Raw genomic sequence first — 144179 nt, forward strand, 5'->3', positions numbered from 1 at the left:
ATATTCACTGAGAAAATTACGAAAATGTCGAAAAACGCCCTATCTTGCAATGTTAAAGAATGTGAAAAAAAAAAAAAAAAAACTGGATCTGCCCATTTATATGGATCCACACCAAAATTTAATGGAGTCTATTCTGGGCGAAGGCCCATTCTTCTACCAAGTTTCGTGGAAATCCGTCCAGTAGTTTTTGTGTGATCTTGCTCACAAACCAACCAACAATGATGCAAACAAAAGGACAGGGGTGAAAACATAACCTCCTTGGCGGAGGTAATAATAATAATAATAACAATAACAATAATAATAATAATTATAATAATATTAATAATAAACTAGAAAGGCACTCAACAGAGCGCATACCTCCGCCAAGGCCCAACATGCAGTTCCTTTTAATTCAATCAAGTCTAATCCAATATCAGACTCATAACCATATAAGATCCATGCAATATTCACTGAAAATTTTACGAAAATGTCGAAAAACGCCCTATCTCACAATGTTAAAGTGAAAAAAATTAATTTATCCGCACCTTTATCCGGATCTGAACCAAAATACAATGGAATCTATTCTGGGCTAAGGCCCATTATTCTACCAAGTTTCGTGGAAATCCGTCCAGTAGTTTTTGTGTAATCTTGCTCACAAACCAACCAATAAACAAACAAACGGACAGGGATGAGAACATAACCTCCTTGGGGGAGGTAATGATACTACTACTACAACTACTACTACTACCACTACAACTACTACTACTATTATTACTACTACCACTACTAACAATAATAATAATAATAATAATAATAATAATAATAATAATAATAATAATAATAAAAACAATAATTATAAGAAGAAGAAGAAAAAGTAAAAAAAGAAAATGAAGCAGAGAAGAAGAAGAAAAGAAGTAAATAAAAACGAAAAAGAAGAAGAAGAAGAAGAAGAAGAATAGTGGTTCATAAATAGAAGAAGACAAGAAGGAGGAAGAGGAACTGGAGGAGGAGAAGGGTAAACAAACAGAATCGACAGGGGATTTAATTCTCAGATGATGTGGAAAAATACAGATTCTGAGGACAATCTTCCTTCAGACATACCGTATCTGTTACAGACCCTTGGATAAAAAAGAGCTGAGATAATCAGGTACAAGTGTAGGGAGCAGTAAGAATAGAGCCCTTTTCTAAACTTATAAAGGATATGAATAGAAGAAGGAGGGCAGATATGGCTTTGATATCTTAGTTCATGATGTAGAATGAGCTGCCACTAGCTAACCACTGCTGCTACTACTTACTGATTGTATCTGGCGAAATCACTCCTACAAACATGCCTCCACTTTGATTACACCGATCTACAATTTTTGGAAGCTGACTGCTTCAGAGATGAAATGTGCTGTTTCTGGTAGATTTTGACATGCTGAAGTCAAATATTACCATTAAATCCCTTGACTGGCTCCTGGTTTCCGGTATTTTCATATTTAGTAGATACATAGTAAGTCAGTGTATGTATATTTCATATAACATTAAGACTGAATAATACAAACAAAATATACGAAAACACTAATTCAACATGATTCTATCAAAGTACTTTAGTAACTGTGCAAGTCACACAGTCATTCAAGTTCATTCATCGTCTTGCCTCTTGAAGCTTTCGAGTGAAGCAACCCTCGTCACTGTCCAGCAACAGTCAGCTAACATTGATGGACTCTCCTTGGGCTGATTTCGTTTCTCCATTGCTGCAATATCCTGGAACCGCTCACCATGCTCGTCACTTATTGCTCCGCAGTTCAATGGGAAAAATCCAGATGAGAAAGTAGAAAGTGTATTTCCATAGACATGTTGCAGCCTAGGCTTCTGGACGTCTCAAGCAGGTTTTCCACCAATTCCTAGCAGTCGTCCGCCCTCTTGTTCCACAAGAAAGTTCGCTGCAACTCTTTCGAAAGCCTTCCATGCCAGCTTCTCCTTGCCTCGTAGAACGTGGTGGAACTCGTCATTTCCGACAAGTTCACGAATCTGCTGGCCAACAAACACTTCTTCTTTTATATTCGCTTCACTTAGCCTCGGGAACTTTTCGAGGGGGTACTTGAAGGCTGGCTTAGCCCTGTCCATTGCCTTAACAAAATTCATCAGGCCCAGCTTGATCTGTAAGGACGACAAGAGAATCTTCCCCAAGTCAACGAGTGGGGCATACTGAACATTTTTTTACCCTGGTTCAAACGACTGTTGAAGAGGCCACTCTCGCTTGATGTAGTGTGAATTGCTTGCCCGTCTGTCCCATTCAAAGAGAAAACAGCAGTACCTGGTGTATCCGGCCTGTATAACTTGCAAGAGAGCAACAACCTTCAAATCGCCACAGAGCTGCCACTGATGTGAGCCGTAGTTCATGCATATCAGGAGTTGGTCCATATTGTCGTAGGTTTCCTTCATATATGCTGCAAGACCAAACGGAATTGAAGGCAGTGTGTTGCAGTTATGTACCAAAATGGCTCTGAGGCTTATCTTTGATGAATCGATGAACATCCTCCACTCAGAAGACTCATAAGCTATGTTAAGAGCTGTCATCAATCCATTAATGCCCTTGCAGGCCACAAGTTCTTCCATAAAGAAGAATCGAACAAGGTCTCCTTGGCGGTCATGAAACTTGGAAATCCGAACATCGCTCGCCAGTAGATTCCACTGCTGTAGTTTCGACACAAGTGACTCTGCCTTATTCTTAGGCAATTCCAAATCTCTGACGAGATCGTTGAGTCTGACCTGCATTATGAGCTGTGGCTCGAAAAGAACTTATGACGGAAAATCTTTCAACATCTTCCTCTTCCTCTTTTGACCCCAGTGTGAACACTTATGAAGCCACAGGAAATGGCAGTGCGTCTCCATGGGGTACCAGTCGTATGACAGATGGAATGTTGGGATACTGCACAGTCCACTTCTTTTTCCTTGAGACACCTGCAAGTGGAGGCATCATGCAAAAGTAACAGTTGCTGATGAGATCTGTCGGTTCCCTCCAGATCATCGGCACTGCAAACGGCATGGATTTCTTCTTCCCATTCAGCCACTGACAGAGATATGTTGCACAAGTGTTGCAGCATATGTGCGAGGCCCAGATCTTATCCTGATCGCCAATTTTGCAACCTAAATAGAGGTGGTAGGCCTTCTTGATCATAAATGTTATTCTGTGCTTTGGTGAAACAGAAGTACCCTCACCACAAGTTATCGACATTGTTCACACAGTTACGAGGCATTTCCACCAAACCTGCACATACAGATCACACTTGTTTTCGGTGATTCTGACATGTTTATAGGTGATTAATGTGATTCTGTTTTGGCGTCTCAAGTGATTTTATAGGTGATTCAGTATCACAGATTGTCTTTTCATCATATCAATCATTCATATCACACATTCTTGTTTGAAATCGAGCTCGTTCTCTCGTAGTCCTTATAGCTCGACTGAATATTCGAGCTATTTAATATATTCAGTGATATCTTGAAAACTGGAGCCAATTAATAATTATAAGTAGTAGCTTTGTTTTCAGCGACCCCAAATTAGTCAAGTACCCTTGGGGGTAGGGGGGTTTCAAGAATACTCCCCCAGTATCCCTGCTTGTCGTATGAGGCGACTAAAAGGGTTGGTGGTGGGTTAGTGCCCCACTCAGTAAAAAGAACTAACTAAACAAGCAACAAAGCGCCTCGGACCAGGACGGACCATATGTTGACGACTAAGGAACGGACAAAGGACATTCTGAGGGTGGGGACATGGAATGTGAGAGGAGTGAATGATGAAATGAAAGAGAGAGAGATTGTTCAGGTGCTTGACGATGCAAGAGTGGATATATGTGGATTGACTGAAACTAAATGATAAGGTGAAAGGGTGAGAGAGTGGGAATATAGTTTAGGTATATGTGTGGAAGTTAATGAGAATGAGAGGGCAAGAGAGGGAGTATGTCTGATGATATGCAAGAAGTGGAAGGAGATTATAAGAGAGTATGGAACAGTGGGTGGAATGTTTGTATGGGTGAGGATGAAAGTAGGTATACAAGCTTGGCAGATTGCATGTGCGTATGCGCCGACAAAGGACCGAGTGGCAAGAGTGAAAGATGAGTTTTGGGCGAGTGTAGAAGCATGTATGGACAAATTTGAGAGAAGTGAGAGAGTGCTTTTGACTGGAGACATGAATGGCAAAGTTGGGAATGTACGAGTGGATGGAGTGGTTGGTCAGTGGGGTGTGCCAGCTGAAGTAGATGGGAATGGTAGTGCTTTGGTGGACATCTTGCTGGTAAGGGGATGGTAATAGCTAACACCTACTTTCGGCATAAGATGATCCACAGGTATACATGGAGAGTAGTGAGGAGGAGGAATGGTGAACTTGTTGAACGAAAGGCAATGATAGACTATGTGTGTGTGGATGAGCGAATGAGAAGACAAGTGTTGGATGCAAGAGGGTGGAGAGGGTGGGGGAATGGAGTCTCGGACCATCACTTAGTGATGGCCAAGGTAGAGCTGCAAAGAAAATGGTTGAAGAGACGAAGAGGAAGGCAGGAGGAAACAGCTCCTGTGAGAAGAATGGAGAAGCTGCAAGATAGTGAGAAAATGGCAGAGTATAAGAGCATAGTGGAAGAAAGACTGGGACGGTATGAATTAGAGCAGATGGAAGGGGTGGAAGACGTATGTACGATATTCACGGAAGAGATAGGCGCAGCGTGTGAGGAGGTTTGTGGAGTGAGGAGGAGATGCAAGGGTGTGCAAGGGACAGCATGGTGGAATGATGAGGTGACACGAGCTGTGGAACAAAAGAAGAAGGCAAATAGTGAATGACTGGCGCGTAGAGGTGGGGGAGAAGATGAGAGAGAGAAGAGAGAGGTATATGCGAGCGGGAGAAGGGAGGTGAAGAGACTGGTGAAGGAGGGTAAGAAGAATGTGGATGAAGAATTTGGGAGGAATCTGAGTGTGAAATGGAGGGAGAGTAAGAAATTATTTTGGAAGGAGGTAAAGAAACTAAGGCAGTGTGGAAGGGGAAATAGTAGGGGAGTGAAAGATAGGAATAATAGATTGTTGGTGGAGATGAGAGAGAAATTGAGGAGATGGAAGGAGCACTTTGAGGATTTGTTGAAAGTAGAGAGTGAGAGTACTGCGAGTATAAGTGGTTGGGAAATGGCTGAAAGAAGAAGAGATGAGTGGAGGGAGGAAGAGATCAGTAGAGCGGAAATAGTGGAAGCAATGAAGAAGATCAAGATGGGAAAGGCCCCAGGAATTGATGGAGTGTGTGGTGAAATGCTGAGGTATGGGGGTGAGATTGTTGTGGAGTGGATATGGAAGTTGTGTTGATTGGCTTGGGAAGAGGGAAGCGTTCCAGAGGACTGGAAATCAGGTATAATTGTTCATTTATACGAAGGAAAAGGGGAGAGAGAAGTATGTGGTAACCATAGGGGTATTTGCCTTCTTGGTGTGACTGGAATAATATATGGTAGAATACTCATTGTTAGGGTTAGGCATATGGCAGAGGAGCTAGCTGGAGAAGAACAAGGGAGATTTAGGAAGGGAAAAGGGTGTGTAGATCAGATATTTGTTCTAAGATGTTTAGTGGAGAAGTATCTAGAAAAGGGAAGGAAAGTGTATGCTGCCTTCATGGACTTGGAGAAAGCTTATGACAGAATAGATAGGCAAGGTATGTGGAAGGTATTAAGAATATATGAAGTGGAGGGGTAATTGCTGAGTGCTGTGAAGAGTATGTACGAAGGAGCTAGGGCTACGGTGCGAGTGGATGGTGAGCTGAGTGAGTTCTTTGATCTCAATGTGGGACTGAAACAGGGTTGTGTGATGTCTCCATGGCTGTTTAATATACAGTATACATGGATGGGGTTGTAAAGGAGGTGCAAGGTAGGGCAGTGGATGTGGGAGTGGCTCTAATGAATGAGGGTGAGATTTGGAAGATTCCGGTGTTGCTGTTTGCTGGTGATACAGTATTGTTGAGTGAAGATGAATGGGAGTTGCAAGGTTTGGTGAATGAATTTGGGACAGTGTGTAGGAAGAGGAATCTGAAAGTTAATGTACAGTAAACAAGAGTAAAGTTATGGTGTTTGAGAGGAATGAAGTCACAGAATGTACAGTAAGGTTGGATGGTGAGGATATGGAAAATGTGAGTGCATTCAAGTGCTTGGGTAGTGTGATGAGTAAGGATGGAACGTTGTGGGATGAAGTACGTGAAAGGGTACAGCAGGGAAGGAAGGTTGTTGGTTCACTGAAAGCAGTGATGAGAAATAGGGAGATGAGTATGGAAGTTAAGAAGTCACTGCATGATAGTATTGTGATCCCTACCTTGACGTATGGAAGCGAGGCGTGGCCCTTGTATGAGGGGAACAAGTCAAGAGTGAGAACAGTGGAAATAAGTTACCTGAAAGGAGCATGTGGAGGTACATGGAGGGACAGGTTGACGAATGAAGAAGTGAAGGAACGCTTTTGGGATGGATGTGGATGTGGTTGAGAAGATAAAGAGACATACACTGAGGTGGTTTGGACGTATGGAGAGAATGAAAAATGAAAGACTGACTAAGAGGGTGTATGTAGGTGAGGTGGAGAGAGGGAGAGGGAGGAGTAGACCGAGGATGAGGTGGAGGGATGGAGTTGAGAGGTATATGAGGGAGGGGTGAGTGAGCTGGGGTGATGGTAGTCAAATGATGGGTGACAGAGAGACACGGAGGCGTTTTGTCTGCAGCCACCTTTTGCGGGATTAGGGCGTCGGGCTATAGATAGATAGATAGACGACTGATTTAATTTCAGAAACATTAATTATGACTGTAGACCTGTGTTATGTGCCTTTTACATAGAGTAACTAGTAGATTTTATGACACAGTAATATAATTTAGCAATTCTCTGAAATCGACATGCATATCACAGGACTGGGTATCCAACTTCCATGTATTTTTCAACGCACAGGAAGAATTGCACATGTGCTCTGTAAATATGGAAGGGACTAAGCAGCTCTGTTACATACAGTGTAGCCATCCTCATATTATTTTGAAATCTCTTTCTAGATTGTATTCACTCAGATGAATAATAACTACTTCCTCACGTAACACACACACACACACACACACACACACACACACACACACACACACACACACACACACACACACACACGTCGTCAAAAAGTAGAAAATTATTCAGTTTCTGATATTTTAAATGTACCGTTTCACCACGCACTGGATAACTTAAGCTAAAATGTGTTTTCATATCACCACCTCCTTTTGCTGATATTATCCTTACTGATCTCCTCTCTCTCTCTCTCTCTCTCTCTCTCTCTCTCTCTCTCTCTCTCTCTCTCTCTCTCTCTCTCTCTCTCTCTCTCTCTCTCTCTCTCTCTCTCTCTTGTTAATCCAGGTTTCTTCTCATCCCTTTTTTCTTTCTCTCCTTCCTCCACATCTCGTCATCGCAATTATATTTCAGTTATGCCCTTCTTCATTTTTTTTTTTTTCATTTCGTCATATTTCCCCTCTTCTGATTTATATTCAGTCTTCTTGTTTATTATAGTTCATCCTTATTCCCATCCTTCACCTTCTTCAAATCGTTCCATCTCCTGTTAATTCATTCATTTATTCAATCATTCATTCTCTCTCTCTCTCTCTCTCTCTCTCTCTCTCTCTCTCTCTCTCTCTCTCTCTCTCTCATTTTTATGTTCTAATTTCACCAGGCTTTTTTTTTTTTTAGTAATCTCTATTCCTTTGATCCTTCCCTTGTTTTTGTCCCGTCTTTGATCCCTATCTCATGGCTTCATCCTTTAGTCTTTTTATATATATATATATATATATATATATATATATATATATATATATATATATATATATATATATATATATACACTGTACGTCTAGGAGTATTCCTTTCCTCACAATAGTTATATTATTTGCCCTTTCGCGGTTTTCTTTCTTCCTGTAGCATCCCTCTCATACTTTTCTTTAGTACATTTTTTACCGCTTCCTCGCTTCTCTTTTTTACTCTACTCCTTATTCATAACTCTCTCCATTTTATCTCCTTCATCCATTTCTTAATTCTTTATTTTCTGTTTTAAATTTTGTCCGTTTCCCTTTCTCCCCATCATTTTTCTTCTCATTTCTCTCGTTTATCATATTTCTTTCTTCATTCCTGCTTTATTTTAAGCTAACTTTTCTTTTCGCAGTTCATATGCTTATTCCTTCTTTCATTTGTATTTTGCTACCCAATTTTCCTTTTTCCCAGACTGTTTTCCTTCTTCCATTTGAGTTGTTGCCCTTGATTTCATTCTCATCCATGCATGCTGTGACGTATACTAAAGTGTGTACTTGATACTTCTGGAGTATATTACTGAACTTCGGATGGAATGTTAAAATTTTACCTTTTTAATCGAATGGCGTATTGTAATATCAATCCTTGCTACCACCATACGACTTCATTCAACAGCAAGAAGTGATGGAGTTAACGATCGATGTATCTAATTCCTCCAGTTAAGAAAGTCTCTCCTAAGCTAATTAATTCGGCCGTGGGTGCCCATGACTAATAAAAAATTTAAGTACGTTAACGGAGTGGAGGAGTTAGGGGTTAAAGAGGCAATATCTAGCTCCTTCCTACCAAAACGTTTTTCCAGAACTGAATAATATCGTCTGCAGTCAGTAAAAATGCAGTAACAATGAACTTGACATATCCTAATTCATCTTTTTCTTTTTCCTTTCATGTGCTTCTTTTTTGTATTTTTAAAATATTATTCCCCCCGTTAATATTATTCCCGTTTCGTTAATTCACTTGATAATGTCTTCCAATTCCATTATCTCCCTCTTTTCGCAATAATTGCTTCATTTCTTATACAGTAGTTATTGCATTTTACATTTTTTCACTTCTTTCTCTTCAATGAGTGAAAAAGTTCTGGATCTTATTTTTTTCCTTGACGCTGATTCCGCCACGATCACTCACCGCTCTAACTCTCCCCGTTTCATTTTTTTACCTTTCTTTCTTTCCCCTTCTTCCCTCTCTCATATCCTCCTGTATTACTTTCACTCTCCTTCTCTTCTCGCTTCTCCCTCTCCTTGGCATTCTATTTCTGGATATCCGCACTCCTCTCTCTCTCTCTCTCTCTCTCAGTCGATCATTCAATGAATCCCTCTATTTACCTATTTCTCTATATATATCTTTCTATCTATTGATCTGTCTGTCTGTCTGTCTGGTCTCTCTATCTGTCAAACACACAAAAAACCATTACCACTTACATCATGTTATTTTATAACATTTTGGAAACCCTCTTTTCAGTGGCCCCCACCAATTCACCCTCTCCCACACTCCTTTTTGCTCCTCCCTTTTGTTAATTTTCCTTTTTTTTTTTTTTTTTTTCCGCATCCAGACTCTAAGCTGCCATATGTACGAGTAAACTCTTCTATTGTTTCTTGTATTTACCATCACTACTACCAGACTATTTGCGTCAGCTTTAGAGACTTTGAAATGAGAATTTAGGAGTAGATGTCACTGACCCTTTTGGTATAAGAGATGTACCCAGAGGTAAACAAATTAGGCAGACGGCAGTAGGAATGAAATAATTTACACCTGTATGTTGATGCTGGAGAAAGAAGCCTTCATATGGTGACACCGATAAAACTTGATGGAGGAGCTACTCAGTTATGCATGCGTCCCTCAGTACCTCCCTTTCCTCCTGGACTGCGAAGGAGGGGCGGTTTCAGTCTGCAGTCCACCGGATCCACGTCCAGATGAACCTGGGTTGCCGGAATAAATTCATTAAGATTCATTCTGGTTGTTGTATAATTGTTGACTGTAGACGATAACTGTCCCTCATTCATGGATTTTAACCCTTTCAGCCCTACTGTTTATTATCCGTTTTGTTTTTCCTTTCTGTCTTCTCTTTCATTCAGGTTTGGGGACACCATTCATTATTGGGAAGTAGGAAGGAATTTTCTTCAACACCCTCACTGCCAGACGTTTCCCCCCCTTTTTTTAGAACTGTTTTGAGGTAGGAAGAGCAAAACAGGAAACATGTAGTAGTGCAGAGGAGGTTAATAGTGGTGTTCAAGAGAGAGAGAGAGAGAGAGAGAGAAGAAAAAGATGAAGAATTAGAAGATGCATAAATCGAGTGAAAGCAAAGGGAAAGATGACTCTTGAAAATGTAAATAGGTAAACTAGGAAAGAGGAGATGAAAAAAAAAAAGTGAAGGAAGACAGAAGAGAAAGTACAATACAAGAAAGTGTAGATAGGTAAACGAGAAATGGGGAAGAGGGAAGAATCTGATAGGTGAAATCAGGAAGAGGAAATGAAAACGAAGATGGAGAAGGGAAGAATGAAGACAAAAAAAAAAAAAAAAGGGAAAGGGAAGGGAGGGAAGCTAAGCGCCAGAGGAAGCAAACTTTATAGGAGAAGGAAGAGGGAACGGAAGACCAACTGAGAGCCGGAAGAAGTGGAAATGGAAGAAGAGAGTGATACATTAGGAAAACGACACAAGAAAGAAGACAGAGATCAAGGATCCCCATGAAGTGTCGGCCAACTTTCTGTTTTGTTGTCCGCTCTGGAAATTTCATAATACTCGTCCCTCAGGGATTTTCTTTAAATATTTTGACGTCCACCTGTATGGAAATAAATTATAGCCAAATCTCTTCAACTGTACATAAATTCTCGTCGTTTTGCAGCTTGTTTCCAGTAGTTTAATGGCAGAATGCGCCTTTGCTTCTTTTCAACATCCCTTTCGTTAGCACTTCTTAGTGAGTAGCATCGGTCTGCTACACTGCAAGATAGGGAGGATGCAATGTTACGTCTAGATACAATTAACAGAGTATAGTGTAGTTTGTTATAATGAGCATTATTGTGCTGATAAAATCTTGCAACACGGACGTTTGTTTGTTTAGCAATGTTTTGTGATAATGTAATAATGATTCTTATGGTTATAATCGTGGAAATGATAAACATGATGGAGAGATATGTGTTAAAGGGAAGTATTAGTTCAAGAAAAACTTGGTGGCGGAGGACAATGAATTGATGCGTTTGTGGCCACCTCTTCTGGAATTGAGATGTATAGATAAACTGATCGGACTGGTATATTGACTGATTGATTGATTAATAGACTAAGTAGAAGTATTCTCGATAGTACTGAGGTTCCTATAATTATCAAAATGGTTGCAGTACTCAGTATGAAAAAAATTGTGGTACTGCGTGGTAATTATGGTAGTTTCGGAGGTCTGCCGAAAAAATAATTCTGCAAACATGTTGATGTTTGATGAGCTGTGTTACGTATCTGTGTTAGTTTCAGTTGCAGACATGAGCAGATATGATGACTTTGTTAGCCTGGAGTTAAGACGGTAGTTGTGATAGGTATATATATGCAAGACGGTAAAGATGTTGACTGAGTTACATGCTGATTGCATTATTAGATGACAGAGGGTAGTTGCTGAGGGAATTAAAAAACGGGATATAGATTGTAGGTGTATTAAAATGGATAACATGTTCGTGGTAAATATGACTGCTGTGGTAGCCATAGTTATGAAACAGAGCAAGTGATGTTTGTATTAATTTATACATCTATAGGAGGAAAAAGCTGGTAATTGTGTTAGGAATGACTGGGGAATTTTGTGGAAAAGAATGGATTTATCAGTATTGTCGGATAGACTATTTGTCTGGAGGAAATTGAACACTGTAGCTGTTATGGCCAAGGATCTGGGTAAAATGATAGTTGTGTCAATATGTAAAACTTATTTATGTTAAGGTGATAATGAAGGTATTTATGATTTTATAGTCTCAAAAAAAAAAAAAGGAAGTTTTGGTAGTTGTATTATAAAAATGAAATGATATGGAAAATGACAGTAGTGCTTTCCTACTGTGGTCGTGAAAAGTGTTATTTGAAATACTGATACTTGTGGTTATTGAAAGAATGAATGAAATTATGCTGGAAAATTATTTCTAGTTGTGGTGGGTTTGTGAAAATGCCAAAGTAAAGTGCTCGTAGTCGCGGTTATTTAGTGAATGGAAATGTTAATATAATATTACTGGTAATTATGGTTGCTTAGTGAATGGAAATGCAAATACAGAAATACTGGTAACGGTGGGTGCTTAATGAATGGAAATGCAAATACAGATATAATGGTAGCTGTGGTATCTCAGTGAATGGAAATATACAAAAGCATCATTGTTGTGTGAATGAAAATACGAGTATTACAAAAATATTTGGTATGGTAGTTGTGGTTGTTCTATGGATGAAAATTGTTGTGAAATTATGGTATTTACGGTTGCTATATGTATTTGAATGTTACTGAAATATTGCAGATAATTGTGATTGTTGTGTGAATGGACACTGTTGTGCTAATGAAAATACTGCAAAAATATTGTTAGCTGTGGTTGCTGTGTGAATATTAATGTTGCCCTGAAGGTACTGGCATATTTAATTGCTGTATTAATAGAAGTGTTATTGAAATAATATTGGTAACTATGGTTGCCATGTGAACGGAAATTTGAAACACTAAAATATGGCTTCAGTCACGAAGAAATTCCATGAACAGAATGTAGAGCCGGAACACTGTCTTCTGCCATTGAATTACGGCAAATATGCGCCAGAGGACAAAGATCTCTGCCAAGTTAAACATAAATTGACTACATGGACATGTAACATTTCTATCCCGACATCATATAAATTATAACAACCGCACCTATTAAAAATAATCACCGAAACATCACCACAAATATTCATACACAACCAGACATTTTTGTATCATGACATATATTATTACATTATCACAAACATTCCTACACAACCAGACATCATTGCATTATCACAAACTTTCCTACACAACCAAACATCCTACATCATCACAAACTTTCCTACACAGCCAGACGTCTTTACATTATCACAAACATCCCTACACAACCAGACATCTTTACATCATCACAAACATTCCTATACAGCCATATATCTTTACATCATCATAAACATCACAACACAATCAGACTTTTTTGCATCATGACAAACATCCCTACCCAGGAAATCACGTTTTATCATTACAGATAATATTAAAGCATCACAAACTTCTTTGGATCATCACAAAAATCACCTCACAACCAGATATATTTGCCTTATAAACGTCACCACAAGAGCCACAAAAACCGTTAATGGTACGCTTGCAACTGACCCTTCTTCGTCTTACACACACACACACACACACACACACACACACACACACAGTTTTAATTAACGTGACCCACTGTAGTTGCCGGCAAAGAGGAAGCGACAGAAGTATTTATTGAGGTATATTCAGTATCACCTACGACCGCCACTTGGCTCACAAGCAGTTTTTCGGTAAGTACGACTACAACAACGGTCTTTCTTAATATATTAACCCCATTAACTCGAGGACGCCAGCTTTCAGCACCAATATTAACAATATCAGGCTCAGTAACCGCTGGTGAAGGGGATCATAAGTAGTCGATGGTGAATCCGATTGCCGCAACGATTTCTAGAATTCACCCCTTCACCTCCTGGACGTCTGTTTCTCCAACCTATGTTAACATTTACTGGCTCCTATGACTCACTCAAATCTGAATGTAATATTCTTGCGTTAATTGGAATATAATACTAATTTTCCTCATCATGAGAGGATCTTGAGTCTCCTGAGACTCACTTTCTGATAACTTTTGGACTTACCGTGAATAGAATAATATATTAGTTTCGACCATGATAGGTTTATTGAGTTTGCTCAGTACGACCTCGACTGGCCACTTGGGTATTAAGTAGTTTCTGGTGAATAAGACAACAACGATCTAAAGGATTTCACCGCAAAATCAAGATTTTTTTTTTTTTTTTTTGGGGGGGGGTCTTCATCCCATATTTCATTATGATTATAGTTAGCTAAGAGAGATCGTAAGTAGGTTTTAATGAATATAACTACAACAATGGCGACCAAGAGAATTTAACCCATTTCATTCCGTTATGTCTTAATTTGCGGCAGTTAATTCCTGCCACTAACAATTGACTTCAGTTAGCTGTCGGAATTGGTAAGTACAGTTCGTTCACCTTACCTAGGAGGAGATTTTGCCTTTTTGCACTGTATTTCTCATAGCTCAATTACAGCTAAAAGCAGTATAACGCTACGGCCCTACATCCTTCACAATCACTCTTTTTTTTTCTTTTTTTTTTTTATGTGTGACTATCACCATATTGCAGTGTTAAGTTCATGCAATAGCTTAGTATTTGAGATGAAGAGATGACAGACATTTATCTATGAAAGGTGAACAGAGTATGTTATTGTTTTGTTGAAGACTATCACAATAACATCAACCACTCCACTTCCACACCCACACCCCTTCATCTCTTCCCCTGTTGCTTCCATTCCCTCGTCCCTAATAATCACTCCCCCCCAACACCCCTCACATATATATATATATATATATATATTTTATACAAAAATCATTAAAGACCAAGGCGTAGCCATTGTTCACTATTTTTCTGTTGATCTTTTCGAGTTTTCTTACACATTGTTTTACACTATGAATCATAGTGTAAAACAATGTGTAAGAAAACTCGAAAAGATCAACAGAAAAATAGTGAACAATGGCTACGCCTTGGTCTTTAATGATTTTTGTATAAAAGAAAACATTCTGCCTAAATATACTAATATATATATATATATATATATATATATATATATATATATATATATATATATATATATATATATATATATATATATATATATATATATATATATATATATATATATATATATATATATATATATATATATATATATATATATATATATATATATATATATATATATATATATATGCTATAAATTAATTTTGTGAGAGCTGAATTGATTTCATGACTCACATTCAGTGGCTGAAGTTTGCATTCGCTCGTTAAACACGGAAATGTGTGTGTGGGTATATACATTCTCATTAAATACATACACGCTGCCATACACCTCAGCACTTCCTCATCCCTCCTGACATACACACACACACACACACACACACACACACACACACACACGCGCGCGCATGCATGTTTGTACTTCATTATGTGCCCTTGCATGCAATGTGGTAAGTGTATAATTGTCGCCTGCACCTAATTTAGTGTCTAGCACTCCTGCCGTTGTGTGTCTTACTCACCCTACTCGTATTTTCTCAATTTATGTTGTTACTAACACCTCTGTTTAATTATGTATAGTTACATACTTCCTTAATACAGCCTCACTTCCCATCTGTTTACTTATTTATAACTTTTGTTACTTACACTGCAAATTACTCTTGCACTGCTGATTACTTACCAGGTCTTGATGAGCCTGAACCTTCTGCCTTGATGAGCCAACAGCTGTTCATCGCTCTTGATCCTCTGATTGGTCTTTATCCCACACTGCCCTTTGGTTGTACACTAAACTTAAACTTTTATTAGCCATGAGGCAATTGACTTCTGCTGAATATTTTAAGTGGCAGCTTAAATCCTTTCACTTTTGAAGAAGGAATGATCTGGCAAGAGGTACTACGACAGACAAAGTTTTTTTGAAGCCACATAAACTGGTGAAGTTTGTACTGTATAAGAATGATGTCACAATTCTGCTAAGACTGAATATGTTTGAATTCCTTAACCCTAAACACCAGTGGAGGTTAAGTTCAACACAAAATTGGTGGATTGAGGGAGCCGGGTAATGGATATAACCGCAAGTGCTTTCGCGCCATAGTTTGAAGTGGCTGCCACTTGATCTCCTCACCAAAGGGGGGGGGGGGAATAGCCTCCCATTACCCGAGGCAAGGCATACCTGAGTCATCTCTGTGACTCTGCCAGGTGTATGACAATGTTTTCTGATGTCTCTCATCTGATTCTGTTCGTGGATCTTGCATCATCCGCCCCTGCCAAGCCTCTTTCCAAGAACACTAGAAAAGGGCTCAGTGATAGTGCCATAAGGCATGCCTTGGACGCAACAGTGTTTAGTTTAGTTGCAGAGTACCGTAAGTAATCATGAGACAAAAGCCATAGTCGGTGTCGTGGGCAGAAGCACAAACACATCCTGCTCTCACTCCGCTCTTGTGGAGAAAATGAGGTCTCGTCCTCATGTACAGTAATTACTCATCAATACAAAGGCCTAGAGACCTTTGGATACTTTCATTCACAAGAGACAGAGTTGTTGAGTGTAATGGTCATTAATTCGTTTCCCTAAGAGCTATACTTTCAGAGAAATTAAGGTTTAAAATCAAGCAATTTTAAGGGGTTTCCAAAAATTGCCCGTATTGAGGTGACGTCTTTGTTGAATATTGCCCGGCATGTGAGGGTTAAAGGAAGAACTGACGCCTCTAAGAAACAAAAGACTGGATTATTGTTATTATTAAGAACTCCACATTCTGTGGAGCACTTATTGATAGTGTAGATATTATTACCTTTAATTCGGGGTGGGGGGAAGGGGGGAGATCTAGAAGGTTGGCATTCCAAGACCGTTCAAGATAGAGGCTTGAAATTTTCAAGGGTGATGTATCTTGGATGCGGGCTGTTTGGACACAATTTTTTTTCCGTAGCACTAGCACCGCACTAACGCCCTCTCTAATTATTTTTTTCAACTTTTGCTCTCCTGCACAGCAAAGACTACTGAACTGTTTTCTTTGCTAATATTCCAATATGTAGTCGTCATCATATACTACTGCACCTGGGAATTGATATTGAGATCCAACAAATACTTTATGAGATCCTGTAGGTGCTAAATCGAAAAGTATTTGACCAATTTTGACACAACTCGGTGGAAAGTTAATGGGTCATCATTGAACAAGATGTGCACTGTATGAACGACCTTGACCTTCATCTCAAGGTCACAGGTCAAAATCAGTTAAAAAGTTTTGCGTCATGTCAAATTTCCTTAATACTCGTATTAGGTCTACAATGAAAACAAAAGTAATTCCATCTGAAATGTGGACTTCTTTGAATATTGTTTCAGGAATTTCAGAATTCTAATTCTAATTCTAATTCTAATTCTAATTATTATTATTATTATTATTATCAATACTACTACTACTACTACTACAAATAATAATAATAATAATAATAATAATAATAATAATAATAATAATAATAATAATAATCTATCTATCTATCAATTGCCAGATGCCATAATCCCATAAGGGGTGGCCATTTGACTTTGAGTTATTTGTTTTACGAGGAGGGGCACTTACCCTCCACCAACCCACTTGCTGACACGTAAGGAGCATGTATAGTTTGGTTATATGGTTACCACTCAGCTTTGTAAATTATTTTTTGGCTTACAGGAAACCATTTGGCTTGTCACTCAATGTAAAGACACCTGTAAGGGAAAGAAAAGCAATAAGAAGTGACAGGAAAGATGGGAGGAATAGGAAGAGAGGAGGGTGGGCACAGAAAAAGAATGATAAAGGCTAAGGAGGAAGCAGGCAGCACTACATCAAGTGAGTGAATGATGGTCGCCACCACCTACCACTATAATAATAATAATAATAATAATAATAATAAAATAAAACATTTACAGTCCAGTTATATATTTCTATAGTGACTTACACGTGCTTTCTTTTATTCAGAGTTACTGAGTTACAATCCTGTCTACTTACTTTCACATCAGTTTAATTGCCTACCCTCTGCTTGCTCTCTGGAACCGGTACTTATGTACTTACTTATACATCATCAACTCAACACCTCTGTTTACTTACATACATGCCAGTACCTCTATTTAGTCACACCTTCTTTTACTTATTTAATCATTCGTTCCATTATCGTTCTTAAAGGCTCCACCATGCTTGCATGTGTCGGCCTTGGTCACCTACGGCGGCTTTCCATGCTCCTCGATCCCTGGGAGCTTCCCTATTCACTCCTTTATCCCTGAGGTCACACTCAGTGACCTCATCCAAGGTCTTTTTCGGGCTACTTCTCGTAATATATATATATATATATATATATATATATATATATATATATATATATATATATATATATATATATATATATATATATATATATATATATATATATATATATATGTGTGTGTGTCTGTGTGTGTCTGTGTGTGTGTGTGCTTCGCCAGCATAGATTAATTGATTACTTAATTAATTAGCTACTCAAAATTACTCCATACTAACTTAACTTTCAGTACACGTCTGCATTCTTTAGAGACTACATTTGTGACTCTAGTACTAAATAACTTCTCAACAAAAGGGTATTCCTAATCTCTCCCTCTCTCTCTCTCTCTCTCTCTCTCTCTCTCTCTCTCTCTCTCATATTTCCGAGAGAGAGAGAGAGAGAGAGAGAGTGTGTGTGTGTGTGTGTGTGTGTGTGTGTGTGTGTGTGTGTGTGTGTGTGTGTTCGTGCTTAACTTTTTCTTGTTCATGTTGTATGTTTCTTCCTTGTGTCTTCCATCCCATTTATTTGTCTTTCTCATTGTACGTTTTCTGTCATCTTGGTTTCTGTTTAATATTTCCCACTTTCTTTCTTTTCCTTTATAATATCTTCTCACTTATTAAAAAAAATATTTTTGTATGATAGCTATTTTCTCCATGCCCTTGTGTGTGTGTGTGTGTGTGTGTGTGTGTGTGTGTGTGTGTGTGTGTGTGTGTGTTCGTTAGTGTAAAAAGCAATTTTGTTTGCCTCCCTTGGTGGTGCTGGAGAGGGGCGCCCACGTTTTTTTTTTTTTTTTTTTTTTTTTTGCCTATCGACCATTGAGGCCGGAGCCCCTGGTTATTAAGGCAAATATATATATATATATATATATATATATATATATATTGACACATATATACATATATATACGAACATATATATATACATACATACATACACACATCCATGCATATGAACATACACACTTTCATGCACACGTACATACATACATATATATATATATATATATATATATATATATATATATATATATATATATATATATATATAATTTTTATTTTTTTGTATTTTTATTTTCATTATTATTATTTTTTTAACTTTATATTACTTATAATCAAAAATACCTAATCTAAATACCCTGAAACTAACCACCTAACAGACAAATCGCTAACCTATACTAAATCCTAAGAGACAAATAACTAAACCTACACTAATGGTAAAAAAGCCTCGATCAAGAGAATACCATCGACTGCAGATATGTAATGCCTTTCTACATTACATACCTGCACTCATCACCTGGTGACTGTCAGTCGAGGCACAACCTAATATAGGTGACATCAATATATGAAAGGGAACCAGACGAGTCAGGAACATTTCCATATACGTCAGCTGTCGTCCCTAATTAGAATAACTTAAGCAAGATGGTATAATGTTTTTACATAATTTGTACAATAAGTGAAGAACCTCGTCCAGCAGACCACCTTCGAGTGCAAGTGCCCTATACCTTCCTATATTGCACACTTGCACTCATCATCTGGTGACTGTCAGGCGAGGAACTTGGCTTAATGTATGGGACATCTATATTAGAAATAGATCAGTGGGGGGAGAAACTATTTCAAATATGTCAACTGTCAACCCTAATTAATATTACAATATATACATATTTACCGTTGATAAAAACCATAACCACACAGTAAAAAAGTCACATCACTCTGATCAGTCCGGTATCTCTCAAGAAAGCCATCAATTTATCAGTCATAACAATGTCCTCATCACCCAGGATGGTGGAAAGGGTGAAGTTGACGTCTACTGCGCTGCAGTAATTTATAAGTGAAGCACATTCACGAATAAATCGCCGACAGCGCAGGATGATATGACAGATATCATCGCATTATCACAGTGCGGTGGGAAGAGTCTTTCCATATATGGTTTCATGTGAGTTAAAGTGGTGGCATTGAGCCATAACCATGCCAATACTTTTTCTTCAAGGCGACTGGGGCGGTTGGCGGTGTCCCAGTCGCCCAGGTGCGGTTTACAAGTTGGAATATTTAGTCTGGTCCACTGACCTTGCCACAGAAGATTTATTGATTTCATTCTGAGAGAAAGACTCGACCGTAGATCACGAGGAACGTCCCAAGTCTCCTCGAGCTCTACAGCCGACTTTGCAAGTAAGTCAGCCTGCTCATTGCCGTAAATACGACAATGACCAGGCACCCAGATCAACGTGAATGACTTGTTGCATGAATGCAATTTATTAATGATGCGGCCCTGGATCTCGTGAGAGTCCGTAGTACAAGATGCAATTGCCTGAAGGGCTGATTTTGAATCAGAAAATATGACAAATGAGTCATGCCTAGAATTGAGAGCATAGTCTATGGCTTTGTCAATAGCAAAAAGTTCGGAGGTAAACACAGATGTATGAGTCAGCAACCGATACCTGAGGGCACATTCAGTCGACCACACACTTGCACCCACACATTCACTCGACTTGGAGCCATCGATGTACAATTGATGGGACCCCAAGTGACGAACGATGATGTTACGAAACAAGTGGTGGACCTCTGCCTCCGGCGCCTTGGCCTTTGGTGCTGGGAGCCATGATATATACACTGTAAAACCGGGTGGCTCCCAAGGCACTATATTTTTAAACACCAACTTGTCACCGTCACTGGGGTCCACACCAAGCTCCTGAGTCAGTAAGTGGAGTCGAATGGCAAGTGGCCGACGCACCCCAGCAGAAGGTGGTGGTATTGACGCAGGGGGGTACAGGCCACATTGCCGATATTACTTTTCCTAAATGTCCTTATGCCGGAGGACAAGGCCAGATGTTCGCGGCGAATACGGAGGGGAGGCACATTCGCCTCCACTTCCATACGAGCTACACGGGTACACCGGAGGCCTCCAAGACACATTCGCAAACATTTATTCTGCAACACATCCAATCCTTTCAGCATGGCATCGGATGCCGAGCCATACACCTGTGCGCCATAGTCTAGCTTTGATCGAATGAGGGACTTATACACCATTAATAAAGATTTTCTGTTGGCACCCCATGTAGTACCTAATAGGTACTTGAGGACATTTACTGGTTTATTGCAACGAGCAAGCAAAGTATTAACATGAATTTTAAAGGTCAAACGATGATCAAAATGAATTCCCAAAAACTTTATAGAATTTTCAAAAGGTACTGCCTGATTATCCAAAGTTAAGCACAAATTAGGTACGTTACAAGTCACAAAAACTACAGCGGCACACTTACGGACGGAAAACTTAAATTCCCACTGCACGGCTTCCATTGGTGGATGGAGTCAAGGGCTGCTTGAATCTGCGCAGCCGAAAATTGTGCATTACGGGAGGAGTGCCATATTGCACAATCGTCAGCATAGAGTGAGTATTTAAGATTCCTGGGGATGGGAGCTGATGACAGAATATCATTGATCGTAATACTAAATAAAGTAGGACTAAGCACACATCCCTGCGGCACCCCGTTTTCCTGGATAAATATATCCGATGTTACGTTACGGGGCAATTTGACAGAGAAAGTCCTGTCTCTTAAGAAATTTGGAATAAAAATAGGCAAATTTCCTCTTAAACCATAAGCATAGAGCTTCATTAGTATACCGTGTCGCCATGTCATGTCATAGGCTTTATGGATGTCCAAGAACACCCCTATCATGAATTCTTTATTGGCAAATGCCTCTGCAATACAATGTCCAAATTCATTAAATGATCTAGTGAACTTCTGTATTTACGGAAGCCACATTGTTGATCATTTAACAAATTCTTCGACTCTAAAACAAAAAGAAGCCTATTGTTTACCATTCGTTCCATAACCTTACATAGACAAGAAGTCAACACAATAGGATGAAATGAAGTGGGATTCATAAGACGACCAGCCTCTTTGGGTATCGGTATGACGTGCGCAAAGTGCCATGAGTTTGGGAACGTTCGAGATGCCCAAATCTCATTGTACAATGCTAACATCTTAATCAGGTTGTCCTGATTAAGATGCTGGATCATACCGTACGTGATGGTGTCTGGTCCAGGGCTGGTGTCTTTACAGGATTTAAGGTCAAGAATCAGTTCATCTAGCATAAACTCTTGGTTGTACGGGAAGTCTACGTCTTCTGTGGCAAAGTCTATTAACTGTAGCTCAGCCGTGGGTTTATGATGTTGGAAACGGTGGTCATAATTGGCTGAGCTACTTACATGGGAAAAACTCCTGGAGAGAATGTTAGCAACGTTCACGGGCTCGTCATAGATGGTGTTGTTCACCTGCAGGGTGGTTACAGGGATATATGGGCCTTTATTATTTAATATTCTTATAGTGGACCAGACTTTACGTAATGGTGTTGTACGAGTCACTGTGGACACAAAGGACCGCCAGGAGTCACGTTTGGCCCTTCTTATTATTCTCCTTGCCTCAGCCCGTGCCTGTTTGTATGCAATAAAATTTTTCTCAGTGGGCTGACTATAAAAAATCCTGTATCTCCTCTGCGTTTTCTTAATGCTTGTCAGCAATCCGGCATCCACCAATGTGCTCTTGCTTCGCATGAACTGTAGAAGTCTTGGGAATAGCAGCCTGAGCTGCATGTTATATGGATTGGGTTATATTTTCGACCTTAACAACTATGGTCTCCCCAGATATATCTAAATTGGCGATCCTTGAGAAGGATCTCCAATCTGCTTTCTTATAGTTAAATTTTGGAGTTGGAGGGTCCAAAATGATGTCGCGTGTATAAGAAAGACAGATGGGTAAAGGATCACTTCCCAAGGAGTCATCGTAAGGGTCCCATGAGAAATCTTGATGTATACCAGGGGAGGCCAAAGATAAGTCAATGGCCGAAAAGTTACCAGTACGATCATCTACACGAGTCACTCTACCATCATTCAGAAGACAAAGGTTGGACTGTAGTATTAGGTTGGCTACTTGATCCCCACGACCATCAATCCTCAAGCTACCCCATTGATAGTGATGGATGTTAAAATCGCCCAACATTAACTTATTCCCAGGCAGATGTTCAAATAGTGAATATAAAGCATCACTATCAACGAGGCCATGTGGAGGACAGTACAGAGAGCAAATAGACAGATACGTGTTAGTAAATTATACTCTGCACGCAACCGCTTCCAGAGTAGATTTTAGAATCACTTCCGTTTGCGGGTGTGATTTGTGTGTGTAAATGGCTGCTCCGTGACCTTCATATTTTCTATACGAGTGGTAGTGTTTTAACTGTGGAGGATCAGGATGATCCTCCAGGCACGTCTCCTGTAAACAAACAACGTCTGGCCTGTGTATTGAGAGCAAGATTGCTATATCTTGTAACTTATTCCCAATACCTCTACAATTCCACTGTAATACAGTGAAAGCGACGGTTTAAGATTTACGTTGGGGGCCAATGTGCTTTGTCTTTTTTTGTCGCCCGCCGGCAGGTGAGCGACTACCAGGGGACCTATCCCGGTGCTTGTTTATGGAAACCTCCATTTTTTTCATCAATTACTAGGTTCCCTGACTCCCCCGAGGAAGAGCTAACCTTCCTCTCCCTCGCTGGAGTGGGAACTGGAAGAACATGAGGACGAGACTGTTTTGTGAGGGTGGTCATGTTACATTTACTAGACTTGTCAGGCTTCACTTTAGGCCATACTGATGGAGAGGCAGCAGCAGCCTGAGAATAGGTTGAAACCTTAGGGATGTCAGTGAGAGAGTTTGAGCGGACGGGAGGCCGAGATGGAGAGGTACTGTGAGTGGCAGGAGAGAGAAGGACAAGATCAGTCTGCGTCTCTACAGAGCACATCACAGGACGGGACATTACCACCGAAGCATAGGACCTATTCGGCGTGGGAGTTGCATGCAACTCCTTCACCTTTTTCCTAGCTTCATAATAGGAAATGCCCTCAGTTGCTTTCACTGTGCAGACCTCCTTCTCCTCCTTCCACTTGGGACAATCCCTAGAGGAAGTGGAGTGAGTACCCTTGCAGTGAAAGCAACATACCGTGCAATGTTCCGCATCATGACCTTGGCTTGCATACTTGCCACACACTGGCTGGGAAGCCCTACAAGTCTTGGCACCATGCCCATATAAGTGGCATTTCAAACAACGGAAAGGGTTGGGGATGTATGGCCGCACATGAACAATTTCGTAACCAATTTTTACATTGCTAGGCAGTGACACTTTACCGAAAGTCAAAACAATGGTCGCTGTCTTTGTCCTGGCACCTTCCGAGAATCTGGTGATAAATTTAGCATCAATGACATTTTGCTGAGCGAGTTCATCTATGATCTCTTCCTCACTCATCGCCATGAGATCCCTGCAAGTGATACCCCCTTGCAGGAATTCATGGATGTTGGGATCTTGGTTTCGACATCATAGCAATGAAACTTGCGCAGCTTCAACAAGTCCTTAATTTGAGATGAGTTACAAGTTTTTATAAGGAGGTCTCCGTTACCAAGTTTTTTTATTTGTTCCACCTCCCCAGCACAGCCGTCAGTAACCTTCTTGATCATGAAGGGATTGAGACTGCTCAAGGGAGTGGAACCTAGAGCAGTGATTATTACATATTTCGCCTTATGTACCGGTACATCACAAGGCAAACGAGTCTGGGGCCGTACTGTCTGGGGGCAGTCCGTCCATTGGTCAGTCGGGGGTCAGTCAGGACTACCTCCCCCCCTGAAGGGGGAGGAGGCAGTAGGGGCATCCTCCATAGTAACCCCCCCCCCTAACGGGGGACTTTGGAAGAAGGAGAAAAGACGATCAAGGGACAAACAACCGGGGACCACACACTTAAGTCTGAGGTTGCCCTCTCAAACCACTCCAGGGAGGCCCGACCATGTTTATTCACGCCCCAGAGCGATCAGTGGGGGGGACCCTCCGTGGGCGATAAGCAAAGGTAAACTCAGTGTAATGGCACAGACACCTACTGTACCTAGCTACAGGGAGGGGAGGAATATGAGAAACTAGCTATCCTAACAACCACCAGAAGGGTGAAAAAAAGGAACTAATGCCAGCGAGGCAACCCTATGGTTCCTTCTTCCTAGCATAAAAAAATAAAATAAATAATAAAATAAAGCTAGAGAAGAGAGCACACGAGCATACATCCACTCTCTTCGCGACCAAGCATAAAAGTCCGCCTACGATTTTTTTTTTTTTTTTTTTTCCGGCCTATCAACCATTGGGGCCGAAGCCCCTGGTTATTAAGGCCGTGTATATATATATACATATATATATATATATATATATATATATATATATATATATATATATATATATATACACATTTAAACATATATACACATATATACAAACATACATACATACATACATATACACACACACACACACACACACACACACACACAAACACTTCCATGGATACATACAGACACACTTTCATGCAAACGTACATATATATATATATAATAATTTTAATCTTATTTATTTATTTTTTTTTGTATTTTTATTTTCTTAATTTTTTCTTTTTTTTTTATTTTTTATACCCTATATTATAAAGGAACACTAATCTAAAGACCCTAAAACTAATCACCTAACAGACAAATCGCTAACCTATACTAAATCCTACAGAGACAAATAGCTAGACCTACACTAATGGTAAAAATACCTCGACTAACAGAACATCATCGACTGCAGATATGTAATGCCTTTCTACATTACATACCTGCACTCATCACCTGGTGACTGTCAGTCGAGGCACAACCTAATATAGGGGACATCAATATATGAAAGGGAACCAGACGAGTCAGGAACATTTCCATATACGTCAGCTATCGTCCCTAATTAGAATAACTTAAGCAAGGTGGTATAATGTTTTTAAATAATTTGTACAAAAAGTGAAGAACCTCGCCCAGCAGACCACCATCGACTGCAAGTGCCCAATACCTTCCTATATTGCACACTTGCACTCATCATCTGGTGACTGTCAGGCGAGGAACTTGGCTTAATATAGGGGACATCTATATTAGAAATAGATCGGTGGGAGGAGGAACTATTTAAAATATGTCAACTGTCAACCCTAATTAATATTACAATATATACATATTTACTGTTCATAAAAACCATAACTACACAGTAAAAAAGTCACATCACTCTGATCAGTCCGGTCTCTCTCAAGAAAGCCATCAATTTATCAGTCATAACAATGTCCCCATCACCCAGGATAGTGGAAAGGGTGAAGGGGACGTCTGCTGCGCTGCAGTAATTTATAAGTGAAGCACGTTCACGAATAAATCGCCGACAGTGCAGGATGATATGACTGATAGATAACACCGCATTACAGATGTTACAGTGCGGTGGGAAGCGTCTTTCCATATATGGTTTTATGTGGGTTACAATGGTGGCATTAAGCAGTAACCGTGCCAACACTTTTTCTTCTAGGCGACTGGGACGGTTGGCAGTGTCCCAGTCGCCCAGGTACGGCTTACAAGTTGGAATATTTAGTCTGGTCCACTGACCTTGCCACAGAAGATTTATTGATTTCTTTCCGAGAGATAGACTCGACCGTAGATCACGAGGAACGTCCCAAGTCTCCTCGAGCTCTACAGCCGACTTTGCAAGTAAGTCAGCCTGCTCATTGCCGTAGATACGACAATGACCAGGCACCCAGATCAGCGTGAATGACTTGTTGCATGAATGCAAGTTATTAACGATGCGGCCCTGGATCTCATGAGAGTCCGTAGTGCAAGATGCAATTGCCTGAAGGGCTGATTTTGAATCTGAAAATATGACAAATGAGTCATGTCTAGAATTGAGAGCATAGTCTATGGCTCTGTCAATAGCAAAAAGTTCTGAAGTAAACACAGATGTATGAGTCGGCAACCGATACCTGAGGGCACATTTAGTCGACCACACACTTGCACCCACACATTCACTCGACTTGGAGCCGTCGGTGTACAATTGATGGGACCCCAAGTGACGAACAATGATGTTACGAAACAAGTGGTGGACCTCCGCCTCCGGCGCCTTGGCCTTTGGTGCTGGGAGCCATGTAACATCGACTGTAAAGCCGGGTGGCTCCCAAGGCGCTATATTTTTAAGCACCAACTTGTCACAGTCACTGGGGTCCACATCAAGCTCCTGAGTCAGTAAGTGGAGGCGAGCGGCAAGTGGCCGATGCACCCCCCGCAGAAGGTGGTGGTATTGACGCAGGGGGGTACAGGCCACATTGCCGATATTACTTTTCCTTAATGTCCTTATGGCGTAGGACAAGGCCAGGTGGTCACGGCGAATACGGAGGGGAGGCACATTCGCCTCCACTTCCATACGAGCCACACGGGTACACCGGACAGCTCCAAGACACATTCGCAAGCATTTATTCTGTAACACATCCAATCCTTTCAGCGTGGCATCAGATGCCGAGCCATACACCTGTGCGCCATAGTCTAGCTTTGATCGAATAAGGGACTTATACACCATTAATAAAGATTTTCTGTCGGCACCCCAGGTAGTACCCGCTAGGTACTTGAGGACATTTAACGGTTTATCACAACGAGCAAGCAAAGTATTAACGTGAAGTTTAAAATTCATTCTACGATCAAAATGTATTCTTAAAAATTTTACCAAATTTTGAAAAGGTACCGCCTGATTATCCAAAGTTAAGCACAAATTAGGTACGTTACGATTAGTGAAAACTATAGCGGCACACTTACGTACGGAAAAATTAAATCCCCACTGCAAGGCCCATTGGTGGACGGAGTCAAGGGCTGCTTGAATCCGCCCAGCCGAAAATTGTGCATTACGAGAAGAGTGCCATATTGCACAATCGTCAGCCTAGAGTGAGTATTTAAGAATCCTCGGGATGGGAGCTGATGACAGAATATCATTGATCATAATACTAAATAAAGTAGGACTAAGCACACTTCCCTGTGGCACCCCGTTTTCCTGGATAAATATATCCGATGTTACGTTACGGGGAAATTTGACAGAGAAAGTTCTGTCCCTTAAGAAATTTGAAATAAAAACAGGCAAATTTCCTCTTAAACCATAAGCATAGAGCTTCATTAATATACCGGGTCGCCAGGTCATGTCATAGGCTTTATGGATGTCCAGGAACACCCCTATCATGAATTCTTTATTGGCAAATGCCTCTGCAATACAATGCTCCAAATTCATTAAATGATCTAGTGAACTTCTGTATTTACGGAAGCCACATTGTTGATCATTTAACAAATTCTTCGACTCTAAAACAAAAAGAAGCCTATTTTTAACCATACGTTCCATGACCTTACATAGACAAGAAGTCAACACAATAGGACGAAATGAAGTGGGATTCATAAGACGACCAGCCTCTTTGGGTATCGGTATGACGTGCGCAAAGTGCCATGAGTTTGGGAACGTTTGAGATGCCCAAATCTCATTGTACAATGCTAACATCTTAATCAGGTTGTCCTGATTAAGATGCTGGATCATACCGTACGTGATGGTGTCTGGTCCAGGGCTGGTGTCTTTACAGGATTTAAGGGCAAGGAGCAGTTCATCTAGCGTAAACTCTTGGTTGTACGGGGAGTCTACGTCTTCTGTGGCAAAGTCTAATATCTGTAGCTCAGCCGTGCGTTTATGATGTTGGAAACGCGGGTCATAATTGGCTGAGGTACTTACATGAGAAAAACTCCTGGCGAGGATGTTAGCAACGTCCACGGGCTCGTCATAGGTGGTGTTATTCACCTGCAAGGTGGTGACAGGGAAGTATGGGCGTTTATTATTTAATAATCTTATAGTGGACCAGACTTTATGTAATGGTGTTGTACGAGTCACCGTGGACACAAAGGACCGCCAGGAGTCACGTTTAGCCCTTCTCATTATTCTCCTTGCCTCAGCCCGTCCCTGTTTGTATGCAATAAAATTTTCCTCAATGGGCTGACTATCAAAAATCCTGTATCTCCTATTGTGTTTTCTTAATGCTTGTCGGCAATCCGGCGTCCACCAATGTGCTCTTGCTTCGCATGAACTGTAGAAGTCTTGGGAATAGCAGCCTCAGCTGCATGTAATATGGATTGGGTTATATTTTCGACCTTAACATCTATGGTCTCCCCAGATATATCTAAATTGGCGATCCTTGAGAAGGATCTCCAATCTGCTTTCTTATAGTTAAATTTTGGAGTTGGAGGTCCAAAATGATGTCGCGTGTATAAGAAAGACAGATGGGTAAAGGATCACTTCCCAAGGAGTCGTCGTAAGGGTCCCATGAGAAATCTTGATGTATACCAGGGAAGGCCAAAGATAAGTCAATGGCCGAAAAGTTACCAGTACGATCATCTACACGAGTCACTCTACCATAGTTCAGAAGACAAAGGTTGGACTGTAGTATTAGGTTGGCTACTTGATCCCCACGACCATCAATCCTCAAGCTACCCCATTGATAGTGATGGATGTTAAAATCGCCCAACACTAACTTATTCCCAGGCAGATGTTCAAATAGTGAATATAAAGCATCACTATCAACGAGGCCATGTGGAGGACAGTACAGAGAGCAAATAGACAGATACGTGTTAGTAAATTATACTCTGCACGCAACCGCTTCCAGAGTAGATTTTAGAATCACTTCCGTTTGCGGGTGTGATTTGTGTGTGTAAATGGCTGCTCCGTGACCTTCATATTTTCTATACGAGTGGTAGTGTTTTAACTGTGGAGGATCAGGATGATCCTCCAGGTGCGTCTCCTGTAAACAAACAACGTCTGGCCTGTGTATTGAGAGCAAGATTGCTATATCTTGTAACTTATTCCCAATACCTCTACAATTCCACTGTAATATAGTGAAAGCGACGGTTTAAGATTTACGTTGGGGGCCAATGTGCTTTGTCTTTTTTTGTCGCCCGCCGGCAGGCGAGCGACTACCGGGGGACCTATCCCGGTGCTTGTTTATGGAAACCTCCATTTTTTCATCAATTACTAGGTTCCCTGACTCCCCCGAGGAAGAGCTAACCTTCCTCTCCCTCGCTGGAGTGGGAACTGGAAGAACATGAGGACGAGACTGTTTTGTGAGGGTGGTCATGTTACATTTACTAGACTTGTCAGGCTTCACTTTAGGCCATACTGATGGAGAGGCAGCAGCAGCCTGAGAATAGGTTGAAACCTTAGGGATGTCAGTGAGAGAGTTTGAGCGGACGGGAGGCCGAGATGGAGAGGTACTGTGAGTGGCAGGAGAGAGAAGGACAAGATCAGTCTGCGTCTCTACAGAGCACATCACAGGACGGGACATTACCACCGAAGCATAGGACCTATTCGGCGTGGGAGTTGCATGCAACTCCTTCACCTTTTTCCTAGCTTCATAATAGGAAATGCCCTCAGTTGCTTTCACTGTGCAGACCTCCTTCTCCTCCTTCCACTTGGGACAATCCCTAGAGGAAGTGGGGTGAGTACCCTTGCAGTGAAAGCAACATACCGTGCAATGTTCCGCATCATGACCTTGGCTTGCACACTTGCCACACACTGGCTGGGAAGCCCGATAAGTCTTGGCACCATGCCCATATAAGTGGCATTTCAAACAACGGAAAGGGTTGGGGATGTATGGCCGCACATGAACAATTTCGTAACCAATTTTTACATTGCTAGGCAGTGACACTTTACCGAAAGTCAAAACAATGGTCGCTGTCTTTGTCCTGGCACCTTCCGAGAATCTGGTGATAAATTTAGCATCAATGACATTTTGCTGAGCGAGTTCATCTATGATCTCTTCCTCACTCATCGCCATGAGATCCCTGCAAGTGATACCCCCTTGCAGGAATTCATGGATGTTGGGATCTTGGTTTCGACATCATAGCAATGAAACTTGCGCAGCTTCAACAAGTCCTTAATTTGAGATGAGTTACAAGTTTTTATAAGGAGGTCTCCGTTACCAAGTTTTTTTATTTGTTCCACCTCCCCAGCACAGCCGTCAATAACCTTCTTGATCATGAAGGGATTGAGACTGCTCATGGGAGTGGAACCTAGAGCAGTGATTATTACATATTTCGCCTTATGTACCAGTACATCACGAGGCAAATGAGTCTGGGGCCGTACTGTCTGGGGGCAGTCCGTCCATTGGTCAGTCGGGGGTCAGTCAGGACTACCTCCCCCCCTGGAGGGGGAGGAGGCAGTAGGGGCATCCTCCATAGTAACCCCCCCCCTAACGGGGGACTTTGGAAGAAGGAGAAAAGACGATCAAGGGACAAACAACCGGGGACCACACACTTAAGTCTGAGGTTGCCCTCTCAAACCACTCCAGGGAGGCCCGACCATGTTTATTCACGCCCCAGAGCGATCAGTGGGGGGGACCCTCCGTGGGCGATAAGCAAAGGTAAACTCAGTGTAATGGCACAGACACCTACTGTACCTAGCTACAGGGAGGGGAGGAATATGAGAAACTAGCTATCCTAACAACCACCAGAAGGGTGAAAAAAAGGAACTAATGCCAGCGAGGCAACCCTATGGTTCCTTCTTCCTCGCATAAAAAAAAAATAAATAAATAAATAAAATAAAGCTAGAGAAAAGAGCACACGAGCATACATCCACTCTCTTCGCGACTAAGTATAAAAGTCCGCCTACGAGCTGTGTCACGGATAATATATATATAGGGGGAAAGGTGGGAATATGAAACAGGGTGGTAATATGAAACAGGCCTTTTCTCAGGTGAAAAGTGCTGCCATCCATTGGTAACTGAACTAAACATAATTATTACTTCCCCCACAGGCCACCAGAATGTTCTGGAATCACTCACTCAAGGTGGGTCGCTCTGAGAGGATATTGTTTACTTTTCACTCAGTGAAACTTTTTTTTTTTTAGGTAAGATCAAAAACTTGTTATCCTGTATAAATTGATATTAATGGACTATGATATATAGTGTGTTGATTAGTCATAAGATCACCTGTTAAAATGGCATAGTTAGTTTTCTGGAAAAAATTCTAGCCTAGAATTTCTGCTAATTCATTTTAAAAATGGTGTTGGGTGCCATTATGGAACAGTGTGTTCCATATTACCACCATTCCTTTTACCTTGTTCCGTATTACCACCATTCTTTTTTTTTCCCTGAAAGTACAGTATGTCAAACAGGCCTACACAGAAAGAAAGAAGGAGGTGGAGGAAAGAGTGTGGAAAGTAAAAGAGAAACATTATTTCAAAAAGACAGAGATGAGGATGAAAGTTCTATTGAAGAAGAAGAGAGAATTAGTCTGTCTTCTGGAAGTTCAAACTTACTAGAAGAAATTATGGGAGAAGCAAATCCTGGAAGAGATGATGCACACTGTCTTTTTTGTTCAGAAAAATTCACGAAGTCCAAATCAGGAGAACTATGGGTTCAATGTTTAGTGTGCCAGGGATGGGCCCATGTCTTGTGTACTGGTTGTGAAAATGATATTTTAATTTGTGACTTCTGTTCTTAAACATACATTTTCACTGTAAAATTATTATTGAAGTATTCACGAAAAGAAATATTTTTTATTTTCAAAATTGTTTCATATTACCAACCCACTAGTTTCATATTACCGCCCCATTTTCCAAGACCCACTCTTTGGATGTTCTTGAATAAAAAGTTGTGGAATTTGAATGGTTTAATTTTTCTCATTATAACTCTGAATGCGTTTTAACCCCTAAACCGCGAGGTTGTTTATGCCTGACTTGCGTGTCTCGTGGGCATATTCGCACTCCGACAGACTCTCTAAAAATATTTGCCAAAAATCAGTTATTAGTCCTAGAATATTATAATTAAAAATGTATATGGCACATACCTTCAGAAAAATGTATATGGCACATACCTTCAGCTTTCTCCTGGGATATTTGTTGAGTCTTTGTCTAGTACCGTAGGACTTGTGGAGACCTCTGAAGTTGGGTAACGAAGTCTCCACTTTACACTTCCCGACAACCCGTAATATGATTACCACAGCCTGATATTATCACTAGAAACACTATTCTATGATTCTAAAATAGTTTGGAATCCATACTCCAAAAAAAAACACTGTGAAAGCAATGAAAATTATGACCGCGTATGACCTTCCCACTTGCGATCGTTCGCCACTGGTGTTCTGTCATTTATTATTCATAAAAACGCTCACAGTTTATATTTCTATTATTACATAACACTTATATATATCTACAGTCTTTATCCATAAATTTCCTTCAGTAATAGTAGTTTATTGTCACTGTAGGCATTCAATTTCTCTTTCAGTAAAATACGTAGCATTCACTTTCTCCTCCTGTATACTAGCGTTGAGAGTGAATCTGTCACTTTCATTTTCACTTTCATAATTCATAGTATTCATACATGCTAGAGTGAAACTTTCACTTTCATTACTCCTAGTATATATACTCGTATTCTTATATTACTACTCATTTACATTTCTATTTACATTCTTTATTATACTTACATTATTTACATTTCTATTTTATTTACACTGTGTTATGCTAACTTATAAAACTATTTTCCACTATTCACTTATATTTACATTCATTGCTTTCACTTGCTGTTTACACATTATTTACACATCATTTACATTTCCACTTGCACTGTTTTACTCACCAGATAGATCGTAGTCACTGTCTATCATTTTCTTTGACAAATTAGCCAGTTCATGTTCACCAGTCACTTAGCACTTTACCTCTTTCCACACAAGGTTTAGTAGGGGGTTGAGGTCACATGGTCCTTTGCATGGGGCTAAAAAGCGGCGAAATTGGGCAGGCACGAATCCGACGTGCTCTCACCTTGAAAGACGACAGTAAACTGAATAGAGTGTGGTGGCCTGCCTAGGGGAGCTGCCAATGTCAGCGGGGTGACAGCTGCTGATACATACGCTATGAAATGATTGGCAGGAAATCTAGACAATACATAATAAATTAGGTAGTTCCAGGTGAATGTAAATATCACTTAGGCTTCTCTCTTCCTTTCTTATATATATTTTTACTACGAGAATAGATTATATGGGATATTTCAAGGGGAAATAAACAGCGAAAATTAGCGAACGAGTGCAAGTGAGGTGTTGTCAGTGATAATTAGCCAGTTCCAGGTGTATGGCACAATCACTTACCTTATTTCCTTCTTGTATATATTATTTGGTATAAGAATAGAGCATAGGGCTTATTTCAATGGATGAAATCAGTGGAAAATTCCAGGGAAGATTTACTTAGCATAGCACGGCCGGGCAGATGAGAGGAGAGGGTCATGGAGGGGAGGTAGGGAGGGGAGTCAAGAACGGGGAGAAATGGCTAAATTGTCAACAATGGATAGGAGTACAGATGAGATTAGGAGTGCTGACTAGTGTTGGACATTGGCAGTACTGATAGATGATACAAGCCACCACCTGAAAGCCCAGGCGAATTCAAAATAACACAGAATCACAAAAGTGACGCCCTGTGGTATGATCCGTTGCTCCCAAGCGTCACAAAAGTGACGCCCCGGAGTTAAGGGGTTAAGGATAAAATTTGTTAATACTTCTGAGGTTATTGATCCAGTTTTTGCCTTTAATATAGGTCCTAGCTCAGACTCTGTCGGGTGAGGAGGTCTGGCCGATTTCTCTCGAGCTCTGAACTCTGGTTCATTTACTCGTGAAGCATTTCGCCTGTTTTTCCTCGTTTTTGGGCCAGTTTTGACTTAGTCTCTGGCACTGAGGAAGCTTTTCTTTTGCTTTCCAGGTTTTTTCTGAGACTTTGTCTCAGATTGCCTGGGTGTGAGTGGGAGTGTGTGTGTGTGTTTGTGACTGAGTGTGTGGGGGTTTTTTTTTTTTTTTTTTTTTTTTTTTTTTTTTTGGCCTGCCGTTAGTGTACCTCACCGTAGTACGACGCCGAACCCTGAAGGGGTGCCGTTAGGGCACTTCCATGAAGGGGGGCCTTTAGGGCCTGGTTATAGGAGGCGGTGAGGGCGGCTCTGTTAGAGTAGGGAAGACCCGAAAGGGGCAGTGGCGGGGCCTCCCATCGCCCTTTAGAGGGCGGGGAGCATAGGTTGCCCGTCACTGTAGGGACCTGGCCTCTTTTTCTGTATTTTGTTTGCTTGTGATTTTTGAGTGGTTGTGTGTGTGAGGTGTATGTGCGTGGGTGTGTGTGTTTTGACTGAGTTTTTTGGCCTGCTCCGGTGAGCACCATGAAGGGATCCAGCATCCCTAGGCCCCACGGGCATTCCCGCCTCCCGCTTCCTCATTCGAGGCCCTCCATCCCGTGCCCTGCCACAGGCACGAAGAGGGAGCGTCACTGCTCGGACTCGAGCTCTCACTCATCAGCTCACGAGGCCGCTTGTGCAAACCCCTCCACACCTAAATCTACGGGAGTGGTACCTCGCTCGCGAGGTGACTCTACCCGCTCGGCTAAGGCAGCCCGCCGACATGAGGCTATGGAGGAGGTTGCACCTGCTCCACCATCTCTCTCTTCCACCAAGGGCACTTCGGAGGCTCCTGCTGCGACTCAGCTCTCCCCCTCTGCAGATCCCGCTCTGCATCTAGATGAGGGTTTCACCCCCGTGGTACGGAAGGGATCGAGGCGTGCTCGCCAGGGAAACGGCCCTTCTCCGGCAGTACGCACTGGGCCTCCCCTCAGGGATCCCTCTGCTGCCCGTCCCTCCGTGTCCGTAGCTGTGCGTCCGCCTCCCCGCTCTGCATTTCCAGCTTTCCGTGTGCCGGTACAGGACGGGCATGCGACGAGCTACGACGCCGTGGCTGCACTAGAGCGTCACCTGCCAGGGCTACGCTGCTCCAATCTCATGGGTCGGGATGGAAGCTCAGTGTTGGTGCCGAAGGACGAGGGAGCCTATGACCTCTTAAGAACAGCCCTGCAGGACGAGGCCTGCCCTGTAAAGCTAGTAGAGCTGACGCCTGGTCAACAGTCTACGAAGGCCGTGGTCATGGGCTATCCCTTGAGAATGCCCATGGAGATACTCCTTCACCACCCTCAAGTCGAGGAGGCAACCCGATGCCAAAAAACGCGGACCCGAGAGGAGACTCGACAGGTCATTGTCACCCTGCGGGGTCCTCTGATCCCTGCCATAGACCTGGGGAACTGGGGAACATATCACCTTCGCCCCTTCACCCCAGAGCCTCTCCGTTGCTACCGCTGCCAGCGCTACGGGCACCACCGTGCCAACTGCAACCGCCCCGTCATCTGCGGCATGTGCAGTGGCGGCCACGACACAGCCGAGTGTCTCCAGCGGTACAAGGCGAAGCAACCAGTTGCGGCCAAGTGCCCCAACTGCTCCGGACGACACCACGCCTGGCACCCCAGCTGCCCCGCACGGGTTCACCGAGTGAACCAGGGTCGAGAGAGGCAGGTTGCTTTTGTAAAGGAAAGCCAGGCCACCAGCGCCACTCCAGCTCCCCCCGGCACTTTCATCTGGGGCCAACAGCGCCGCCCTCTCATCCAGCGCCCACCACCTCTCAGCGACCAGGAGTTCCCTCCATTGCCCTCAGCCCTGACTGTGGTCCAGACCACAGCCGAGGTCCACCGCCAGCAGCCGCCTGTCTCGCCAGCACTTCCACCTGTAGAGACCAGCCAGCCACTGCCTGTTCCACCACCAGTGCCTGGCTCCACACCCAGTCCACCAACCGCTCCTGCTCCTCCGGTGATCTCATTCACAACGGAGGAGCTCAGGACCTTTGCCACGGAGCTGGCGCTGACCCTCGCCAAAACAGTCGCCTTAACCCTCGACATCCCTCTCCCAACAGAGCCCCTTGCCGAAGCTGCCAATCGCCTAGTAGACCAGGCGATCGAAAGGAAGATGGCGAGCCTAGGTGCTCCTCTGTCCCCTCGCCGCCCAGCTCGTTCGGCAGGGCGACCCCGTCCCACCCTGCACAGGACAGCTCGCCCGTCCAAGAGGGTAAAGCCACGACCTCTCAATGCGCTGTCTTCCACCGCACAGCTGCCTCGTCAGCGTCAGCGTTTGGGGCAAACCCTACCACCATCAGGGTCCAAAGTGATGGACAGGGCCTCACCACTGCTGCAGGAGAACGACCGTCCGCAACTGTCGCCGGACGGCCAGTAGACCGCTTTCTCAGGCTCCTCCAGTGGAATTGCTTGGGAGCACGGAGCAAGCTCCCCCTCTTGCAGGAGGCGGCCGCACGGGACCGCCCTCATGTCATTCTCCTGCAGGAGACCCTGCTCCCAGGCAATTCCACTTTCCATCTCTCGGGATACACCACCCATCTCCTCCCGTATATTCGTGGCGTTACACGGGGATGTGCCGTTCTGGTCCAGGACCACATCGCGTGCACGGATTGTGAGTCCCCTCCTTTCTGTGGACCTGATGTGGAGGTTCAGGGCGTGGTTCTCCATCTGGCGACGTCGCCCCTAACGGTATACAATGTATACCGAAGCCAGAGGAGCACCCTGGAGTTGGGGGAACTTTTCTCCCAAGCTGCCAGGGGGGCAGTGTACATTGGGGGCGACTTCAATGCCCACCACGCCCTTCTGTCATCGCCTCTTCAGTCCAATGAAGCAGGACGGCACATTTCCTTACTTCTGGAGGAGATGGGTGGTGTCTCCCTCCTAAACAACACGACAGAGCCCACTCATATTGGAGGAGGACGCCTCGACCTCTCCTTTGTCTCAACCCCTCTGTCAGGCCTGGCGTCATGGTCACTCCACCCACACCTTGCGAGTGACCACTTCGCTACTCTTGTTGACTTGCCTCTCGCCCCCCTCCCCCCTCCCCCGCCTCCCACACCACGATGGGATCTACGCAAGGCGGATTGGGCGGCCTTTGACCGTGCTCTCACGGCGGCCTTTGCGACATCCTCTCCCGCTTCAGACCTCGAGAGCCGGGCAAATCAAGCAGCAAATATCTTTTCGCACGCTGCCTCTCTTGCCATTCCTTTGCAGCGGCGCTCGGCGAGATGCTACCGGGACGGCTGGTTTTACTGCGACAGGGTCAGGGAATTGAACCATAGGCTGAATGCAGCACGCAGGCAGTACCGGCGGCGCCGAACATCTCCGCACCGCCGGTACCTGGTTGCTGTGACTCGGCATGTGGTTACTGAAAAGCGTCGCCTTAAAGAGGAGGCGTGGATCGGATGGTGTCGCACCCTGGATTCTCACTCCACGCTCCGTGAGATGTGGGGGAGAATCAGGTTCATCTCCGATCCACGTCCTCCTCGTCCGCCCTCTCACCCTGACCCTGCCGCTGAGGCCAGCCGTCTTGCCCAGCATTTCGCTGACCGCTCAGCCTCTTCCAATCTCCCGCAGTCTGTCCGAGCCTCACAAGTGCAGCTGTCCGCCTCTCGCATTGCGGCCATTCAGACGGCGTGCAATACACCTGACCCCGCTGACTGTCCCATCACCAGCGGAGAGCTTCAAAAAGCGCTGAGGCGCCGGGAGGACACTGCACCGGGGCTCGATGGGGTCACGTACTCCATTTTAAGTCATGCTGGAGATTGCGGTAGAGAGCGTCTGCTTGATTTGCTCAACCTCTCGTGGTCTGAGGGGCGTCTACCGAGGTCGTGGAAGATGGCGGTCATCCACCCGATTCCGAAACCTCGTGATCCCACTGCCATGCGCCCCATCTCCCTGCTCAGTTGCTTTGCAAAGACAGCTGAGAGGGTTGTGCGGGCTCGTCTTGCTTGGCGGCTGGGACCGCTGCACCCAAGGATTTATGCATATCACCCAGGCAGGAGTGCCACCCACTGCCTTGCATCATTCCTTGGGGAGCTGAGGGGCGGACGGGGATGGCCATCTTCCTCGACCTCGAGAAGGCATTCGAACTGGCGAACCCCACCGTTATCTTGGCAGCTCTTGCGGCCAGGGGAGTAGGGGGCAGGCTCATATCCTGGGTCCGGGATTTTTTAGTGGCCGCACTGCGGGGTCCGCTTTCAGGGGCACCTCTCCCTTTTCACCCGCATACCAATGGCACCCCCCAGGGAAGCGTTTTGAGCCCTATCCTGTTCAATGTCCTGATGGAGGAGCTCCTTTTTGTTGAATATGGGCCTGGCATAACTCTACTCTGTTACGCTGACGATCTGGCCCTCATGTTTACACGGAGAGACTGTTTTCAACAGGCAGACTTGGCCCTTTCTCGGTTACACGCAAAGTGCAACGAGCTAGGGCTTAAAATCAACTTTGCTAAGACGAAGTGTCTGCCTTTTGGCCTCCGCCCCCCCGACTTTCCACTGCTGCTTGGAGGTCATCAGCTCTCAATGGTCACCGTCCACCAGTATCTGGGGGTTTGGCTAGATGGGGGCCTCACCTTTGCTTGCCATGTACGGTATCTGAGGGAACGTGCTTCCACCCGAATGGCTGCTCTCAGATACCTCTCCAGGCGGAGTTTGGGGGCATCATTTTCTGTCCTCCGGACCTTTTATATTCATGCAATCCGATCTCTGGTGGACTACAGTGCCATCTGTCTAACTGGTCTCACTCCACCAGTGTCTCGATCTCTGGAGGTCATCCAGAACGATGCACTCCGCATCATGCTGGGTGCTCCACGTTGGACCCGGATTGAAAATCTGCGTATGGAGGGCGGGGTGCCGTCTCTGGCCCATCGCATTATGTTACGAGCAGCAATCGTCACACTGAAGATGATCCAGTGCCTGCCTCACCTGCCCGTCACTGCCCTCCTAAAACGCCTTCTCGGCCGCCCACCCGAGCCGGCCCCTCAGCGTGACTGGGCTCGCAACACGGCCGCTGTCATCCATGGACTGGGAGCTGCGGCGAGCCTCTGTCAAGACCCCGACTCCCCCTTTTCCGGATATGTTGATCCACCGCCATGGGATCCTCCTCTTTTTAATATTTTTTGTCCATCGGAGGCTAAACCCCGCTCCTCGATTCCAGCACTCCTTCGCCAGGAGGGTCTTAGTAGGGTGGCAGCTCTGGCCTTACCAGACTCAGCCATCTATTACACTGATGGCTCTGTTTCCCCCAATGGCGCAGCTGGAGCAGCCTTTGTCACTGGGCAAATAGTGGAAGCTTGGCGACTCTCCTCAGGTGTATCCGCTTTCCAGGCGGAACTTGCGGCCATCCTGGGTGCTTTGCGCCATGCTCACCACCATCGCCGCAACCGAGTCATAATCCACACAGACTCTCTTTCCTCGATTCAGAGATTACGATCTTTCTCGCTGCATGACAACGTCTTCCTCCTAACAGCGATCCATACATTCGCATCACTTCTTGTCCATAGGGGCGCAACGATTAACCTGCACTGGCTCCCGGGACATGTGGGAATCAGTGGCAACGAGCGTGCTGATCATGCTGCGCGCTCAGCTTGTGATCTTCCAGACATCACATTTCCACTACGACCTAGTCCCTTGCACCTCATCCGCACTCTCACTGCCACCATAGGAAGACTATCCCTAGAGGACCATCAGCTCTGGGTCACGGAGGGCTCTTGCTCTGCAAAATGGTATGCTACTGCCACGTCCTATTCCCTCCTGCTGCCCCCCCCAGGTCTACCTAATTTTATTGTAGTCCGACTTCGAAGATTGCGTCTTGGGTTTCTCTGCTACAAGCAAATTAGGGGTATGGAGCCAGACCCGTGTGAACATTGCTTGGCCAGCTGTGAGGAGCCCCTTTTGCATTATCTTCTGGACTGCCCAGCCACCACCAGGCTCAGGTCTGAGCTCGACTCGGCCCTTGCCCGAACTGGTGACATCTTTAGGGACGCTGCTGGCATTGTTGCCCATGCTCCTTTAAATACATTACTTACTACGGTAAGGGATTACCCTCCACCTCGATAAAAGCAAGCTCGCGCAAGTAGTGCGCACCTCTGACGGGCTCTCTGTTTGCCCGTGTCCCAGGAAACTGGGACGAATATCACACAAACAAACAAACTTAATATAGGTGTTTTTGCCTGAAACAAAAAAGTGGTCCATATTACCACCTTCTCCCCTATATATATATATATATATATATATACTCGTATATGCTAGGAAGAAGGAACTAAAGGCCAAGAGCCAGCAACACTGTTCCTTCCAAGAGAAAAACAAAGTACAAGAGAGAGCCAAATTCAAGATCCAATCATTTCAAAATACCTGGACACACTGCATTTGAAAGACTGGATATCATAACTAGCAGGAAATACAGACAGAGGGATACAATTCCAGAGTTGACCTGTTGCATAAATGAAGGACTGGGAGTAACGGTTAACTCTTGCATTTGTAAGTTGGAGAGAAAAGGGATGAGAGTTTGCTGCTAGATGGGTGCTACGCACCCGTTGCAGAGGTGGAGGGATGCAAGCAGACAGTTCAGAGAAGCAGCGACCATTGAATCAGTGATAGAAAAGAGATAAGGATGCAACAGTGGGATGAAGAGACAGAGGTTGAAGGGAGCCAGTAAGAGGAGGAGAGTAAATTAGATGAAATGTGTTTGACTCCACCCTATTGAGAAGAGCTGTATGTGGGGAACCTCCCCACAAACAGGAGTTGTATTCTACACAGGGGCGGGCAAAACCCGTGTATAAAGTCAACAACTGTGCAGGAGTAAAGAAGGAATGGAGTCAGCCTAGCACAGCTAATCTCTTGGAAGCTGATTTTACAAGAGATGTAATACGATCTTTCCAAGACAAGTCCCGAGTGAATGAAACCCCAAGAATGTTCAAGGATGATGCTGGATTAAGCCGAATATTATAAAACATTAGTGGGTGCTCCTGTGGAAGATTTTGTCCGGTTGATAGGTGTAAGAACTGAGGCTTTGATGCATTAAAAACAATAAGATTATTTTTACCCCAGTCAGAGTTACGAGCCAAGTCAGATTTTAGGTGTGCCATAGCCTCACCCCTTGTTTGTTGAAGTAACTGCTGAGATGGACTATGAGGGAACCGAATGGAAAGGCGAAGAGTGGAATCATCAGTGTACGAGTGGAGAGGGTTAGATGTAGGCCTACAGTTTAGAAGGTCATTGATGATAAGAAGAAGAGAGTTGGTGATAGGACAGAGCCCTGAGGAACACCACTGTTGATAAATCTTGGAGAAGAACAATGGCCGTATACAAGAGCGGCTATAGAACGACCAGAAAGGAAGCTAAAGATGAAGGCACAGATAGAATGTTAGAAACTACAAGAGGGCAGTTTGGAAATTAAAGATTTATGCCAGACTCGATCGAAAGCCTTTGAGATGTCAAATGCAATGGCAAAGCTTTCGCCAAAGTCCCGAAAAAAGGGTAACCAGGAGTCTGAAAGGTAGGTGAGAAGATCGCCAGTGGAGCGTCCCTGACGGAACCCATACTGACGATCAGAAACAAGGTTGTGATAAGAAAGATGCTTTAAAATTTTCCTGCTATTAATTGACTTGAAAACTTTTGAGATACAGGATGTTAAAGCAATTGGACAATAGTTAGAGGGTTAGGAATGGTCACCTTTCTTTGGGATTGCCTGAATGAGAGCAAACTTCCAGCAAGAAGGAAAGGCACGAGTTGAAAGGCAAACTTCCAGCAAGAAGGAATGGTACAAGTTGAAAGGTAAAGGCGAAAGAGTTTATCTAAGTAGGGTGTAGGCACAGAAGCACAGTTCTTGAGGACAACAGGAAGGACTCCATCAGGCCCATATGCCTTGATAGTATTGAGACCTGTGATGGCAGAAAATACATCAGCTGAAAAAATTTTAATGTCAGCCATGAGGAAATCTGAGGGAGTGATGAAGGAATAGCACCGGAATCGTCTAAGATGGAATTGGAGGAGAAAGTCTAAGCAAAGAGATCTGCTTTATCAGTAGAAGAAATAGGTACAGAACCATCAGAGTAGAAAAGAGGAGGGAAGGATGATGAGTTAAAGTTATTAGAAAGGTTCTTGGCAAGGTGCCAGAAGGAGCGGGAAGAATTCGAGTTGGAGAGTTGAGAGCATTTAGTACGGTGAAATTATTTTTAGCAGAACGAAGAACGGACTTAGCACGATTCCAGGCAGAAACATAAAAAAGATGAGATTCAGGGGTGGGTTGGCTCTGGTACCTTTTATACGCCCTCTCCTTGTTGCGGACAGCATTAGAACAAGTGCGATTAAAGTAAGGCTTTCTTGCATTAGTCAAAGGATATGAGAAGGGAATGTATGCTTCCATGCCCGAGAGAATCTCCTTCATAATGTGCAAGGCACACTCAGATGGCACACGGCCATGGAAGCAATAATCATTCCATGGGAAATCAAAGAAGTACTGCCTGAGGGCCTCCCAATCTGCAGCTCCAAACTGCCACCGTTGACGTTTCTTTGGAGGGTCCACGGGCCATACTGGAGTGGTAGGACAGGTCAAAGTAATAAGGTTGTCATAGGAGGAGCCTAATGGAGAGGAAAGATTAACAGTGTAAACAGAATGATTAGTTGTAAGGAAGAGGTCATGTATGTTGAAGCTGTCTGTCTAAGGCAGTCAGGGATATGGGTAGAGTGGTGTACAAGCTGCTCTAGGTCATTAAGATAGAAAAGATTTAGGCTTGTTCACCCGGTGGATCAGTGAAAGGAGAGGAGAGCCAAAGGTGGTCGTCAACACTGAAATCTCCTGGCGTAGAGATTTCAGAGAAAGGAGAAATGGATATAATGCGTTCCATCATAGAAGTAAGATAGTCAAAGAATTTTTGATAGTAGAATTAGGGGATAAGTAAACAGCACAGATATATTTAGTCAGCGAATGACAGGAAAGCCGAAGCCAGAGTGTAGAGAATTCAGAATAATCGAGTTCAGGAACACGAGAGCAAGATAAGTCGTTGCACATATATATATATATATATATATATATATATATATATATATATATATATATACACACACACACACACACACATACAACAACCACCTTTGTCTTTTTAAATGAGTATAGAGAAAGTAGGAGGATACGGAAAAGGGTTTGCTGTCAGTTGCCTCCGACAGCTAAGTCTCGGTTAGGAAAGGAAGGTGAGGTTTACAGGAGGAGAAGTGGTGCTCAACAGAGTGAAAGTTAGAGGATAGGCCACGAAAGTTGCAGAAATTAAGAAGTGAGTCAGACAGTGGTTCCAGGCAACTCGAGTGGTCACGGGGAGAGGGGCGGAAAAGCAACCCATTTACAGAAAATTATCTCATCTCCTTTCCTATCCCCTAAAAGGAGGAAGAGGGCAGCATCAGCCTGCATCCTACCAGGTTCATGTTCGGATGAGATTGAAGCTGTAACAACGACTACTATTGCCACCTCTTTGGGTATGTAGAGACTGAGATGAGGCTACCGCTACCCTGAGGATTTAACTCAGGTACTCCCAGGACATTAGTTTTATTACTCCCATGCATGAAGTACGGCGGTGTAATGTAGTGTGTGTGTGTGTGTGTGTGTGTGTGTGTGTGTGTGTGTGTGTGTGTGTGTGTGTGTGTGTGAGAGAGAGAGAGAGAGAGAGAGAATAATTCAGATATGATTTATTTTAAACCAAGCTAGGTGGAGGGTTACGGACCAGTCTGAGGAGTAAAATATGCAGTAGACAAAAGGTTAAGGTCACAGAACAAGATCAGTGAAAGCAGTTTTTTATTCAGTGAAGGAGCTGAGGGTAAGGCGAGACTGAATCAATTAGATTTTGAGAACAAGCAGTCCATGGTCAACGACACAGGCTAAGGTAAAGGATAAAATTCGATCCTATTACTCAGACCGTTTTGAGTCGGTATGAGCCAACTTCATGTAGGTGCTGAGGGTCAGGGTAGGATGAAGTGATCCATGTATCTAAGTACAGTATATCTCTAGGTTAGCAAAATATCTAACTTGTGAGTATATTGGATCAAGACTGACACAACAACTGGATGTGGAGATGGAGAGATGTGATTTGATTTTGGAGCAGACAGACCGAAGTTCAAGGTCATGGATCAATCTCGCTCTGGTATTTGCGCACTTTTGAGTTCTTTTATTTTCTCGAAATAATGGGGTTGCATGCAGTCTTCAACAATCACTTGAACACGAGTTGTCATTCGTAACTTAGAGACAACCGAGCGGTAGCCTACATCCCTCAAAAAACAGTTAAATCCATTAATAAATAAGTGAAGATAAAATTAAGTTTGCGCCACTTCAGGCGCCTAGCATTTATAAAGTTGCTGTATATTTGCTACCTTGTGATTGTAGTGGAAATTATTCTTGTGCTAGGTGGGGGCGCCCATCATCCACCCACTTAATGTAGTGGAACTTTTTTTTTTTTTAAGGGTCTCTCTATATTGAGTGGCAAGCCACATGATTTCCTGAAAACCAGGAAACCATTTACAACGCTGGGTGGAAACCTTATAACCAACCAACACGTGTTTCCCACGTGACAGAAAGTGGGTTGGCCCTGGCCGATGGTTAGTGTCCCTCCCCCGGAAAACAACTAACTAAAAACACAAACAAGAAGCCTCGGACCAGGACTGACCAAAAGTCGACGACTAAAGACCGAACAAAGGACATGATACGGATGGCCACGTGGAATGTAAGGGTTGCAAATGATTAGGTGAAAGAGAGAGAGATTGTCCAGGTGCTTGAGGGTGTGAAAGTTGATGTATGCGGAATAACTGAAACGAAATGGAGAGGTGAGAGTGTGAGAGAATGGGACTATGGATGGGGTATATGTGCAGGAGTAGGTGAGAATGAGAGGGCAAAAGAAGGAGTATGTATTGTTGTGAGTAACAGATGCAAGGAGAATATAAGAGAGTATGGATCAGTTGGCTCAAGGATTGTATAGGTAGGATTGAAAGCTGGACAACAAATGTGGATGATTGTGTGCGTGTATGCGCCAATGCAAGATCGTGCTAGCAGAGTGGGAGAAAAGTTCTGGGCAAATGTGGAAGTGTACATGGAAAAGTCTGAAAGGAATGAGTGTTTTTGATTGGTGATATGAATGGTAAAGTAGCGAATGTGAAGGTGGATGGAGTAGTTGGTGAGTGGGGTGTGCCTGCTGAGATAGATGAGAATGGCAGTGCTTTAGTGCACATTTGTGCCGGGAGGGTGTTGGTGACACTCAATACCTTCTTCAGACAGAAAATGATCCACAGGTATATATGGCAAGTGATGACAGGGGTGGATGATGAACTGAATGAAATGAAGGCAATGATTGCTTATGTGTGTGTGGATGAAAGAATGCAAAGGTGTGTAATGGATGCAAGAGTATATAGAGGATGGGAGACTGGACTTTCTAACCACCACTTGATGGTGGTCAGAATACAATTCCAAATTAAATGGAGAAATAGAAGAAGGGAAGGACAGGAGAAAGGAGTAGAAGGAGAGTGGAAAGGTTACAAGAGGATGAGAAAAAGGCAGAATGTAAGAGAGAAGTCGAGGAGCGATTGGGTAAATATGGATTGGAGCAGACAGAGGACATTCAAGGCGTGTGCAAGATATTTACAGAAGAAATATGTGCAGCATGTGAGGTGGTGTGTGGGGTGAAGAGAAGACGAAAGGGGGCGCAAGGAACAGCATGGTGGAATGAAGAGGTGAGACAGGCTGTGGCACAAAAGAAGAAAGCATATAGTGAGTGGATGAGAAATAGGGGTGTGGAAGAAGTTGAGAGATGGAAGACAGAGTTATATGTAGAGAGGAAGAGAGAGGTGAAAAGATTAGTAAGAGAGAGTAATAAGAGAGTGGATGAGGAATTTGGAAGGGATTTGAGTGTAAAGTGGAGGGAATGTAAGAAAATGTTCTGGAAAGAGGTAAAGAGAGTTAGACAGGGTGGCAATGAAGTTAGAGAGTGAAAGATAAAAACGGTAGATTACTAGTGGAGAAACGAGAAAAAGTGACCAGATGGAGAGAACACTATAATGAGTTGTTGAACACAGAGAATGAAAGTAATGCTAGAATAAGTGGCTGGAGAATGGCTGAAAGAAGGAGGGATGTGAGAAGAGAGGAGGAAATCAGTAGGATGGAAGTTGTAGATGCAATGAAGAAAGTCAGAATTGGGAAAGCCCCAGGAATTGATGGAGTGTGTGATGAAATGCTGAAGCATGGGGGGGAGATAGTAGTAGAATGGATGTGGAAGATGTGCAGGTTGGCCTGAGAGGATGGTAGAGTCCTGGAGGATTGGAAGTCAGATATAATTATACCCTTCTGCAAAGGAAAAGGGGAAAAGAAGTGTGTGGTAATCATTGGTGCATTTTTCTTCTTAGTGTAACAGGAAAACTATATGGTAGGATACTTACTGACAGGGAAATAACAGAGGAATTAGTTGGAGAACAGGGAGGTTTTAGGAAGGGAAGTGGTTGTGTAGATCAGATATTCTTGCTTAGATCCTTAGTGGAAAAGTTTCTATAGAAGGGAAAGAAGTTGTATACGGCCTTCATTTATTTGGAGAAAGCATATGACAGGGTGGATAGACAATGATTGTGGAAAGTATTCTGAATATATGGAGTAGATGGGAAGTTGCTGAATACTGTGAAGAGTATGTATGAGGGGGCTAAGGCTGCAGTGCATGTGTCAGGACTCCATATTATAAATAGAAATCATAAAAGATAGATAGACAGACAGATAGATAGATAGATAGATAGAAGCACCAAGCCAGGGTGAGATAGGTAGTGTATCAGTGAGAAACAAGCAAAAGGAAATTAGCTTGCAACTCTTAAAGTGAAGAAATGCTGGTCCTGCACTGGAAGCTGTACATACACACAGACATACAGAGTTCTAGATGATTCCACGACAGTATAGCACACGTGATACGACCCCTGCTAAACGAGAATGTAGCAATCAGAGCTCAGAAAGAGCCTGACCATAGAACCGGCAGGTAATGGAGAGATCAAATAATAAGAGAGGTCCAACTAGACTTAGTTAGTATATTAAGTCCCTTGTAATACATACGCTGCTCAACTTTGAAGATAATAAATCAAGATCAACTCCCTGTATTCGTCTTTAACTCCTCCTGCTCTTCAATTACCAAAATAACTTTAACTAAAACTCAAGGCTCACCTATTACAAAACTAAAAAGTTACATATATATAAATGGAGGCTACGAAGTTTCAACAATAAATGATGCTAGCAGCACAGTAATGATAAACTCTACGCCTACGAACCATCATCTCTACAAAAGCAGGCGAAACTGTAACCAAATCAGCTCCAGTTCTACAGCTGATTCTACATTACTACTATTCTACGATCAAGTAACCACAAGCGAGTATACAATAAGAAGAACGAGTCTACGAGTTTATGAGTCCACGAGCCTACGAGTCTATGAGCATCCAGTAGCAATGACGAGTTATGAGTGAGGATCAACAATCTCCACGATTAACTACAAATAACAAGTCTACAAGACAACTCTATAAACTTCTTCATGCAACTTCAAGCAGCATCAAGAAGAATAAAAAACAAAACAAGTAAACGAAAAGCAAGAAAAAAGCAACAAGCACTAGATTCCCAACACTCTCTCTCCTACCGCCTCCCTACCTCCACTGCTGACGCAGGTCAAGACGACGCAGCAAAACACCAGAGCCACATTTATAACGCAAATCACTCACCTTTCCTCACCCAGGTTACTCATCGCTACTCAGTTATTCACCACAGCTACCACTGTGGGAAGCCGACGTCACCATGTGTATCTGCTGAGACGACGCCACGCCAATCAACTTGTGACTGACACCAGGCACTTCTCACCCATTTCTCGTTACTCATTATTCACATAGCTCCTACTCATACTCATTGATATTCACAGTATTGAGTGGGAATTCGACGTTCTATGGTGAGGTTCGCCTGTGAGTACAGCTGTTAACCACTACATTCATCAGGCCAAGGAATTTCCTGAGTAATATCGTCCATCAACACAGCCCTAGAATTATCGAGAGGAGATCTTCATTCAACTCTGCATTTATCTTCCGAGATCGATAGTTGCTTCGAGACGCCTCTCCGAGTGACCACCTTTATCAAGTGGGTGTAATTATACTTACTAATTTCTTCTCAGTGCTTTAAATTTTATATATACACTTATGCACTCACTATCTATCATTCATTACAACTCATTTACTCATCTATTTAGTTAAGACATAAACAAAAGACGTATTTCATAACACCATACCTTAGCAACATGAATTCGTTTTAGCTGAGTGATACGACAGAAATATTTTCACCTCCACCCGTATTAGTACCAGATGATACACAGTTAGTGCCTACTGTGGATACACAATTAGGAGAGCACGAGGGCAACACACCCACCCTACAAAATTCACCACAAACTAAAGAAAAAGAAACTAATACCTCAGTTCTAGATGATAATGATGATGATTGGCAAACCCCCTTTGATGTAGCGAGTGAGGACAGTCTCTGCCTTGCATACCTATGAAAATATACTTGACATAGTTCATCGTTCAGGGAACACCTATTCCACTCTTCCCTCACACAACGATAAACAAGTCCAAGTTAAATTAACAGAGCAACCAGTGAAAATGAATACCACGGATCAAACATCCCCAACTAATGTCTATGTCTACCATGAAGATAGAACTTCCCCGAAATTCTCTGGCACAGAAAAAGACCATATTGATGTCATTTCATTGGTTAATCGATGCGAACAGATCTTCGTTAAATGGCACATTACAGATGAAAAAGAGAAAATTGCTATTTTTTCCTCTTGGATTAGTCGGGAAAGATGTCCGGCAGGAAACTTGCTTAGGTCAGACAAGCTTCTCTGAGCTAAGACATATGATGAATTTAAAACTGAATTTTTGAAGAAATTTTCTGGAGGTATGAACTTTTTGCCAGGTATAATCCCAAAATTACATATGATTGTAGATCTTGTAAGGGAGCACACTACAAATCATATGCTCAGTGAAATAACTGCCGATGTCTCCACGATCAAAAGAACATTATTAGCTACCTTAGAAAACTCAAACTGGATAATAGGAGATGGAAAGATGTCCCCAGACCTCGTCGTGGACATCATTGGTTATGTAGCTGCCTTGTGTATATTATCTGATAGGACCCTCAAGATCGCTAAGGCGATAGCGTACACCCCAGGTATGTGCTTACTAGACTTAATGAACGAGGTAGAGATGTAGTGTAGCAAAGTAGGGGTGATCGAAACACAATCATATTCTAGTAGAATGAGAGTGCCTGAGACAGTGTCAGCTGTGAAAACAGCTACAACTACCCCAAACAGAGAACAAAATCAATCACGACCCGAAAGCAGGCAGAGCACACAACCAAATGCGTCCAGACTATGATCACAAACACCAGGCTACAGGCAGTTTCGTAAGTTTTTGCGCAGTCCAAGTAGATCTCGCGCCACAGATACCACTAAATATAGAAAGTTATCTCGTGGATCACAGTCAGGAGATAGATCCATTCTATATCATTATTGTGCAAAACCTGGACACACAAAGAATGAATGCTTTATCAAAACAAAAGAGGATAGACAAAAGACACAAGGATTTGGTCCCTACTGTAGGCATCATCGGTGCCAAGGGCACTGGACCAGTAACTGCAAAACAGTAGAAAAATTAGTGTCTATTTTCAAATCAGGGGAAGACCAAGTCACGACATAAAACGAACAGACGTAAAGAAAAGCAAGTCTAAATTCACATAGGATGCATGTTGGGAAATGAGTGTATCTTGATACCAGCTGCATGCGAGGATCAAAACGTTTCCTTATTTTTAAACACAGGATCTCCGGCGAACTTAATAACACAAGAAGAAATAAAGAGAATTTTTAGTAATAAGAAGAAAGTAACTTTTCTGGAAGAATCTGATTTAGACTTATATGCAGTTGATGGCAAACAAATCACAGTAAAAGGTATGATACGGTTAAACATCAGTTTCACAGAGACTACAAGACCAATCTCTGCATTTTTTTATATCGTTGAAAACTTAGCAATTAAAGCTCATATGTTACTGGGCTTAAGATGCATGAGAACAGAGAAAATAACTTCACTCCCACAAATGAATGGAACAGACTTTGATATGAATTCATTGAGGAAATACCATCAGAGTCCTCACCGATTAGTAAAACAGAACCAAAAAGAATTGATAATATTAAAAGCTTAAACAAACATACACAAACAGATGAGTGTACAGATCCACTTACACCCCCCCCCCCAGCCTCCAGGACTAGAAACCCAGGTAACGGTACTGATTTATCAGTGTTTCCCGCCCACCTCACCAATGATTTAGTTTTACCACCTAACTCCTATATGAAAGTTACCATAAAGAGCAAGTTACGGAATAGTACTATTCTTGTCTTAGAAGAATTATGTAAAGTAAAAGGAATGTCAGTAGAAAACGCATTATGTCAGATGAACGACGATGAGCAAACTCAGATATTTCTAATTAATCACATGAAAGGGGAAGTACAGTTGAAAAAGGGGACTTGTATAGTTAATATTGAAAAATGTCCCACCCCTGTAATGGAAATAGTTTTAGTTATCACAAGTGAGATAAAATCTACGGATAGAGAAAGCATAAAAGAGAATTTAAATCACTCAGGTGAATTTGATGAAGAAAATGATTTGTTAACCCTGTTGGAAAAACACAGGGACACCATAGCATTACCCGGAGAACAATTAAGGTGTACTAACATGATCAATCACAAGATTAACGTGCACCCAGATACACCACCAATTTTCGTACCGGTCTACCGAATCCCACAATCTCAGCTTACACTCGCAAATGAGTATGTCGATGAAATGTTAAAACTTGGAATTATCGAGCCATCAGTCTCCCCGTGGAATGCCCCATTATTCTTCGTGCCCAAACGAAATGAAGAAATGTGTGCGGTAGTAGATTACTGTAAACTGAACAATTACACAATCCCAGACTGATTTCCCATGCCATTGCTAAGCGAAATCCTACAGAATATTGGACCAGAAAATAATGTATTTTCCACGATCGATTTGCTAAGTGGTTATTATCAAATTCCTGTAGATCAGGAGTCACGTGAACGCACTGCCTTTTCCACAAATAGAAGACACTATCCGTATAGAAGGATGTCCACGAGACTGAGGACAGCCCCGGGCACATTCCAGCGTCTTATGAATTACTTATTGTCCGGAATTTTAGGACAAGGAATATTTGTTTATCTTGACGATATTATCATCGCAACTAAAGATATCACAGAACATCTCCAGAAATTAAACCTACTCTTACAAAAGGTTGGTGATGCTGGTTTAAAAATTAAGCTCTCTAAATGCAAATTTTGCTTTAAGGAAATAAAATTCTTAGGCCTCAGACTAAGTGCTAATGGTATTCACACCACTGATGACAAAATACAGGCAGTGAGAGACTTTCCTGAACCCACTACGAATGACGAAGTTAGACAATTTTAAGGTCTAGCTGGGTACTATAGGTCATTCGTACAACAGTTCTCTCATACAGCCTTTCCCCTGTTCCAACTATTAAAAAAAAAGATGCTATATTCCAATGGGAAGAAAAACAAAAACAATCTATCTATCTATTGCCAGACGCCTCAATCCCGTTTGGGGTGGCCACAAACAAATCGCCTCCAAGTCGCCCTGTCCCCCGCCATTTCACTCCCCTGCTCCCAACTCACACACCCCTCTCTCATATACCTCTCCACCCCATCTCTCCATCTCATCCTCGGCCTCCCCCTCCCTCTTTCCCCCTCCACCTCACTCACATACACTCTCTTCGTCAGTCTTTCACCCTCCATCCTCTCCACATGGCCAAACCACCTCAGTGTGTTCCTCATAACGCTTCCTATCACATCCACATCAACACCACAACGCTCCTTTATATCCTCATTCGTCAGCCTGTCTCTCCATGTGACTCCACAGGCTCCTCTTAAATAACTCATTTCTACTGCTCTCACTCTTGACTTGTGTCCTTCCAACAACGTCCAAGCTTCACTTCCGTACGTTAGAGTTGGTATCACAATACTGTCATGTAGTAACTTTTTCACTTCCATGCTCACTTCCCTGTTTCTTATCACTGCCTTCAAAGAACCAGCAACCTTTCTTCCCTGCTGTACTCTTTCAAGCACTTCACCCTCCAAACCTCCATCCGTACTCATCACACTACCCAAGTACTTAAACGTACTCACATTTTCCAATTCCTCACCATCCAACCTCGCTGTACATTCACTGACTTCACCTCTCTCAAAGACCATCACTTTACTCTTCCCTACATTCACCTTTAGATTCCGTTTCTTACACACTCTCTCAAACTCATCCACCAAGCCTTGCAGCTCCCCTTCGTCTTCACTCAACAACACAGTATCATCTGCAAACAACAGTACAGGGAGTTTCCAAACACTATCCTCTCTCACCAGGGCCACTCCAACATCCACTACCCTACCTTGTACCTCTTTTATTACCCCATCCATGTACAGATTGAACAACCATGGAGACATGACACATCCCTGCTTCAACCCAACTTTCAAAGAGAAAAATTCACTTAGTTCACCATCCACACGCACTGCAGCCTTCGCACCATCGTACATACTCTTCACAGCATTCAACAACTTCCCATCTACTCCATATATTCTTAACACTTTCCACAATCCTAGTCTATCCACCCTGTCATATGCTTTCCCCAAATCCATGAAAGCCACATACAACTTCTTTCCCTTCTCTAGAAACTTTTCCACTAAAGATCTGAGAATGAATATCTGATCTACACAACCTCTTCCCTTCCTAAAGCCTCCCTGTTCTTCTCCAACTAATTTCTCTGTTCTTTCTCTAACTCTGTCAATAAGTATCCTACCATACACTTTTCCCATTATACTAAGAAGACAAATGCCCCTATGATTACCACACACTTCTTTTTCCCCTTTTCCTTTGTACAAGGGAATAATTATACCTGACTTCCAATCCTCCGGGACTCTACCTTCCTCCCAGGCCAATCTGCACATCTTCCACATCCATTCTACTACTATCTCTCCCCCATGCTTCAGCATTTCACCACACACTCCATCAATTCCTGGGGCTTTCCCCGATTTAACTTTCTTCATTGCTTCAACAACTTCTATCCTACTGATTTCTTCCTGTCTTCTCACCTCCCTCCTTCTCCCAGCCACTTATCTCGCATTACTTCCATCCTCCACGTTCAACAATTCCTTAAAGTGTTCTCTCCATCTGCTCACTTTTTCTCCCTTCTCCACTAGTAATCTACCATTTTTATCTTTCACTCCCCTGCTAACTTCCCTTCCACCCTATCTTACTCTTTTCACCTCTTTCCAGAACATTTTCTTACAGTCCCTCCACTTTACACTCAAATTCCTTCCAAATTCCTCATCCACTCTCTTCTTACTCTCTCTTACTAATCTTTTCACCTCTCTCTTTCTTTCTACATATAACTCTCTCTTCCGCCTCTCAACTTCTTCCACGCCCCTATTTCTCATCCATTCATTGTATGCTTTCTTCTTTTGTGCCACAGCCTGTCTCACCTCTTCAGTCCACCACGCTGTTCCTTGCACCCCCCTCCGAATTCTCTTCCTTCCACACACCACATCACATGCTGCACATATTTCTTCTGTAAATAATCTGCACACACCTTCCACGTCCCCCATCTGCTCCAATTCATATTTGCCCAATCGTTCCTCCACTTCTCTCTTATACTCTGCCTTTTTCTCATCCTCTTGTAACCTTTCCACTCTTCTTGCAATTACTCCTTCCTCTCGTCTTTCCCTTCTTCTATTCCTCCATCTTACTTGAACTTTAATTCTGGCCACCACCAAGTAGTGTCAGAAAGTCCACTCCCCCAACCTCTATAAACTCTTGCATCCAATATACATCTTCGCATCCTTTCATCCACACACACATAATCAATCATTGCCTTCCTTTCACTCAGTTCACCACCCACCCTTCTCATCACTCGCCATGTATACCTGTGGATCATTTTATGCCTGAAGAGGGTATTGGCTATCACCAACCCCCTCCCAGCACAAATGTCCACTAACGCACTCCCATTCTCATCTACCTCAGCAGACACACCCCACTCACCAACTATTCCATCCACCTTCACATTCCCAACTTTACCATTCATATCACCAATCAAAAACACTCTCTCATTCCTTCCAAACTTTTCCATGCACACTTCTACATTTGTCCAGAACTCTTCTCTCACTCTTCTAGCACGATCTTGCGTTGGTGCATACACACACACAATCGCCCACATTTGTATTCCAACTTTCAACTTTATCCACACAATCCTTGATCCAACTGATCCATACTGTCTTATGCTCCTCTTCCATCTTTTACTCACAACTATACATACTCCTTCCTTTGCCCTCTCATTCTCACCTACTCCTGCACATATACCCCATCCATACTCCCATTCTCTCACACTTTCTCCTCTCCATTTTGTTTCAGTTATTCCACATACATCCACTTTCGCATCCTCAAGCACCTGGACAATCTCTCTCTCTTTCACCTCATCATTTGCTCCCCTTACATTCCAAGTTCCAATTGCAATGTCCTTTGTCCGGTCCTTGGTCGTCAACGTTTGGTCAGTCCTTGTCCGAGGCTTCTTGTTTGTTTTTTTAGTTAGTTGTTTTCCGGGGAGGGGCACTAACCCTCCGCCAACCCTTTTAGTCGCCTTTTACGACAAGCAGGGATACTGGGGGAGTATTCTTGAAAAAAAAACCCTACCCCCAGGGTTTAACAAATTAAAAATTAAAATAATAAATGCACTATGTCTGGCATATCCGGAAATCACAAAACCATTTATTATTTGTACAGATGCATCAGTTGAAGGGGCTGTATTGATGCAAGATGATAAAAGAGGACAGAATCAACCAATTGCATTTGCCAGCAGACAAATAAAAGGTGTAGAGAAAAAATATTGCACTACAGTCTTAGAGGCACTTGCAGTGGTTTTTGCATTACAAAAGTTTCGAGATTTGGTATATGGTTACGAAATACACTTATTCACCGACCATAAACCGCTAGTGGGTATGTTTAAAGAAAAACTCCTCTCTGGGAGGAGAGCAAATGGAAATGTACAATCGAGAACTACAATGTACATATTCATTATATACAAGGCAAAATGAATCTAGTAGCCGACGCATTATCTAGGAAACCGATCAATATTCAGGTCGCGACATTAGATCTCAAAGGAGACATCCCAAACCACGATGATATCGCAAAAACACAAAGACTTGATCCAACATAGTCTAAAGTTATATACAAGTTAGAAAGTGGAGATGACATACAATTACCCAAACTACATGTACCACCAGAACAATTCACAATAATCAATAATGCATTATACAAGATCAACCCAGAACAACCTAAACGCCGAAGAAATAATAACCAATTGGCAGTATCTAATGACATAATACCTCAAGTATTACGAACGATACACGATAGCCCACATGCAGGACATCCTGGAAAGGATAGGACATTCAAACAAGCCTAGTTGTTATATTACTGGCCATCATTACGAAAAGATATAAACAATCATATAGACAGATGCGAATCATGTGCAAAACACAAAGGATACCCAATTTCACCTGCACCTATCAACCATGTACCATATCAACCATGGGGCGTTGTTGCGGTTCATTTACTCAAGATGCCATTATCATACACTAATAACCAATACCTATTCGTAGCAACGGATCATTTTTCCCGTTATGTAATTTTGGCCCCAATTAAAGATAAATCAGCAGAGACAGTAGCAAAGGCAATAATAGATAATGTGATATGTCGCTTTACTACCCCAAAGGTACATAATAAATGATAATGGAGGAGAATTTAATTCTGAAATCTTACAAGAAATATGTAAACAATACAACATCAAAAAGGTTAACGTTTTAGCCTATCACCCAGCATCCAGTGGGTTAGTTGAGAGACAGAACAAATAATTATTAGATGTACTACGACACATTCTCAATGAAAATTATGCAAGCTGGGATGATTGGATTCCCAGAGTAGAAGCCTCAATTAATGGATCTATAAATAAATCCATAGGAGACACACCACATTTCATTATATATGGGACAGATAAAAAACTACCATATGAGCTCCTAGAAGGTGACAGTCTGCCCATATACAATTACGATGATTACTCTAAACTCCGTTTACGTGAATTCTAGGACATACATAAATAAGTCAAAAAGCAATTGACGATGTCCAAGGAAGAAATGGCGGAGGCATTTAATAAAAAAGCAAGAGATTCACCTATCAGCTTAGGAGACATTGTTTATGGTATCATTCATACGAGAGACAATAAATTATCCCCAAAATTTTGAGGGCCCATACAGAGTAATTAACATAAAAGCAAACAAAGTTTCAATTAGGTCACTGTCAAGTGGCGAAGAGAAACAAATTCTTATTGACCATTTAAAACGAGTTTCATGGGAACTATCCAATAATTATACAGCCTCGGATACCACCGAACAACCGAACATAACTCATGAAACCAATCAAGAAAATAACAATAATTACAAAAATAAATTAAGGTCATATACCAAACAATCAAACATAGGTGCAACTGTTCCAATAAAATCTACAGCACATCATTTACATGATTTAAATATCGATTTAAACTCCTTCTATAAATGAAATAACAAGCAAGTTATTGTTCCACGTTAGGCAACAGTAACGCACATCATCACTATCATCGACCACAACATGACCATATTAGAAAATTAATAGATTTTTTTGTCGGTAGGTAACGATGTAGGGACTTATGCTATGGATTCTCCTCTACATAGCAAGAGGATAGGCTCACTTAGACTCCCAACACATAGTACGGCAAGGATGCCTCATAGCTCCAGTGGCCACGACATCAATCGTAAAATATGTCATGAGTACTGAAATCAGCTTGGATTACTTATACGAATTACCTTCTTATCTAGAGAACATCGCGAGACCCATGAGGACCCTGGACTTCAAGATAGAAGGCTATGTTTCACAGGCACATAACACACAGGAAGTGGATGAAATGGTGAAGTTGGCGAAATATAAGATAGAACAGGCGAAGTCAACTATGCTCATCATGATCCAAGATCTCCCCTCTCATGGAACGGAGGTATTGAGTGCCACGAACAACTTTACACGTACTCGTCAAATGCGCTGTTTGTTCAACCTGGGTGGCGCAGTTCTTGGAAACATCTTTGGATTGGCTACAGAAGAAAACCTTCAAGAAATAAACAACAAATTCAATAAAATAGCTCAGGTACTAACATACCAAGATAAATTCATCGCCAGACCTAACTCAGCAATGAAGACAATCGTGAAAAATCTGAAAAAAGGTGGAAAACAAAGCTTTCGAAAGTGTAGATAAAATAAATGACATGGAAGGAAACATAACACTTTTCCAACACTTCTCCATCATCACGGAACACATTGACACAATTCTACTCCAATTAGACAACACTAGAGTTCGTTACAGGGCACTTATGCAAGGAATTTCGAATGTCGGTGATGGCAAGATCACAACTGACTTACTTCCAGTTCATGAGCTACGGCAGCTAATTAGTCAAGGCATACATAACCATAAATTGAAGCCTTTGTTCCGAAGTAGGAATTTCATGCAATATTATCCATATTTAGAAGCAACACTAACACCAACAACAGTAGTAGTTCATATACCATTCATAACTGACAACCTGTTCACAGTATACCAAATACATCCCTTCCCTTCTAAGAATAATAACACTTTGGTCATCATCAACATCAACACAGACACCGAACTCATCATGGTCTCCAAAAGACGGAACACTGTCACTTTCGCAAGTTAATCAACGATTGAACGAAAGTGCCGCACATCCTTACATGCCGTTCACCTTTGTCCGGCGTACATTTTCACGTTTCAGCCTACTGAAACAGTCCCTTGTGAAATGGCTAAAATAAATCACAATATTCATAATCATTGCACCTTCACTTTTGCTCAAAATAAGCTTGTACACTATCAATGCATCGGACACTCACAGTTATTTATTTCACTCATAACACATCAATTTACATAGTCTGTTCAGATAAACCACCATCACATACTTCAGCCTCAGGATTATACATAGCACCAGACTACTGTGCGGTATTTACACCATCCATGTCCACTTTATCCACCATCAATCACTACGCCATTCTCAATCATACACACAAACATTTCCACCCACTGCCTGATATGGACTTATACATAAGCACAAGTATTAAGTTGAATTCACCTAAGTTTGAAACTATGCAGCTGATCAATGAAACAATGAAGCCCTGGGAAGATGTGAGTTTGAGTATGTTCAACCCCTATTATGTGTATGGCCCAGCGCCTACTGTCTTTATAATCTTCTGTATTGTATTTGCAGTAGTGCTGTTCGCAATGCACAGAATGCATGCAAGAATTGCAAGTTTGGAGACAGTATTTAGTGGGGGTAGAGAAAGCATTCGAGTTAACCCCCCTGAATGAAGTGTACATTTTTTGTATATAGTAGTATCTCTCTCTCTCTCTCTCTCTCTCTCTCTCTCTCTCTCTCTCTCTCTATATATATATATATATATATATATATATATATATATATATACAAAGAAGAAGAAGAATGACACATAATATAGAAGTATACCAGCATTATTATCTCTATATGAAATATTAGTAGCTCTTACCATAATCTTAACTTTGAACTATTTTTTATTTATTTATTTTTTTTTTTGCATATGTGCATTTTACTGTTATATATACACATCTTACAAAATGTCATACAATAACCAATTTAGCCATAGTGCATTTGTTCAATTACGTATAAAACTTGTTTAAAAAGTAATATTACTGAATCATTGCAATATTAACATGAATATTACACCTATGCAATATTATAATCAATGTTATGTATTAACAGATTAGCATATGTCAATGACGATTGCTGTCAGAGGACCGCCAGCTCGCGTGACCGAGCGATGTCGGGACTCCATATTATAAATACAAATCATAATAGATAGATAGACAGATAGATAGATAGATAGATAAAAGCACCAAGCCAGGGTGTGAGATAGGTAGTGTATCAGCGAGAATCAAGCAAAAGGAAATTAGCTTGCAACTCTTAAAGTGAAGGAATGCTGGTCCTGCACCGGAAGCAGTACATACACACAGACATACAGTGTTCTAGAAGTTTCCACGACAGTATAGTACCCGTGACACAACCCCTGCTAAACGAGAATGTAGCAATCAGAGCTCAGAAAGAGGCTGGCCATAGAACCGGCAGGTAGTGAAGAGATCTAATAAGAAGATGGGTCCAACTAGACTTAGTTAGTATAGTAAGTCCCTTGTAATACATACTCTACTCAACTTTGACTTTCTGTGAAGATAATAAATCAAGATCAACTCCCTGTATTCATCTTTAACTCCTCCTGCTCTTCAATAACCAAAATAACTTTAACTAAAACTCAAGACTCACCCATTACAAGACTAAAGAGTTACATATATATATAAATGGATGCTACGAAGTTCCAACACATTTGGATAGCGAACTGAGTGAATTTTTCTATTTGAAGGTTGGGTTGAAACAGGGATGTGCCATGTCTCCATGGTTGTTCAGTCTGTATATGGATGGGGTTAAAAAAGAGATACAGTATTAGGTAGGGCAGTGGATGTTACAGTGGCCCTAATGAGAGAGGGCAGCGTTTGGAAACTCCCTGTACTGTGGTTTGCAGATGATACTGTGTTGTTAAGTGAAGACGAAGGGGAGTTGCAAGGCTTCGTGGATGAGTTTGTGAGGGTGTGTAAGAAGTGGAATCTAAAGGTGAATGTAGGGAAGAGTTAAGTAATGGTCTACGAGGGAAGTGAATTCAGTGAATGTACAGTGAGGTTGGATGGGGAGGAAATGGAAAATGTGAGTACGTTTAAGTACTTGGGTGGTGTGATGAGTAAGGATGGACGTTTGGAGGGTGAAGTGCTTGAAAGAATACAACAAGGACGAAAGGTTGTTGGTTCCTTGAAAGCAGTGATAAGAAACAGGGAATTGAGCATGGAAGTGAAAAAGTTACTATATGACAGTATTGTGATCAACTCTAACGTATGGAAACGAAGCTTGGACCTTGTTGGAGGGACACAAGTCAAGAGTGAGAGCAGTGGAAATGAGTTATTTGGGAGGAACATGTGGATCACATGGAGGGACAGACTGACAAATGAGGATGTGAAGGAGCTTTGTGGTGTGGATGTGGATGTGATAGAAAGCGTTGGGAGAAACACACTGAGTTGGTGTGGCCATGTGGAGAGGATGGAGTGAGAGACTGACGAGGAGAGTGTACGTAAGGGAGGTTGAGGGGAAGAAGGGAAGGGGGAGGCCAGGGATGAGATGGAGGGATGGAGTGGAGAGGTATAAGAGGAAGGAGTGTGAGCTGGGAGCAGGGCAGTGAAATGGCTGGGGGCAGGGCGACGTGGAGGCGATTTGTTTGTGGCCACCCCGTATGGGCTTATGGCGTCTGCCAATAGATAGATTTGTTGCTACTCCAAATATACAAAATAAAAATGATCCAATTAAGGCTACTGTATAGCCCGGCAAACCATCGTAGTTGATCAATGAATGTCAAAGGAATTTGTCATTTCTACAACCAATGATCCTCAGTGGCGGGGTACATTTTGAGGGATGTACTATCGCTCTCACTCATTTTTTTACCTCCCTGGTGAGAGGAAAGTGAGGAACAAGACTTGAGAAAAGACAGGGGCGCATAGACGGTACTGACGTCTCATCTGACAACACACTCACACATACATACACACTGATTAATTGCCATTATTCATTGCCTGCTCTTACACCAACATTGTCTCCCACCTCCTTCTCACCATGGAGGTAAAGAAACTAGTGATTTTGATAATACCAGCAGGAATAAATGACTATAATACGTCTCCGTTGTGAGGGATTAACCAACATCTTCAGCGTGGATTCCAGCTCCTATCATCATTCACGCCAATATTTGCTGCTTATGCATTTCAGAAATTCAGCGTTCTAGCGAAAGAAACTTCACTGTACATCCAGTCTGTTTTGCAAAACTTATCATCTGCTTAAGTGATGCAAGGCTTTAGTCATTAGGAATTTGATCTCAGTTGAGATTCACCAGCAAAATTAGCGCATCGAGATCCCAGCATTTATTCACTAATGAACTAATCTCTAACTGTCTTGTTCAACTGAGCGGAAGTCAAAGAAGCCTGAGAGTTTTAAACAATAAGTATTTTAAACAACGGGTTCCGTTCTAAATTGTTCGAAGCCCCAATTACTGTTGACCTTGTAGCCACATCAAATGTTTTCCCTCATAATTCATTCGTAAACACCATCGGCAAAAGATGCTCCATAACGTCTGAGAACTGGACCCATGTTAATACAACATTACTCAGAATTATCTCAAGAACAATATCCTGACGTTTAGAACATTTTTCATGACACATCTTGTATTATATATCAGAATGTGTATTGTACCTATTTTCTCCTCATCCTCCTTCTCCCTCCCACCCACCACATCTTTGTCTAATATTTGTCTGTTACGTCTTCAGTACTCGTCTAAGCGCTGTCTCATACCCGACTCCTTCCTGTCTTGCGTGACGGCTTTACAAGTCACTTCTCCAACGGATGGCTTCTTGGGTCTTAGGAGAGGGTTGGAAAAAAGAAAATGGAGGAGGAGGAGAGTAAGTGAACATATGGAGGGGAGAGAAAAAATGAGGAAGGAATGAGTCAGGGGATGGTGGGGGAGAAAAGGGAGAGCACATGTTTGGGTTTAGAAATTCTGCTTAATTAGGATCCGGAAAAAAGTATGCATAATGATGACGAGGATAATTATGATAATGATGATGATAATGAGTATAATAATGATGGTATTAACTGAATTCAAAAGACATGCTATATTTTTAGGGTTGCTGAATGAATGCGGAAAATGATGATGATGATGTTGATAATGACAGTGATGCTATTAAATGAGAATTGAACAAACTACTATATTTGGATTGGTGAAAGAATGCGGAAAATGATGAAGATGATGATGATGATGCCTCCAATACTCCTGCATATTTTTGTTCCAGTTCTCTCCGCGTTCCTTTCTCCATTTTTTTTTTTTTTTTCACTGTCTCACTTCTTCTCTCTAGCTCTCTTTCCCTCCAGCCATCCTGTTTCATCTCCTGACGTTTGTCTCAGATTCTAAACAAGTTGTCTATATTATTTCTTCTCCATCTTCATCCGCGTCCTTTTGGGGGGGTCGTTTCGTCGTAAATCATTCCCGTTTATTTTTTGTGTGTGATTTTGCTTTAATTTCTTCATTGTAATATTGCGCTGGTAAATAATAGCTTTAGCCGGCCACTGAAATTATTCCATTTTATTCAGTGGCGTATTTTTCACATGATTTGGGTTACTTCCAGACGATTTTAGTCGTAAACAGGGAAGATTTCTAGCAAAGAATGGGTTAATTAAGGCTATATCTGCTTCCCCACTTCGGAACGTCTGTCCACCACTGAATAACGTCGTATGGAAATAATTACCAAGAAATTAAAAAAAAAATGCGTCGTCAGACTGAATGGGTTACTCTGATACCTCGATGTTCTCCGCTTTTCATTATGGGAGTCGTTTGATTTCGATATTCATAATTATCGCAAAGCACTTGTTTTTTTTGTATGTCTCCCCTTCTATTCCCCACCCAGCCGATTAAAAATGGGGGAGAGGGAGAGAATTGTGACGTTTCTCTAACCATCCTTCCTCCACCTCCAACCATCTTTCTTATACGACCAACAACATTTTTCCCTTTTATGAACCATTCCCACTGACAAACCATCACCATCCCACTCCAACTTTCCATCATTCATCCCCAACCATCCTTTTTTAATTCCCAGCATTCTTCTTCAATATCCAACTTTTCTTCCTCCATCTCCAACCATATTTCCTCCATCTCCTGCCATTTCTCCTTCGTCCCCAGCCATCTTTTCTGTTTATCTCCAACCATGAACTTTCAAGATCTAACCATCCATAACCAACCGCCTTTTCTTTTTCGTTTGTTTTTTAAATCTCCAACCAACATTATCTCGGGCTTCACACATCCCTCTTCCATTTCCAGCTAGCCATCCTCCGTGTCCAACCAACCCTTTATCTTCAGCTATCCATCCTTCATCTCTAACCGACCTTTTATCCATATTCATTCTTCCTCCATTTCCAAGCATACATCCTCTGTCTCCAGCAATCCATCCTGTACCTCCAACCGCCCATCCTCTATCTCCAACCTATATCTCAAACCATCCATTCTCTGTCTCCAGCTATTCATCCTTTGTCTCCAACAGTTCAGCCTCTATTTCCAACCACTCATCTCATTTTTCTTCCTTATCCCCATCCTCTCATCCTCCATCTCAAACCTTTTTTACTCATCTCCACCCATCCTTCCTCTGTATACACCTACCCATCCTGAATCACCAATCATTTACTGTTCTCATTTTCAGCAATCCTTCCTTCTTTCTCCAGCCGTTTTTCTTCTATCTCCTGTCTCCTTTTCTTAATATTTTCAACCAACCATCCATAAAATACCTATAACCATCCTTTTTCCATTTCCAAGCATCCTCCCTCCAATTAAAGGAGTAGACTGTACCACCAGTCGAGCAGGGCAGTACTCCCAAGGTGCATGGAAAGCTGATGACAGGGAGAGCTGGAGCTCCCTTTTCATCAGCCCTCGGGACTAGGTCCCGACCGTACCCCTTTGCTGAACTTTTTCAGTGTCTCAGTAACACAGAAAGTAGGCCAGCATGCTCTCCAGTACAGGCTTCTCTAACTATCAACACCAAACTTCATGCACAGTACACACCACACTTCCTTTTCAAAAAAATAAAAAATAATGGCGTCGAATAACGTAGCCTCGTAGTCCCGGGGGGGGGGGGACCATAAATGCCCCCACCATCTGCCCCTCTCCCGGCGACGACTCAAGATGCCTGGAACCACTGTCTGACTCTCTTCTTCTTCATTTCTGCAACATTCGTGGCCTTTCCTCTAACTTTTGCTCTGTTGAGCACCACCTCTTCTTCTCTAAAGCTCACCTTCTTTTTCTGAGACTCAGCTGTCTGAGCCAACTGACACCAGACCCTTTTCTGTATCCTCCTACTTTTTCTATACTCATTTCAAAGCCAAAGGTGACTGTTGCGTATACATACGCAACAACTTATCTTGCTCTCTTGTTCCTGAACTCGATTCTTCTGAATTCTCTACACTCTGGCTTTGGCTTTCCTGTCATTCTCTGACTAAATATATCTGCGCTGTTTACTTATCCCCTAATTCTACTGACTATCAAAAATTCTTTGACTATCTTACTTCTACGATGGAACACATTCTATCCATTTCTCCCTTCTCTGAAATCTCCATTCAAGGAGATTTCAATGTTCACCACCACCTTTGGCTCTCCTCTTCTTTCACTGATCCACCTGGTGAACAAGCTTACACCTTTTCTATCCTTAATGACCTAGAGCAGCTTGTACAGCACCCTACCCGTATCCCTGACCGCCTTGGAGAGAGTTTCAACATACTTGACCTCTTCCTTACAACTAATCTTTCTGCTTACACTGTTAATCTTTTCTCTCTGTTGGGCTCCTCCGATCACAACCTTATCACCTTAACCTGTCCTATCGCTCTGGTACAGCCTGCGGACCCTCGAAAGAAACGTCGTCTGTGGCACTTTGGAGCTGCAGATTGGGAGGCCCTCAGGCAGTACTTCTTTGATTTTCCCTGGAATGATTATTGCTTCCATGGCCGGGAGCCATCTGGATGTGCCATGCTCATTACGGAGGTTATTCTCTCGGGCATGGAAGCATACATTCCTTTCTCATATCCTTTGACTAATGCACGAAAGCCTTGGTTTAATCACCCTTGTTCTAATGCTGTCCACAACAAGGAGAAGACCTATAAAAGGTATTGGAGCCAACCCACCCCTGAATCACAACTTTTATACGTTTCTGCCCAGAATCGTGCTAAGTCTGTTCTTCACTCTGCTAAAAATAGTTTCATCTGTACTAAAAGCTCTCAACTCTCTAACTTGAATTCTTCCCACTCCTTCTTGCACTTTCCCAAAAACCTTTCTAACAATTTTACCTCATCATCATTCCCTCCTCTTTTCTACTCTAGTGGCTCTGTGGCTATTTCTTCTACTGATAAATCAGATCTCTTTGCTCAGACTTTCTCCTCCAGTTCCACCTTAGACGATTCTGGTGCTGTTCCTCCAGCACTTCCCCCCTCTGACTTTCTCATGTCTGACATTAAAATTTCTTCATCTGATCTATTTTCTGTCATCACAAGCCTCAATACTAATAAGGCATATGGGCCTGATGGAGTCCCTCCTGTTGTTCTCAAGAACTGTGCTTCTGTGCTTACACCCTGCCTAGGCAAACTCTTCTGCCTTTGTCTATGAACTTGTACCTTTCCTTCTTGCTGGAAGTTTGCTCTCATTCAGCCAGTCTCAAAGAAGGGTGACCATTTCCAACCCTCTAACTATCATCCAATTGCTTTAACATCCTGAATCTCAAAAGTTCTCGAGTCAATTCTTAACAGAAAAATTTTAAAGCATCTTTCATATCAGAACCTTCTTTCTGATCGTCAGTATGGGTTCCGTCAGGGATGCTCCACAGGCAATCTTCTCACCTACCTTTCAGACTCCTGGTCATCCTCCTTTCGGGACTTTGGCGAAAGCTTTGCCATTGCACTTGACATCTCAAAGGCTTTCGATCTAGTCTGGCATAAATCTTTAATTTCCAAATTGCCCTCTTACGGTTTCTATCCTTCTATCTGTCCCTTCACCTCTAGCTTCCTTTCACGTTGTTCTATAGCTGCTGTTGTAGACGGACATCGTTCTTCCCCTAGATCTATTAACAGTGGTGTTCCTCAGGGCTCTTTCCTATCACTAACTCTCTTCCTTTTATTCGTCAGTGACCATCTAAGTTGTACATCTAACCCTATCCACTCATACGCTGATGACTCCACCCTTCACCTTTCCATTCGATTCCCTCAACGTCCATCTCAGCAGTTACTTCAACAAACAAGGGATGAGGCTATGGCACACCTAAAATCTGACTTGGCTCGTATCTCTGACTGGGATAAAAATAATCATGTTGTTTTTAATGCATCAAAGACTCAGTTTTTGCACCTATCAACCTGACAAAATCTTCCACAGGTAATATTCAGCTTAATCCTGCATCATCCTTAAACATGCTTGGGGTTTCATTTACTCGGGATTTATCCTGGAAAGATCATATTACATAGCTTGTAAAATCTGCTTCCAAGAGATTAGGTGTGCTAAGCCGTCTCCGTTCCTTCTTTACCCCTGCACAACTGTTGACTCTATACAGGGGTTTTATATGCCCCTGCGTGGAGTACAACTCTCATATATGGGGAGGCTCCCCACAGACAGCTCTTCTCAATAGGGGGGAGTCAAAGGCTTTTCGTCTCATTAACTTTCCTCCTCTTGCTGACTCCCGTCAACCTCTATCTCTTCACCGCACTGTTGCATCTTTATCTCTTTTCTATCGCTACTTCAATGGTCACTGCTGCTCTGAACTGTCTGCATGCATTTCTCCACCTCTACGACGGGCGCTCCGTCTAGCAGCAAACACCTATCCCTTTTCTATCCAGCTCTCTAATGCAAGAGTTAACCGTTACTCCCAGTCCTTCATTTATGCAACAGGTCAACTCTGGAACTGTCTCCCTCTGTCTGTATTTCCTGCTTCCTATGATCTCCAGTCTTTCAAATGCAGTGTGTCCAGGCATCTCGAAATGATCGGATCTTGAATTTGGCTCTCTCTTGTATTTTGTTTTTCTCATGGAAGGAACAGTTTTGCGGGCTTGTTGCCTTTGGTTCCTTCTTCCTCACATAAAAAAAAAAAAAAAGAATCCAGCCTCCAACCCAAGCATCCATATTCTCTCTTCAATCATCTCAATTTCAGGCATCGTGTCTCCATCTTCGACCATATTTACACCTCCAACAATAGCTCTTTCATTTCTATTTTCCTAATTTCTTGCCTCTCGCGTCCTTCGCTCGCATAGCGTCCCATCCCTTTCATCATTCCCTGCTGCCTCCCCACCTCATCACTGCTTCCTCCTTTCCTGCCCCTCTCCCATTCTCCATGTGCCTCTTTTCATCTCTCTAGCTTTCATTCCATCTCCCCTGCCTCATATCTCATTGCGTTTGCCTTTCCCACATCCCTCCTGCCTCTTTTATTTTCATTGCTTCCCTCTCACTTCTCGTGCCTCTCCTCTCATCTCGCCTGTAGCAGTCTCATCCCTCATGCCTTTCTCCTCCCCTCCCGGCCTTTCCTTCACCGAGCTGCCTGACTCATCGGCATAGGCAAGAGTGGGATGTGATCAGACACAGAAATCTTGATACATATCGCAGAAGGCTCCAGATATCATAATTATGCTACCTGTATTTGCCGACTCTGCCACACACACACACACACACACACACACACACACACACACACATATATATATATATATATATATATATATATGTCATAAAAGACTTTGTAGTTCCTTTGTGGTTACTTGTAGTTGAGTTATATATATATTAGACTTGTGGACGAGCGGTTATTATACTGGAGCAGCTTTGTAAGTGGATAATCTTCTTTCCCATTTGTCATGTAGTGACAGGAGAGGTAAAGAATAGTATGGGACTATTTCTATTTGTCTTGGAAATATTAACAAGTCTCTCACTCACGAGTGAGTTGAGCAGAGTCCCTGTCTCCCTCTCTCTCTCTCTCTCTCTCTCTCTCTCTCTCTCAAGTTGCTAAGCCCTTCTCCCTGCGAACTGTCTGTTGTATGGCTTGTCTCCTTCTTTCCTCTCTTTCCTAAATTCTGGTGAAACAGGAGACGTATCACGTGTGTTCCTTGTGGATGGAAAGTTCTAGAAGCCTGTGTGTGAGTATGTGTGTATGTGTGTGTATGGTCACTAGGGCTTTGTTCACCGGTGGATTGCTGACAACTAACTGCATCATCTCCTTACTGGCCACTGTCGTCAGCTTTCCTCAGTGTAATTTGCAAGCTCATTTCCCATTCCCAGGCTCGCATAGAGCTGTCTATCTATCTATTTATCTATCTATCTATTATGATTTGTAACTACAATATGGAGTCCTAACATATTGCTCGGTACACGCAGCTGAAGGACCTCCGACAGCTACTATCATTGACAGTTAATAGTGTACGCGATTGTCTTGGCGATCTTAAGGGTCCTATCAGGTAATTTACACAAGGCAGCTACATAACCAATGATGTCCACGACGAGGTCTGGGGACATCTTTCCATCATCTGTTATCCAATTAGAATTTTCCAATGTAGCTAATAATGTTCTCTTGATTGTGGAGACATCAGCAGTTATTTCACTGAGCACATGATTTGTAGTGTGCTCCCTTACAAGATCTACAATTTTATGTAATTCTGGAATTACACCTGGCAAGAAGTTCATACCTCCAGAAAATTTCTTCAGAAATTCAGTTTTAAAGAGAATTTAATTCACTCAGGTGAATTTGATGAAGAAAATGATTTGTTAACCCTGCTGGAAACACACAGGGACACCGTAGCATTGCCCGGAGAACAATTAGGGTGTACTAACTTGATTAATCACATGATTAATGTGCACCCAGATACACCACCAATTTTCGTACCAGTTTACCACATACCACACTCCCAACGTACACTTGTAAATCAGTATGTCGATGAAATGTTAAAACTTGGAATTATTGAGCCTTCAGTCTCCCCGTGGAATGCCCCCTTATTCTTCGTGCCCAAACGAAATGGAGAAATGCGTGCGGTAGTAGATTACCGTAAACTAAATAATCACACAATCCCAGACAGATTTCCCATGCCATTGCTAAGCGATGTTCTACAGAATAATGGTCCTGAGAATAATATATTCTCGACCATCGATCTCCTAAACGGCTACTATCAGATTCCGGTATCTAAGGAGTCACGTAAATACACTGCCTTTTCAACAAACAGAGGCCATTATCAATATACAAGAATACCAATGGGACTGAGGACAGCCCCAGGCACATTCCAGCGTCTTATGAATTATGTATTGTCCGGAATTTTAGAACAAGGAATATTTGTTAATCTTGACGATATTATAATCGCAACGAAGAATATTAAGGATCATCTCAGGAAATTAGACTTACTCTTACAAAAGCTTAGTGATGCTGGATTAAAAATTAAACTTTCTAAATGCAAATTTTGCTTTAATGAAATAAATTACTTAGGCCACAAATTAAGTTCTGATGGTATTCACACCACTGATGACAAAATACAGGCAGTGAGAGATTTTCCTGAACCCACTACGACTGACGAAGTTAGACAATTTTTAGGTCTGGCTGGGTACTATACAGTAGGTCATTTGTACCACAGTTCTCTCATATAGCCTTTCCTCTATTCCAACTACTCAAAAAAGATGCTGTATTCCAATGGGAAGAAGAACAAAAAAAGGCATTTAACAATCTAAAAATTAAACTAACAAATGTACCTTGTTTAGCATATCCGAATTACACAAAATCATTTCTTATTTGTACAGATGCATCAGTTAAAGGATTAGGGGCTGTACTGATGCAGGAAGATAAAAGAGGAAAGAATCAACCAATTGCATTTGCCAGCAGACAAACAAGAGGTGCGGAGAAAAATTATTGCACTACAGACTTGGAGGCACTTGCAGTGGTTTTTGCATTACAAAAGTTTCGAGATTTGGTATATGGTTACGAAATCCACTTATTCACCGACCATAAACCACTGGTGGGTATGTTTAAAGAAAAACTCCTTTCTGGGAGGAGAGCAAGATGGAAATGTACAGTTGAAAACTACAATGTACAAATTCATTATATACAAGGTAAAATGAACATAGTAACTGACGCATGATCTAGGAACCCGAACACAATTCAGGTCGCGGCGTTAGATCTCAAAGGAAATATCCCAAACCATGAGGATATCGCAAAGGCACAAAGACTTGACCCAATATGGTCTAAAGTAATATACAAGTTAGAAAGTGGAGATGACATACAATTCCCCAAACTGCATGTCCCACTTGAACAATTCACAATGGTCAATAATACATTATACAAAATTAACTCTAAACAACCAAAACGCCAAAGAAATGCTAACCAGTTGGTAGTGCCTAATGACATGATACCCCAAGTATTACGATTGATACACGACAGCCCACATGCAGGACATCCTGGAAAGGATAAGACATTCAACCAAGCCCAGCTATTATATTACTGGCCTTCATTACGAAAAGATATAAACAATCATATAGACAGATGCGAATCATGTGCGAAACACAAATGATACCCAATCACACCTGCACCAATGGGTAATTACCCTGTACCACATCAACCATGGGACGTTGTCGCTGTTGATTTACTCAAGATGCCATTATCATACAATAATAACCTATACTTATTCGTAGCAACGGATCATTTTTCCCGTTATGTATTTTAGCTCCAATTAAAGATAAGACAGCAGAGACAGTAGCAAAGGCAATAACAGATAATGTAATATGTCGCTTTACTACCCCAAAGGTATTAATAAATGATAATGGAGGAGAATTTAATTCTGAGATCTTACAAGAAATATGTAAACAATACATCAAAAAGGTTAACGTTTTGGCCTATCACCCAGCATCGATTGGGTTGGTAGAGAGACAAAATAAAAAGTTATTAGATGTGCTACGACACATTCTCAGTGTAATTTGCAAGCTCATTTCCCATTCCCAAGCTCGCATAGAGCTGTCTATCTATCTATTTAACTATCTATCTATTATGATTTGTAACTACAATATGGAGTCCTAACATATTGCTCGGTACACGCAGCTGAAGGACCTCCAACAGCAACTATCATTGACAGTTAATAGTCATAACATATTAATAAATATTATATACACATTATAATGAACTTATAAGCTAATTAAGTGAAATACATAATATTATAAAAGTAACATAATTGTATGAATATTGTATACATATAATATTCATAGTAAATAGTGATTATTCAGTAATATTACATTTTAAACAAGTTGTATACATATTTGAATAAATGCATTAAAGTAAATTATTTAACTGTAATACAGTATGTACTTGGGTTATTGTGTGTTGGCCTTATAATTGTAGTTACATTTTGTTAATGCAACTGTTACATCAGTGTCTTGGCCTTATAATTGTAGTTAAAGTTACATAAAAGTTACATCTTGTTAATGCAACTGTTACATAAATGGTACATATTGTTTGTAGTTACATAATTGTAGTTAAAGTTACATAAAAGTTACATCTTGTTAATGCAACTGTTACATAATTGGCAAAGTGTAACATAATGCAATCGTTTGTCGTTACATAATTGTTACATATCGTTTGTAGGTACATAATTGTAGTTCAAGTTACATAAAAGTTACATCTTGTTAATGCAACTGTTACATAATTGGCAAAGTGTAACATAATGCAATCGTTTGTCGTTACATAATTGTTACATATCGTTTGTAGGTACATAATTGTAGTTAAAGTTACATAAAAGTTACATCTTGTTAATGCAACTGTTAATTGGCAAAGTGTAACATAATGCAATCGTTTGTCGTTACATAATTGTTACATATCGTTTGTAGTTACATAATTGTAGATAAAGTTACATAAAAGTTACAAATCATAATAGATAGATAGATAAATAGATAGATAGACAGCTCTATGCGAGCCTGGGAATGGGAAATGAGCTTGCAAATTACACTGAGGAAAGCTGACGACAGTGGCCAGTAAGGAGATGATGCAGTTAGTTGTCAGCAATCCACCGGTGAACAAAGCCCTAGTGACCATACACACACATACACACATACTCACACACAGGCTTCTAGAACTTTCCATCCACAAGGAACACACGTGATACGTCTCCTGTTTCACCAGAATTTAGGAAAGAGAGGAAAGAAGGAGACAAGCCATACAACAGACAGGTCGCAGGGAGAAGGGCTTAGCAACTTGAGAGAGAGAGAGAGAGAGAGAGAGAGAGAGAGACAGGGAGACAGGGACTCTGCTCAACTCACTCGTGAGTGAGAGACTTGTTAATATTTCCAAGACAAATAAAAATAGTCCCATACTATTCTTTACCTCTCCTGTCACTACATGACAAATGGGAAAGAAGATTATCCACTTACAAAGCTACTCCAGTATAATAACCGCTCGTCCACAAGTCTAATATATATATAACTCAACTACAAGTAACCACAAAGGAACTACAAAGTCTTTTATGACATATATATATATATATATATATATATATATATATATATATATATATATATGTGTGTGTGTGTGTGTGTGTGTGTGTGTGTGTGTGTGTGTGTGTGTGTACTGTAGATATATTCATTGGTGAATCTTTTTCTATCATATTCGATGGTTGACTACCACCGACACTGGATGTCACCAGTATGAGAATGATGTGTGCCTATACTCGGAGAATCACACTCAGCTAGGGGACTCGGCCACAGGTGTAGTGAGTCAACGTTCAATGTAAGACTTACACTGCTACAAATATTGTTTCACACATAATTTTTTCGATTATTTTCCGGTAACTGCTGGGGAGTAATTAGCAGGATCACTTGCTTCGCTAACCCCTACATATTGATAGATTACACCCTGGATGTCTAATATCACTTGAAGGTGTTGCAAAAATAACAGTTAACATTTCTCTCGTTTTCCTAAGGTTATGGAAGACGGAAGTACATAGAGTCAAAATCCTGGCTGAGACTCTTTGCATTCTTCGTTACCATTCTTTTTACATATGTTAGATTTCGTTTTCCCGACGGTTTCCCATCGCAACTTTTGGAGACCATTCAGCTGGTGTTGGCATTTACTTAGTGTCCAGTCCACGGAATACATCAACTGTACCATGGTCAATTTCAATATATGAATTCCCAGGAGAGGAAGCATGGTGTTGTTTGACTGTGTTAGACGATGAGAAGCCAGGCCTAAGCTGATTTAAATTGTCTGGTGGTGAATTTTCAGGTTCTGGTCTAATGAGAGGAAGCATTTTGATTTGTGATGGCGCTAATGCTGATGACGATGTTGATGATGGTGTTGTTGCTATTTCCTTCTTAATTTGTTGATTGTTTGCCAGTAGTAAGTAGTTACTAAGAAAATATAAGCATCTACATATTTAATTTTCATATCACTTCATCGCTATCGAGCATCTAATTAGCACGGTGTAGAAAGTAGAAAGGGTATGACTGGAGAAAAATGGCGTAATGTTATTGTTGTGGCTCCTGGTTCATCTTAGCATGAACTCGGTGGACCACTAGCCAAAACTCACCTTCTGCAGTCCACCATCCTCCTTTCGGGAGATAGGGAGGGAGCTGAGGAACGTTTGAATAGAACTCAGTGGTGTTACCTTGTTATATCGGTGCCACCACGTGAAGGCGTTCCTCTGTAGCAGCAGATGGCGTGATCAGTAGTGTATCTAGGTATCTGGGCTTTGGTATACTCAGTCAAGGTCGGCATTTGCTTGTGGTGATAACGGAAAGGCGTCCTGGACGTACGTAGGAAGAGCACCAGGAATGATTTGATTCACAGTTTTCTCCGCCTTGGGGGTGTGGACGGGGATTTGGCGAATTATGATTATGATGAAAGTGTTGATTGCGACAGGGTGGTGGCGCAAGCTGATGATGATGGTGATGGAAAGGGTGAAGATGGTTTGGTGATGATAAGGATGATGTGATGATGAAGGAGTGGTTGTGTGGAATGGTGGGGATGTTGTTGTTAAAGAGGTTTTAGGTCCTGATGGGTTGTGAAGAATAGTGAAAAGGGTGTAGGTGATGTGGAAGATAGAATAAAGAGACAATGACGATGATGATGGTTGTGGTGATGGTGTGCTATGAAGATGATGATTGCTGTAGTATCTAGAAAGGAGGATGGACACAGGAGAAAAACGAAAACTCATATGATTCACTGTGCTCTTAGCCTTTCAGGAGGTGCTGCTGCTGATGATGGGGGGGATGGTGGTTGTGGCGGTTTGAGATGATCATGGTGATGATGACAAACAGGGCTATAATGGTGATGGCGTGGTGGTTTGAATTTGTGGAGGGTATTTAGGTGCTGTTGATGTGAAACATCAAGAATACTCCCCCAGTATCTCTGCTTGTCGTACGGGGCGACTAAAAGGGTTGGTGGTGGGTTAGTGCCCCACCCCGTAAAAAGAACTAACTAAAAAAGCGAATAAAGCGCCTCGGACCCGGACGGACCATACGTTGACGACTAAGGAACGGACAAAGGACATTCTGAGGGTGGGAACATGGAATGTGAGAGGAGTGAATGATGAAGTGAAAGAGAGAGAGATTATTCAGGCGCTTGAGGATGCAAAAGTGGAAATATGTGGATTGACTGAAACTAAATGATAAGGTGAAAGGGTGAGAGAATGGGAATACGGTGTAGGTATATGTGCGGGAGTCAGTGAGAATGAGAGGGCAAGAGAGGGACTATGTCTGATGATAAGCAAGAAGTGGAAGGAGAATATAAGAGAGTATGGAACAGTGGGTGCAAGGATTGTATGGGTGAGGATGAAAGTAGGTATACAAGCATGGGCGATTGTATGTGTGTATGCTCCAACAGAGGATCGAGTGGCAAGAGTGAAAGATGAGTTTTGGGCGAGAGTAGAAGCATGTATGGACAAGTTTGAGAGGAGCGAGAGAGTGTTGTTGATTGGAGACATGAATGGCAAAGTTGGGAATGTACGAGTGGATGGAGTGGTTGGTCAGTGGGGTGTGCCAGCTGAAGTAGATGGGAATGGTAGTGCTTTGGTGGACATCTGTGCTGGTAAGGGGTTGGTAATAGCCAACACCTACTTTCGTCATAAGATGATCCACCGGTATACATGGAGGGTAATGAGGAGGATGGATGGTAAACTTGTTGAACGAAAGGCAATGATAGACTACGTGTGTGTGGATGAGCGAATGAGAAGACAAGTGTTGGATGCAAGAGAGTGGAGAGGGTGGGGGAATGGAGTCTCAGACCATCACTTAGTGATGGCCAATGTAGAGCTGCAAAGAAAGTGGTTGAGGAGACGAAGGGGAAGACAGGAGACAGCAGCTCCTGTGAGAAGAGTGGAGAAATTGCAAGATAGTGAGAAAATGACAGAGTATAAGAGCATAGTGGAAGAAAGATTGGGAAGGTATGAGCTAGAGCAGATGGAAGGGGTGGAAGATGTATGTAAGATATTCACGGAAGAGATAGGAGCAGCGTGTGAGGCGGTTTGTGGAGTGAGGAGGAGATGCAAGGGTGTGCAGGGGACAGCATGGTAGAATGATGAGGTGAAAAGAGCTGTGGAACAAAAGAAGAAGGCATATGGTGAATGGTTGGCGAGTAGAGGTAGGGGAGAAGATGAGAGAGAGAAGAGAGAGGTATATGTGAGCAGGACAAGGGAGGTTAAGAGACTGGTGAAGGAGAGTAAGAAGAAAGTGGATGAAGAGTTTGGGAGGAATCTGAGTGTGAAATGGAGAGAGAGTAAGAAATTGTTTTGGAAGGAGGTAAAGAAAGTAAGGCAGTGTGAAAGGGGAAATAGTAGGGGAGAGAAGGATAGGAATAATAGATTGTTGGTGGAGAAGAGAGAGAAATTGAGGAGATGGCAGGAGCACTTTGAGGATTTGTTGAATGTAAAGAGTGAGAGCAGTGTGAGTATAAGTGGTTGGGGAATGGCTGGGAGAAGAAGAGATGAGAGGAGGGAGGAAGAGATCAGTAGGGCGGAAGTAGTGGAAGTGATGAAGAAGATTAAGCTGGGAAAGGCTCCAGGAATTGATGGAGTGTGTGGTGAAATGCTTAGGTATGGGGGTGAGATTGTTGTGGAGTGGATATGGAAGTTGTGTAGATTGGCTTGGGAAGAGGGAAGGGTTCCAGAGGACTGGAAATCAGGTATAATTGTTCCTCTGTACAAAGGAAAAGGGGAGAGAGAAGTATGTGGTAACCATAGGGGTATTTGCCTTCTTAGTGTGACTGGTAAAATATATGGTAGAATACTCATTGATAGGGTTAGGCATATGACAGAGGAGCTAGTTGGAGAAGAACAAGGGGGATTTAGGAAGGGAAAAGGGTGTGTAGATCAGATATTTGTTCTAAGATATTTAGTGGAGAAGTATCTAGAGAAGGGAAGGAAAGTGTATACTGCCTTCATGGACTTGGAGAAAGCTTATGACAGAATTGACAGGCAAGGTATGTGGAAGGTATTAAGAATATATGGAGTGGAAGGGAAATTGTTGAGTGCTGTGAAGAGTATGTATGAGGGAGCTAGGGCTACGGTGCGAGTGGATAGTGAGCTGAGTGAGTTCTTTGATCTCAATGTGGGACTGAAACAGGGGTGTGTGATGTCTCCATGGCTGTTTAATATATATATATGGATGGGGTTGTAAAGGAGATGCAAGGTAGGGCAGTGGATGTGGGGCTGGCCCTAATGAATGAGGGTGAGATTTGGAAGCTCCCGGTGTTGCTGTTTGCTGATGAGACAGTATTGTTGAGTGAAGATGAATGGGAGTTGCAAGGTTTGGTGAATGAATTTGGGACAGTGTGTAGGAGGAGGAAGCTGAAAGTTAATGTAAACAAAAGTAAAGTTATGGTGTTCGAGAGGAATGAAGTCACAGAGTGTGCAGTGAGGTTGGATGGTGAGGATATGGAGAATGTGAGTGCATTCAAGTACTTGGGTAGTGTGATGAGTAAGGATGGAACTTTGGGGGATGAAGTACGTGAAAGGGTACAGCAGGGAAGAAAGGTTGTTGGTACGCTGAAAGCAGTGATGAGAAATAGGGAGGTGAGTATGGAAGTTAAGAAGTCACTGCATGATGGTATTGTGATCCCTACCCTGACGTATGGAAGCGAGGCGTGGACCTTGCAAGAGGGGAACAAGTCAAGAGTGAGAGCAGTGGAAATGAGTTACTTGAGAGGAGCATGTGGAGTGACGTTGAGGGACAGGTTGACGAATGAAGAAGTGAAGGAACGTTGTGGGGTAGATGTGGATGTGGTTGAAAAGATTAGGAGAAATACACTGAGGTGGTTTGGACATGTGGAGAGAATGGAGAATGAAAGACTGACTAAGAGGGGGTATGTAGGTGAGGTGGAGGGAGGGAGAGGGAGGGGTAGACCGAGGATGAGGTGGAGGGATGGAGTTGAGAGGTATATGAGGGAGAGGGGGGTGAGTTGGGGGGAGGGTAGTCAAATGGTGGATGACAGAGTGACTGGGAGGCGTTTTGTCTGTAGCCACCCTTTGCGAGATTAGGGCGTCGGGCTATAGATAGATAGATAGATAGATTTAGGTACTACTGGTGTGCAGGAGAGAGTGGAATGATGATGATGATGATGATGATGATGATGATGATGATGACGATTCTTTGTGTGCTGGGAGATGGTGTAACGGTGTGGTGATGGAGGTTGGGGTATGCAGGAGAGAAGGAGAGATTAAGGAGGACGACCAATGATTTGATTTAGTCTGCAATGTCTTCTGGGCGGACCCTGATGATGTTGATGATGGAATTCATCTGTCTATCTATAGCCAGACGCCTCAATCCCAAAAGGGGTGGCCACAAACAAATCGTCTCCTTGCCATTTTGTCCCCTGCCATTTCGGTACACTGCCTCCAGCTCACATCCCCCTCACTAATATGCCTTTCTACTCCATCACTTCATCTCACCCTCTGTCTCCCTCTCCCTCTCCCTCCTCCACCTCACCCACATACACTCTCCTCGCTAGTCTCTCGCTCTCCATCCTCTCCACATGGCTGAACCAAGGCCGAGTGAGATACTCCACTGGGCCTGATCATTTCTGGCTAAAATGAGACCACTCCGTGAACGACATCACACGGTATCCAAGCGTGTCACTCTGGTGGGGTTAATGAGGTGGCTGAGGTCAGTTTGATGTAGACTCTGCTTGGGTCAAGTTCCTCAGCTCCTCCTGACTTCTCGCTCCAAACTAGAATAAGGATCTGCTGTGCAGTTCCCTGATGCTCATCTTCACAGCGTTAAAATAAGGAAAATGGGAGTAGGGCCTATTTATTTATATAGTTTCTGGAAGGATGAAGAATTGAAAAAACTGTGGAATTACCTTTGTGGTCATACAGACAATTTGCCTCAGTTACCCATCCACTTTATTTGTTTTCTCTATATGGTAACCCCCATCCCTCAGTGGGGAACCACCAGATGTCACAACGATGTGCGGGGACGCAAAGTGATCAAACTTGTTTCTCACTAGACCTATGGCCAAACCACCTAAATGTATTTCTCCTAATACTTTCTACCACACCCACTTTGACACCACAACATTTCTTCACTTCCTCATATCTCTGTCTCTCTATGTAGTTTCACATGCTCCTTTCAGATAACTCATTTCCACTGCTCTCACTCCTGACTAGTGTCCTTCCAACATGATCCAAGCTTTGCTTCCAAACGTTAGAGCTGGTATCACGATACTATCATGCACCATCTTTTTTATTTCCATGCTCACTTCCCTATTCCATATCATTGCTTTCAAAGAACCAGCACCCTTTCTTCCCTGTTGTACCCTTTCTGACCAGGGATCCTGGCAGGGTTAAATGTCCCACAGACACCCCTCTCTAAAATCACTTAATTATGTTAAACATTTTGAAGAGCCTCGGAGGTCCCAATACCTGCCCAGGGCCCCAGCCAAATGGGCAGATTAGCATGACCATGTGAAATGTGAGAGGTGTGAATAAGGAGAGTAAGAGGATGGAAATGGTGAATGTGTTCAAGAGTGCGAGATATGCCGTGATGGCATTGCGTGAAACAAAGATGAACGGGTGTGAAGTGGAGGAGTTGGAGGGTGTAAAGTGTGTAAAGTCGGGCATGAATTGGCGAGGAAGATGCAAAGAAGTTGCTTTGTTGATGAATGAGGTGTAACTGAATGGAATGAGATTACAAATTTGTCAGCTGGAGTTATATGTGTGATAACTTCAAGTGTGAGAAGGTGAAAGTGGCAGTAATTGTTGTGCATGCACAGTGTGAGGATAGGAGTAAGACAGAAAAATAGGTTTTGGGATGAGCTGGATGAAGTAGTAGGAGAAAAGCCCAGGAGTTATAAAGTGATTGTAATGGGCAACTTGAATGGTAGAATAAGGACTTGTCCTGTGATAAGGACTTGTCCTGTGAGTGATATAATGGGCAATAATGGAGTACCAGAAGAGAATGATAATGGGAAGATGCTGAAGGACATGTGTCAGGAAAGGAGGTAGTGCATTTGTAATTCTTATTTTAAACACAAAGATGCACAAAAATATGCATGGTATAGAGGAATGGAGATCATGTTGAAAAGAGCCTGACTGATATGCGCTCGTAGAGAAATCGATGCTGGGCAGTGTTGCTGATACAAGGGCAGTGAGATGCGGATGTGGAGGTTTGTCAGATCATATGACTGTGGTATGCAGATCAAGCTAAGAGAAGTGAGGTGGACCAAGAGACAGAGGAATTGTCAGGGAGAGACTGAGAGTCGAGAAGTTAAGGATCAAAGAAATGACAGATGAATAAAGGGCCAAAGTAGGGGAGGAGTAAGAATCAGCGAACTGGAATGAAATGGATCTGGGCAGCTTGTGGAGTGTACTCGTATATAGGAATTGTTTACTAAGGAATTGTAAAACGGTGTGTGGTGTGGCAAGATTAATAACAAAGAAGAAAGGTACACCATGGTAGGATGAAGAGGTTAAAACAGCAGTGGAGGAAAAGTGGAAGAAGTGGCTAGAGTGGTTACAGGACAGGGATTCAGTTGAAATAAGAAATGAATATACTGAGATCAAGAAGCATGAAAAGACACTAGTGACAAGGAAAAAGAAGGAGGTAAATGATGATCTAGAAAAAGAAAATGAATGCAAGTTACTCTGAAAATAGGAAGTTATTCTTGAAAGAGGCGCAGAAATATAGAGGTGACAATGGAAAGAAATATTAAAGTGTGATGGATGTAAGTGGTATATTATTAACACATGGGGATGAAGTAGGGATCAGAGGGAAAGTTTATTTTGAAAGTCTGATGAATGGGAATGGAGAAAGCAAAGCGACTATTAACATCATTGGTTCTGAGGATGTACAGAGAAGGAATGCAGTGCCAGGAAACTTGACACTCGTAAAGGTGAAGAACGATGAGAAACGGTTAAAATTGGAAAGCAGCTGGGATTGATGAGGTGTATGCGGAGATTATTTAGTGTAGTGGAGAGAGCAGAATGAAGTGCTTGTTGGATATGTGTAAGAAGTCATGGGTGAGTGTAACTGTCACTAGAGTGGGGAAAGGCAGTGACTGTACCCCCTGTACAAAAAAAAATGTGAGCAAAGTGAGTGCAAGAATTATCGTGACGCAAGTCTATTGAGTGTGGTAGGGAATGTACATAGAAGAATTATTATATAGAAAGTAAGAGAGAGTTCAGACGTACTAGTGAGTGAGGAACAGGGTGACTTTAGGAGTGGCAAAGGCTATGTGGTTCATAAATCTGCAATAAGATCCATAGTGGAAAAGGCGTGTGAGAATGACCATAAGGTGTTAACGGCATTTATGGATCTGGAAAAAGCATACGACAAAGTAGGCAGAGAAGCACTGTGGAAATTTTGCGCATGTACGGTGTAGATGGTAAGCTGCTAGGTGTTGTCAAGAGTTTTTAAGATGGTAGTGAGGCATGTGTAAGGGTAGTGATTCAAGATCAATGTGGGCGTGAGACAAGACTGATGTCCCCGTGGTTGCTCAATATATATATATATATATATATATATATATATCACTGAGTACAGTGATAGAAATGAGAGGAAAATGTGCAAAAGCAGTGGAAAGTAGAGTTTCTCAAGGAAGGAAAGTAGCTGGTGCTATGAAAGCACTGATAAAAGAAAGAGGTTTGAGTGTTGCAGCTGTGCTAGGCTTACATGAAGGAGTGTTAGTGCCAACTTCAACATACGGATGTGAGACTATGGTGTGCCATGAAAATGAAGTCAAGATTAAGAGCGGTGGAGATGGGACTCCTGAGGAATGTATGTGGAGTATAGAGAGTGGATAGGATACAAAATAATATGATTCGTGAAAGATGCTGGGTGAAGAAGTCTGTGGACACCAGAATCGAAGAGAGTGTACTGAGATGGTTTGGTCATGAGGAGAAAATGGATGACAATACAGTGGTCAAAAAAGGTAGGCTATATGAGCGAATATGAAGAAAGGAGGAGGGGAGGAAGGCCAAGAAGAAAGTGGAGGGATATGGTAGACAAGTCTATCTGTCTATCTATTGCCAGACGCCTAAATCCCATAAGGGGTGGCCACAAACAAATTGCCTCAATGTCGCCCTGTCCCCCGCCATTTCGCTGCCCTGCTCCCAGCTCACACCTCCCTCTCTCAGATACATCTCCACTCCATCCCTCCATCTCATCCTTGCCCTCCCCCTCCCTCTCCCCCCTCCACCTCACTGACATACACTCTTCTCGTTAGTCTCCCACTCTCCATCCTCTCCACATGGCGAAACCACCTCATTGTGTTTCTCCTAACGCTTCCTATCACATCCACGTCCACACCACAACACTCCTTCATTTCCCCATTTGTTACTCTGTCTCTATATGTGACTCCACATGCTCCTCTCAAATAACCCATTTCCACTACTCTCACTCTTGACTTCTGTCCCTCCAACAAGGTCCAAGCTTCACTTCCATACGTTTGAGCTGGTATCACAGTACTGTCATGTAGTAACTTTTTCACTTCCATGCTCACTTCCGTTTCTTATCACTGCTTTCAAGGAACCAGGAACCTTTCTTGTTGTACACCCTCAAGCACTTCACCCTCTAAACTTCCATCCTTACACATCACACTACCCAAGTACTTAAACGCACTTACATTTTCCATTGCCTCCTCATCCAACCTCACTGTACATTCACTGGCTTCACCTCTCTCGAAGACCATAACTTTACTCTTCCCTACATTCACCTTTAGATTCCGTTTCTTACATACTTTCCCAGACTCATCCACCAAGCCTTGCAGCTCCCCTTCGTCTTCACTTAACAACACAGTATTTATTGCAAACAACAGTACAGGGAGTTTTCAAACACCGCTCTCTCTCATTTGGGCCTCTCCAATCAACTGCCCTACCTTGGATCTCTTTCATAACCCCATCCATATACAGATTCAACAACCATGTTTTTTTTTTGTGTGTTTTTTTTTTTATGTGCTCGACTCTGGGCATAGGCCTCACAGCCTGCTCTCAAGGCCCAGTAGTCCTCCTACATATCATACACCACTACATGTCACCACTTCGGCGCTAACACCCACCGTCCATATTGAATACATGCTAGGGCTGTCTCATACAGGACTGGCGTATTGGTATTAGCGGGGGTACTTTTACAACATGTTGGTGGGTCTTCTGGTAGATCGGTAAAGTCTGCATTACCTGTAGTTCAAATCCTTAAACTGTTCCCTGCTCCAGCGGGGATTTGAACCCGGGTCCGGTAGGACCGCAGGCCACCTCTCTACCGATTGAGCCACCGTGTTTCAATCCAACCTTCAAATTCACTCGGTTCATTATCCAAACGCACTGCACCCTCATACATACTCGTCACGGCATTCAACAACTTCCCATCTATTCCATATATTCTTAATACTTTCTACAACCTTTGCCTATCCACCCTGCCATATACTTTTCCAAATCTATGAAGGCCACATACAACTTTTTTTCCGTCTCTAGAAACTTTTCCACTAAAGATCTAAGAATGAATATCTGATCAACACAACCTCTTGCCTTCCTAAAACATCCCTGTTCTTCTCCAACTAATTCCTCTGTTATTTCCTTAACTCTGTGAATAAGTATCCTACCATATACTTTTCCTATCACACTAAGAAGACAAATGCCTCTATGATCACTACATACTTCTTTTCTCCCCTTTCCTTTGTACAGGAGAATAATTATACCTGACTTCCAATCATTCGGGACTCTACCTTCCTCCCAGGCCAATCTGCACATCTTCCACTTCCATTCTACAACTTTCTCTCCCCCATACTTTAGTATTTCACCTTGGGGCTTTCCCCATTCTAACTTTCTTCATCGCTTCCACAACTTCTATCCTACTGATTTCTTCCTCTCTTCTCACATCCCTCCATCTCCCAGCCATTCCCCAGCCACTTATACTCGCATTACTTTCATCCTCTATGTTCAACCAACTTGTTAAAGTGTTCTCTCCATCTACTCACTTTTTCTCCCTTCTCCACTAGTAATCTACCACTTTTATCTTTCACTTCCCAACCCTGTCTAACTCTCTTTACCTCCTTCCAGAACATTTTCTTACATTTCCTCCACTTTACACTCAAATTCTCTCCAAATTCCTCATCCTCTCTCATCTTACTCTCTCTTACTAATCTTTTCACCTCTCTCTTCCACTCTACATACAACTCTCTCTTTCTGTCACTCAACTTCTTCCACGCCCCTGTTTCTCATCCACTCATTATATGCTTTATTCTTTTGTGCCACAGCCTCTCTCACCTCTTCTTTCCATCATGCTGTTCCCTGCACACCCATCCATCTTCTCTTCACCCCACACACCGCTTCACATGCTGCACAGATTTCTTCTGTGAATATCTTGTACACACCTTCCTCGTCTCTCATCTGCTCCAGTCCATATTTCCCCAAGCGCTCCTCCACACCTCTCTTATATTCTGCCCTTTTTTCATCCTCTTGTATCTTTTCCACTCTCCTTGTATGAGCTACTTCCTCCTGTCCTTCCCTTCTTCTATTTCTCCATTTCGTTTGGACACTGATTCTGACCATCACCAAGTGGTGGTCAGAGCATCCACTCCCTCAGCCTCTATATACTCTTGCATCCATTATACACCTTCTCATCCTGTCATCCACACATACATAATCAATCATTGCCTTCCGTTCATTCAGTTCACCATCCACCCTTCTCATGACTCGCCACGTATACCTGTTGATCATTTTGTGCCTAAATAGGGTATTGGCTATCGCCAAGCCCCTCCCGGCACAATTCTCGTCCATCTCTGCAGGCACACCCCACTCACCAGCTACTCCATCCACCTTCACATTCCCTACTTTTCGATTCATATCTCCAATCAAAAACACTCTCTCATTCCTTTCAAACTTTTCAATGCACACTTCCACATTTGTCCAGAACTCTTCTCTCACTCTACTTGCACGATAAGTGTGTGCACAGGAGAAGTGTGTGTGGAACTGAGGTATGGAAGTTGGTGAGGCTAAAAGACTGGGAAAAGTTCAAGATGGCTGGATTAATTTTGTACGGAGAGACTCATAACCACGGATTGGGCACTCCGTCTTAACGTGACAGAGTTCGGATTGACTCTATCAGATTGGTATATGTGAAGCTACAGAACGTGTTGAATATTTTTGCCCTATCTGATGGACCCTGGATTTCGTGGGCTTGAATGATAAGTGAATGGAGGCGTAGCAGAATGAATTGGCAAACTTTGGCTGTTTGGACGTTGCTACTCCTCACCCTGCCCTAAGATAGGAAAGAAAGTCCCGATGATGATGATGTACTCCTTCATGAACTAAACTTCCATCCCCGCTTACTACACTACCCGTAAGTATTTTTTATGCACTCACATAATCGATTACCGCACCATCCAACCTCACTCTACATTCAGTGAATTCATCTCGAAGACCACAACTATACCTTACATTCACCTTTAGAGTCCGATTCCTACACACTCTCCCGAACTCATTCCCCAAGCCTTGAAATTCCCTTTGTCCTTACATAACAATACACTGTCATCTGCAAACAACAAAACAGGAAATTTCCAAATGCTGCCCTGCCTTACATCTCTTTAATAGCTCCACCCATATACAAAGTGAGTGGCAAAGGGGTTGATACTGGCTCTGCTCTGATGGAGGTCATGCGTTGGGGTTATGGTGAGATAATTGTTATGGGGTTACTAGATCATGGTGGTGGTGTAGTGATTATAATGGTGGTGTGGCGAATTGAACGGAATTAACTTCACCCCGCAATAACTCAGTCGTATAGTTCACCAACAACAAAAAATAATAAAACCTGCATGCAAGAATAAAATTAATATTTGCTTACACGAACATATAAAAAAAAAAAAACGGTAAAAATAAATCAACTATAAAAGCGGGAGGAGGCCCACCTTTCCTGGAAAATTGAAATGTGCCAGCCAGATCACCTGAGGTTCCTCCATGCATGGAAAACAGATAGGCTAGTAAGTACCACCGTACCTCCTGTGCCTACAGAGAAACCTTTGACGCAGGTCCCTCAGATCTGAACACCTGGTCATCAAGTGGTGTGGTCGTGATGAGGTGGTGTGATGAAGTGAAGACAGTGTGATGTTGATGATGATGAGGTGGTGTACTGATTGAGTGATTTAGTGGAGATGCTGGGGTGCTGAGATGATGGTGGTGGCGGTGAGGAGAATTAGGATGATGGTGATGATCGAGGTGGTAGCGTGGTGGTAATGACCGTAATGTTGCTGATCGTGGTGCCTTGACGAGGATGAGCGAAAGTGTTAGTTGACTCTCATCTATTGAAGGATTCTGAGTTGGTGCGGTAATGCAACTGTGGTGATTGAAATGATGATATCAACAATTCCGAGTTTACAGTGCCAACAATGGCGGGGGAGGGGAGGAGTATTTGGGAGGTAGGTGGAAATATTCGGCGAAGATAATAGGGGTGATGTGGCGGAGATGATGATACAATGAAATGTTGCTGTGATGATAACGACGATGATGGTTATGATGATTGATGTTGACTACGTGGACTGCGTGATGTAAATGACGTGATGATAAAGACTCACCCCTACTTCCTTACATCTCTTCCCCCTCACCCTAATATCTCTCATCCGTCACATATCATTCTTCACCGCTTACTCCCTCCCCCCTTCCTCACCCCCCTCCACTGCGACTCGCTTACCCATCCATCACCCTCTCTCGTATCCCCTCACTCCTCAATCATTCATCACCTCACCCCCTCACTAATTAACCCCTTAACTCCTCACTCCCCCTGTCACCTAACCATTCTTCAACCCTTCGCTTATCAACCCCACCGACCCAACCCTCCCTTCTTAACTGTCCTCTCACCCCCCACTCACCTCTCCCCTCTCACTCACCCTTCACCACTCACTTATTACCATCTACCCTTCGCCCTTCATCGCACACTCACCCTTCACCCACAATTTATCCTTCACCCCTCACCGTCACCCTCCCTCACTTATCCCTTCATTTCTCATAGTCACCCCCTCACTTATCCCTTTATCCCTCAGCCCCTCGCATATATCGTAACTCATCACTCACTAATCTCCTTATCATTCACCTCCTCACTTCCCCAAAATAAGAGTCCGGAGAGGCGCGTACCTTTAATCTCTTACCTAAATTTTCCCCATGTAATAAAAACCAACTAATGATTTCCTGTACCGGATAAAAGCAGAACTCATGGCATGGGTATCATACAAAGCCAGAAAAAGGAAGCACATTCACGTATTGGATTAAAAAACAGCACGTTAATGTTATATACAAATATTCAGCATTGCCTAGTTTAGCCTTTTATTTATAGTTCTACTAATTCAGTACGTTTCATTGACGTTTGAGACACATTCGTAACTTCCATTTCTTGATACATCATACCAAAGAGAATCATCCATGGTCGGAAAAATATACCAAGCCCCTCTCAGTTTGGAAAAAGAGCCCACAGTGAAAAATGAGAAGAAGGAAGGGAAAAGTACTGGGCGAACTTTCGTCGCCAGCCGCACGATACACTATTTAATACAAGCAACAACATACCACAGACAAACATTTAAAGAAGTTTATGAAATCCGTATTAGCTCGTTTAATTCAGAGTCAAGCCTTTAATAAAATTGCATAAAGATAATATAAAATTAAACGTTCTAAATACAGAAATGCTATGACTGAATGAGTGAAAATATAAACGATCCTATGATAGATTGAAATCAAATAGAGATGTATATACCACCTTGAAGAAATCAACCAATGGTTATTTTTTGAAGGCACAAATTCTTATCCCCACTTGTACCCGCCTTTAGTATTTCCTAATAAAAAACAAATACCATATATAGGCATAATTCCTCCAAGAAGGGAAAATGTAATTACATAAACTGAAGAGGAAGGAGAGTTAGACAGGGTTTTAAAGAAGTTAGTCGGGGAGAGAAAGATAAAAATGGTAGATTACTAGTGGAGAAGCGAGAAAAAGTGAGCAGATGGAGTGAACAATTTAAGGAATTGTTGAACATAGAGAATGAAAGTAATGCGAGTATAAGTGGCTGGGGAATGTCTGGGAGAAGGAGGGACGTGAGAAGAGAGGAAGAAATCAGTAGGATGGAAGTTGTGGAAGCAATGAAAAAAGTCAAAATGGGGAAAGCCCCAGGAATTGATGGAGTGTGTGGTGAAATGCTGAAGAATGCGGGAGAGATAGTAGTAGATTGGACGTGGAAGATGTGCGAACTGGTCTGAGAGGAAGGTAGAGTCCCGAAGGATTGGAAGTCAGGTATAATTATTTCCCTGTACAAAGGAAAACAGGAAAAAGAGGTGTTTGGTAACCACAGGGACAATTGTCCTCTTAGTGTAATAGGAAAAGTATATGGTAGGATACTTATTGACAGAGTTAGGAAAATATCAGAGGAATTAGTTGGAAAAGAACAGGCAGGTTTTAGGAAGGGAAGAGGTTGTGTAGACCAGATATTCAATCTTAGAACTTTAGTGGAAAAGTTTCTAGAGAAGGGAAAGAAGTTTTATGCACCCTTCATGGATTTAGAGAAAGCATATGACAGGGTGGTTAAACAATGATTGTGGAAAGATTAAGAAAATATGGAGTAGATGGGCAGTTGTTGAATACCGTGAAGAGTAGGTATGAGGGTGCTAAGGCTACAGTGCGTGTGGATAGTGAAATGGGTGAATTTTTGTGTTTGAAGATTCAATTGAAACAGGGATGTCATGTCTCCATGGTTGTTCAATCTGGATATAGATGGGGTTATAGAAGAGATACAAGGTAGGGCAGTGGATGTTGGAGCGGCCCTAATGAGAGAAAGCAGTGTTTGGAAATTCCCTGTACTGTTGTTTACAGATGATACTGTGTTGTTAAGTGAAGAGGAAAAGGACCTGCAAGGCTTGGTGCATGAGTCTGGGAAAGTGTATAAGAAACGGACATGAAAGGTAAATGAAGGGAAGAGTAACCATGTGGTCTTAGAGAGAAGTGAAGTCAGTGAATGTACAGTGAGGTTGGATGAAGAGGAAATGGAAAATGTGAGTGCGTTTAGGGATAGTGTGATGAGTAAGGATGGACGTTTCGAGGGTGAAGTGCTCGAGAGGGTACAACGAGAAAGGTTGCTGGTTCCTTGAAAGCAGTGATAAGAAACAGAGAAGTGAGCATGGAAGTGAAAAAGTTACTATATGACAGCATTGTGATACCAACTCTAACGTATGGAAGTGAAGCTTGGACCTTGTTGGAGGGACAGAAATCAAGAGTGAGAGCTGTGGAAATGAGTTATTTGAAAGGAGCATGTGGTGTCACAGGGAGAGATAGACTGACAAATAAGGAAGTGAAGGAGCGTTGTGGTGTGATGTGGATGTGATAGAAAGCGTTAGGATAAACACATCGAGGTGGTTTGGCCATGTGGGGAGGATGGAGAGTGAGAGACTGACGAGGAGAGTGTATGTGGGTGAGGTGGAGGGTGGGAAAGGGAGGGGAGGCCAAGGATGAGATAGAGGGATGGAGTGGAGAGGTGTAAGAGAGATGGATGTGTGAGCTGGGAGCAGGGCAGTGATAAGGCGGGGGACAGGAAGACATGGAGACGATTTGTTTGTGGCCACCCCTTACGGATTAAGGCGTCTGGCAATAGACAGACAGAAGAGTAAGGAAATATGAAAATTTGTGACGATTTGCAATAGACTCAAAGTTGGCTGTGGAAAAATAAAGAGAATGACATGGAGACCAGGAAATTAGTGTATTTAGTGTTTCACTGACAGTTTCTTCCTCAGGAATTACCAACAGTGATTATGTGCGTCCAGATCTCCACACCAGCTACAGACGATGTTATTCAGGTTTGGAGAATTTATGAACTGGAGAGGTATATACAGTATATTATGCATACTCTGGTTTTACTCTTGTATGACGGCAATGACTGCTGTTATTACTCTGCTATATTCCTCTAACTTATTTTATCAGTTAGTACGTCAATCAGTCCATCAGTAAGTTAATCAACCTAGTTTGGGTGATTTCTCATTGGCGGAAGAAAGCTTTAAAATCATTATTTGCTCTTTTTCCTTACAACTTTGAACACCAAAGTGTCAACTTCTAGCATCAATGGGAACCCCCACAAACTGGAAAAAGATGCCACCTCTCGCCAGATAACTTAATGTAAAATGAAAAAGTGGGGTCAACTTGAATTACTGTCTGTTATACAATTTTTATATTACTTTACTGAAAATAGGATATTTATTGATTTATCTACATATAATACTGGAGAAAAAATGGCTTCTTTACCAAAATATAAAAGAAATGGAAGATTGCGTACATCTCAGTTTAGGGACAGCCTACATACGAGCATTATGTTGCCTGAGTGTTGATCAATGTCGTGTTTTTAAGTGACGAATGTACATTTGTAAGGAAAAAAATGGTAAATGGGTATAACGAAATTGTATTTTACATAGCAAATGAAGGAAATATGGTACTTAAACAATCGAAGATCGTATGAACTCACTGCGCTCATATGGAGGCGCTTTCTCACGGGCGGCGTGGCGTAGTTCGTGTGCCTGCCGCCAAGGGCCCAGGGTAACGCTGATGATGTGTATACACCACACCTGATGCTCGCGCCTTTTGAAATCAGCCGATAAATCCAGAAAATATAGTGACGTGGTCGACTGCGCAGCTAAAATGTATGTGGAAAATAGATTGTAGCAGAAATGAGACGTTTTCTCAAAGCAAGAGGAATACCACGCCTTTAAAAATTTGGGTCGCTGATCTCGGCCACGTAAGATTTCGACAGTACAATTCTTACTGTTAGTAAGAGTATAATGGATATAATCATGTCAGGATTTGCCAAATGAAAGAGTACGATCTTTGGAAACCGTATGATAAATTTTTTCAATAACTGAGATTCATAACACTTGATAAAAATGTGCTGAATGCAAAAACACACTAAGCTTTAATGGCTTTTAATAAACTCTATGGAGAACTTTTCAGAGTAAATCTCGTTTAGAGCATCAGTAAGATATCTAAGATGAAAATAATACTGGTATAATGCTTTATGCAGGAGTAATAATCCCGATAGGATTTTTTTTGAAGAAAGGTACACCAACTCTGAGCATGAAGTGACCCCATGCTATTTAGTGATCCGGCGAACACTGGCAACTTTCAGGAGTTTGTGGGGGCTCCTATTGAATACTGTTCTTCGACATTGTTTAATATGTGTCGGAGTGTATAAATGTAACCTACATGGAGTTATATTAACATAGTTGCACCATTTACATCTCTAGGAAAAATATTATTAATGCCTTCAACATCTACAAACAGGTTTGCAAGGACGGCTCGTAGGCATCCCATAAACATCCCGACAATTTATATGTACAATGCTTCCTCGAAAGAACATTATTTGGCTAAATAAAATGAGTTTGTTGACCCAGTCTTCCGTGCACCTTACCTCTTAACAACCTTAATTTATAGTGCTAAAATCTGAGGATTCCGTTTTCTTGCCACCGCCTTTATACAACAGAACAGTACATGCACATTAACCAGTCTTCAATTACCTAAATTTGAACCAATACTCATTCAGAAGTGTAACCATTCCACAGTGCTATCCTTGTTCTTGGATGTGGGTTCGCCCATTTTGCTCTCTCACTCTTTGCACTTTAGTTATTTGCGAAAGCATTTCCCTTTTCCCCGTAGAAGCAAGAATATTTTCTCACTCTCTTTTTCATTTTCTATCAGTTTCAGCTCCAACATCTTTCCCTTATACGACGCTCTTGCTTCCTGTTGTCTTCTCACTTTGTTACAGATCTTCCTTAAAGGTATTGCCTCTACAATGTCTTATTCATATTTAAATGGTCTTGTAAGCACCAGCGCTTACTACCCTTTCTCATGTATGCACTCCCTCGCGCCATGCATTTCCCCACCAATATTAAGCACAGTTACTCACTTACATTTCTGTTCCGCCCTTTGTATCGTGTTCTCTCACCCGTATCTATTCTTCTCGTATATAACATCCAGTTTTGATCTGACTATGTATAAGGCTGCACATACACTTATTACTGTTTTCATCTTTATTACTACTACTACTCCTCCTCCTATTACTACTACTACAGCTACTAATACAACAATTATTATTATTATTATTATTATTATTATTATTATTATTGTAATTAATATTATGATTATGATTTTAATTTATTTCTTGTTGATACTTTTAGACTTGTTGGTAGTGTTATTTTTTTTATCTTGATATTGTTTAAATAACAGAACAAGTGTGTGTAAAAATTTTAATTTTTCTGTATATTTGTAAATAATCTTTGCAAGTAATTCTAGATCGGCTCTTGCCGTAGTGCTGACGCTATAAGCATAGTGGTACAGGACATAGGCACACAAGTTTTTTTCTTCGGGGTGAGGCTTTTGAAAATGTACACTTACAATCAGCAATGGGAATATGATATTCTCAGTTCGTTAAGCTTATATACTTAATAATAAAAAAAAAAAAAAGAACTTTGAAACACTGTAGCCAACTGTACAGTATGTCATTTTTCAGGTATTTCATATGATATATACTGCGACCAAAGTGGGAAGGCTGTCTTCATTGATGTAAGGATACTTTCTCTTTAGCGTGTGGGAAGGATCACGGCCGCAGCAAAAAAACTGAGAGCACCATGAAATAGAAAAGTCCTCACTTAGTGACGGACCCCACTGAGAGTTGAGATGTGTACCTCACCACTGAATGCGCATTGTACGAGTAACATGGCATAGGTGCTGGAGAGGGACGCCTTCACATGGTGGCATCGATACAGCTGGACTGCTTTGTTGCCTTGATATATAAATGTACATCATCTCCCTTATCCCCCGAAAGGAGGACGGTGGACTTCAGGAGGAAGGCAAATTCATACTATATAGTTCACCGGGTTTACCGTCCCGATGAACCTTTGCCACCACCTCCACCAAAAAAAAAAAGGCAGCATGCATGGTAACTACAAATAATACTCACTGTTCTATAAATAACCATCAAAAATTCGTAGTCTGCATACACCTCCGCCTGTCAGTTTTAACGAAACCGTCATTAATTCTGTTGTCTGTGTGTCCATTTATGTGCAATCAGACTGTCCTAAACGACTTTGCCCACGAATGCTTGTCACCCACCATTACTAATTTGATCTGGCAATGAGAGGCATATCATCGCAGCTTCACGAAAATCGAAAAACATACTTAGGATTTCATTGCTTACTCCTACTTAGCATTCAGAAGCCTGAAAACAGGGGTATTATGTTGGTGAAGGTCATTGAGTATGACAGACATTTGAAGTATCTTAAATAGTTGCCCTTTAGATAGCCCTTGTCTTCGTTGAGATTACGATAGAAAATGATGATAGTGGGAGACTAAAAGGAAAAGTTAGAGGGTATTTTTTCTTGCCAAAAAAATAAAAAAATGGTAATCGGAAGCATATCATCGTAGAGAAAAATTACTAACAAAGAAAGCATATATCATGAGATGTTGCCCCAAAAGTTCCGATAGAGTTTGCACAACTGAATTTTAGACATTGTGGTAACAGACAGACACACAGACGGATGCTCTTTTTTTTTTTTTTTTTTTTATGTGTCCGACTCTGGGCATAGTCTTCAAAGCCTGCACTCAAGGCCCAGTGGTCCTCCTACATACCATGCATCTCTACATGTCACCACTTCGGCGTTAACACCCACTGTCTATATTGAATACATGCTAGGACTTTCTCATACAGGACTGGTGTATTGGTATTAACGGGGGTATTTTTACGACATGTCGGCGGGTCTTCTGGTACATCGGTAAAGTCTGATTTTATGATATTCAAATCCTTAAACTGTTCCCTGTCCCAGCGGGAATTTTAACCTGGGGCCGGCAGGACTGCAGGTCACCTCTCTACCGATTGAGCCACTGCCTCTGGTGATTACATTGTCGCCTCGCTAGGCGGGTGATAAGTAATCGGCTGGAAAGTACAGAAACTATGGAGAAATTCAGCAACATGGATCTATTGCACAATCATATGGATGTAAAAAATGTAGATATAAAGAAACGGGGGGAAAATACAGAAATAGATGGAGAAGTACAGAAGCAAATGGAGAAAGAATACTTGTATTTACTGATATTTGGGGTTACTATATTATCAGTTAAAGTGTTATATGTACATACTGTAGAAGTGAGTGCCTGTCATGTGCGTGAATGAAAGTGTCATGTGTGAACTGAAGTGTTGTTTTGATTTCCATATACAGTATGTCTCGATGGATCTGTTATGTGTGTTAAAGAACGTGTTAAACGTGTGAATGGATGTGGCGTGTTCGTCAGTGAAAGTGTCTTGAACATAAATGAAAGTGTCATGCATTTAATATTTCCGTGAATGGATGTGTCATGTATATGTCACGTGTGACTGGAGGGCCTGTTCTTGTCATGTACGTGAATTATAGTGTCACGCACGTGAAGGGAAGAAGTCATGTCCGTGCCATGCACATGTAATGAACCGTTACGTGGTGAATGAAAGTGCTTTACATCTGACGAGCATAAAAGAAATTACCGTGAACGTGCGCTGTAGCTGAAAATAAGTTTGGTAAGAGTGACTGTATATTTGGTGTGCTTGCTGGTACCGTGCATGAGGAGTGCTTGCTAAGTTATCTTGAGTACTTCGTTATGGCATGTGTGTGTGTGTGTGTGTGTGTGTGTGTGTGTGTGTGTGTGTGTGTGTGTGTGTGCGCGCTAGTCGCAGTCAGACGCAACGCATCGGTTATTCGCATCCTCACGTTTTAAGTTTTAACCTTCTGTCGCTTTAACACTGTCCCCTCCTTCCCTCGTAACCTCCCCACCTACACATTTTCCTTGTTCTTCACATCCCCACCTACACATTCCCTACCCTCTTCACATTCCCATCTACATGTTCCCTTCCCTCTGTAGACCCCCACCTACACGTTCATCTCCCTCCTCTTTTCCCACCTACACAATCCCCTCTCTCTTCACATTCCCACCTATTCGTTCCTCTCTTTCTTCTCATCTCCACCTACACCTTCCCTTCCCTTCCTCCTCATATCCCCACCTACAACATTTTCTCCATATTCACATTCACACGTACACCTTCTTCTCTCTCCCTCTATTCCTTTTTCACATCCTATCGACACCTGCTTGTTTTCTTCCCTCCCGATCACCACATCCACCCATTGAACTTTTCCCTTCCTCTTTCTATATCATTTTCACCTTCCCCTAACTTCCCTTCCGCATCCTTACCCAGACCTTCTCTTCCGCTCTCTCCCTCACCATCTCCACCTTCTTCTCCTCTGTCTCCCCTCCCTGTACCTTCCCCCTACCCCTGACACCACTTTTCCCTCAACCTCCTCCCTGCTTCCCCCCCCCCAACCCCTCTCCCTCCATCCCCATCCACCGTCACCCGGGACATGCACCTGGGTCTCGTCTCTCAATGGCGGCTCTCCACGCTGCACGATCCATTGCAGCCTCCCTGTTCAGTCCCTTAACCCTAAGGTCATACTTAATGACCTCGTCCCATGTCTTTCTCGGTCTACCTCTCATAACCCCACCCCGAATATTAACACTTCTCGCCTTCCTCACCCAATTATCATCCCCCATCCTCTCCACATGTCCAAACCACCTCAATCTACCTCTCCTCATCACAACACCAGTACACTCTAGTCCCATCCTACCTCTCAACTCTTCCATTGTAAACCCAGCCCCTCCAGTCCTTGGACGCAGGGACGCACTGCACATCCACCTAATCATTGTCATTTCTGTACGTCTGAGCCGGCGAATATCTTCCTCCTTCACTGCCCAGGTCTCACTGCCATACAGCATTACACTCCTAACACATGCTGCATACAAAGACCCCTTAGCAAGTAGGGAAAGCCCTCTCAATGTCAGGAGAGGCAAGAGCTCCCTGAACTTCTTCCAACCACTTCTCACCCTAGCCACAGAGCTAGCTCCAGCCACACCTCCAGCACACAACATGTCTCCCAAATAACAAAACTCTTCCACACACTCAAGAGATTCACCAGCAAGTTCAATCCTTTCACGTCTGACAATCTCCACCTGCTCACCCTGGCACGCCTTACACATAAAATCAGCATTATCTCGCAGTCTATTTCTGATACCACTACATCTCTTATGCACCCATTTATCACACACACCGCACAATATGGAATTACTTCCCACGCCCTTGTGGCAAACTGCACGTGGCCACTCTCCCTCTTCTTTGACAGTACCGCCACCAACCCTAGATATCATCACTGTAGTTTTATCTGCATTTACCCTTAAGCCCTTTTGCCCCATACCATCTCTCCACTTCCTAAACCTTTCCTCCGCCTCCCTTTCATTCTCTGCAATCAACACTAAATCATCAGCATACAACAACTCCCACGGGAGTCCGTTTCTAAAGTCACGTGAGAGGGCTTCAAGTACCATGATAAACAACAAGGGACTCAAGACTGATCCCTGATGCACACCAACATTCACGGAAAACTCATCACTCAAATCTCCATTCACTCTCACCTGGGTGTGAGCACCCACATACATGGCCATAACCACCCTAACCAGCCACTCCTCCAAGCCAAGCTTTCTCATTGCCCACTTCACCACCTCTCTTGGGACTCTGTCAAAGGCCTTTTCCAAATCAACAGAAACAAAATAAAGATCCCTTCTCCTACCAATATATTTTTCCTGAAGCTGTCGAAAAATGAATATGGCATCAGTGGTCCCCCTACCTGGCTTAAACCCAAACTGCATCTCATCAATATTCACTCTTTCTCTAATCATACCTTCTAAAACTCTCTCTATTACCTTCATTACCTGATCTAAAAGCTTTATACCTTTATAATTTCCTCTTTCCAGGGCATCACCCTTCCCTTTATACACATTTACAATTACACTCTTCAGCCAATCATCTGGGACAACACACTCATAAATAATCCTATTTATCAGGTCAGTGACTAAACTCACCCCTATATCGCCTGAGGCCTTCAACATTTCGGCAGGAAAGTTAAAAAAAAAAAAAAATGCTACACAGATCGAATATACCCTTGACAATTTGCTAATTGTCCTTTTAAACAGTATTGGAGTAGCCCATTGCTGCAACACATGATTGCAAATGATCTGCACTGTCAGCATAACTTTGAATTCCATGCAGAAGTATATATCAGTAATTTACCTAAAAGCAAATCATGACACACAAAACTGAAATGGGACCACATTCTTTATTCCTCAATAACATAATAATCAGTATTTACCATAGCAGAGCAGTGGCGACAGCGGCTGGAAGTATTGAAGGCCTTTAACCAACAGGCAATCCGAAGGCTCATAAAACGCCGGTTCAAGTGTTGGAAAAAACCTGCTAGAGCAAACAGGAAGGGTTAAACAGTACAATGCAGACCAGCAAAATACAGAAGCCGAAGCCTGGTTGGAAGTAAACACTGGTCGGTTAGCTAATATTCGCATACACAGTAGAAAGTCTCTTAAAAGTACACAAACATAGTTTTTTATTCCATACCGGGTATGTTATTTACCTCAGCAAAATTACATTGGGTATATAATATTGCAATAATAATAAAAATATGTTACACTTAATTATTCTTTTACTTTTTTACTTTCGGGACCGTCTGTTGGGGAGGCTGCAGGTCCCCCAAGGATGTTCCAGTAATTTGTTCGGGCCGTCCCGAATGCCGTCCCCAACAGAGGCCTCGGAAGGCTGGTTGGGGGCGACTGTGAAAACGAAAACGTGTGTTCGGAGGCGAGTAGGCTGTTAGGGACTGCATTGGGGACGACTGTGAAAACGGCCCTGAGTCGACATCTGTTCTATCCTTGATGACCTAGTACAGTTTCTACACCACCCTACCTTCATCCCTGACTGTCTCAGAGAGAGTTCCAACTTACCTGACTTTTTCTTACGACTAATCCATCTACTTTTGCTGTTATTCTTTTTTGTCCATTGGGCTCCTCCGATCACAGCCTTATCACAGCCTTATCACCTTAACTCCAAAGCCTGTGTACCCTCATAAGAAACAGCAGCTGTGGCACTTTGGAGCTGCTGATTGGGAGGCCCTCAGGCAGTACTCCTTTGGTTTACCTCTGGAATGATTATTGCTTTATTGGTCAAGAGCCTTCTGAGTGTGTCTGGTGCATTACGGAGATTACTCTCTCGGCTAGGGAAGCCTACATTCGATTTCTCTTATCTTGAAAAAAAAAAACATGATATATACGCAACGACTTATCTTGCTCTCGTGTTCCTGAACTCGATTCTTCTGAATTCTCTACACTCTGGCTTTGGCTTTCCTGTCATTCTCTGACTAAATATATCTGTGCTGTTTACTTATCCCCTAATTCTACTGACTATCAAAAATTCTTCGACTATCTTACTTCTACGATGGAACACATTCTATCCATTTCTCCTTTCTCTGAAATCTCAATTCTAGGAGATTTCAATGTTCACCACCACCTTTGGCTCTCCTCTCCTTTCACGGATCCACCTGGTAAACAAACCTACATCTTTTCTATCCTTAATGACCTAGAGCAGCTTGTACAGCACCCTACCCGTATCCCTGACCGCCTTGGAGAGAGCCCCAACATACTTGACCTCTTCCTCACAACTAATCCTTCTGCTTACTCTGTTAATCTTTTCTCTCCGTTGGGCTCCTCCGATCACAACCTTATTACCTTAACCTGTCCTATCACTCCGGTAAGGGCCTGTGGACCCTCCAGGGAAACTTCGTGTGTGGCATTTTGGAGCCGCGGAGTGGGAGGCCCTCAGGCAGTACTTCTTTCATTTTCCCTGGAATGATTATTGCTTCCATGGCCGGGAGCCATCTGAGTGTGCCTTGCTCATTACGGAGGTTATTCTCTCGGGCGTGGAAGCATACATTCCTTTCTCATATCCTTTGACTAACGAAAGAAAGCCTTGGTTTAATCACGCTTGTTCTAATGCTGTCCGCAACAAGGAGAGGGCCTACAAAAGGTACCGGAGCCAACCCACCCCTGAATCACATCATCTTTACGTTTCTGCCTGGAATCGTGCTAAGTCTGTTCTTCGTTCTACTAAAAATATTTTCATCCATACTAAATGCTCTCAACTCTCCAACTCGAATTCTTCCCGCTCCTTCTGGCACCTTGCCAAAAATCTTTCTAACAACTTTACCTCATCATCCTTCCCTCCTCTTTTCTACTCTGATAGTTCTGTAGCTATTTCTTCTACTGATAAAGCAGATCTCTTCACACAGACTTTTTCCTCCAATTCCACCTTAGACGATTCCGGTGCTGTTTCTCCATCTCTTCCCCCCTCTGACTTCCTCATGGCTGACATTAAAATTTCTTCTTTTGATGTATTTTCTGCCATTACTGGCCTCAGTACTAACAAGGCATATGGGCCTGATGGTGTCCCTCCTGTTGTTCTCAAGAACTGTGCTTCTGTGCTTACACCCTGCCTAAGCAAACTCTTTCGCCTTTGTCTGTCAACTTGTACCTTTCCTTCTTGCTGGAAGTTTGCTCTCATTCAGCCGGACCCAAAGAAGAGTGACCACTCCCAGCCCTCCAACTATCGTCCAAATGCTTTAACGTCCTGTATTTCAAAAGTTTTTGAGTCAATTCTCAATAGAAAAATTTTAAGGCATCTTTCCTATCACAACCTTCTTTCCGATCGTCAGTACGGGTTCCATCAGGGACGCTCCACTGGCGATCTTCTCACCTACCTTTCAGACTCCTGGTCATCCTCCTCTCGGGGCTTTGGCGAAAGCATTGCCATTGCACTTGACATCTCAAAGGCTTTCGATCGAGTCTGGCATAAATCTTTAATTTCCAAACTGCCCTCCTACGGTTTCTATCCTTCTATCTGTGCCTTCATCGCTAGCTTCCTTTCTGGTTGTTCTATAGCCGCTGTTGTAGACGGCCATCGTTCTTCTCCTAGATCTATCAACAGTGGTGTTCCTCAGGGCTCTGTCCTATCACCTACTCTCTTCCTTTTATTCATCAATGATCTTCTAAGCTGTACATCTAACACTATCAACTCATAAGCTGATGACTCCACCCTTCACCTTTCCATTCGGTTCCCGCAACGCCCATCTCAACAGTTACTTCAACAAACAAGGGATGAGGCTATGGCACACCTAATGTCTGACTTGGCTCGTATCTCTGACTGGGGTAAAAATAATATGGTTGTTTTTAATGCATCTAAGACTCAGTTCTTACACCTATCAACCCGATAAAATCTTCCACAGGTATACCCACTAATGTTTAATAATATTCAGCTTAATCCCGCATCATCCTTGAACATGCTTGGGGTTTCATTTACTCGGGACTTATCTCGGAAAGATCATATTACATCTCTTGTAAAATCTGCTTCCAAGAGATTGGGTGTGCTAAGCCGACTCCACTCTTTCTTTACCCCTGCACAATTGTTGACTCTATACAGGGGTTTTATCCGCCCCTGTGTGGAGTACAACTCTCATGTGTGGGGAGGCTCCCCACATACAGCTCTTCTCAATAGGGTGGAGTCAAAGGCTTTTCGTCTCATTAACTCTCCTCCTCTTACTGACTCCCGTCAACCTCTGTCTCTTCGCCGCACAGTTGCATCTTTATCTCTTTTCTATCGCTACTTTAATGGTCACTGCTCCTCTGAACTGTCTGCTTGCATTCCTCCACCTCTACGACGGGCGCGTAGCACCCATCTGGCAGCAAACTCTCATCCCTTTTCTGTCCAACTCTCTAATGCAAGAGTTAACTGTTACTCCCAATCTTTCATTTATGCAACAGGTCAGCTCTGGAACTGTCTCCCTCTGTCTGTATTTCCTGGTGCCTATGATCTCCAGTCTTTGAAACGCAGTGTGTCCAGGCATCTCAAAATGATCGGATCTTGAATTTGGCTCTCTATTGTAGTTTGTTTTTCTCTTGGAGGGAACTGTAACTGCGGGCTTGTTGCCTTTGCTTCCTTCTTCCTCGCATAAAAAAAAAAAAAAAACTCGTTTCAATGCAGCCCACAACATCGTGACGACCTACAAAATATACCGGGACCATCCCATCCCTGAATCTCATCTCAACTATGTGTCTGCCTGGAATCGTGCTGAGTCTCTCCATCACCCTGCTGAAAGTTATTTCATTCATACTAGATGCTCAGAAGTTTCAGACTCAAATTCTTTCAGCTCAATTTGGCACTTTGCAAAAAACCTTTCCAACAACTTTACTTCAACAACCTTCCCTCCTCTTTACCTCTCCAGTGGTTCTGTAGCTGTTTCGTTTACTGATAAAACAGAACCCTTCCCTCAGACTTTCTCCTCCAGTTCTGCCTTACACAGTTGCGTTGTTGTTCCTCCATCGCTACCCTTCTCTGACCTACTCATGACTGATATTGAAGTTTTTTCAATTGATGCTTTTTCTGTCATCATTGTCGTCAGTACTACCAAAGCGTATGGGCATGGGGGGGTACCTCCTACTGTACTCAAGAACTGTGCATCTGTGCTGACCCCCTGCATCGGTAAACTCCTTTGCTTTTATCTGTCAAACTGTACCTTCCCTACTTGCTGGAAGTCATTCAGCCTGTCCCAAAGAAGGATGATCATTCCCAGCCCTCTGCTTATAGCCCAGTTGCTTTAACATCCTGTATTTCAAAGTTTTTGAATTTGTTCTTAACAAAAAGCTTTTAAACCACCTTTCCTATCATAACCTTCGCTCCAATTGTAAGTGTGGGTTCTGGCAGGGATGCTTCACTGGAGATCTCACTTTCTTCCAAGACTCCCGGTTATCCTCCTTTCGGGTCTGTCACCAAGCTTTGCCAGTGCACTTAATATCTCAATGGTTTTTGATTGAGGCTGGCATAAATCTTTAATTTCCAAACTGCCCTGATACAGTTTCTATCCTTCTATCTGTGCCATCATCTCTAGTTTCCTTTCTCGCCATTCTATAGCTGCTATTATAGAAGACCACCATTCTTCTCCTGCGACTATCAATAATGGACTTTCTCAGCTGTCTGTTCCATGACGAACTCTCTCACTTCTCTTCATCAATGACCTATGCTCGGGTCGCCTAACCATATCCACTCATACACTGTCGACACCACCTTTCACCTTTTCCATCAGCTTCCCGCAGCGTCCGCGGCGTCCATCTCGGCAGTTACTTCAGCAAATAAGAGGTGAGGCTATGGCACACCTAATGTCTGACTTGACTCATATCGCTGACTCGGGTTAAAGAAAAAAATAGCCATCAAAAACTTAGTTGTCTTATGTCTCAACCTGTCAAAACGTACCTAAGGAGTATCCTCAAATATTTAATAATATCCAACTAAATCCTGCATCACCTTTGAACATATTTAAGGTTTCGTTCTATTAAGATTTATCATGGAAATGTTATATTTCCTCTTTTGTAAAATCTGCTTCCAAGAGATTGGGTGTAATAAGCCGACTTCGTGCCTTCCTTACCTCTGCATAGTTGTTGACTTTATAAAGCAGTTTTATTCACCCCTGTAGAGAGTATAACTCTCACATGTGAGAAGGCTCCCCACATAAAACTTTTCTCAACAAGGTGGAGTTGAAGGCTTTTCATCTCATTAACTCTCCTTCTTTTATTGGCTCCCTTCAACCCGCATCTCTTTGACGCACTGTTGCATCTTTATCTCTTTTCTGTCGCTACTTCAGTGATTAATACTCCTCTGAACTCCCTTCATGCACCCCTTCACCACTACGACGGATGCGTAGCACCGGTGTAGCAATTAACTCTCATCACTTTTCTTTCCAACACTCTAATGCATGAGTTAAGCATTACTCCCAGTCTTTCATGTATGCAACAGATCAACTCTGGAACTATCTTTCTCTGTCTGTATATCCTACTGCCTATGACCTACAGTCTGTTACAAGGAGTGTGCCCAGCCATCTCGAAATGATCGGATCTTGAAGTTGGCTCTCTGTTATACTGTTTTATATTTTTTCTTGGAGGAAACAATCTTACAGGCTTCTAGCCTTTGGTTCCTCCTTCCTTGCATAAAAGAAAACTCAGATCACCACCAGAAGTTAATCAGCACTTCCCGACGCATGGACTATACATTCATAAAATTTATTAGAAATCCATCAAGAACTTTTGAGATATCTTGAGGACCAACAAAAACAGTCCTGAACCGAGACTCGAACTCAAATCACCACCATAATTTCATCAACTATTCCTTTACTCATGACCCACATATCCCCCAAATTCATTGGAATCCATCAATAAGTTTCTGAGTCGTTGTACAGAAAAGAAATTAAACAAACATAAATTGGTTGAATACATAGCCATCATCTTTGTTGGCAATGGTTTAAAAAAAAAAAAAAATACGCCTGCCCCTAACCGACAGCTGACGATATACAGTATATGTGCTGCAGTTGATAACCCTTGTGGTCATTGGTATAATGATTTTTTCTTGTTGCGACCAAACGATATTGGAGAGTTAAAACATTGCCATTTTTCATCTCATCAGAATTAGATGTCCGTCCAAAGTTAAGCCTAATTTTCAGGTGATACTAAGATTAAAATATATAACTTCATCATCGGATCAAAAAGGGTTAAATTTAAATAAGATTCCCGTTTCATATAATTTCATCCATATGATACTGTTTGAAAAGTTATCTTACAAGGAGAAAATTTTTGTTTAACATAGGATGGATGTCTTACGGTAAAGAGGTTAATGAAGGCAATAACTAACCTCTTAAACTCGTAAAGTAACCCTGAAATTTAAAAAATCGCCTGGAGTTACAAGATGAAAATGAAAAATACATCACATGATCGAAGGGCTTACAGGCCCGTCTCCACGGCACGTATTCTCCTCAGGCTTTGGAGGCTTTCTTGCACTTTTTTTCCTTAGTGATTTGTGTCTTAATGTAGATATGGTGCTGGAGTGAGACGCATTCACGTCGTGTCACAGACATGGCAGTGGTGTGGAGCACAAACTTTTCTTGATCATCTCTCTGTCTGCTCATAGCAGGTTGATAGGCTTTTGGAAATGGGCAACTTCAGCATAGAGTTCATCGGGTTCACGTTCAGATAAGTCTTAGGCTGCAATTACTACTGTACTTATAGACACAGGCGGCAAACATAAAGTTCTATCTATTTATCTATCTATTGCCAGACGCCTCAATCCCGTTCAGGGTGGCCACAAACAAATCGCCTCCACGTCGCCCTGTCCCCCGCCATTTCACTGCCCTGTTCTCAACTCACCCCCGCCCTCTCTCATATACCTCTCCATCCCATCCCTTCATCTCATCCTCGGCCTCCCCCTCCCTCTCCCCGCCTCCACCTCACTCACATACATTCTCTTCGTCAGTCTTTCACTCTCCATCCTCTCCACATGGCCAAACCACCTCAGTGTATTCCTCTTAACGCTTCCTATCACATCCACATCCACACCACAACGCTTCTTTATATCCTCATTTGTCAGCCTATCTCTCCATGTGACTCCACAGGCTCCTCTTAAATAACTCATTTCCACTGCTCTCACTCTTGACTTGTGTCCTTCCAACAACGTCCAAGCTTCACTTCCATACGTTAGAGTTGGTATCACAATACTGTCATGTAGTAACTTTTTCACTTCCATGCTCACTTCCCTGTTTCTTATCACTCCTTTCAAGGAACCAGCAACCCTTCTTCCCTGCTGTACCCTTTCAAGCACTTCACCCTCCAAACCTCCATCCTTACTCATCACACTACCCAAGTACTTAAACGTACTCACATTTTCCAATTCCTCAACATCCAAGATCGGTGTACATTCACTGACTTCATCTCTCTCAAAGACTATCACTTTACTCTTCCCTACATTCACCTTCAGATTCCGTTTCTTACACACTCTCTCAAACTCATCCACCAAGCCTTGCAGCACCCCTTCTTCTTCACTCAACAACACAGTATCATCTGCAAACAACAGTACAAGGAGTTTCCAAACACTACCCTCTCCCACCAGGGCCTCTCTAACATCCACTGCCCTACCTTGTACCTCTTTTATTACCCCATCCATGTACAGACGGAGCAACCATGGAGACATGACACATCCCTGTTTCAACTCAACCTTCAAAGAGAAAAATTCAATCAGTTCACCATCCACACGCACTGCAGCCTTAGCACCATCATACATACTCTTCACATCATTCAGCAACTTCCCATCTACTCCATATATTCTCAATACTTTCCACAATCCTTGTCGATCGACCCTGTCATATTCTTTCTCCAAATCCATGAAAGCCGCATACAACTTCTTTCCCTTCTCTAGAAACTTTTCCACTAAAGTTCAGGAGACTATTGACATGCTACAGATACAAACTAGTAAGGAAGAGGTGCTACAGAGCCTTGAAGCTGTTGAGGATATGGGTCCCTGTTCACATATGCAATATAAACTCGGTTCACTTTAACTAGGAGTAAATTTACCTTCTCTTCACCTTGAATACTGAGTTCTAATAAGAGCTAGTCACTCATTAGACTATGGTGTTGGTCTTGAAATAGCTCTATTAGTTCATTGGGAATAAGCCCAAAAGGACGAAATCCCTCTCCAAGTTAAGCTGACTGAACTGTAGGCTGGTAAATAACTCTGTGATCCGATTATGTAAATTATTATTCAAAACTCCTTTACAGCGATGATGTCTTTAGTGTCCTGGTCTTGTCTGACAATTTTATCTAGCTTAATAGTGAGCCGTCTTGCGAAACAGAGAGTTTGCTAAGTATTCGATTTTATTTCCGTGGATAAGTCAACCTTTATCCTTGCAAGTTCTACATTGCTTTTTCAGTGTAAATTTCTGGCAGTAATAATTTTGGACGTAATGGCTACTAAGCATGGGTTAAATAACTTATTAACTTTTCGTTTCGGAGGCCTTGCATCATTCTGCCTCAAAAAGAAAAATTTATGGAATTCAGTGCCGATGAAACGCATACTTGGTACAATATTTGTCATCATTTTTGCATATAGGATGTAAGTTATTTAAAAGTTTATAAGTGGAATCCTCGATTATTTTTAAAAGAATCACACAGGAATACGTATTCATCCTTTAAGACTATCTTCTTTAACCCCTTCACCACCAAAAATGTCTGCTGTGGTGAGTGGCATTGCTTTATTTGAGGAAAAACTGTAATAATGTCATTATCTTACTAACATAGTTATTGGAGAATGTACCTTAACATTTATCCTAAGACGGATAAAAATCATTAATGCTGACAAGAATAGAGATATATTAGAGTGAGCAGTATGGAGAGAGGGCAGCTTGATGGTGCAAACCATGGTAACGCCGAGACAGTTCATTTGTAGAATTATGTAGGGGATTAAGGCGTCTGGCTATTGATACTGCAGATAGACAGGTGGATAGACAGATAAATATATTGACAGATTCACAGGCTGATAGACAGATGTAGATAGATAGATGGGTGGATGGATAGATATATCCATAGATAAACGGATGGATAAATGGACAGACATACAGACACGAAGGCAGACAGATAGATATATAGAATGATAAAAACATAGGTAAAGAAATAGAAGAATAAAAACAATAATTAATGGTAGTGACGTGGTCAAACTGTAAGGCCTGGAAGGGATATTCAGTGTCAGAATCTTAGTTCTCGAAAATGTTACAAAATAGATAGGAAGATACATATATAGATAGATAAGAGTACAATAAGAAATAGATAGTAGTTGATAAAAAGAATGTGGGAGATGGGGGACGGGAAGATACATCCAAGGTACTCACAGAAGAAATCTGTGCAGCATATGTGGTGGTGTGTGGGGTGAAGAGAAGACAACAAGGGGTGCAGGGAATAGCATGGTGGAATAAAGAGGTGAGACAAACTATGGCACAAAAGAAGAAAGCATAAAGTGAGTGGATGGAAAGCAGAGGCATGGAGGAAACCGAGAGAATGAATAGAGAGTTATATGTAGAGAAGATGAGAGCTGTGAAAAGCTTAGTAAGAGAGAGTAAGAAGGGGGTGAATGAAGAGTCTGGAAGGAATTTGAGTGAAAAGTGGAAGGAATGTAAGAAAATGATTTGGGAGGACATTAACAGGGTAAGACAGGGTGATAAATAAAGTAGCAGGGGAGTGAAGGATAATGGCAGTTTGTTGGTGGAGATGGGAGAAAAAGTGAGCAGATATAGAGATCACTTTAAGGATTCTTAAACATGAATAAAGAAACTAATACTAGTTTAAGTGACTGGGGAGCAGCTGGGAGAGGGAGGGAGATGAGAAGGGAGGAAGAGATCAATAGGATGGAAGTTGTGGAATCAATGAAGAAAGCCAAAATGTGGAAAGCTCCAGGAACTAATGGTGTATGTGGTGAAATGCTGAAGCAGAGGGAAGAGACAGAAGTAGAAGGATATGGAAGATGTGCAGACTGGCCTGGGAGGATGGCAGAGTCCAAGAGAATTGGAAGTCATTCATAATAATTCCTTTGTACAAACGAAAAGGGGAAAAAGAAGTGTGTGATAATCTTAGGGGCATTTGTCTTCTTAGTGTAACAGGAGAAGTATATGGTAGGATACTTATTGATAAAGTCTGGAAAATAAAAGAAGAATTGCTTGGAGATGATCAGGAAGGTTTCAGTAAGGGAGGAGGTTGTGTAAATCAGGTATTCATCCTAAGTTGTTTAGTGGAAAAATTTCTAGAGAAGGGAAAGAAGTTGTATGCTGACTCCATGGGTCTGGAGAAATTATGATAGAGTGGATGGCAAGGAATGTTGAAAATATTAAAATAATATATAGCAAACTGGAAGCCGCTGAATGCCGTGAAGAATATTTATGAGAGCAAGGGCTGCAGTCCATCTAGAAGGTGAATAAAGTAAATCTTTCTATCTGAATGTTGGACTGAAACAATGATGTGTCAGACAGACAGACAGACAGATTGAGACAGAGAGCTCTAGCAAGTTTGGAAGGGGAGCTTTCCTGCTTACCTATCCTTGTCTTTGACATATACAATAGAAACGTTACGTTTGAGATAACCTATTCTGTACCAAACCATTGCGAAATGATCAGTAGGTCCGTTCTGCTTTGCTTTCCTTTGCATTCCGCTTTGTGCAGAGAGTGGGTTGAGTTAAAGTCATACAGCAATAGGAAAACTGGGAAGAAAATGTAGGTCGATACAGGAAAAAGTGGATAAGGGTGGGACAGAAAGAGACAGGAGTTGCTGGGAATGATTCAGCACAACAAGGGCGAGATGAAGAGATGAAGCAGGGAATAAGAAAACAGCAGATACAAAGCGGAAGGGGGGGGGGGCAGCGAGGGAGTGAGACTAGTTTGCATGAGAGAGGAACAAGGAGAGAAATGGAAAGGAGTGAAAAGACAGGGAGGGAGAGGAGAGGCTGTAGGGAGTAGGGGGGAGGTAGATAAACGAGTAGGCCTAAAGGAAGCGGGCAGGGGAGAGGGAGGCGGTTAACTTAATAACAGGGAGGAGAGAGAACATCTAGTCACAATGGACCAGGAACACAGTTTTACAATCGCTACCGATATATCTTCTGCCTTTATTGTCCACTTTTACATTTTGTGCAAAATTTTGATATTCTTTCAAGTACTTACGAGTACAATTAGTTCTCATGTAATGTTGATATGAAGTGGAATATGTTGATGTGATACTGTTTTTATACGGAATTTCTCATCACTCCCAGGATGGAAAAAACGTAAAAAGAGAGAGAGAGAGAGAGAGAGAGAGAGAGAGGAGCGCTAATCCAGCGTCATCTCTCAGCGCGACATTTTTTTTCCATTTAGGCTCACCCCTACAACCCCACCTTATACACCCTACCTCTGCGCCTCCTTCTCTTCACGCTTTCGCCCCTCATAACACTTCCCATCTTCACCTCATTCATTCCACACTTCCATCCTCTCTCTCACTCCACTCCCTCGTCCTTTCCTTCATTTCATGCAGTCACCCAACTCCCTCGCTTTTTCACCCCGTCCTTTACTCCACAGTTCTACCCCCCCACTCTCCAACTCATCTCCTCCCAGCATTCCCCACCTTCACTCTCTGCTACACTTCCCAAACAAACCAAACCCTAGCTACTTCCTGACTCCACCCCCCCCACTACCTCTGCCCTCCCCTACACTCCTCTGCTCTATTCTCTCATACTTTTTAATTCCACCTTCTCCCCTCCACCTATCCCATCTCAACCCTTTCCCTCAGCACTCCCAAGTCCAGCTCTTCTCCCCACATTTACTCTCCTCCATAGTCTTGTCCCATACTCCCCACTTCTACCTCTGCCTCTTACCTCTACGCCCTTCCCTCCCTACCTCCCTCTCTCCCCAGCTACTTCCAGTATCTTGCCTTCCAACAGTTCAGGGACCTGAATCACTAATGGTCCAACGCTATTCGCGCCTCCTCTACCGGTCGCGCCGCTCCCTTTTGACGTTAAACTGGCATGCACAGACTTTACCGGCTGCTATTTTGTGGGTAGTTTCCAATGTGGGGACCTCCAGACCACCCTTAGAGGATCGTGACTTAGAAACAGAGGTACATAATATCGATTACATGATCCCCGACCAAGTCAATGATGAGTTTTCTGTGACGCGGATGGTATTTCCTTACGTACAATATGCATGCACCCATGCACGTACTCATGTACGCATTCGTGTACATATTTACGCATCAATGTCTGTACTTATGTACACATCCCCGTACGTAATTACGTACACATCTATTTATGTATGGACGTATGTACACTCGGCAAGCTTTCCGACTGGACCACCTGGTTGCGGGATTTGGCTAACGTGGCAACAGCGCTCGCCAGTGTGTATGTGTGTGTGTGTGTGTGTGTGTGTGTGTGTGTGTGTGTGTGTGTGTGTGTGTGTGTGTGTGTGCCCGACAATTTTTCGAATCGCTAAGCTTCATCCTCAGAATTATATTAGATGGCCATTGTATTATCCTATGATATAGACTATTAAATATCATGTGATTGGGATAATGATCTGTGCACTATACTATTTATACTCTGAGTTATATAAAATAATTATCTTGCCTTGTAGCGTGAACAACGATACACGTTGAGTTGTGGCTCAGAAACAGAGGCCAAGTTCACCCAGGAATGGCGCAGTGTAGGGGGAAGGGGAGAGTATGGGAGTGAGTGGCCAACAGTTATATATTCTTAGTCATTACTGTATAGTTATTAAGGTGTCAATGATATCCTGTACTCTAAATAATAATAAACCTATTTATTTTTATTACCTAGCGGCCAACAGCTATATATTCTTAATCATTGCAGTACAGTTATTAAGGTGTCAGTGATATACTTTATCCTAAATAATAATAAACCCATTTATTTTTATTACCTTTATATAGACCCGATTACACAGGATACCCCCTCCCTCGTTAACGGAAAGCATGCAGCCTGCTCCACCACCTCGACTCTCTCTCTCTAAAACTCCTCAGCTGGCTATCAGTATACACACACACACACACACACACACACACACACACACACACACACACACACACACACACACACATTATCAGTTTGTGCTAACGAGTAATGACGTTGCATTTAGTATGTTTGCCTAAAATTTAATACTGTGTCAAAATACAAGTGCAATATATAACCACATCACATTACGGATTACGTTAACCAGTAATCAATACTTATTTGCATAGTTTATATTTCAGTAATAGTCATGGGGCAGCCGTACCCACAGTGATATTTTCGTTAATGTTAAAGATAATCGTGTGTTCAGTGGCGGATACCAGTTGGATGGGAGGTGGCCGCTGACATACTTTATAGTATGCGACCCTAGTTCAACACAGCACCCCTTGTGTTCGCCAATGCAGTATGTGGCCTGAAGAACGCTCCCCAAAATTGTTACCCTGGCGGAGGGCGAACTCTCATTCCTCAATGTGTGAAAACTCACGCTTTACCACTGTACCACAGAGGCTCCATATATATATATATATATATATATATATATATATATATATATATATATATATATATAGCTTTACCACTGTACCACAGAGGCTCCATATATATATATATATATATATATATATATATATATATATATATATATATATATATATATATATATATATATGGAGCCTCTGTGGTACAGTGGTAAAGCTTGCGTTTTCGTACATTGATAAACGAGGGTTCGTGCCTCGCCAGGGTAATAAACTTTGGGAGCGTTCCTCTGGCCATGTACTGCATTGGCGGACATAAGGGGTGCCGTGGTTGAACCAGTATCGCATTCTATAAAGTATGCTTGCACCCATTCGGCTAGCGCGGGCCGATTATGCTTGGTTCACAGACTAAACGCACATCCAAAGCCACTTCAACACTACAGTTACACTTCTCACCCTACACACAATCTCTACCAGACAGCCTAAGCCACTTGGTAGAGATACATTGGCTATATCGTCCCCAGTTCAGTGGGGATAGGCCGGTCATGCAATGGACACTCAAACGGCTGATGAGATTGTATATATATATATATATATATATATATATATATATATATATATATATATATATATATATATATATATATATATATATATATTGTTACATAGCCTATGATTTCATCATCCTTTGTGTAATTCTAACATACAGTATGCTGCATGTTTGATCACGAGCGTGTTCTACCTCACTCCCCCCCTCCTCCCTTATAGTAGAGTAAGTCGTTCTTTCTGTTGTTTAGAGCAGGAGTGTCAACTTTTTGTCCCCTCTGGCTTCATTTGCGCGTCCTTCTTACAAGTTGTATCAAGCTCTGCCGGCCCCTATATAATGAGCTCAGTCTCTGCATTATTGCCACTTAGACCTACTCCTCATTTTGTTTACATCTCTGTCCTCCCCTGTACAGTTGTTATTATTGTGAGTGCTCAGGAAGTCTCCAACCATTTAGCAGCTGTGTAATTTGAGTATGAGTGTTATTACATTTTTTCTTGTACTGTGTAGCGTAAGGTGTTAATTCTTAGGCCTAGTAAGGTTTTTGTGATTCATGTGTTTTGGGTGTCAGCCCTTATTAATAATATTTTGTATCTTTAATAATATATCTTGCATTCACTGAGTATTATCTGGTATTCTCATTTTATCAGGGCTGACTTAGATAAATTTACTCTCGCTAATTTCGTGTTAATAGAGGCTATTGCAGTTAACCATATATTTAACCTGTTTTTTGCCATTACATTATCCTTATGAGTCCTGAATGTTTTGTTGTTAGTTTGAGCATTAAACTTTAACTTGTAATTTTATCTAACTCTTTTGTTTTGAACCTGGAACTTTGCGGGACAGTTTTCTCTGTTCCGTAACATAAATTTGGCGACCTCTTATCAGGATATTCAGGATATTATCATAAGGATATTGCTTGATATTTTGTGACTGTGATTTATTCATGATGTCTACTATTACTACGCTTGATGAAGCCAAAGATTTTTTGTCAAATATGCAAACAGTGTGTGATGTAGAAAACAGAACAAAGAATGAACTTAAGCTTGTTGCTCAACAATTGGGAATTGCATTTCACTCTCATCATTCTAAAGATCAAATTGTTGGCATGATTAATAAAAGCTTGTTTAATGTAACTCCTCCAAATGAGCAAACGCAGATTGAATTAGCTAAGTTACAGCTAGCCCTGCAGGAGGCTTGTGCTAAGGAGGCTGAATTTCAGGCAAAAGCTCGTATTCAGGAGGCTGAGTTTCAGGCAAATGCTAAGGAGGCTGAGTTTCAGGCTCGTGCTAAGCAGGCTGAGTTTCAGGCACAAGTTGAACTTGCTAGGATTCAGGCAGACCATGAGTATCGCATGAAACAAGGTGGAACTGGATCATCTAGCTCTGATGATTTTGATGTGGCTAAAAATGTTAAACTTGTCCCTCCTTTTAATGAATCTGATTTAACAAAGTATTTTCAGTTGTTTGAGAGGGTAGCTACAGGTTTTAATTGGCCCAAAAAGTATTGGCCAGTACTCCTTCAAACTGTTCTCACCGGTAAAACTCAAGTAACTTATGCATCTTTGCCTCAGGATCAATCTGATAATTATGATGTAGTTAAGAGCTTGATTCTTAAGGCCTATGAGCTTGTTCCTGAAGCCTATAGAGTAAAATTTAGGACAACTTATAAGCAAGATAAGCAATCCCATGTTGAGTATGCAAAAATCAAAGAAGATCTGTTAGAGCAGTGGTTAAATTCTAAGAATGTGTGTTCTGATTTTGACAAATTTAAGCAGATGATTTTGCTGAAGGACTGCAAAAGGTGTATTAATAAAGATGTAAGCCTATATCTTGATGAGAAAAGAATAGATAATTTGTCTGATGCCGCAGTTTTAGCTGATGAATATGTTCTCACTCACAAGAGATATTCTAGAGAAAAAGGGAAAGCTGAGAGTAAGTACGTTGCCTTTACTCAGAGTACAGGTAACAGGAAAGAGAATAAAGATGATGTTTCTCAGGAAGTAAATACCAGCTTCACCTCTAGATTTCAGAAAAGTAAATGTACTTATTGTAGTAAGCTTGGTCAAACTACGGAGAAATATTTCAGGAGACAGCGTGATGTGAACAAAAAGGAGTCTTTAAATATTCAGTCAATTGGTCTAGCATCCACCCTTGAGAGTTCCCAGAATTCTTTAACTGAGTTAACTGAACCTGCTGTGAGGGGTAAATTAAATCCTCATGATGAAGCTCCTCTTTTGAGCAGTAACATGGGTGACACTCTCAAGAGTTCATGTGCTAATTTCCTGTCTGATGGTTTAGTCAGTCCTCTGGACAGTAATGACAGGAAATCAGTTAAAATATATCGTGATACAGGTGCTTGCCAATCCCTTATGCTGACCAGTGTTCTAGGCTTTAATGTTAATTCCTCTGATGAAACTGTAATCTTACAAGGTATAGGGAATAATTACTTGTCTGTCCCTCTGTGCAGAGTGAATTTAAAGTCTGGTTTTGTTAATGGTTCCGTTATGGTTGGGTTGGTTGAGACACTTCCAATGTCAGGTGTAACTTTCTTACTTGGAAATGATATTGGTGGAAGTCAAGTGTGTCCAGCTCCTCAGTTGTCTAGTGAGCCAGTGGCTGCGGCCCAGGATTGTGATGTCCCTGATGTGTTCCCTGAATGTGCTGTCACTAGGGCTAAGTCTAAAGTTACTGGTGACTTAGAGGATAATGATGATGATGATGTTATCCTAGCTGACACTTTTCTTGCTAATTTGGACCACTCACCAGATGAGGCAGTACCCCGTAGTGTTGATAATTTGTCTCGTCAAGAGTTGGTTGAGTTGCAGGTTGCTGACCCTGAGTTGAAAGGTCTAGCTAACTCTGCTTGCAGTGAGGAAGAGTCAGCTGGTGCTTCTACTTGTTATTATATAAAGTCAGGGGTACTTATGAGGAAGTGAAGACGCCCAACAGCATCAGCCGACTGTGAATGGGAGGTTGTACATCAAGTTGTCATCCCTCGTGTTTGTAGGCAGGATATCATTAGAGTGGCTCATGATTCCAGTTTAGCAGGACACCTTGGAGTAAGGAAGACTGTGACACGCATTTTGAAACACTTCTACTGGCCAGGTATCTTCAGGGATGTTTCCTGGTATTGTAAGTCTTGTCGAATCCTGTCAAGTTGTGGGGAAGTGTAATCAGACCGAAAAGGTTGCACCTCTAGTTCCCATTCCTCTTTTGAGGCGCCATTCACCCGTGTGTTGGTGGATATTGTGGGCCCTCTTCCTAAGACTTCTTCAGGATTTTCTTATGTGTTGACCCTGATTGATATGGCTACTCGTTATCCTGAAGCCATTCCACTTAGAAACATCTCAGCAAAGAACGTGGTTAAGGAAATGCTAGGGTTCTTCACGAAGTTTGGTCTACCCAAGGAGGTACAGTCAGACCGGGGAAGTAATTTCATGTCAAATGTTTTCAAGCAGTCTCTGAAAGAGTTGGGCATCACCCAGATCACGTCTTCAGCTTACCATCCCCAGACCCAAGGAGCGTTGGAGAGATATCATCAAACACTCAAATCGATGCTCAAGAAATACTGTTTGGAACATCAGAAAGACTGGGATAAAGGTCTTCCATTCGTTGTATTTGCCGCAAGAGAATCTCCAAATGAATCACTGGGCTTCTCACCTTTTGAACTACTGTTTGGCCATGAAGTAAGAGGACCCCTTAAGTTACTCAAGGAATGCTGGCTGTCAGAGGAAGATGACGTCAACCTGCTGGAGTATGTGATGAAGTTCAAAGAAATGCTGTCCACTGCTTTACAGCTGGCGAGAGAGAATTTTGGAGCTGCTCAGGAGAAGATGAAGACTTGGTATGATAAGAAGTCCAGGTTACGCCACTTTCAGCCGGAAGATCAGGTTTTGATTCTGCTACCAGTGCATGGGCAACCTCTTCAAGCCAAGTTTAGTGGTCCTTATTTCGTGGAGAAGAAACTCAGTGATGTCAACTATGTCATCGCCACACCAGATCGTAGAAAGAACAAGCAACTTTGTCACATCAACATGCTAAAGTTATATCACAGGCGGGACGAAAATAATCCAGTCTGCACTGTAGCTGTTCCACCCGAGTCTGCAAGTGAAGCTCTGCCATGCAGTATGAGCCTGAGTGATAGTTTGGGGAAGAATCCTGATATCATGAATGATCTCCAGACTAAGCTTTCTCATCTACCTCCCGAGGAAAGGCAGGAGTTTTTGGCATTACTGCAGGAGTACCCGCAAGTGTTCCGTGCCACTCCAGGAAGAACCACTGTGTTGATGCATGATGTCGATGTTGGAGACGCAAAGCCAATTAAACTGCCTCCTTACCGTGTGAACGCAGTGAAAGTTCCTCTCATCCAGAAGGAGCTTGGCTACCTGTTGGACCACAAGATGACTGAGCCCTGTCAGAGCGAGTGGAGTTCTCCTGTCACTCTGGTCCCTAAGCCAGGGGGGTCACAGCGGCTTTGCATTGACTACAGGCGTGTTAATCAGATCACCAAAACAGACACTTACCCTCTCCCTCGCGTGGAAGATTGCATAGACAAGATCGGAAAGGCTAGGTATATAAGTAAGTTTGATTTGTTAAAGGGATACTGGCAAGTACCTATGACTGAACGTGCTAGGGAGATCTCATGTTTTGTAACACTAGGAAAGACTTTTGCATGTTCTGTAATGCCATATGGTATGAAGAATGCACCAGCCACATTTCAGAAGCTCATGAATGTTGTAACAGAGGGTTTGGCAGGGTGTGTTGTTTATATTGATGATGTATTAATCTTCAGTGACAACTGGAAAGATCGCCTATGCCATGTCAGTAAATTTCTTGAGCGTTTGATTCAGGTTAATCTTGTAGCTAATTTATCAAAGTGTGAGTTTGGTCAAGCTAAAGTTCAGTACCTTGGGTACGTAATTGGTGATGGACATATTGCACCACCAGGAGCTAAGGTTCAGGTTATAAGTGATCTTCCCAGACCTAAAAGTAGGAAAGAGCTACAAAGATTTTTGGGAATGGTAGGTTATTACAGGAGATTTGTTCTTAACTTTTCAATTCTTGTATCACCACTTACAGACCTACTGAAAAAGGGAATTAAATTTGTCTGGACCGATAACTGTGAATCCTCTTTCACCAAACTTAAAGCTATCCTATTAAGTCATTCAGTGCTCGCTACTCCAAATTTTGCTAAGCCTTTTAAGATGGCTGTTGATGCAAGTGATACAGGAGCTGGGGCTGTTTTGCTGCAAGAGGATGATCAGGGTATTGAACACCCTGTATCTTATTACAGTAAGAAGTTCACTCCACCTCAAAAGAACTACTCAACTATTGAGAAAGAGCTTTTGGCCTTGATTATGGGTTTACAGCATTTTTCATTTTATTTGTGTTCTGATTTTGACCCCATAGTCATTTATACCGATCATAACCCACTGAAATTCCTTAGTAAGTTTAAAGATAAAAATCAGAGATTGACAAGATGGAGTCTACTTCTTCAGGAGTATTCATTAGACATACAGCATGTCAAGGGGAAAGATAATGTTATTGCAGATTGCTTATCTAGATTTTAGACAGATTGTTTTAGAGTAATAAGAAATTTCCTTTGTAAATTTCTTTTTCTTTGTGGGGAGGTGTTACATAGCCTATGATTTCATCATCCTTTGTGTAATTCTAACGTACAGTATGCTGCGTGTTTGATTACGAGCGTGTTCTACCTCACTCCCCCCCTCCTCCCTTATAGTAGAGTAAGTCGTTCTTTCTGTTGTTCAGAGCAGGAGTGTCAACTCTTTGTCCCCTCTGGCTTCATTTGCGCGTCCTTCTTACAAGTTGTATCAAGCTCTGCCGGCCCCTATATAATGAGCTCAGTCTCTGCATTATTGCCACTTAGATCTACTCCTCATTTTGTTTACATCTCTGTCCTCCCCTGTACAGTTGTTATTATTGTGAGTGCTCAGGAAGTCTCCAACCATTTAGCAGCTGTGTAATTTGAGTATGAGTGTTATTACATTTTTTCTTGTACTGTGTAGCGTAAGGTGTTAATTCTTAGGCTTAGTAAGGTTTTTGTGATTCATGTGTTTTGGGTGTCAGCCCTTATTAATAATATTTTGTATCTGTAATAATATATCTTGCATTCACTGAGTATTATTTGGTATTCTCATTTTATCAGGGCTGACTTAGATAAATTTACTCTTGCTAATTTCGTGTTAATAGAGGCTATTGCAGTTAACCATATATTTAATCTGTTTTTTGCCATTACATTATCCTTATGAGTCCTGAATGTTTTGTTGTTAGTTTGAGCATGAAACTTTAACTTCTAATTTTACCTAACTCTTTTGTTTTGAACCTGGACCTTTGCGGGACAGTTTTCTCTGTTCCGTAACAATATATATATATATATATATATATATATATATATATATATATATATATATATATATATATATATATATATATATATATATATGTGTGTGTGTGTGTGTGTGTGTGTGTTTTAAAGAAAAACACATTACACATGCATACATATGTGGATAGATTTTGACGCTCTAGCTGGGAAGCGAACCCAAGACCTCTAGACAGATATCAAGCAGGCAGCGTTACTACTACACCATGGTGTGATACAAGTCCATCAACTTGAATTCTGTGAAGAACCGGGTAAATCCGATATGGGAGTATATTTTTCAATCCAAACAATATTATGATACATATGTCAGACATATCAGGATTTTAGCTTAACCCCACGCAACCTGCCTGCTTGCCTGCCTTGCCTGTTTGCTTGGCTAGGGAGTATGAGGCTGCAACAAGTTAGGTGAAGTTATGGTTAAGACAGCAAAGTATTCGTGATCATCGTGGCAAGAGAAAACAAGACAAAGTGCTGAAACTTTCCCATTTCTAAAATATTAGGTCAGATGAATCTGACCGTATGATGAAAATGTCCGTATTTTGTAACTGACCGTGCTATTACAGTGTGTGATGAGCTACGGTGCCTAATTTAATGAGGAAAGGTGTTGACGATGATGATGACAGCTGCCCTCTTCCCCCTCCTATTCCCTCCCCTCTCTCCGTGGCAGGGCGTACGATGAAGGGAGGAATAAATCTGCCAGGCGGGGATTAAGGCGGGGGTGAAGTGAGGAACGCGAGCCTGTGAGAAATAGGAGGAGAGGAGGGCAGGCATAGAAAAAGAATGCTAAAGAAACGGTATGGAAACAAAGATAATAGTCTTTGCAACCATTATGTAATGGAAAAGCTATTATTTAGCTCTGCCAATTTTTGCTGGCAAGCACTAGTACACACACACACACACACACACACACACATATATATATATATATATATATATATATATATATATATATATATATATATATATATATATATATATATATATGCATATATATATATGTATATATATATATATATATATATATATATATATATATATATATATATATATATATATATATATATATATATATATATATATATATATATATATATATATATATATATATATATATATATATATATATATATATATCCTTAGCAAATTCCTGACGATATGACGAAAGAGTTTCTTCAGCGTTTTTACTATCATGACATCTTTTAGATTTTTTTTTTTTATCCTGCCTGACCACTTTATTTACATTAAGAAAAAGTCCTTGTAGTGAAAAGATTTATTTCATTTATATGATAACATAACTAATCCATCCTACAACTATGCACAAACTTGAAACATATATATTTTATTGCTGGTCTCTCTCATACTTTCGTAATGAGTCTTCTTCTCCACCCCTTCGCTTCAGTTTCCCTTCCTTTAACTCAATTCCTTTCTCTACTCCTTCCCATTCCTTTTCCATCTTCTCCTCCTCTCTATACCTCCCCTTCCACCCTCTCATACTTCTCCTTTCTTTTCTTTCTCTCCCTCTCTCTCTAAATATCGCCCACCCACCCTGCTAACATCGGTCTCCCTCTCAGCCCTCTCCCCTCCTGCATGACACCCTTTGCATGATCCTCTACTGCATAAATCACAAGCATACTCCCGCCACTCCATCTCTTCCTGTCCCCCTGTATCTCTCTCTCTCTCTCTCTCTCTCTCTCTCTCTCTCTCTCTCTCTCTCTCTCTCTCTCCTTTTTATCCTGACATCACCCTCACTCATTTCTTTCCCTCCCACAGACCCTCACATCTTATTTTTCTCTCTCCTGTCTCTCCTTCTCTCTCTCCTTCTGTCACTCCTTCTCCCTTTTCAGCCTCTCTGTCCCTCCTCTCCTCAGTCCTTTCTCATCCTCCCCCTCCCAGTCTCTCTCTGTCTTTCCCTCTTTCTTCTTCTTTCTCTTCTATCCCCCCCTTCTCTCCTCTTTTTCCATGTTTGTTCTTTCTTAGAAACATGGCGTTATTTCTTTTTCCTCTTTTTTTTTTTTTTTTTGCCGGACGGTCTAAACTCTAGTGGTATTAAGGACAGTTTTCGTCTTTTGTAGCATTTTTCCCACACAGTATTTTGTTTCCTGTTTTCTGTGCTTTATATTACTCCTTGGAACCCCTTTGTCCTTCAGCAGTTCTTGCATATTCACCTCCTTTCTCCTCTCTCTTCCTCCCCCCTCGTTCCCACTCTCTTCTCTTTCCCCCTTACATCCTCTCTCTATCTCTCTCCAACAGACCCTATTCCTGCCTTCTTTCTCTCCCTTTCACAGCACCTCATAAAATCTCTCCCTCCCTTTCCCTCTCCCTCGTTTGTCAGTCTTCCCTTCTTTCCCTCCCTCCTTTTTTCCTACAGTCCCACACATTTCTTTCCTTCCCACAGTCCTCCTCCTCCTCTCCTCCTGTCATTCTCCTCCATTGCGAAATTCACACCTCCACAAAATTCCACAACCCCAACCCCCCGACCACACCCGTCATCCCCTGCCACACCCTCAAATCCCTATTACACACTCATAGCTCCACTCCTTACACTCCCACACCCCACTCACGCCCCTCCACACTCTTACCACACCCACACAAATCTACCTCACTCCCACATGCTTCTACCATAACCATCGCTTACATCCCACACCCCTACTACATCTTCATACAACCTTACCACATATCCTTACTCTCCCTCTACCACACTCCCTCACACCCCTAACACCCACACCCACACCCTACCACACCTCTTGATCACAGCCCCAAACCCCTTACACACAACTCCGTGCCCTCATGTCCCCCCAAACACCCCTACCACACATCTTTATCACACACCCTCTCCTTACCGCTCCTCTCCCATTAATCCATCTCCCCATCTCTTGCATAACTCAGACCCCCACACCTTCCCACAGTGCCTCCAACTACCACCCTATTTCCCCACACCCCAACCACAAACCCACAACTTTAGTCACACATCTCTGTCACATTCCTATATCCTATAACTGTACCCCCATCAAACCCTCACGCCTTTCAGCTCACACCCCGTCGATACACCCGACATCCTACCACATCCCTACACTGTTCCGCCAGGCATTCATCAAACGCTCACACCCTTCTACCCACACTTCCGTCCTCACACCCACACTCATTACCACATACACCAGCCACATCCACTCACCCTCTACCACACACATCCACACTCCCCTACCGCACCCGTGCACTCCAACCACACCCACACATCCCTTCTACACCCACACTTCCATACCACACCCCCACACCAAACCACACCCACACATCTGTATCACACCCATACACACCCTACCACACCAATTCACCCAACCACGCCCACACACCCCTACCACACCCACACACCCCTACCACGTCCACACACTCCTACCACTCCCACACACCCCTATAACGCCCACATACACTCAACCAGACCAACACACCAATACCATACCCACGCACCTGAAGCATACCCATACATCTCTATCACACCCGGACATACCCAACCACAGACACACATACCTTACCACACCCACACACCCCTAATACACCCATACTCCCATACCACACCCATTCATACCCAACCACACCTACACACCCCCTGCCACACCCAAACACCAAGCCAGACCCACACACCCCTATCACATTCACACATTCCTGCCACACTCACACACCCCTACCATACCCCCATACCCACACATACCCACCACATTCACATACCCATACTATACCCAGTCATCACACCACACATCCCATCCGCACCCGCACACCTCATCCACAGGTACACGCCCAACCACACCCACACACCCAACCACACCCACGCACCCAACCACACCCACACACTCAACCACACCCACACACCCAACCACACCACACACTCCAACCACATCCACATACCCTTACCACACCCACACACCCCTAATAAACCCACACACCCCTGGCACACACACTTCTCTCACACACTCACATACCTACGTCGGACTGTGTCAGTGCTCCGACAGTCCCTCACAGCGAAACCACTGAAACCCCCATGAACAATGGCGGCAGCTCCCCCTCGCCTGGAACCAGCACTTGACGGGCATCTGGACCCTATAATTTCTGACTCCGGGATAGAAACCTTATTACACAGCACAAGAGCCACGGCGTGAATACAAGGAAGGGAGGATTGGATGGCTGCCTGGTGCGTGAGTTCCGCGCCGACCAATAACGATAATGTCATTCTTTCGTTCTGTTGATAGAGTCCGGGCACCTTTGGTGCTAAAATGACTCCATCTATTTGTTTTTGCTTGGTAAGTGTGATTAAACATATAGCTCCGCTGTTTTTTAAGCAAATTTTCAGACAGTAGGGTAACTATACATCCTGCGTGAGTGAATTTTCAGGAATCAAGGTCACCACGGTATTGTAGCCATGTAGTGGCTTTGAAGGTGGAATGTGTGTTTGCTGTATGGAAATGCGCGACCGTGGCTGGGTTATAGCCATTGGCTCCAGACTTCATCAGTGACTGTGCCTAATGGGAGAGAGTTACGCACCATCTGATGTTTATCTAGATCCACAGGCGAAAGACACATAGTGTTCAAAGTTCGAATTAATTAGTATGTACTCTCCCCTGTCTGCTAATGTGTGTTCATGTTTATTGATGTCCGTCAGTGAATGGGAACAGATGTTAAGTAAATTATACACATTTTCAAATTCAGAGGCACTATCTGCTTCTCTTAATGTTGATAGAGAGGGCATGAATGATAACCTGAGCATTAATTACACCGCATGGGAGAGGTGTCATGTCAACGTCAGTTTCATAATCCACACCAAATTGAATCATCTCGTATGCTGAGTTGTAGAGAGAAATTCAGTGATGTTGTGTCTGCATTGCACTTGAGGCGTCAGCGGCACGAGGTGAAACGGCATCAATGATCATGTATGGGTATTTCATCCTTCTACATCTCTGAATGTCATATCTCTCTACACTCGTTACATTTCTTCGTTAGTGACTTTAACGATGTGTTAAAGATTTTCTAAAACTTTTCACAGGATGGGATGTGGTATGCTACAGGGTGATGCAGAATGAACGTTACCCCAGAAACATCTTATAATTATTGCATGTATAATTATAGACTGTACATATATGCACTGAGACATGAAAGGCAGAACCTATTTACAGTGTTTACAAAGCAACAGCAGCTCGTAATCACAACATATGCCCTAAGTGCGATCCTTTCTCGTGAATGCAGGCTCGTACCCCTTTTACCATGTTAGCCGACTCTGTTCAGGGTTGCTACAGTGATGTTTGCAACTGCATTCTTAATCTTGACCTTCGGTTCTTCCAATGTTGTGTGGATCTCTCTGATAGACTACTCCTTTCATGTGACCCCTCTGTAAGTATTCGAAAGTTGTTAGATCCGGCAATCTTGGAGGCCACAAGTTTCTGGAAACGAGTCGGTCAGCAAAAAAATCTTACAAGAAGGCCATTGTTTCACTTGACGTGTGGTATGTGGTACCGTTTTGCTGAAACCAGCAGTGACGTTCATCTCTTCAAGAAGTGCGGTGAAATGTGTGATTACGAGAGAGGTCGAAGCCCTAGCGAGTCTCTCGTCAAGTTGCTCTTGGGAAAACATCATCTTGCTATGGCTGAACACAAAGTACTCCTTCAGACTGCACAGGACATGATACTCGCCAAATGTTGCTGGAGTTTCACCAGTACATACCAAAGGATCCATCCGTTGAAAGAAAACAGAATTACAGCCAATTTTCCGTTGTTTCAAGACCATTCTATGATGGGTAACGTTTCTTCTGAATCACCCTGTATTACGTAGTTGGAATAGACTCGTCCGTCTCTCTCTCTCTCTCTCTCTCTCTCTCTCTGAAAGGCTTCAGCAATATTGATTCAGGCAAGCTATTTACAGTTATTGCCGAGACTGTAACTCGAGGAAATGGTATGAAGTTGCAAGCAAGGAAGGCTAATCTTGATACAACCAAAAACTTCTTCACTTACTCTGTTGTATATGAATGGAATAAACTCCCTGGTGATGTGATTGGGAGAGGCACCATAAATATCTTTAAAAGGAGACTGGACTTGTACCTCGACGCGATTGGTATCGTTTAGTTAGGACAGAGCAATTATTGCATATTCGCGTGTACATTCATCCATTAATTAAACACAGTACACCTAAACTAGTAATCAACATAAACAATATTTTTGGGCAAATATAACAGATAAACATTCTACTCATCTGTTTCACATTAAGAAAAAAATCAGTTATAAAAAAGTGCATGCATACAGTATGTATGTGGCTGTATGACTAAATTCTCCATTTCCATACTATTCTACTTTCGGCCCATCCTATAAAATTTCTTCAGGTTTTTCAGCCCTGCAAGGTATTATTTCCTCTCTAGTTTCCTGTACGGCAAATGACGGAGGGTCTGGAGCGTGGGGGAGAGAGCCTTCTACTGTGCTGTCCTTTTCTCCTGCTTCTATATTTATAGCACTGTATTAGCATTAAGGCGGGACCACCTCGTAGGGACCCTAAGGTCTGTGTATCTATGTAACTCTCTCTCTCTCTCTCTCTCTCTCTCTCTCTCTCTCTCTCTCTCTCTCTCTCTCTCTCTCTCTCTCTCTCTCTCAGAGGGGTACTTTATCAAGCTACTTCTGGGAGCCCAAATAAGGAATGTTACATGCCCGACACTGGTCATATTCAGAGAGCAAGCACTGAAATAATTGACACGATTTGGTCAAACGCTATACAGCCTAAAACCCTGTTGCGAGTCACTGAGTAACAGGTTTGATTCTGGATGATCTACAACCCTATCTGCACCTATACCTTCCAATACCCTTCCTGCTACAGATTTACGAGAGAGAGAGAGAGAGAGAGAGAGAGAGAGAGAGAGAAAGAGAGAGACGGAAAAAAGAAACAACGTCGCATCACCCTACTGTACAGTCCTTGGGAGGGTCTTGTAGAGGGATAACAATTTTTCCTTTTGTCCTGAAGGCCCGACCAGATGTTTACACTGACCCTGTGTATGTGTGTGTGTGTGTGTGTGTGTGTGTGTGTGTGTGTAAGAGAGAGAGAGAGAGAGAGAGAAATACGGAGGAAGGTCTCTCCCTACCTTCCTCTCATACGAAAGTTCTCTCCAGCAGCTACCATCAGAGTCTTACAACATGTGTGTGCGTTTGTATTATCAGTTCTACCTTTATGTCCACAGCCCTTCCTAAGTGCTATGGCTTCTGTTTTCTCGGAGCTGTAAAATTTTACTGCCAGTTTGAGATCTCTTGTGTAAAGGTGATTTGACACACTTGTCCCCCCCCCTCTCTCTCTCTCTCTCTCTCTCTCACACACACACACACACACACACAGTTGTCTTTCATGTCGGCAGCTTGGAATGAAACTGCATAAATAACTTACAAGAACCTATCCACATGTTACTGACACTTTCCTTTCCGTGACAGTCATGAACTTTGTGGTGGTGCTGGTAATGACATAGGTAAGAAAAAATATTTTCTTCTGTATCCCGTTCAACCAACCTGTCCGCAGATTTGCACCTTCTACCACTCACCCCCAACAGGCTAAGGAAATTTTCTCTCCGTTGAATACTGGTGTTGTCTTACTCCTGCAGTCCGCCATCTTCCTTTCTGGGGAGAGGGAAGAACGTGAGCGATATCTATATAACCATATAGTGAAGCCGCCTCATTACCACCATCTTTACTGATAAACTGAAAATATGTTAACCCATTAGCTCCCGGAGTTCCTGTGCGAGGGATTTTGCTGGAAAGGTGCTCGGCGTACCGCCCTCCGCCTGTCGGCTCATAGTTGCAAAGCTCACAGGTCCCTACCCCGGGGTTCCTTTCTTTATTAAAATTTGAAAATGCCCAGTTTCGACCAATACTGGGGACACGGGGCGCGAAGGGGTTAAAGGACGTTCATACTTCTTCGTAATTATCATGCTGACCCATGCGAGTTAGATGGCGGCTGAGAGGGTGCGGCTCTGTGGGAAGTGGGTAGGCGCAGGGCAGAACGACGTCTCATGCACAAAGTTAAGGACAACAATAGAAGCTTGTTTGTTTGTTTGTTTTTTAATTATGATTATCGTTGCTGTTGTTGGTGTTGCTGTTATTGCTGGTTTGCATTATTATTTTTTTTAATGTTATTATATTGTAATTATATGCAAGATACGGGAAGCTAGCGGACGCTCTTTGGATAACAAATTTTCTGTTGTTTTTCTCAAACAATTCCCCCCCCTCTTCTTTTTACCTGCGGCGGAGCCTACAGGTCAATGATGGGTACACCGGGGATATACTGTATTTATATTTTTTCTCCTTCAAGGAAAGTTCGAATATCTGCTCTTGGAGGGCTCTCAGCGAGTTTCTTATGATATACAAAGTTGTTCAATTTGAAGATTAGAGTTGATTTAACATGTCACCTGGGGCGTCAGCTTAGCATCAACTGTCTATTAGGCGATTTTCAATTTCGGCTATAAGGAGACATTTTAGCGACATTCAATTTAAATATAAAGTTGTTCTGCTTGAAATTTTGAGTTGATCTGACATGTCAGATGTTCCATCAGTTCGTGCATCAGCTGATTATTTAGCAGTGTTCCTTATTGACCATAAGGAGCCATTTTAATACAATTAATTTCACACATATGAGTATCAAAGAGAGAAACATTTAAAACTTGACTGCAATAGTTTCTCGCAGGTCCATGAAGATAGTTTATTGTTAAGTCTTTCAACAGAGAGAGAGAGAGAGAGAGAGAGAGATGCAATGTCTGTATGTGTGTGTGTATGTGTGTGTGTGTCCAAAATAATGTTTCCACCAACATCGTAATATCATCTGGTAACTTCAGGAAAAAAAATCTACTCGTATATAAATAGGTCTCTTTGCTAAATAGATTAACACTAAGGCTGCTGTTGCTCCTCCTAAGCCAAATAAATGACATAGTGTTAACTGGAGCAGAATACAAGCGTTGGCCCCACCACGAGAGAATAAAAAATGTATATTGTTAAAAGAAAAGCTCAGTGTACACAGCTCGTATTAGGCTAGGTACACGAGGCTGTAATCAGGAAGCTCTAGTTTACCTAAGGGGAAGTAGCATTATTCAGGCGTGGTGTATGAGTGAGGAAAATATCTATTACTGAAAGTTAGATGAAAGGACTGTCAACACAATGCTCTTAGTTTGTTGGGAGAAAATTAAGAGAGAATTATATTGGTAGAAGAAACAAGTGCTCAAGGGCCCTTCGGGCCCCTCGCACTTGCTCCTGCGGAGGGCTCTTGAGTTTATGTGCTGTTCTAGTGTAACGTTGTCACTTGGATTGTTTGCAAGTAACCAATTGATGGTGTTATTTGCAGTTTCGGGAATGGAACGCAAGTTGTCCGAACGGAAGTCCGAAGTACACACACAGACACACGGCTACTGCTACAGTTTATTTTAGTTCTACCTCTGAGCAAAAAAACAAAAAACAAAAAAATCTTCAGAGATCCTATGCCGGGCTTCGGGAGCAGCGTTTTTTGGTCAAAACGCGATCGCTCATTAGATATAATAAAAGTTTATCAATCGCGATGGGACTAAGTTTTTTCACATCATCGATTTTTCTGCAATTTTTTTGCCAATTTTAGTGCGATTTGAATGTGTAGTTTCGGCTGCCCAAAATACACACACACACACACACACACACACACACACACACACACACACACACACACACACATGGCTAGTGCTATAGTATATTAGAAGAGAGAGAGAGAGAGAGAGAGAGAGAATAAATTAAAGAGGAACTGCAACAATCATTAACAACTCTCTTATGAAAAAAATAACTTCTGGGAAATATATAAAGCAAGAGGAAAGTGAAAAAAAAAAGTCACTCACGACTCCAAACCAGTAACTGGAAATCATAGCAATACTTATCCCTTTGGAATATTGAACGTCACTTATATTTTAATTTCCTTACCTTCCAATAGTTTTATTAAATTTAGAAGAGTCTTTTGGAACAGCAGGGATTACATATAACCTTCAACACATTCACTAACAGAGGTCCTTCCTTACTTTAATTTTCTTGTTTTTGTAAAAATTAAATCAAATATACGTCATTGGACTATAAGGGTTAAAAAAGGATAAGGAATGGGAAAAAAAAAAATAGGAGCTGCCGCGACTACAAGAAGAAATATGTAAACAAGTGAAGGGGAGAATAGAACAGGGGACAGCGAGAAAAATCGGACTCATCATTTACATGCCATAGTGAAAGAATACCTGAAAAAAGTAACAAAGATAGTAAACTTGATCAAGACACACGCAGTTAAATTATTTGAAATTTTATTAAGCTGACTTTACTGATGGTAGGTAGAGGCGCCCATCATCCACCCACACAATGTAGTGGTACTGTATTTTGAGGAAGCTCTACACTGAGTGGCAAGCGAAATGGTATCCTGTAAACCAAGAAATAATTTGATACGCTGGGTGGTAACCTTATAACCAAATAATACGGGTTCCCTACGTGTCAGCAAGTGATTTGGCGGAGGGTTAGTGCCCCTCCCCGGAAAACAACTAACTAAAAATAAAACAAGAAGCCTCTGACCAGGACGGACCAACAGGTGACCACCAAGGACCAGACAAAGGATATGGTTAGGATAGAGACATGGAATGAAAGGGGTGAGAATGATTAGTTGAAAGAGAAAGATATTCTTCAGGTGCTTGAGGATGCAAAAGTGGACATATTTGGATGAACAGAGACCAAATAGAGGGGCGAGAGTGTGAGGGAGTGGGCGTATGGATGGGGTATATGCGAGGGAGTTGGGGAGAATGAGAGGGCAAAAGAGGGTGTATGTACTGTGGTGAATTCAATGTAGGTTGCGATAACTCCGATGAGGATGAGGATGACACAGCACTTTGTGTCATCCTCAAGGGTGTATGTATTGTTGCATGCAAGAGATGTAAGGAAAATATAAGGGAGTATGGATCAGTTGGTTCAAGGATTGTGTGGGTAAGACTGAAAGTAAGATTACAAAAGTGGGCAATTGTGTCTGTATGAGCCAACGCAAGATCATGCATGCAGAGTGAAAGAAGAGTTCTGGGCGGTTGTGGAAGAGTGCATGGAAATGTTTGAGAGGAATGAGAGAGTGTTTTTGACTGGAGCTATGAAGGCACATGCAGGGAATGTGAAGATGGATGGAATAGTTGGTGAGTGGGGTGTGCCTTCAGAAGTGGATAAGAATGGCAGTGTTCTAGTGAACATTTGTGCAGGGAAGGGGTTGATGATAGCCAATACCCTCTTTAGGCACAAAATATCCACAGATATACGTGACAAGTGATGAGAAAGGTGGGAGGTGAATTGAATGAACAGAAGACAATGTTTGATTATACGTGCGTAGATAAGAGAATAAGAAGGTATGTATTGGATGCAAGAGCATACAGAGGTTGCGGGAGTGGATTACAGACCACTACTTGGTGTTGGTGAAAGTCAAGGTTCGAGTGCGATGGAGGAATAGAAGGATGGAAGGACAGGAAGAAGTAGTCCATACAACAAGGATAGAAAGGTTGCGAGAGGATGAAAAAAAAAAAAAAAAAGAATATAAGAGAGAAGCAGAGGAGCGATTGAGTAAATATGATTTGGAGCAGATGGGGGAGGTGGAAGGTGTGTGTAAGATATTCACAGAAGAAATCTGTGCAGCATGTGAGGTGGTGTGTGGGGTGAAGTGAAGATGTAAGGGGGGTGCAAGGAACAGCATGGTGGAATGAAGAGGTGGGAAAAGTTGTGGCGCAATAGAAGAAAGCAAACAGTGAGTGGATGGGAAACAGAGGAATGGAGGAGGTTGAGATACCGAAGAGAGAGTTATATAGAGAGAGGAAGAGAGAGCTGAAAAGATTAGTAAGAGAAAGAATAGAGTGGATGAAGAATTTGGAGGGACGTTGAATGTAAAGTGGAGGAACTATAAGAAAATATTCTGGAAGGAAGTAAAGAGAGTTAGACAGGGTGATAGAGAAGTTAGTAGGGAGTGAAAGATAGAAACGGCAGATTGATGGTGGAGAAGGAAGAAAAAGTGAGCAGTTGGAGAGAACACTTTAGGGAACTGATAAACACTGAGAATGAAAGTAGTGCAAGCACATGTGGCTGGGGAATGGCTAGGAGAAGGAGGAAAGTGAAAAGAGATCAGTAGAATGGAAGTAGTGGAAGCAATGAAGAACGCCAAAATGAGAAAGGGCACAAGAACTGATGAAGTGTGTAGTGAAATGCTGAAGCATGGGGGAGAGACAGTAGTAGAATGGATACTGAAGATGTGCAGATTGGCTTGGGAGGAACGTAGAGTTCCAGAGGACCGAAAGTCAGGAATAATTATTTCCATGTACAAAGGAATGGGGAAAAAGAAGTGTGTGGTAGTCATAGGGACATTTGTCTTCTTAGTGCGCGTTCACACGTGTACGCGAACATGTGTTGACAACACAGCTGGCAGCATGTTTGGATACATGTATGCAGCAGTATTTGGACAGATGTATGCAAACATGTTGCAAGTGCAGGTTCAAACCTGATGACAGAAGAGGTGATGGGATAAATGTGTCCATACAAGGCAGCTGAGACTTCATCATGACGTTGCCAACATAATCTGGACGCTGCTGTTCCCAGCATGCTTGCAGTTTGTTCGTTATTGTGTTGTATACATGTTGCCAGCACTTGTTCCAGCGCACATGTGGACGCACCCTTACTATAATGGGAAAGGTATATGGCAGGATACTTATTGACAGAGTTAGGAAAAAAAACAGAGGAATTAATTGAGAAGAACAGGGAGGTCATAGGAAGGGAAGAGGTTGTGTAGATCAGATAATTATCTTTATGTCTTTAGTGGTAAAGTTTCTAGAGAAAGGAAAGAAGTTGTACGTGGCCTTCATGGATTTTGAGAAAGCATATGACCAAGTTGATAGACAAGGAATGTGGAAAATGTTATGAAAATATGGAGTAAATCAGAAGTTATTAAATGTCATGAAGAGTAAGTATGACGGTGCTAAGGCTGCAGTTAGTGTGAATAGTGAACTGAACAAATTTGTCTATCTAAATGCTGGACTGAAACAGGGATGTGTCATGTCTCCAAGGTTATCACCAGCCTTACCAGGAGGAGCGATAAAGCTTTTGCCTTCCTCTGAGTGTGTGTGTGTGTGTGTGTGTGTGTGTGTGTGTGTGTGTGTGTGTGTGTGTTTCCGTTATACCTCATGAACGGCTTGAGCCATCGACATGAAAGCTTCAGGGTGTCAAGATATGGCCCAAAATCTTGGATTTGGCCAACAGCGAATTCTGGCGCACGATTAGCATTCGGCTCCTGAATGCTTTTCTTTAATTTAATCTGTATATGGATGGGGTTATAAAAGAAGTACAAAGTGAGGCGGCAGATATTGGGGCCGTCCTTAATGAGAGAGGGCAGCGTTTGGAAACTTCCTGTACTGTTGTCTGGAGTTGATACTGTCTTGTTAAGTGAAGACGAAAGGGAACTGCAGGGCTTAGTGAATGAGCCTGGGAAAGTGTGTAAGAAACGGAATATAAAGGTTAGTGCAGAGAAGAGTAAAGTTACGGTCTTCGAGAGAAATGAAGTCGCTGAAAGTAGAGTGAGGTTGGATGATGAGGAAATAGAAAATGTGAGTGCATGTAAGTACTTGGGTAGGGTGAAGTCTAAGGATGGAAGTTGGGAGGATGAAATGCTTGATGGATGCAACAAGGAAGAAAGGTTGCTGGTAGTTTGAAAGCAGTGATATGAAATAGGGAAGTGAGCATAATAGTGAAAAAGTCGTTCCATGATATTATTGTGATACCAGCTCTAATGCATGGATTTGAAGTTTGGACTTTGCTGAAAGGACATAAATCAAGAGTGAGAGCAGTGAGAATGAGTTATTAGAGAGGAGCATGTGGAGTTACTTGGAGAGACAGACTGACAAATGAGGAAGTGAAGGAGCGTTGTGGTGTGTATGTGGATGTGATAGAAAGTATTAGAAGAAATACTCTGAGTTCGTTTGGCCATGTGGAGAGGATGGAGAGCGAGAGACTAACGAGAAGAGTGTATGTGAGTGAGGTGGAGGGGGGGAGAGGGAAGGGAAGGCCGAGGATGAGATGGAGACATGGAGAGGAGAGTTATATGAGAGACGGGGGTGTGAGCTGGGGGAGGGCAGTGAAATGAAGGGGGACAGAGCGACGTGGAGGCGATCTGTTTCTAGCCATCCCTTAAGGGACTGGAGACATCTGGCAATGGATAGATGGGTTTTGCTGATCTTCCACATGACACACCGACATCTCATAAAAAACACTGTCGATAATACCACCAGGGGCCTACAAAATTCCTAAATGAGACAGCCCGTACTTGTACCCAGTATGGACTATGAGTTCTTTGAGTACTATCTCCAAAGTGGTGAATTGTGAAAAAGCATGGCACATAGGAGTAATGATGGGGGTTAAGGAACAGATAGTGAAGTCTTTGTCAGAGTCGGACACACGAAAAATACTGAATGGAAACTATTTGGAATCAAGGAGAAAACCAGAAACTAATAGGAAAACGATTGAAAGCAGACAAAAAAGATGAAGAAGGAAAATCGGTCTCAAAGTCCCAAGGCTCGCAGAGTAGAGGAACAAAATAAAAGACAAAAAAAAATGTGAAAGGATGCGAAGAAAAGTAGAAGTACGAGGATAGTATCATAACGACCACGTGAGTGAAAACAATGGTATACACACACACACACACACACACACACACACACACACACACACACACAAAGAGGTAGAAAAAGTCGATCATTAACTTATCCTGTTTGTGAAGCCAGGTAGAGTGGAGTCAGATGATGGATCGGATAAACAAGGTTAATCTCTTCGGTTCGATTATGTATAATTGTGCCTCGATCCTGAACTGCTTATGAAGATGATTGTAACAGGGTGAAGGGATGGGAAGGGGCAGGGAGAAGGAGGGAGTGGGGAGGGGGAATGGTGGGGATGGAAGAGGAAGGGACAAGGAAGGAATGATGGTACTATATTACTGTGTGTGCGCGCGCATATGTGCCCGTGCATGTTATTACTTGTCGGAATCAAAAGATTCGGGAGGTATGTTGGTCAGTTCCGTATGTTTGTCTGCCTGTTAGTTTGTTTGTCTGCACTCTGCAGATCATATTTTTTCGCCAATCATTCTGAAAAAAAAAAAAAATCAGAAGGCAGATATCCATAAACCCTGGAAGCTTATTATTTTTCATCAAAATCGGTCAAAGGCCCTGGGCTGGGTGGAGGGTTGAAACCCCTCAATGGCCGTGGGTCCGGCAATCATCGATACCCGGTGGCCGGCCCAACCACCATTTTTTTCAAATTTCGATAATCGATTTTTTTTTTTTTTTCTTAACAAAATCAACAGAAACATCTGGGGCACCCATTGCGATTTTCAGCATCCTAAACCCATCCTGTGTTTCGCAATGAGAAGAGAAAGTTTTTCGCCAAATGGCTGCCTACACGCCGGTGAAAACTAAGCAGACACATGACTGCCTACATGCCAGTGAAAACTGAAAATCGGATCCATCCGGCAATCACCCCGCCAATGGCAGTTTCATTGTTTGCAGGAATCTCTTGATACGGCAAGCACTTTGGTCAGATGAATATGTTTGTTTTTTTGTCTGCTCTCTACAGGTCACAATATTGCACCAATCGTTCCTTTTAAAAAATCAGAAGGCAGATATCAATATACTCTGGAAGCCTATTGTTTTTCATCAAAATCGTCAGACACTGGGCTAGGTGGAGGGTTTAAACCCCTCAATGCCCATGGGTCTGGAAATCGTCAGGAACCAGTGATGGGCCAAGGCACCATTTTATCAAGTTTCTTACAAATTGAGAAGAAACATCTGGCGCATCTGGCATTGTAATTTTTAGCATCCTAAACCCATCTTGTGTTTCGCAATGAAGCGCGAGCAATTTCGCCAAATGCTTGCATACACTCTGGGGAATACTAAGCAGACACATGACCGCCTACACGCCGGTGAAAACTAAGCAGATACAAACGGATGTATCGGGCAAGTGCTCTGCCTATAGAAGCTTCATCTGATTGATTGTTCGTTTGTTCGTTTGTTCCTGTGTATGGCTATGTGTGTTCCTTTTTATGTGTACGAGTATGTGCACTCGCAGATATATGTAACTAAGCATACTTATCTGTGCATGTATATGTGTGTGTGTGTGTGTGTGTGTGTGTGTGTGTGTGTGTGTGTGTGTGTGTGTGTGTGTGTGTGTGTGTGTCCCCCTGCAGCGGCACGTGAACTGCGTAGCGAGGAATGCTTTCAGGGCCAAGATGAAAAATACCAGGAGTGCTTATGAGTGAGTAATTGGAAGAGTGCATTACGATGTCTCTCAAACACGACTCATTTTACTCTAAACTGGTGAGTAAACGACCAGGCCTTAAGGTAGTTGCTAGATCGAGGGGCTTATCTTCCCGTCATTGGCCAGCAGACGTAAGCCCTGCTGGTTGGTGATGCAGGCATTGGGAGTGATAAATTACACATGCATAAGAGAACACTTCTGAGCAAGATGGAAAAATTTCACTATATTCAGCGTAAATTTCAGAGCGTATATTAAAAGCAAATGGATCTGTAACTGTGAAAATATTTGCATTAGTGTGACAGACCAGTTCAAGGACGCCAAGGGGGCATAGAAATGATGTTTATTACTTTTCTTAGACTGACTGTACTGAATGCAATTATTATTTGATTGTGAGCGGTTTATTTTAGTTTAATAAGATTGTATGGCATTAAATAAAGTACAGTCGGAACGCTTTATTCAACCGTGACAATGAAACAGATAATCGAGATTGTTTTAATCCTCTTGTAAAGAAGAATTTCCCTTAACTAAATCATAGAAAACAATTACAAAATGATAAGATCCAGGAGCTTCAGGCCGCTTCAGTTACTACCTTCTCTCTTCCTGTCCTCTCGTCTCCTCTCCGCCCCTTTTCTTTCTACTCCTCTCCTCTCCTCTCCAGAGCAATATCGTCCCTTCTGTGCATCTGCTCATTCCGTCTCCCCTCTCCTCCTTCCAGTCCTTAATATCCTTCATCATTTCCTTCCCTTTTGCAGTTATCCTGTCCTTTCCCTGCTTCCCTCTTCTCTCCTTCCTTCCTCTGCACGTCATTTATTATCCTTCCTTCCTCTTCTTCCTCCATCTTCTCTCCCTTCCTCTTTTGTGTCCCCTTCATTATCCTTCTTTCCTTCCTTTTCTCCCTGTCTCTTCTCTCCCTTCTTCCTCTCTGCCTCCGTTTTATCTCTACTTCCTTCTGTCCCCCTCCTCGCCAACTTGTCCTCTCGTTCATTTTACTTGTGTGCAGGATTTGTATGGCGTCTTTTCTTTCCTCCTTCGTTTCATGTCTATATTTCCTGTCTCTGTTTCTCTGTCTGTCTACCTTTGAGTTTATGTCCGTGAATCCCTCCTCTCTCTCTCTCTCTCTCTCTCTCTCTCTCTCTCTCTCTCTCTCTCTCTCTCTCTCTCTTCTTTACTTTTCTATTTTTGTATTCTTAAGTTATCAAGTAAGTTTTCATAATTACATTAATGCCATCCCACTTATTGTGGACGATAAAGTCTCTGAAGTCTGAATATCTGCGTAAATCGCTTCCTCCCTCCCTCTCCCCTCTAACCTCCCTCCCTCCCCCCCTCCTTCCTTCCCTCTCTCCTCTGCCCTCCTTCCTCTCTCTCTCTCTTCTTCCTCCCTTCCTCCTTCTGCCACTACCACCCTCACCATTTCCTATACAGTACTATACGTGAATGATTTATCTCCTCTCCTTCAGCGTTCCTCCCTCGGTCCTCCACCTCCGTCCCTCGCCCACTAGGATACACACTAAAGCTCTTGTCTAGCCCAGTCTTATCGCCCTGGGGGGTATAGTGTGTAGGGTCTTAGTCCTGTTGTGACGCTGGGATGTATACTCTGTTCACTTCAGCTGGGCATAAATTTATCATCTCTCCATTTTGACTGCTGTGCTGTGGCTGGAGGTTACCACAAGGATGTATTGCTAGTCACGAAAATGTTATGGAGAAGACGTAGACGATAGTAGTGGCTGATTCTGTCACTGAGGTACGTGAAATCAGCAGGGGGAAAAAAAAAACTCAAGTTAAATCAAGCAGCTGCAGGCCCAGAACAATATCTGTGTTAATTTGACTTGAAATATTCTACCCCTCACTATTTATCACAAGTTACACTTCCATCTCCTTAACTCCTGTGTTACTGTCTCTGTCAACTTAATAAACAACAAAAAATCACCATGGGGATATGACATTTCTTTGCTCCTCCCCAGTGTTGACACCAATCCATCATCTAAGGCATCATTTTATATATTCTTGAACACTGTACTAGCTAGCTTAAAAGGTCTTTTAAAAATTCAGCAGTTTACCTTCCACACCACACATAACACCTTCCTATAATTCATCTGTGTCACTCTTTCGTATGCTTTCCCAGTTCCACATGTCATAAAACAAGGCACTTACGAAACTGAAAAGAGAGGGAGCTAGATTCCATAATCTCACCCTCCCATGTCACATCTACGGTTGCGCCACTACATACACGTTCTAATATCTCTCACTCTACTTGTACAATGAATAAACCAACGGATACGCCTAACTTTTGTCATAAAATAGTGCACATTTGCAAAAACGGACGGGGGTGGGGTACAAATCTATGCCACATCCCCCCAAACTCCCCTGGGATCCCCTAATACAAACACTGACAAACAAATATCCTTCACTGAACGATCAACGAGGAACGCGAGTTTCTTTTGTAACCATGAAAATGGACATAAACAAAACAGAAAAGGGGATGGGGAGGATTTTAAATGCCTTCCTTCCTTATCCTTACCACCATCACCCTCCTGTGAAACATCATTACATACATTTACAAACAAATATCTTTCACTACACACTCAGTAAAAGTACACACACACACACACACACACACACACACGTATATTTTGTTTACATTGCTGCATTTATAGAATTACGAGAGCTAAGCACTCACAACCAAATGTGAAGGCAATTTAGCAACAAGCAGATTTTTCTTTTGATTCCATCCACCCGACAAACTAATTTTGGACAGCCATTTTCCCTTGAATTTACATATTATCAAGATCATATTACCCCCACTTCATAATCCGCTGTAATTTCGAAACATATTATTATGACCTAACTCTACGTATCTATGTGTTTGTCTGTTTATATGGACTTTTATTCATCAGACTTCTTCTGTTTACCTAAACACTTACCAAAATATGTGTTTATAGATTAACTGATATGTGTATTATTTAACTATTTATTCATTTAGGTGTCTGTTCATTTATTTATTTATATCCACCTGTGTATCTGTTTATCCAATCTACCGTATCTTTATGTGACTATCTATAACTGTCATCCTACCGTATATCTGTTCCTGTCTCTCTGTTTGGCTTTCTGTCTATCTGCCTGCCTACCTATTTATCCGTCAATCAGTCAGTCAACCAATCTAATTCTCTATTTTCCTGTCTGTGTGTCTAGCAACAATTCTCTTTCTCCTTCCGTCTATCCGTTTTATCTATTTATCTGTCTGTCTGTCGGTCTATCAGTCTTTCTATATCTCTGTCTGTCTCTCTGTGTGACTTTCTGTCTGTCTGTCTGTTTGTCTGTCTGCCTCTATCTCTGTCTGTCTGTCTGTCTCTCTCTCTCTCTCTCTCTCTCTCTCTCTCTCTCTCTCTCTCCACACACACAATATATATATATATATTTATATATATATATATATATATATATATATATATATATATACTGTGTATATATAAACTGTATTTAACCCATTGGAGCCTGGTGTCCGGAATATTGGATAGAACTGGGATTTTTCAAGTCTTTATAAAGTAGGGAACCCCCGGGTAGGGACCTAATGAGCTTTGCGACTATGAGCCGATAGGCGGAGGGCAGTACGCTTAGTACCCACCCTGTGCCATGCCTCGTCCAGCACCCCTGGGATATATATATATATATATATATATATATATATATATATATATATATATATTTACGTGTCCGACTCTGGGCAAAGGCTCAGGGCCTATTTCTTGGGGGCAATCACCTATCCCAAGGCCCAGTAGTCCTCCTACACCTCCGCATGTCACCACTTCGGCGCTAATACCCACCGTCCATATTGAATACATGCTAGGGCTGTCTCATACAGGACTGGTGTATTGGTATTAGCTGGGGTACTTTTACGACATGTCGGCGGGTCATCTGGTAGATCAGGAAAGTCTGCTTTTTAGGAAATTCAAACCCTTAAACTGTTCCCTGCCCCAGCCGGGATTCGATCCTGGGTCCATTAGGACTGCAGGCCGCCTCTCTACCGATTCAGCCACCGCCTCCCCCATATATATATATATATATATATATATATATATATATATATATATATATATATATATATATATATATATATGTATGTATATATATATATATATATATATTTTATTTATTCAAAATTCTGTATATTTTCAAAATCTGTTTCACGACTCTTAACGATATAAAAGATAAACAATACTACTTTTTTCTTATCATTCGCACTTTCTGTATTAGAAAAAATTCAAGACCAAATATTTCCACTTCATAACATAATTCCCAAACATCACATTATTATTTTTTTTTTTTTCACGGATTTTATGAATTTACGAGTAGGATTCGGCTGACGATGAGCCTCCAAGCTGTGGCACTGTGAGCCCGGGGTGTAGGAACTGCGGCGTCCACCCGGGAGTCATATCTCATATTTGCCTGCGCCTCGTCGTGAGGAAAGACATTGGCCCAACCCTGACACGGTACTGTCTGTCACAAAGGGGCGCTTGGTCTTTACACAGTGTATGCACTGTACTGTACTGCACCTATAGGACGGCCCCACAGAAGCAGTGGCTTACTTGTGGCCGACGGATCGGTTAGTTCTGACAGACCGGGGCTAAGTAACAACAACGACAATGACGAAGAGACAATGACGAAGAGACATTGAAAAGGAAATTCTTCCTTTCTAATCATCCAGTGTATTGGTGTATTTTCTCTCCTCATCTAAGCAGCCTAGCTGAATCCCATTTAAGTTCAATATAATCCAAAACTTACTGATTTTCCTCCAGTTTAAATAAGAGATATATATTTTTTTTCTTTTTCATTGATTGATTAGTGTGATCCTCCGTTCAAAGAGCCAAATATAAAAAATGTAAATTTCTCTTTTTCTTGAAATATAATGTTTCATCATCATCATCATCATCATCTGGATCTCTTTCCCACCCTAGGGCAGGGAGAGGGGTAGCAACGTCCAGACAGCCCAAGTTTGCCCATTTCAATTGCCCACCCTTCCCCTCACTCATCAGTCAAGCTCGCGGAATCCAGGCTCAATCTGATACGCCAAAATCATTCATCCCATTCTGCAGCTTCACATAAACGTATCCGATAGAGTCAATACGGACAGTGTCAAGTTAGAAATGGGTTTCAAATCCCTGAGCAGCTTGTACAGCACCCTACCCGTATCCCTGACCGCCTTGGAGAGAGCTCCAACATACTTGACCTCTTCCTCACAACTAATCCTTCTGCTTACTCTGTTAATCTTTTCTCTCCGTTGGGCTCCTCCGATCACAACCTTATTACCTTAACTTGTCCTATCACTCCGGTACGGCCTGTGGACCCTCCAGGGAAACGTCGTCTGTGGCATTTTGGAGCCGCGGACTGGGAGGCCCTCAGGCAGTACTTCTTTGATTTTCCCTGGAATGATTATTGCTTCCATGGCCGTGAGCCATCTGAGTGTGCCTTGCGCATTACGGAGATTATTCTCTCGGGCATGGAAGCATACATTCCTTTCTCATATCTTTTGACTAACGCAAGAAAGCCTTGGTTTAATCACGCTTGTTCTAATGCTGTCCGCAACCAGGAGAAGGCCCACAAAAGGTACCGGAGCCATCCCACCCCTGAATCACATCATCTTTATGTTTCTGCCCGGAATCGTGCTAAGTCTGTTCTTCGCTCTACTAAAAATAATTTCATCCATACTAAATGCTCTCAACTCTCCAACTCGAATTCTTCCCGCTCCTTCAGGCACCTTGCCAAAAATCTTTCTAACAACTTTAACTCATCATCCTTCCGTCCTCTTTTCTACTCCGATGGTTCTGTAGCTATTTCTTCTACTGATAAAGCAGATCTCTTCGCACAGACTTTCTCCTCCAATTCCACCTTAGGCTATTCCGGTGCTGTTCCTCCATCACTTCTCCCCTCTGACTTCCTCATGGCTGACATTAAAATTTCTTCAGTTGATGTATTTTCTGCCATCATTGGCCTCAATACTAACAAGGCATATGGGCCTGATGGGGTCCCTCCTGTTGTTCTCAAGAACTGTGCTTCTGTGCTTACACCCTGCCTAGGCAAACTCTTTCGCCTTTGTCTGTCAACTTGTACCTTTCCTTCTTGCTGGAAGTTTGCTCTCATTCAGCCAGTCCCAAAGAAGGGTGACCACTCCCAACCCTCCAACTATCGTCCAATTGCTTTAACGTCCTGTATTTCAAAAGTTTTCGAGTCAATTCTTAATAGAAAAATTTTAAGGCATCTTTCCTATCACAACCTTCTTTCCGATCGTCAGTATGGGTTCCGTCAGGGACGCTCCACTGGCGATCTTCTCACCTACCTTTCAGACTCCTGGTCATCCTCCTTTCGGAACTTTGGCGAAAGCTTTGCCATTGCACTTGACATCTCAAAGGCTTTCCATCGAGTCTGGCATAAATCTTTAATTTCCAAACTGCCCTCCTACGGTTTCTATCCTTCTTTCTGTGCCTTCATCACTAGCTTCCTTTCTGGTCGTTCTATAGCCGCTGTTGTAGACGGCCATCGTTCTTCTCCTAGATCTATCAACAGTGGTGTTCCTCAAGGCTCTGTCCTATCACCAACTCTCTTCCTTTTATTCATCAATGATCTTCTAAGCTGTACATCTAACCCTATCCACTCATACGCTGATGACTCCACCCTTCACCTTTCCATTCGGTTCCCGCAACGCCCATCTCAACAGTTACTTCAAGAAACAAGGGATGAGGCTATGGCACACCTAATATCTGACTTGGGTCGTATCTCTGACTGGGGTAAAAATAATATGGTTGTCTTTAATGCATCTAAGACTCAGTTCTTACACCTATCAACCCGACAAAATCTTCCACAGGTATACCCATTAATGTTTAATAATATTCAGCTTAATCCTGCATCATCCTTGAACATGCTTGGGGTTTCATTTACTCGGGACTTATCTTGGAAAGATCATATTACATCTCTTGTAAAATCTGCTTCCAAGAGATTGGGTGTGCTAAGCCGACTCCGCTCTTTCATTACCCCTGCACAATTGTTGACTCTATACAGGGGTTTTATCCGCCCCTGTGTGGAGTACAACTCTCATGTGTGGGGAGGCTCCCCACATACAGCTCTTCTCAATAGGGTGGGGTCAATGCATTTCGTCTCATTAACTCTCCTCCTCTTACTGACTCCCTTCAACCTCTGTCTCTTCGCCGCACTGTTGCATCTTTATCTCTTTTCTATCGCTACTTTAATGGTCACTGCTCCTCTGAACTGCCTGCTTGCATTCCTCCACCTCTACGACGGGCGCGTAGCACCCGTCTGGCAGCAAACTCTCATCCCTTTTCTGTCCAACTCTCTAATGCAAGAGTTAACCGTTACTCCCAGTCTTTCATTTATGCAACAGGTCAGCTCTGGAACTGTCTCCCTCTATCTGTATTTCCTGCTGCCTATGATCTCCAGTGTTTCAAACGCAGTGTGTCCACGCATCTCAAAATGATTGGATCTTGAATTTGGCTCTCTATTGTATTTTTTTTTTCTCTTGGAGGGAACTGTTACTGCGGGCTCATGGCCTTTGGTTCCTTCTTCCTCGCATTAAAAAAAAAAAAAAAAAAACTTCTCAAAACATTCATCCAGCCAGCTCGATTTCTTATCAGTCCCCTAGCCTCACCGACTCCCATACCTCTCTTCCTCACACACTTATCCACCATATCCCGCCACCTTCTCCTTTGCCTACCTCGCCTCCTTCCTCCCTCAGATTCTCTCAGATATACCTATTTCACCACTCTATTGTTATCCATTCTCTCCACATGACCAGACCATCTAGTACAGTCTTTTATTCTGGTTTCCACAGACCTCCTCATGCCATATCTTTAACGAATCACATTATTTCGTGCCCTATCTACTCTCTGTACTCCACATACATTCCTCAGCAGTCCCATCTCGACTGCTCTCTCTCTTGACTTTCCATTTTCATGCCACACCATAGTCTCACATCCATATGTTAAAGTTGGCACTAACACTCCCTCATGTAAGCCTCCTGCAGCTGCCATGTTCTAATTTTTTTTTTTCTCAGTTACAGAAAATACTGATTTACCAATGCATTTTTGCTCTACAACAATATAATCTTAAAATTTCATTATTAATATTTATAAAATAACACAGTATATCCATTACCGTCCTCTTACCGAATATCGAAACTTTACTTAGTACTTCAAAGGAATATATGAAAAATTTAAATGGAATTTAGTCCTCTCCAGCAGCTTTATTTCCCTTCAGATGTTTTTCTTTCTCGAAAAATTTCACTATTCTGTGCAGTTATTTCTTATGTAGCCCCGAAATTCCCCTCACTGTTTCGTGGAATTTATATATTGACGATATTCCGCCTTACTCCCACAGTTTAACTCACCTTTTTAGATGGAATTTATAGATTTAGGAATACGGTTTCTTTCCTCCTCTTCAGCCGTCTAATCTTCTTCCATGTATATTTATTCCCATCTAAACGACTCTGGAAAATAGCAGACAACAAAGGCTGGCCAACAATTTTCCACCATTTACCCTGGCTGGCTGGTTGGTGTGGGGAGGGGACTGTGTGGGATGCGGGCAGGCTTTTGTGGCAAGGTTAGTTCCAGCCCATAACTTCGGTGGGGTTTATCTTTTTTAGAGTTTTTATCATCTTGCGTCGTTCTATAGAAATATAGAGACACACAGAGTGGAGATTACTTTGTGTGTGTGTGTGTGTGTGTGTGTGTGTGTGTGTGTGTGTGTGTGTGTGTGTGTGTGTGTGTGTGTGTGTGTGTGTGTGTGTGTGTGTGTGTTTTAACAAAACCACTAAAACATGTCTCATTCGATTTAGACCAAACATGGTGGAAGAGTCAGGGTAGCGTAGGGGTTGACCTATAATTTTTGAGACAAATATAGGGGAAAGGTCAAGGTCGCAAGGTAAGATCAACATACAGAGATTTTATCTGATACTGAATAAACATTTTGGAGGGGTTCAGAGTAAGGAAAGAATAATCTGATCTTGAAAACAGCCAATTAAATTTCAAGGTCACAGGGAAGGTCAAAGGTCAAGGTCATATGACAAGACCATCTTCAACAATTTTGAGCAGATTTAAACCAGTCTTTGTGGGAGGCTTGTCGTAGAGCAAGAATGAAGGTATTGGACTGAGAACTACTGGTCGAAGGTCAAGGTCATAGGACAGGGCCAAATATTCTGCCCTTAAATCATTTGGTGGACCCACGAGTATGGCGCTAAGTTCCCCCTCTTGTTTGATTCTGCTGTGCCTTTTCTAAGCTGAAAGAAGGAGCCAAACACTGAAAGCCTGCAAAAGTTGTGCCATACAAAGTGGGTTGAAGTGGAGGACAAGAGTAAGATAGTTAAATTCGAGGCATCTGGATCCACTGAACCAAACCGGTTATTGCCGACCCCCATAAAAAACTGTGGCTTTAGGGACTCATTATAATGTAGTCATACGATTTTATTCCTCCTGGAAGAAAGCCCATGAAGTGAAGACTATTAATCATATCACACATTTTTGGCCCTATCGGGAATCATAAATTATAGGCGACACTGTGGACTGCAACTGAGAATAAAGTGAGCAGCAAGTGGACTCCAGGTGTCAGGGTCAGCTGCATTCATCATCACAGGAATTCGCACCATGGAAGACGAAGAAGCCTGTCTCATGACCACTGGGATATTAGACTGGAGGTGCTGATGACGAATGCTGAGTTTGGAGGCCGTCTCGTTGGCTTATATGGTATCTTCAGACCTCTTCTTTAGATGTTTGTTTTGCATATTACATCGAAGACATAGGGAGCCAGTCATGTGACCTGATGTAGTATTAGATAGATGGGAGTAACGGCAGATATCAGACATGATATATGAGAGCAAAAGAAGACACTGGGAAATGTGAGGAAGGAAAGATCATTGTTAGTTCAGGAGATGGGTGCTTGATACCAAGTATGCTGCATGGATTCCAGGTGTGGGCTCTGAATATAAGAGCATAAGAAAAGGGTAGAGGTAATAGATGAAGTTTCTAACTCTATATGTTGAGTAAGATGGTGTGGCGTAGTAAAACGACACTGAAAGAGGTGTGGAAGCAGAAATAGCTAGTCTGAGGGAAAGGGCAGGCCAAGGTATGTTAAAGTGGTGTGGCCACATGGAGAAAATGCGTAATGATTAAGACATAGAGATCATAACAGGAGAGAATGAGTGGAAGGGAGAGGCCTGGGAGAAGGTTGAAGGATAGCTAAATGGTCGAATAAAATTTCTAAACTAATGTAAATGAATCCTTAGGAGATGGCAAGAATTATAATATTTTTCCATTCAGAAATGTAATCATTTCAATGGTGCATGCCACCTTCAGAATGTTAAAGCAGTCAAAAACCATCTCATGTAAGAAAAAAAAATCTTTCAGTGTAATATACTGTAGATTC

The sequence above is a fragment of the Coenobita brevimanus genome, chromosome 77 (genome assembly GCF_032717465.1).
Source record: "Coenobita brevimanus isolate Jiangsu-jjx chromosome 77, ASM3271746v2, whole genome shotgun sequence".
Lineage (NCBI taxonomy): Eukaryota > Metazoa > Arthropoda > Malacostraca > Decapoda > Coenobitidae > Coenobita > Coenobita brevimanus.